Source organism: Dermacentor andersoni, chromosome 6 (genome assembly GCF_023375885.2).
Source record: "Dermacentor andersoni chromosome 6, qqDerAnde1_hic_scaffold, whole genome shotgun sequence".
NCBI lineage: Eukaryota > Metazoa > Arthropoda > Arachnida > Ixodida > Ixodidae > Dermacentor > Dermacentor andersoni.
The window spans coordinates 98,260,377-98,404,555 of record NC_092819.1 but is presented as its reverse complement, the minus strand read 5'-3'; the positions used below and the strand labels follow the sequence as shown (position 1 = coordinate 98,404,555).

The 144,179-nt window shown below is 44.4% G+C and overlaps 1 protein-coding gene and 2 long non-coding RNA genes across 20 annotated transcripts; all 3 read left to right on the top strand.

Annotated features, from left to right (window-relative positions):
• Positions 1–22,651: 22,651 nt before the first annotated feature.
• LOC126522625 (uncharacterized) lies at positions 22,652–30,255 on the top strand. Its single transcript, XR_007597484.3, has 4 exons — positions 22,652–22,879; positions 24,450–24,523; positions 28,388–28,469; positions 30,164–30,255. It is a non-coding gene; the product is annotated as an uncharacterized lncRNA (long non-coding RNA).
• A 14,927-nt stretch (positions 30,256–45,182) lies between these two features.
• On the top strand, positions 45,183–126,013 carry LOC126522623 (uncharacterized). 18 transcript variants are annotated; one of them, XR_011895242.1, is made up of 9 exons: positions 45,183–45,440; positions 46,137–46,231; positions 49,418–49,475; positions 52,129–52,195; positions 63,494–63,576; positions 90,578–90,663; positions 118,580–118,656; positions 124,274–124,328; positions 125,891–125,986. XR_011895242.1 is itself a non-coding variant. In XM_072288832.1 (8 exons), exons 5-8 carry the CDS (start codon positions 72,933–72,935, stop codon positions 125,929–125,931), a joined length of 285 nt encoding a protein of 94 aa, XP_072144933.1. In that variant the 5' UTR covers positions 70,350–70,603; positions 70,712–70,776; positions 70,974–71,026; positions 71,690–71,765; positions 72,904–72,932; the 3' UTR covers positions 125,932–126,013. The 18 variants fall into 18 exon arrangements, 8 of the variants coding, with proteins under 8 accessions (XP_072144933.1, XP_072144932.1, XP_054922485.1 ...); XR_011895243.1 differs by lacking the exon at positions 90,578–90,663 and having other exon boundaries at positions 45,191–45,440; XM_072288832.1 differs by lacking the exons at positions 45,183–45,440; positions 46,137–46,231; positions 49,418–49,475; ... (1 more) ...; positions 63,494–63,576; positions 90,578–90,663 and adding exons at positions 70,350–70,603; positions 70,712–70,776; positions 70,974–71,026; positions 71,690–71,765; positions 72,904–73,044 and having other exon boundaries at positions 125,891–126,013.
• On the top strand, positions 80,020–85,658 carry LOC129382487 (uncharacterized). Its single transcript, XR_008610574.1, has 2 exons — positions 80,020–85,456; positions 85,554–85,658. It is a non-coding gene; the product is annotated as an uncharacterized lncRNA (long non-coding RNA).
• Positions 126,014–144,179: the final 18,166 nt, after the last annotated feature.

The window sequence follows — 144,179 nt, the reverse complement described above, 5'->3', positions numbered from 1 at the left end:
GCCTGATGCCTAGACGTCGCGTACAAAGCCCGTGGAAAATCCCGCATACGCCAATTGTAATGCGGGAGAGACGCTCCCTTTGCGATATGGAAGCGTGAAGCGACACAAGGAAAAGAATTACCTACTTGGTCATTGCACTAAACACTGTCATCCCAGAGCAGCCGATTGTTGCAGATATTCTCAAGCGGACAGCGTTGACACCATCACTCCATCGTCCGGTGTACCGAATAAAATTCGGCATTTCACGCGTTAGACAATCACGCTTGGTCTCACGGAAGCGTACTCACGAAGGGCACAGTGATCTTTGTTGTGGTTCTGCTAACAGTTGGTAAGCTCCCGCATTTTGGTAGGTAACCGGTTCCATAATACGAGCAAGAAAACAAATGTTTTTAATTCAGTCAGAAACCTTGGTTTTCTCGCGTTTTCAAGACAAGGACATTATTGCATATAGCAAACTCGGTTCTTCAACTACGAAAACATATCAAAACCAACATACGGGAAATTGCTAGAACATCCGCACTTAACTATATTGTGCGCCTGTATTAAAGCAACTCCAAGTTTCGTTGCCATAGCCCAGTTGAATGCAACGAAGTGTTGTACCAAACAATATTATCATGCCGTCTCTCAGTGACGGAAAAATGTGCCGATAAACAGAAAGAAAGGTAAACCTCGTGACAATGCTAATATTTCATGCACATTGGGCGTTAAAGCAATATGGCAACGAAATGAGAACTGAGATGAACCCCGGCTTTCTTCTTAAAGTAAAGCATGAAAAGCTACTAGTTACGTGTCACGCACGCACGCCAAGCTATTTTTAAATCCTTTTCTGCATAGTAGGAAGGGACGCTCAATTCCTTTAGCATACTGTCAATACATGAAATCTTTATAGTTTATCTCTACCACGTATCACGGCCGGTCGATGAAGACACAAAAGGCTCACCGTCCATCCAACAGCCGTGCACGTGTCATAGGATGTCGTTCGCACCTTGTGCTTCGCACAGGGACGCGTCATTTTGGCGATGATTTTGTAATTTACAGCTTCCGTACACGCTCTTCATTCTTAAGCATAAACATGGGATTTTCCCATTAAGACAGTGTGTCACCGCCACGCCGGAGTGGTTTCGTAGAACAGGCTGAATAGACAACTCTCAAAGAGGTGGCGACACTTGTTTACATACTTTTCGGGCAGCTGAGGCTTCGCACGAGTGCCTCCCCAGATGGAGGACGCGTCTCTCAGATGTGTCTACATAAAAGGACGCTGTGTGTTGACAGCAGGTCACCAGTCTCAAACAGCGGCGAACTCCACTATGAAGAACTTTGCTCTCGTGATGACGGTGCTTCTGATTGCTGCTGGTGAGTCGAAAGATATTTCGGACGCTTTCTTTTATTGCAACAACATCGTTTCACGTACCGTGGGATACAGAAATTTGCGAACGATGCAAGAGGCTCTTGTCGGGAAATAAGGAAAGCATAGTGCACATGTACTTGGATAGAAGGCATCTTTAATAATGTCCTCCTTATGCAGAAATGAACATGAACCTCTTGGCAACATAGTTATTGAGTGATCACGAAGTTCTTGAACCTCTTTATCTTGGTTAATAATGCCATTGAATGCTGAAAGCACGAAATCTATTTAAAAGTTCAGTAGTATACGCATCTCACCTTAAACAGCCAGTGTTTTCAGCTGCTAAGGGTGCTTCACACAAAACCATTTTATTGGCGAATTAGTATTATCACCTTGCTTTCAACGCTGCCGCATTTAAATAAGTAGCAGGAAAGTAGAATCATGAGCTTAGGATGAGGGTAACAGTGAGCTCCCAACTGCGTTTCATTAAGAATAGGAAACAATGATGATGATGATGAGGATGAATATGCTTTTGTTGAAGATTTGCACGAACAAGTCCTTGTTTTAAGATAGTAAGTCCAGATTCGAAACACCACTGAAGCACTTAACATTTCTGAACTGGTGCGTATAGTTAAGAGTTTATTTCGTGATTGCTATGGTGTTTACAGGCTCTCATTTGTGCGCTTACCGAACCCCAGTGTTACCAGAAGACCAAGGAGACTTGCGTCGATATCCTTTGGCGTGCGCTTACATCGGTGCGTGCGCTTGCACCTCGAATGTGGGTTGACGCCGGAATGAAGAAACTTAAAATCTCCAGCAACATTTTGATTTCTGCATGTGATTTGATTATACAAGAGCAATGGGTGAAACATAAAATTGCACATGCCTGACTATTCTGAATCTTTTAATGTAGGCTTAGAAATTGGTTCTCGTGCATATTGTTGTTCTTCCTACACGAACATAAGTTGTGCATATAATTGAAAAACAAGTTGTGCTTATTGTTCACCTGTAGTGGCATTCGTGAATGGACAAAGGTTACCAGGAAGCGGGATCCTTCGCCGAGTTCGAGATCGCATTTGTAACGTAAGTAGCATTCATATAAAAGAATATGTGATGCGGGCTATTTTTATATTTTTGAAGTAACTTAAGCAGTTCTTCTCATTCGTAATGTTCTGAAAGCACTACTATGGGGACAGCAGAAGGCAAATGATACTCATATTTGTTATGCGGCAAATTTGATATAGCAGTATCAGGTTAAAACAAGGAATCAGAACGTTGTTTTAAACCTAAAATGCGAAGTTCACAAAGCCTCCTACTACCTATCATTCCATGCTGATGAAGTGCTGTACTGGCGGTACACGTGGACAGTAGCTGCAGATTTCACTCTAGAAGCTGTAGCATGATACTCGACGCCTTACGTCAATCATACATGTGCTGATGAAGTGTCATTTGAAATGGTGGGAGAAAGAAGTGGACGTGGGATTGTTCGACACCTGCGGCAAGTTGTTTTTTCATCCGCTTTCATTGCCAATCATTTATAATTTCTTTAATTCAGTTCGTAAGTACAAGTAATTTCCCCTATATTGTCCTTGGTGTCTTTGTCTGTTGGCTTGTCATGATATGATTAATAAATATCGGGCCCCTCGGTTAACCTCCTTTCTTCTCGTTCTTACATAACGAGGGTGTCGAATCCGGAAACATTGGTGCCTTGAGGTAGAATGTGCGGGTTTATTGACCAGTTGCCTTCACCCAGAAAGATCACGTACTCATGACGCCTGCGGCAGAAAGGATGTGCCACATCCGCCGCCAAGGCTTGTGAATGGTGGCGGTGGCTAACACTCCCAAGGTTAGTTCTAGTAGTAACACATAAATACCCAAGAAAGTGGATATGGAAATGGCGCCGCGGTAGCTCAATTGGTTAGAGCATCGCACGTGTAATGCGAACAGGTGGGATCGTTTCTCACCTGCAGCAAGTTGTTTTTTCATCCAGTTTCACTGCCCATTAATTTACGGTTTCTTTAATTCAATTAGTAGGTAAAAATAATTTCCCATATGTTGTCCTTGGTGTCCTTATTTGTTGGCTTCTTGGCTTCTCATGATATCCTTAGTAAAAATAGGGCCCCTCGGTTAACCCGATTGCTTCTCGTTCAAGGGAATACAGAAATTCTTTCGGGACTCCACTAAGTACTTTAGTTTCTATTGGACAAGAAATTATTGCAAAGATGTGTTGCGAAAAAGACTGTAGAACGTAGAATAGACTGTAGAAAAGACTGTAGAATTTCTGTAGACCTAGATATGCGGTCACACGCATTCGGCCTTTCAGTTCGAGCTCGCTGCTTGAAAGACGTAATCAATTGAAATCAGGGAAATGGCCGCATCTGTAGGTGTGATATTTTATAGGACATCATAGAGTGACGCCTACGGACCGTTTCTATCTGCTCCTCAGTACATCGAGGTCGGTTCTCTATCTTTCTTTTTTTATAGGGTCGATTCTGCCGATATGATGAACGTTGCGTCGAGTCACCACTTCCGTGTAGAAGGCCTCCCTGCCTGCGGAGGTCTCGATGTGAGTAATAAATAAATGCAGTAATGCAGAAGGAAACATGTTCCTTTGTGATACTTTCTCATTGTAGATAATAGCGTATGTTGTCCAATTAAAAAATTGAAAAAGTACAAACTTTATGCCCTACTTACCCTCTACCGTTGCTCGTGTATGATTTACCGGGACAATGGCGTTCTAGAAGCCGTACGATAAGCTTCTTTCTCGGGAGATTCTATCTAAATACATGAGAAGGAAGAAACTGTTTTTCTCAGCAACCACTCTACTGATATTGGTGATGTTTGTTGCATTTAATAGTAAAAGTCAAAATATAGTGACTGCAGGAAGCAGACATTTTATTTAGACCGCCAATTCTTTATTAAAAATCGTTAACAATTGAAACAACTTCAATAATTACGCTATCAACTATATAGTATATCTTCATGTAGAGTACGTTATTAACAAAACTAATCGCATTCCTGGGTATTAATGGTGTAACTGTTTTAAAGCACCGTGTGCTTCACAGTTACTACTCCAGGAGACACTGATAGCTCCAAATTTGAATATGCGTTTGGAATATGGGATACAATCACAATAACTTTCAGATAGGAGAAAATATTTATGCTCGTTTAATCTTTCTTCGATATATACTCGACTTATTGAACTGTGATATGTTTTGGTACAGAGTTGCAAACTTGTAAACATCGTGAAATTCTTTTCTAGACTTACCAATGCTTGGGAATTCCTTTAAAATATTGCAAGCCCCAAATAAAAATGATTCTTCGTCGAGTCACTACAATTTAACTTTCTTTTTCAAATGCAACAAATTTCATTCAAATCTTTCTAATCTCTCACAATAGCATTTCTGCATTTTACATGTATTTGAGTAGGCTGTATCGGAATTGGTCCCGAGCTAAAGATTCCTCTTAAACTGAAAAGTGAAAGTTATATTATGGGATTCGAGGTACCTAAAAACATATTGGCTATTATATGATGCCGTACTGGGTGACTTGGGATCAATTTCACCCACCTGGTGCTCTTTAGCTAGCACTTTAATTGCGCTAGGGTTTCTTGCATTGTTCTCCCATCGGAAGGCGGACGCTGCATCCGGAGTTCGAACCCCAGATCTCGTTCTCAGCAACGAAACGCCGTGGCCACTGAGCCACCGCGGCAGTTTATTTTGGGCTCACTTGAAGGAGCCAGAAATTGAAACACACCATTAAATACACAGATATTTAAGTCTAACCATTACTCGGTAATTAATTTTACTATGTAAGTGGAAATTCAAGGCTACCTTCACTAGACATTCTTTATACTAGCCATGATGTTAAGTTCACTTATGAATTTTACAGCGCAATCCAATCTATACTGTTGAAGCTTTCCCCAGGAAGCTATAGCTCGGGCCTAACTCCGATGCCGCCTATTCAAATACATGTAAAGCGCAGAAACAATTTTTTTAGGTAACCACTGGGCCGATTTTAATAAAATTTGTTGCATTTGAGAGAGAAAGTTAAATTATACTTAAGTTTGAATACGAATTTTGATTAAAACCCTGAATTGAATATAAAAGAAATTGGTAAGTTTGAAAAAGATATTAGAAGCACGAAGTTTACAAAGTCGTAGCTCCGCACCAGGAATAGATATCGCAGTCCGGTCAACTGCATACGTTTGAGTATCCAAAGCGCTTAAAGTTGATATAACAATTTACATCTTTTGGGACTTGCTTACCTCGCTTACAAGAGTTTTGCTAAATGCCTACTCGCACATTAGTGGTCAAATTGAGAGCCATGTATAATACATGAGTTTTGTTCGTTTTAGGTGTACTATTGTATGCCATTGACAGAAATGCGATATCGTTTAGGTTGCTCAGTTATAGTTGTAAACTCTGTAGCTTCGTTTTCTGAAAATTTGCGATTTCCAACCATACAGAATAAAACATTGACGGCTTAAATAAAGACTTTGCTACCTACAGTCACTAGATTACAACATCTTTTAAATGCAACAAACCTTATCAAACTTGCTGCAGTGGTTGCCGAGCAAAACGATTTCTCCTTTATCACTTATTTAAATAGGATTCCCCAAGCTAAATGTTCTTCTTAAGCTCTCGAAGTAAAGAAAAATTGTATGCACGTCTCAGCTTAGTGGACGCAGTATGCCTACAAGCTTTTCCCAGATCCATGATGTAATAAATGTTAATACTCCGCCAGGCAACGCGCAAGAAAAGCTATCGTGCGCAGACAAATATGTGGGAATACAGGGTGTATGATATTTGTGTACTATGTTAACGTTGTCATGCACTGTATACTTACCAGCTAAAGACGCAAAATTGAGTCGGAAATTCAATTACAATTGTCTGCCAAGATAGGTAGACTGGCATACAACGCGGGTAAGGCTCCTTACAATTTTGTATGTACAGCCTTAATACCTGGCTATATAGTAACACTAAAAGAAATATAAGCTCATAATCTTATCGCGCAGATGTGTTAACGAAAGACAAGAATGGCGCAGAATCATGATACCCTCCTACGCAGATACGGATACACACGAGATCACCAACTTCATTTCATGGTGCAAGCTAGTCTGTCTCGCACTGCAAGTCCATGTGATGTTGTAAGGTGGCTGCATTGTAACACCACCTGATTAACTCGTACACTCTCTTTTGCCCGTAATTAGAGCAGCTATTGGCTATGGCACAAATTTCTACCAAGATTACAGCAAGTTTCTCACGTGGTGAAAAACGGACGTGCATGCAATGTGCTTTGTTTACTTTTTTTTGCACCATGAACTGACAAGCCAAGGAAGCCCATATGCGCCAACATTCTTATATCTATTATGCGGCAGCTGGTCAACGTTGTAAAACAAAAAGCAAGCAAGTAAGAACGTGAAAGGGCCACTGTAATTAAGCATGTGCAGGGTGTCCCAGGTAACCTTAATCCAGACTTCGAAAATATGCGAATGCCACGTAGCGGGACAGAACCAAGGCAATGTCTGCCGTCGCTTGAATATACCGAAACTATGTATTTCATTGCAGCTAATTACATAATTAGTCTTAATTAATAAACGTCTCAAACATTATAATTATATGAAAAACGTCAATGAGAAAATTGTAGAGCGACATGCAAAACTCCCCGTACAGTTTTCTGTTACTCTATACGCGCTACATAAGAGTGTTTTCCGAGTGTGAAAGAAGCCTACGAATACACGCGAAGTGCCTCGAGCGGTCAGTCGCGCTGCAATTTCGCGTGCATTTGCAGGCTTCGTTCCCACTCGGAAAAACACTTTTATATAGCGCGTATTGAGCAACAGAAAACTGTACGGGGAGTTTTGCATGTCGCTCTACAATTTTCTCATTGACACTTTTCATCTAACTATAATATTTGTGAAGTAGATTAATGAATGAGGACTAATTATTTAATTAGGTATAGTGAAAAAGAAATAATATGAACTTCTCCAAGCGACGGCACACAACACTGCGTTATTCATGTCTAGCTAAGTGGCATTCGCATATCGTTAAACTCTGGCTAAAGTTAGCTGGGACACCCTACATATTGAAATGAGTGCGCCTGTGCTACACCCTGTGCCACATACACACTGGGCAAAGTCTACATGCAGCGGACAGATTTTCTGGCGTCTTCTGGTCTCAAGCAAGGGTTAAAACCTTAGTCACGCAGGACTTTCACATTATGTATCGGGAACATTCATAACTACGCAAACTCTTTCATATAATGTGTCGATTATGCTGTCGAAGCTTTATTTGTCCTGATTTCAGTTTTCTTTATCTTACAGGTATATGAAATGAAAGTCCGGACACTCTCCTGGCAGTGAATTTTGTCATATTCGGCAGCCGTCTATAAAAAAATTCCGAAGAATAAAATTTGTGTAACAGCAGCCAAGAGCATCGCTGTCTATCTGTTGGCAAATCAAGCCGAACATGATAATTAAACGGCACGGAAGGCGCCTGCTTTTTATCGCCGGCTACGCACGGAGCGGTGACCGAGTCACGCGATGTGCGGTCCTTTAGTCTGTCGATAACCCACCCGCCATAAATTTTCCATAGCCCTTCAGTATTCTGGGGAAAAGAAAACTGAAAGCAAAAGTTTCTATGCGACAAATAAAGGATTGCTTCTAAACGTGGGTCCACTATTAAGCTGAAAACCTCACTGGTGCTGAGTGTAACAGAACGTCACTAGTTCATTAGTTTCATCGAGTAAAAAATGACTCGATTCTATTCAACGGACATTTTCTTGATAATTTTCCCGGCATTCATATACTAGAACTGAGCTGTAACCAGTACTGGCGTAGTAATTAGGTGTTCCATTTATTAAGAATAAACCATACTGTATATCTCGCTTTGTATGTACCTAACTTCTTGCTGTGCATTGTGCAGGTAGACTCCCGATTAATATATCCCCACGTATTTTACTTCGCCGGAACATTGGTCATATCTCCTGATTAGGCGAGAAACGTTAAAATTTCGCGGCACATCGCTGTGAAATAGCACTGCACTTTTATTAAATATAAACTTCGTGCAACTCATAGTTCTCTTTGGACATTGAAAAACGTAGCAGACGACAGCGCGGCAATCGCAAACACTTGCCAAGAAATGGTTTGTAAAGTTGTATTTACCGAGCAGCGCGTAACATCGCAGACAAATTTGCCACATTGTTATCTCCATGTTGGCTAAATTTCACATCGGTGGAATTTTAGTTATGCCAGGGCAGCGGTTTAAATTTTGCACAATTCTTAGGAAACGCTCCATGCAGAGTGCTTGCACAAGTAATACATTCCGTATACCCCAGTCAACTGCTCCATTTTTAAACTTTGCCTGCACATCACCTATGAACTGGCCCTTACCGTTTCCAAACATGAAGAAGCTCCCTCGTTCAGTTAACCAAGGACAGCAGGCGAATATTATATCATGCACGAAATCACAGAGAGAGAAAAAAGACGCGGTTTCAGTAATTATTGCCAACGCTTGTAATTAACTCAGAAACATCAAAATTTGGTCGCACGTTGCATTTACCATAAAACTGCTTTGTCCCATTTTACAAAATCGGGTACATTGCTTTTATTCCTTTTCAGGATTAGCTCAGCTGCAATTACGCTAAATATCCAACCCCGATTTAAAGTCTGGAGCCTGCTGTATTGTCTGAAAGTCGTTTAGAAACATTATTGTTTGGAGTTTTTGCGAGAATTCTAGCCAATTCTGTCTAGGGCGTTGTGTCCTCAAAAACGAGAAAGGGCAACCATCAAGTACCTCTCGACTACTGTGAGCTGACACAATATAGGATGCAGCATCAAGTATCCAGCATACCACGCTATGTTAGATTTTCATCTGTCTTATCTTCAGTAAAAACGGCTTTTGTGACAAGAATCAAGAGGAGATGGTTACTTCTTCCATTTACATGGCGATGGTGTCTCCAGCGTCTAACCGGGTATTTAAAAAGAAGGCTGTTTTACGTTCATAAAACACCAGTCGCCAAGAAGAACTGGCTTCAAAAGTTATTACGCCCCTAGCTGAGCGGGCTTCGGGTCTGAGGAAGATAAACTTGGTGTAGCCTGCAGTTGTCTCGGTACATAGGGAAGTACAGCTGATAGCGGCCATGTGAAACTTTTCAACACTTCAAAAACACATTTTTTGCAAAGGATGTATTTGAAGCAACAGCATTGAACTTCGCACACGGGCAACGCTTGAAAAACACATTTATTACAAAGGCTGTATTTGATGCAACCTCATTTACTTTGGCAGAGAAATTTCCAATAGGGGTGCTCCTATGTTCGCTAAATTTGACCTCGGTGAGAGCTGTAATTGCAGGCAGCGGGTTAAATTTTACTCCGCTCCTAAAACACACTCATAACGTTCCGTAGCACGGGAATACGTTACTTATTAGAAAAGTAGTAACTAACCAAAACACTTCGAAGTTTGCTTACATATTACCCATAATTTATCCATTATCTTGGCTTAACATACGCAAGGTGCCTTGTTTAGGCCATCGACGACACCAGAGTAACCAACGAATAACCTCGTATGACACACGCAAACAGACTCGAAAGCGATAAATTTGGTAATTATTACCGCTGCATTTATTGAAGCCAGGAACGTAGAAGTTTCGCCTAACATTATACACAAGAATTCCTAGGAATATTTTCGCTGAACGTGAAGTTCATGTCCTGTGCAGACGTTTTAGGATTTTGGGAAATATTGCGAATAACGGCCGTAAGACATTCAGGAACGCTTAAACAAATATTTTAAGCGTTCCTGAAATATTTAAGAGTTAAACAGATATTTAATATTAAAACAAAGCTACTTATATTAAACAGTGATCATTCGTCACTCGCAACATGATTCCTATTTCAACGACATACAAACACCGTGCCTCACATATTTCACCAAAGAGACCGGGGGAAAGCACTACATGTTTCGCACATCGCTAAAAATTGGAAGAAGGCGAGTATTGAATAATTATGTTTCAATCAAAAAATTACCCAACCCGCTTGAAGCGTTCGGTGCACATTACCCATAAATTGGCCTGTATTGCGCCAAACTATGAAATCTCTACTGCTTTTGTTCCCTACAGGAAAGCGAAAAACCTTTTGACGCGTTTCATATAATGCCTTTATAGGGGCCAAAAACGAGGGTTCCCCAAATTTTATTTAATCTATAAATCACATACAAACATCGAAATTTTTCTGCAAATTGTCTACTAGCATTCCCCATTATCTTCTCAAAATATGAACTTCATGATGCAGTTCGTAGTGATCTAGAGAAAAAAATATTTACAGACAGGCGGAGAGGTCGGTTTGAACTACAGCTTGCTGTGGTCTGCGACTGCGTATCATCACCATCATTCATCAGATCATTTATTTATTTATTTATTTATTTATTTATTTATTTAACAATACTTTACAGGCCCCTAGAGGCATCGTGTAAGGGGGGAGAGTACACTCAAATATTATAACATACAATAATTAGAGCGCACATGCGAATACATATGCAAAACATAGTGTAAAAAATGCGCTAACATACGGTAATGTAATGTTACAATTGTACAATGGATAAACGGAATGCTTTTGAACGCGAGAAGTCGCTGAACCCATTACTTTTCGTAACGATATAGTTTTTTTTTTTCATAATCTGGCGCATTCTGGTGTATAACGTTTTCGAGCCCTTGTAGTCCCATTAACAGCTTCTATGTAAAACGAGAATGATTGCACTATACAATGCACATTGACTTTGCGAAAGTGTTAAGCGCTTTGTCAGGACATCGAGGCTAATAAAAGAAGCACCAAGCACTGAACTTGCACATTCCATGCACTGCGCAGGAAAGACAAGATACAAGAAATGCCACACGCATTCAGCGCTTTGTGGATGTTGACTCTTTTGTCTCGTCCTGGTATGTGGTGTGCATAGCAGATTATTAATTACAAATTTGCCCATGCCTAAATGAAAATTATTGAAATGTGTGTGGCTTGCCACTCTGAAGCCACGATGGGATGAGGCACGCTGTAATAGAAGACTCGGGGTTAATTTTCACCTTCTAGGCTCTTTAATGTGCACCAAAATGAAATTGCAATAACATTTTCTTTCTTTTTGTTTTCTTTTCTTTCTTCCTTTCTTTTGCAGTCCCTCCTTATTCAAGTATCACTGATACAGCCGGGATCGAACCCACGACTTTCATAGCTGTCCTGCCACTCGACAGCCACTAGACTGCCGTGGTAGGTAAACCCGCCCAAGTTTTCCACTACAGCCAGGTTAACCTATACGCTACTGCAAATGGTATACCATACGCTTTTGCGACAGCTTTATTCTGATCACTTTGCTGACATAATTATGATCATAAGTGGCCACAATATATGGGTCTAGAAAACCAACATCTAGACCAATTATTAGCTCTTTTATTTAATTTTTAATCGAATTTATTTATTCATAATAAAATGCTGCCAACGCTCGTCATCGGGCCTGTCAGCAACATTAACTTCTCGGCATTACCTTATAGCGGGTTGATCTGCAACATAAGTTACGGCATCTTCGGATAGTAGCTGTGGTAATCCGAATCCGATTGGGCCAACCCGGAACCACTCTAGCTCCCAAGTAGAAGATATCTTGAGTTAACCCAACCACCTGGCTGCTTTTCATTGCAGGCAGAGAGAAGGAAATGAAAGCTCAGGGCAATTTCCGCTAACACAGCTTGTGCCAGCACTGCCGCTGCCGGCTGTGTTCGAGTGCCCAACGTGGTTGTGATGTGACGATAGCGATGTACGTGGTTTATAATCGTCGTCACTGTGAGCCCAACAAGAGTCTGATTTTACCAGCGGAACCAAAACGAGAGCTTCTTTCTCCCATTTGCCAGACCCAAAAGTCGCAAGAGAGATAACTGATAACTCTTCTATGATCGTTTCCCTCTCAAAATCTGCCTTTGTCTAATTTCGATGGAGAACGACGCGCTTTGATCCCGTTTAACCGCTGTCTAAACTTCTGTCGAAACGGGATCATAGCGGCTGATACAGAGTTCGTAATGGCAAAGCGGCAGTTTTTGAAATTACAACAGAATTACAACAGAATGAAAGCGACTTCGACCTAGAAGTTGTAAACGAAGGGGAAATTTTATTCATTCAGCGATTCGCAGAAAACAAGAAAGAACAAGCCTATCGAGCACGGAAGTCGAATCGAGGACCTCACAGACATAAGAAAAATATTTCTGCTCCGCGCCGTGAAACACGAACCGAGAGCTAGCCTATTACGGAGTAATTATCCGCTAAACTAAACCCTTCCCTGCAACTCCGGCCTCCACTCGGACTTCCTCGACGTGAAGCTACGCTTCTCTGTCGCCTTTGGTTAGGAGTTGCCTTCACAAAGGCATACTCTACATTAATTGGACAGACTGACAGTGGAGCATGCGAGGTCTGTGGCACGGAAGAAAACATCGACCACATGCTGTGCCACTGTCCACGATACACCCCTGAGAGACAAGAACTTGCCAAAGCTTTTCATAAGCTGGACAATCGGCCGCTTTCTGTGCAGGTGCTGCTGGAACACCGCCCCCATCGCCCGTCGGCCCATAAAGCGGTGAAGGCACTTTTGTGCTTCTTAAGGACGACGGGCTTGTGCGACCAACTGTGACTATTAATGCAATTTCTGTAAGGCCACACACGTCAGCGAACTCACTGCAATTTCCTTCTTTCCTTCCCTCCTCTCTCTCCCCTTTATCTTTGTTCTCCCCCTTTCCTTTTCCCCCGGTGTAGGGTAGCCAACCGGACATGATTCTGGTTAACCTCCCTGCCTTCTTATCTCTTTTCCTCCTCCTCCTATAGCCTTTTGCAGCTCGGCTAGAGAGAAACGCAGCAAAGCGCATCCTCCGCTGTAGTACCTAGGCAAAGGGAGATTTTAGAAGCAAAAGTCCCCAGATTGCTCTCTCGCCACTCACGCACGCGAGCAACGGTCGAGCAAACGCGAGAAAGAAGCTCTTGTGCGAATTCACAGCGATGAGTGGGAACACGCGAACAGTAACCGAGCAGATTTCTCTGCTGCTCCGGTCAACGCCTATCGGCTCTTGGATCTAAAGTCGAGCGATTGGAACAGACCATCAGAAGGTAGCCAGAGTACCCCCCCCTCCCTCCTACCTTTTTCGACCAGCCGAAGATCTTTATTTTGGGAACGCTTTAGGAGGAGCGCTCTAAAAAGACCATACGAAAATGCCATTAGTTGCGGGGCATTTCTGTTAACTTATGTGCGCTTGCTTGGTCACTGTGAAAGTGAAAGTTTTTTTGCGGAAGCACTGGCTCCAGGCTGAACCCTTCTTTCTTCGCCAACTGTTGATCACGTTCCTTCAAGATTGCGTTAGCGGATGCCAAGCTAGCGGATGCGTCGCTCAAGCTTCCGGTTCGCTTAGCAAAAGTAGCTTGCTGTTTGCCACGCGGTGGTATTCTGTTGGTGTAGCAAAGGTCAGTATGAAGAACTCAACCCTTATACTGGCTGCAGTTCTGCTCTTTAAACGTAAGTCATGCGTGGTACTCAACCTGTTGAAAACACCTCATGGCTCATTGTAGTAAACAGGGCTTCCTGGCAGAATATGTTTGAAAGGATTCTTCGTATTATTAAGTCAGTATTGCTGGCAAGGCTCGAATCCTGGCGGCAATGATTTGTTAGCTTATCAGAATTAAAGCACTAACAAATGAGTCTGTTGGCAAGTATCAATACAACGTAATGATTCATTATATGCTATCATGTGCGTTGGCTTGGGCATGTGAGAGTTCTATTTCTACACGGTGCATATGACAAAAACGTCTGTTGGCAAAAATGCGCTAGTTGGTGTGTTCACTGCGAGACACTGGGCTATTTGATGACATTGCTAGACTTCCGAGGTAAGAGACGGCATACCGAGGTGGAGACAGGTAGGAAAGGGGATCCTATCTGTCCTCCTCTTGCTGCGATGTCTCCCACTTCAGAAGCCGTACGAGTGTTCTGCCGGCCTAGATTGTTGCAGGCAGATTTTTCTTGAGTTAAGAGAATGCTGTGTTATCATGCTTCCGTATCTGATGTCAATGAACTCATAAGTAGCAATTATAAAATATTGCAGATTTTTTTTGAGACAGAGGAGGATACCCGCAAAGAAAATGGAGTCAGCCGATCGTGGCCCAGTGGTTATGGCATTGCGCTGCTCAGTTCGAGGTCGCGGCGCGTCCGATCGGGACATCAGACCACATCTCAACGCTTCTGCTCGTAACCTTGACTGGTTTTGCCAAGGCGAACCCCTTAATTTAAGAAATGCAGTTGTTTTGACAAACCTCTATTTTGGCTAACTTATGCAGAATGTGTGGATAGCTATCTCTAAAGCTTCTGACAAAGTGTGCCCGTTGCGAGTGTATGCCGACCACTGGAGACAACAGCAAGCCTATAGTATACCACGCATCGAACTGCACAAAAAACAAATATAGAAATGCGTTTTTTGCAGTGTTTCTGGTCAAGGCTCAGGGGCTTTCTTGGCCGACCGGATATCGGGGAGCAAGCGAATTTCCTGAAAGGCCACCGCCAGGATGGTTTCCGGGCTACAATTTTCCGGCACCGGGCAGCACCTCCTACACCGGAAGTCGGCGGTGTGGAGTGCGTATGCATTATGCTACATTTATAGGTACTAGAAATGCTTATTCACTTGCGAAATCAGTTTCCTAGAATGCTCCATGAGGTTGAAAAGCTGAGGAAACGTTGCGGAGCACAGATCACTAAATCTACATCTTACCCGCTTGTTCACTATAGATTGCACTCCACGGTACAGAATAAAGTGTCACGAGAGAGGTTGGAAGCAAATTGCCAAATAATTAGCAAATAATAGAGTCTGTTATTGATTTCCGTTCCGTGCAAAACCCCAAGATGCCCTGATTGTTCACATGAGTCGTTTTTATCCAACCCGTGGTCAGAGACATGGCAGGCAAGTAAACGATGTAAATTTCTCTTTTCAACAATTTACGGAAGAGATACTTCATCGGCTATTTCTGACTGCGCTCCCTTCGCCATCCTACAATTTCCCCTCCCTCTTTCACTACACTATAGACATTGGTCAAGACTTGGGCCCGAAGCGTAATTAAATTACAGCATTGAATAATTTAACAGGTATAGGGATTTTGGTCAAAACCAGCGAAGTTGTTCGCGGAGAAACTAAGAATGATTATGAGGTGCAAGCACATTGGTGCTGTTAATATTGATCAGGAGTGAAATATTTATCGCTGTTTCGTCCACAGAGGAACTTTTGCCCTCCAGGACGACGCTGCGTGCAGGTCTCAGTGCAATGCATCAGGGACCCCGGTGCACCAGTCATGTTTGAATGTGAGTGGCTACATTTTCTCAAAAAGATGCACTGAAGTTAACTTAGTGAACAGTGCGCATCAACGTGAATGTCTTGGAAAATATCTACGCTCTTGTTTCTCCACACGCATTAGAACATTACCTATCAAGCAAGCGGTCAGACAAGGAGACACAATCTCTCTAACGCTATTCACCGCATGCTTAGAAGAAGTGAAGGAGTGTGCTGGTCTGGGCTGTTGGTACGTCATTAGAACGGGAAGAGACAGCGCTTGGACGGGACGAGGCGAGGAAATCAGCGCCTTGTCTGTCGTCCTCACTTCGTCCCTTCCAAACGCTGTTTGTTCGCGTTCTTATAAGTGTTCAAACTATGAGGCTGAAAAGACTGAGCAACAACCTTTGGTTTCAGATGACATTGTCCTACTCAACAATGCTGGGGATGAATTGGAACGAATGACTGAGGGCCTTAATCAACAAAGTGTAAGAGTAGGGTTGAATAATTATACGCAGAAGACAACGATAATGTTCAATATCCTGGGAAGGAACCAGAATTCACGATCGCCAGTTAGCCTATAGAGTCTGTACGTTTATCTAGGTCAGGTACTAACAGGGGACCCGATCATGATAAGGAAATTTACAGAAGAATGAAAATGGGCTGAAGTACCTACAGCAAGCATTAACAAGTCCTGACCGCAAGTGTACCACTCTTGTTGAGACGTGTACCGTCATTGCATTCCACCTGTGCTAACATGTGTGGCAGAAACTTGGAGGTTAACAAAGAAGCTCGAGAACAACTTAAGGACAGCACAAAGAGCGATGGAAGGAGAAAGTGTTAGCCGCATCCTTAACAGACAGGAATAGAGCGGTTTGTGTCAGGGAGCAAACGCGGATAGCCAATATTCGAGTTGGCATTAAGAGAAGAAAAAAAAAAAGGAGCTGGGAAAGTCATGTAATGCGTAGGGCAGATAACAGGTGGACCATTAGAGTTACAAAACCAGAAAAAGCCGAACACGAAAAGATGGTTAGAGTACCCATCAACTAAATAACATCGCTGAGCAAGAAAATGAGTGATCTTCCATAAATATGTTATACGATGGCAAGCACTGAAACCTAGCTCAGGCTACTTCGATGTTTAGGGAAAAATATTAGTTTTATTTCCTGTCCAATACATGTGATTGTTATTTACTTTTAGATGATGATTGCGGAGGACTAGGAAATATTTCTATGAACATGCACCCTGCTCGATGTTTATGATTCAGATGTATTATTTTTATAAAATTTCGGCGGTTTGCTAACTTACGTTGCAGCACACGAATACATATAGCCGTTTCCATTTTTCTCAGTGGGATATAACGTTATGCTTAAACCTTATAGTGATTTTGAAGCTTTAGCTTATGATAAATTTGGGTAAACAGTCTATGCAGACGTGAACTGTAACGAAATTGTGAAGACAATTTCAGAAACCAGCCATTCTTGAGGCAGTAGTTGTAGCCCCTACTTACCAGAGCCGCCCAAGTCTATTAGTTAGAATGACATTATACCTGTGCTACATAGCCAGTCCATAATCAAAACTGTTTTCCTGAGTACTTTATGCCTGTGCCGAGGTAAATTTATCCCTTTGATCATTGCATACTTCGTTATTATTGAAAACAGAGCGCGTTGTTCTGAATGACAGATTTGGGCTATTTGCTGACTGGAATGGTGTTTGGTGCCTTTTCAGGTGTCCGCGCGCCGGCTGGAAGCAGTGTTGAATACTTTTAAAAGATCGTCAGGAACTGATATTACTCGGCAACAAACGGATATGTGCATCACTGACTGCAAAAAACATGGATAAGGGAATTGAGCGGAACCTTGGTGTCTCTTTTGAGTACGCATTCACGCAGACACACTCACTGGCGGACACACAAGCCCCTTAAACGCACGTCCTAGAATGCGGATTAAAGGCAGCTAAGATGACTTACGTATTATCAGTTACTAGCGATGATACTAGCTTCCAATCAAAACTCGCGCACGTCTCTTCGCTCCCTGGCCCACAGCACCGGAATAAGTTTATTGCTATCTACTCAGTTTTGACAAAATATCAACATTGATCGAAATTATTTTATTGATGCGATCACATCAAGTTGAAGACAAATAGAGACCAAAAGACATCAAGTCATTATAGCTTCATACGGCTTAAGCAGCACAATAAACGTGCTGTTATTTTTGTGCATAATACGTTAGAAAAACTAAATCAATACTGTGCGCAGCATAAAGCGGGAAGTCCTTTCTCAGCAAAACATAAGCTTGCGCTGATTTACCCGGGATTACGTAGGAATAATTTGGTGTTGTCGAATAGATCATGACACGAAGGTCGTCAAATATATTTAGCAGTTGTTCGTATATTACTTTCTGCTGTGGCAGAACGTTTATGGGTCAGTGAGGGAGCTGCTGCCATAGACATGTCATGCAGCATCAGTTGTCGTTTGCCTTAATATGTTGCAGCAAATTGTACAAATGATGGCTTTATTTCTACATTCAAACAAACTAAAATGGCGCACGCAATGACAGTACAACAAACCTAGTAATGAATTAGTGGATGTCTTTATATTACGAAGAGAGCTGAGTCGAAGCAACTGACCCAGGCATGAGTTTCTGGAATCCTTAATGTCATGAAAAGAGCTGACCAATGCATGAGTCAACGTTTTGTCAGTTTAAGAGAAAACGTTTGACAATATATTACCTGTTCCATGCCGTACGGTACCGTATCTCTTATTTATTTACGTTTCCTTGGTGCAGCAGTGCGCGTCTCCCCCAGACTGTGAAAAAAAAAAAAGGCATTTTCATATGTTGCATAGCAAAGTTGTAGCCATGTTTTGCCATGAAACTGCTGTTGAATTCCTATCGTCTTCTTTCTGTTGTTTCGCTTCTGCATCTCTGCAGCTGGAATTCGAGCCGCATTGCCAAACATATATAGGAACGCCAAGTTTCTATCTCAACAATTAACGAAAAACACACATATAAACATTCTAAGTGGTCGTGTTGGATGTTACATTGTTCTAGTAAACTTGCAGCGCTGTTCTTTCTCTCTCATAGTCCTAAGGGTTATGAGAAAAGAAAAATCATATATAACAACACATTATTTACGGCAAATCGAATATAACGATAAAAATTTTTTCTTCTGGACAACGTTTTTCATGCAGAATAATCGTGAAACTTGTGTTCCTAAGTTCCCCTTAAACGAACGATGCCGTGACAGAGTGATACGTTCCCTACGCGAGTTTGTATCTGCCGCCGTTAGCAGCCCAGACCATCGCTAGTTGGCACAGCGCGCGACAAGATGGCGCCAGCCGTCCATGTCCGCCACGATCGAGATACGCGTGAGGAGAGGGAAAAGAAAAGAAATGTGAGAAGCGAAGCTCTCCCTTTGCCCCCTTCTCAGCAAGTGCTGAAATGCGCCGCGGAAGCAGCTGCGGACAGTCCAGTTGATGGAAGACGGCGCCGACAAAGCGCAATGTTGTATCGCTTGAGACGAAGCTGCAAATTGTTCAAGGCTCAAAAAGTACGAGCTCCGCAGGGGTGCCGCGATCATGACGGCTGCAACCAGGGCCCATGCCGATCAAAATAAAAGGCGGGTTTTGCGCGCTTTTTGTTATGTGGCTCTCTCACCAAACCTTAAGAAGCCCATTAATTTTTCTTGTGGGTAGTTAGTCTCGGGCCCTACCGAGCTTCAGCACAGTTTGCATCACATTACTGAGCAACTGAAATGGTCTCACTCGGCTTCTGTCTTACTCCATAATAATATATGAGCAGCTAGGTCTGTGCATTTTACTTCACTTCACAATTTTGTGACGTAATGCCAAAAGCGTGCAGTTGAAGAGATTTCTGACAGAGAGAAACTGAAGCAGGACATAGGAAAGTCTATCACTGCGAACATGATATGCTGTACCCAGCACCCGAAAAGTTAATCATATGATTCGAAGTTGTGAAAGCCACCATGTGGGAACACGCGCAGCTTCTTTGAAGTATAAAAAGAAGTGTCCGTCGATTACGTTACTTCCTAATGCGAAATATGTGCGCAGCTCGATGCGTGTTTTCATTCCAGGATATACTGAGGCAAAGAATTTGAGACCGAAATCACCGCACCGACTGACAATGGGCCAGTGCCGTCAGCGCCTTCGCTGAAAGAGGGGCAGTGTGGGAACGCTGGCATGATGAGCGGCAACGGAGCCAGCTATGGAAGAAGACGACGATGAAAGCGCGGGAAGTTGCACGAGCGCGTTCGCGCGATTATTCCGAGGGACGCCAATCGCCGCCTACGCTCAACCCAGCAACGGGCGCTTAGGAGCAGCGCTCTAAATGGGCGCGACCAAAACTTATTAAACGAACGATTAAAATTACCTTTTAAACCCCCTTAACAACACCGCCATAAGTGACAGACTGAACTAATCGTCGTCGCCCCGGATGTAAATACACGTTATCATTGCCTGTAATGTTAATTCTTTACATGTGGCTTGACCGTTGTGGCGAGTTACTGAAATATTTTGTTAGGTGTATCAACTTAACCCGGATTTTTAAAGCGAAGCTTCTTTTTTGCCTCTTTCTTCGACTTTCCCACTGCAACTGCGGCTGCTGTCTGGCACACCCCATCGGGGGATGGTTCAGAGCATGTGTATACATGATAGGAGAGCGGCAGAGAGGAAAGCCGGCGCGAGAAACATGTTTGGACGTTTGCAGCGCGTCGAATGTGCACAATGCCCTCTCTAGCTTCCTGGGCGTCGCCAAATTCGCCTCTTGACAGCTCTAATTATCCGTGACCCCTTGCAAAAGCACAGCAGAAATTGCAGCACTTACCTTTCTACTAATTTGCAAGTCCAGAAGGGAGCTAAACAGGATGGCAGAGAGGAGGGGGGATAGGAGGCAGAGAATGGTAGAACCGACGCAGTCTTGAAACGAGTGTATAACAGCCTCACTACTCTTTGCTTTCAGTTCCCATACAAGGGGTGGGGGTGATAGGGAAAAGGCGACGCGAGAAGGCAAGGGAACGCTACTACTATAGACACGACAGTGCTTGCGGGCAAGTGGGATAAATTTAAGTTCAAGGCACGGTACGGTACGTTTCTGCTATTTGCGAAAGATAAACGCTATGCAAATTTGTCAAGCGGACAACTTGCGCAGGGCGTGCAGAAGCACAGCCGCATTAAGGTAGACCATTGGGTCTAGGCGACACTACGGAAGCGCTCACACTTCACATCAATACTTCTGCGCCTGCCGGGGTAGTTTTGGGGCAATGACGTTGCCGGAGGTCACGGGTTTGATTCCGAACGCAGCAACCGCATGTTGACGGGGGCGAAATAAAAGCACGTTCGTGTACTTAGATTTAGGGACACGTCAAAGAAAACCAGGATGTCAAAATTAATCCGGAGTCCGCGACTATGGCACGCATGCTAACCCAATTGTGGTTTTGGCACGTACAGCCCCATAATCCAATTCAAATGTAATACTTCTGCCACGATGCGATGTACCATGTGAGGCAATGATAATGCTCAGCCCTCTCAGAGGTTAAGAAATGTGGTGCACAACAACGCCTCAAGCAAAATCACATTCCCCTGTGTGCTTTGTGTACTATGCAGACAAAGAGCAGTGGTGTACGCACGGTAACGTTTGACACCAACTCACCACTCTCGTGATGAACTAAACGCTGAAGAAATTAAACATTCGCTGTCAACTTCACGGCTAATTATCGTCACTCAAAACAAACAGTTCAGAAAGCTCCACTTACATCGATTTCCACAGTGCGTGGCATCCATATATGTTTTTCACTTAGCACTTCATCAAGAACTTAAGGACGAGAAGAATGTATTTGTCACAACTGTCACGCCTGTAAGAAACACGAGCGACTTCATAGTCAACAGTACGGCCTGTGTTGAAGCGTACTCATTTACTCTGTACTCATTTACATTTACGCGTACTTTACTCTGTACTCTGTCTCATTTTACAAATGAGACAGAAAAGAATTCCTGCCAAATATTTTTTTTTTTGCCGAGGACAGTTCCAGTGTGTCCTCGCCAGTCGAGCATGTTTGCGTATATTTGTCGCTAAATTCTCACATATAAAAATTCAACTTATTTACTCCTTCGCCTTCTCCTGTCCCCATTTCTTCCCCATTCATGGCTGATCTGACCCACATTACCCTAACATGTACCCCGCACCCTTTGGCGGCTCTACATGCAGTGCATCCAATACAAACATAAGATTTCCCTAGCCCAAAGCAACAGATGAGGTGTTAACAGTGATGACGTCTTTGGCAAACTGCCGCTTGCAAGATAAATTTCATCTCCCTCGCTGTTGGCCCCAAGCTATGTATTGTCACGTAGTAGAGACGGTGAATAATACATAGGCAAATCTGTGAATGACGAAACTAACTTTTATTAGGCGAACTTGTGCCCACAAAAGAAAGTCACACTCAAAGCACAGCGATAGCGGCGAACATGGTCGGCGATCGTGGAAATCTGATCTGCCGGTCAAGCGCATCGGCTTTTATACATGAGCCATCGAACGTTGCAGAGAAATCGCTGCTGCCCGCGTCTTCCAGAAACTTCTACGCAATTCGCGTCGCACATGCAGTCAGATTACACAAGCTTCGGTGACAAGAGAGAGGAGAAAGAACCATCTATAAGATTCGAGAAACTACCGATACCTGCGGTCGTGTCCCGCGCTGAGCGATACATTTGTTAGACGGTGAAAAGCAGACGCCCAAAAAAGATAAACAAGTACACGTGTCAGTATTATAGTGCATTTTACGACACCGTGTGAAAACAAAACAACGAAGGAGCAGTGCGAATTGAGTTGCATTTACATATCTATAGTTAGCCACAATAATTACATCTGTTGCCTCCTGCTTGCAGATATTTAAACTACACAGGGCAAGCTATTTGCGCCCGTTCCTCTGAAATACCCGGGCACCACGCAGTTTGCAACCTTCGCGTCTCGGGATCTCAAGGCGGAAAGTAACCTTCCTGGAGATGGCAGTGAGCATTTTCTTACACGTGCCCTCAAGCCAGAAAAGGTGTTCGACCGAATGCCGGATGCGTCGGTGGAACGTCCGGTAGCCAATATAAAGAGCCCTTGCCTCGTGTCTAGCCACCATTTGCTCTGCGTAAAGCTGCAACGATGAAGAACTCTGCCATCGTGTTCACCGTATTGTTGCTGTCAGCTGGTAAGTACTGCTTCATTGACAGAAGCGGACCGTTACTTTGGTGGAATAGAGTGTCGGCGCATTTTGGCCATCATTGGCCCTTGCGCCATCAAAACGCAAATATAATTATCCTAGAGTGTTTTAACGCTGCCCCTCTGTCTTAATTTATTCGTTGATATGTAAGTTTAAAGCAATTTATGTCAATTTCAAGCTCAGGCGGATTGGACGATCGGTCTTCTGCATGCGTTACGGCAACCGCGAAATCGGGTAGATGAGCTTGTTGTACTTTCACACAATGTACTAGCAGTTACATTTTTCTATAATATTTGACCCTGTAGTAAGCAGGTATGCGCAGAATAGTTTTACTGCTGTTGCCCTCTTAAGTTTTGCTAAAATCTGACACTCTTGCCGAACTTAGCTATTTCGATTTCGTTTCTTTTTCAAGCGCTGTTTGAATTGTCTCATCAGCACTGTTTCATGCATTCTTTAAAAGTGTTTATATATATATATAAGTACTGCTTCATTTACAGAAGCGGACCGTTACTTTGGTGGAATACAGTATCGGCGTATTTTGGCCATCATTGGCCCTTGCGCTACAAAAGCACATATATCATTATCCGAGAGTGTTTTAACGCTGCCCCTCTGTCTTAATTTATTCGTTGATATGTAACTTTAAATCAATTAATTATTTCGCAAATAAATTAATTTCGCAGAGGTAAGTGCAAGCCATCGCCACCACATTTGCGATGGCTTAATTTGCGGGTAACTTTTTAATATGCGGAATGACTGATGATGCCGTGGTAGATGCATCGACAAGAAGCGTACAAAAAGCGAAACTTCTACAGATGTTTATATGGGCGCCACTCTTGGGGCGACAAGTAAAATTGGGTAGGAAAAGCTGGAGGCCTCGTTTACACAAGTTGGGCAATGTTTCCTGAAGCAGGCGTGAAATTTGGAGATGGGAGCACCATTGGTAATCTACCAATCTCGCTTTGCCTGCTCTTCCTTTTCAGTCTACCGATGAGGCATTGGTATACCCATACAGATAGAAGGAAAAAAAAATGGTGCCGTGCGACTGGCCACTCGAGGCACTTTGCGTGCATTCGGGGGCTGCTTTCACGCTCGGAAAAACACTTTCATGTAGCACGCATTGAGCAACAGAAAGCTGTATCGGGAGTTTTTCATGTCACTCTACAACTTTCTCCGTAACACTTTTCATCTAACTATAATATTTCAGAAGTAGCGTATTTAATTAAGAGTAATTATCTAATTAGACAGAATTAAAAAAAATGATTTTAGTACCTCCAAGCGACGGCAAACAATATTACCCTTGTTATGTCCAGCTACGGGGCATTTCCATATCTTCAAAGTTTGGCTTAAGTTAGCTGGGACACCTTGTTTAGAAAGAACCATTGCTTCGTTATGTCAGTGGTTCCTTGAACTGATTCATGGGCCTCGAAAAATGTTTAGTCGACTGCAACGTTGCTTTCTTCAGAAAATTGAACTTATCGTTTTTTTTTCTAGCATCGCGCTACACACAGGTGAAAGGGCAAATTTTGTTCTAATCTGTGCATATATGAACTTATCACAGTGCTGCTCGTGGAAGCTCAGCTCTTCCCGGGTGGTGGAGGATTTGGGCGACCCGGCGGAGGCCGTCGATGTGGCGTGAGTTCATTGTACACCGTACCATTGTGAATTTGGCGAAGTAGCTCAAGACGACGAACTGCCTAATTTAATGGCTAAAGGAGTGTCTGAAGTTCGTAGAATTAATTTCACTGGCACGGGTGACATCGTCAAGAATATTGGCTCGATTTGTTGGCCGAGATGCCTTGCGTAATCGGCTAGCATCCTACTGCATCGTTTGAGTACATAGTTAGCTAAATTGATGGTTGGATGAATACGTTGCTGGTTTAAAGCGGGAAACACTCGTACGATGCGGCGTCTGATACGACGTGCGATACATATATAATGTGCCTGCTCCAAGTGTACGCTGGCAGGACTGGACGTACCTCGGATGTTGCACGGAATAGTAGCATGCATCTTCTGCCCTTCATAATATGTAATCAGTTCTTACAACGAATCCGTTTGCTCGTAATCGATGCTCTTTGCCGATGTTCTACACCCCGATATTTTAGTTCGAAATTATGATACCAGATGCATTACTGTGAATTATTGATATGACGTAGATCGAGGCGGCTTGGAATTGCGAACCCCGTGCGAGTTGTCGGCGCACGAAATGCGAGCGAGGAAAAATGGCCGTAGAATAAACAAAACGCCATCTTTTAACTGACTGTATTGGCATACACACGCGTGCGCTTGTCTGTCTCTCTCTCTGTCTTTCTCATGCACGCACACATGCATGCGCACAGACACTGCACGTTTAAAGCTTTAAAAGAATAAATATCGTCGTTTCGCCATAAGGGTGATAGCATGCGATAGCCACATTTTAGAATATTACGCGAAGTGTAAGGCTCATAGCTGTAGTGGCAGCATGACTTGAAGTAAGCGTAAGCTCACTAAGTAAAAAGGCGTGGTGCGACGTGTGTCGACACATGAACAGAGAAAACTCGATGACCTACGAGCAGCATCGGCTAGAACTACAGGATATTGTGTAATGTGTGGCCCTCGCGTTCCAGTATACTGCGGCATGCTCACGGCGGGAGCAATGTATGCGTCCGCTTCGCGCTCTTGAACCGCGGGGCTTTGTCGACCATCTCGCTTAACGTCGGCCTCCTGTTCCCGCAGCGCCACGTCCGGGCGCCTCCGGCAGTGTGTTGCAGCACGCGACGCGCATGCAGCTGCACATTGTTTCTGCATCCGAACTAACGGAGTGGTCTTTGGGCGTATGCGGGCCCGCCTTGCTTCATTGCGATTAGCGTTTCTTGGCAGCTTCTCGGCCCGCGTTCCGACAACACGCAGGGGTTAGATAGATAGATAGATAGATAGATAGATAGATAGATAGATAGATAGATAGATAGATAGATAGATAGATAGATAGATAGATAGATAGATAGATAGATAGATAGATAGATAGATAGATAGATAGATAGATAGATAGATAGATAGATAGATAGATAGATAGATAGATAGATAGATAGATAGATAGATAGATAGATAGATAGATAGATAGATAGATAGATAGATAGATAGATAGATAGATAGATAGATAGATAGATAGATAGATAGATAGATAGATAGATAGATAGATAGATAGATAGATAGATAGATAGATAGATAGATAGATAGATAGATAGATAGATAGATAGATAGATAGATAGATAGATAGATAGATAGATAGATAGATAGATAGATAGATAGATAGATAGATAGATAGATAGATAGATAGATAGATAGATAGATAGATAGATAGATAGATAGATAGATAGATAGATAGATAGATAGATAGATAGATAGATAGATAGATAGATAGATAGATAGATAGATAGATAGATAGATAGATAGATAGATAGATAGATAGATAGATAGATAGATAGATAGATAGATAGATAGATAGATAGATAGATAGATAGATAGATAGATAGATAGATAGATAGATAGATAGATAGATAGATAGATAGATAGATAGATAGATAGATAGATAGATAGATAGATAGATAGATAGATAGATAGATAGATAGATAGATAGATAGATAGATAGATAGATAGATAGATAGATAGATAGATAGATAGATAGATAGATAGACTTTATTAAAAGAATTATCAGAATAATCACTAATGGTCGGGGCCCCTAGTCCAGGGCTCCGCTGGCTCTTGCCATCTCCTCAGCTCTCTGTATCAGCTTGAGCTGGTCGTCGAGGGCCGGGCTGGACAGCACTGCCTTCTATTGCTCACTCGTGGTGTTCGTGTCGGGGTGTTCTATGTTGCCTAATGTGCACTCCCACGTAATGTGGTGTAGGGTTGGTGTGGCCCCGCACCATGGAACACGCGGGGGCAAGTTCGCTTCATGTGAGGGACGCGACGCTTTGCTGCGGAAACGACACATCGGCAGGTGCAAATATAGCCCCCGTACCTTGGCTACTACACGTGTGAAAAAACGGTGGCACAAGCCGACAGGTTCTGAATGCTTTGCGTAGGCTCTTTTACAACTCGTTCAAGCAACCAAAGCTGCTTGAATGAATCGTGGGGCTTTACGTACCAGAACTGCGAATTGGTTAGGAGGCTTGCCATAGGGGGGGGAGTACTTTTTTGCATTTCGCCCCCATCGAAATGCGGCCGACGCGGTCGGGTTTTCGATACCGCGACCTCGTGCTTTGCAGCGCAACTCCATGGCTGCCAAGCCACCGCGGCGCGTGACCAAAGTTGTCTAACTTGAGATCTTAGAATACAACTTCTTCTGTGGATCAGTCTCTGCGATTTGGACATGAAAATTCTTAGACATCTTTCAACACCTATCATTAAAATTCTTATGCAAATCATACAGTTAATGTGAGTAGGGTTGTTCAGAAAAAATGCTATAACTGAAGGAATCAGCATTTTGATGTGCAATTACTGACTTCGGCGAAAAATCGAGCTGAGTGTTTATAAAACCCGCCAAGCGAGCTGTTGCGCGAGGGGCCCTCTGTTTGAGTCCCGCGGTAGGACAACTTTATTTATGTTTATTAATCAAAGACCTCGTTCTTAGCTACTTTACTACCACTTTTCCGTATCGACTATATTTCAATCCTCTTTCGTCGGCCGATCCCGGAGACAGTGAGGAACCCCGCAAATAATATCGTATAATTTTCATGCGCTGTCGGCGTTTTGTTTTATGACATTTGTTTGTGGTCTGCCGTTTTCCAAATTATCAGGAGCAATTTCGTCAAGATTGTAACACATGGCATGAACAATCTGAGTGATAGAATGGTGTGACAGTATAACCCTCATACGCGGCATGTCTTATATCATGACATGGCATTTATCATCGTAACCATCAAAATCATCATCAGCCAAAATTTATGGCCAGTGCAGGGCGAAGGCCACTCCTAGCGGTCTCCAATTACCCCTGTTTTGCGATTGCTGATATCGCATACATATACCTAAATATAAGCAGAGCCTCACGGCAACGCTGACGGCGGTGACGAAGGTGAAAATTCGCTTGGATTGTCCATATAATTTTTAGCTCAGTACAAATTTTGTGGTTTCTATTAAACGTGCAGGAATGCAGGAGAATTTTTCTGTGTTGGAAAGTGAGCTCATTTATCGTCCCTCTTAGCCTTGTGACTTCCGTGGCGCGGTTATGAAAATGTTAAAATAGTTTTGTGAAGACAAATAATAGTAATAATTTTCTTTGCTCATTTTTAATTTCGTTTTATGTCTGGTACGATTGCTCACTTTCCCAAAGCGTCTTTTTTTTTCGCGTGTGGCTCGGGAAGGTAACACTGCCTGTTGATTCACGAGTTCTTCCTTCATTCATGGTTGTTCCTGGGCCCGGTTAACAAAACAGTGGTTAATGGATTATCATTTTTTGCATATCATGTGGGTGCATGTTCTTAGTGAGCAGGAAGTAGCACTTATTGTTTTCTATTGCAGAGGCAAATCTGCCGCTTTGGACAACGTTGTGTTTACGAACAAGTAGTGTGCATCAGAGCTCCCTGCCCACCGATTCCTCAATGTGAGTACAGAAGGAACATCCCCAAGATTGACTCGTGTCGTACACAATTTTGTCATCTGCCTGAACTTAATACAGGGTTAGCTTAAAACACTTGACTTGAAAGTGCAAGTCATATATACAACCCCAGAGCTAAGGAATGTGTGGCGAGGTGAAATATTGTAACATACAATTCGGCGATGAGAAAATAACAGCAAATATTCCTTTTGTGAAAACTTTTAGTTCTGACGCGATGTAACAATCGAAATGAAAGAAATTCTAACGAAGCTGCGTTGTTACAGGTACCGCATCAGTAACACGCAAGCTTTGTTCGCGCACGGTAATAATGAATTAACGCGGACATTACACTGTGATTAGGAGCTCGTATGAGAAAGAACAATGTTAAGAAAAGTTTGTTCCTAAAATATGCAAAAAGAGATGCAGCACTGGTGGCTTCCAAGCAAACATTAAGATAGTAAGAAATCCGAGTGGAGAATAAGATGAAGAACTTCATTAGGTGCGAAAAAGACAGAAAGCTCTAAAAAACATCAGTTCCAGAGAAGTACGCGAAGGCTTCGAAGTCGAATTACGCGTAGCCACCACTATATATTAAAGGGAATGCGCAAGACTCTACCTTTCTGTTCAAAGCATATTGCAAATTAATTAATTGTAGAGGTGGGCGAATATGTACTTTTTTAAATACGAATCGAATATGGATAGTAGGTATTCAATACCAAATCGAACATTAAATTGTCAAACGTAGACGACATATTTACAGCAACAATGTCTATTTCGTATAATTTGGTGTGACGCCTGTATTGATAAATGCAAAAAAGACGAGCTGCTCTGAATTTGACACGGCAAGGCTTGGCCTGTTAAACGCAGAAATAAAGACGTATTAAAAGAAAAAGACAGCTATCAAGGACAGATAATCCGCTTTAAACACATCAACTATTATAACCAAAGAAATAAATAAAAAGAAAACGTCAGGAATAGCCTCTCAATTTCTTTAGAGTCTGGCTCCAAACAAACTTCCCAGAAAGAATGGCTGCTGCTGACTGGCTTTAAGAATGCACTAAATAAAACGTTACTGAAAGAAGACCAGAAGCTGCGAATATAAAATGGGCCGTTGCAAGGAAAAGGTGACGAGATTGTAGAGCAAGAAATACAACTGCGGAATACCTAGACTGGCAAAAGTACTAAACAAAAAACTACAAGAGGAAATTGCAGGTTCTCATGTCGGCTTTCCCCACGAAATTGAAAACAACGCTTCTATTTCATATTTAGTTTCAGCAGCGGTTCGAAAACTTTTGTCGTTGCCACACTTTTGATATTTAGCGAAATGGTTTTAGAAGACTCAGAATAGTAACCAAACCTTAACAGTTGGATGTTGCGAAAAATTTGCTTAGTATTTACTATTCTAAAACACGGAATCGTTCCTTTTCTAATACCATTCGAATATTATTAATGAACTATTCGTTTTCCTGTCAGAAACTGAATATTTGCCTACGCCTAATAAAGTGTAGTATGTGCGCAAATTTGTGTATAGGACACACTGATATAGCGTGTATTTGAACGGGCTGCCGATTTACACAACGTCGTATTTACATTTCACCTGAAGCAGGCTTAACGAGCATGTTATTTACATATGGGGGGAATTATTATTGCTCATGTTTGCCCAGAAGTTACTCATATACACATTTTCTATTTATTTACAGGCGTGTGACTTGACATCGGCAAAAAAGAAGCACCCATTTTGCGAATATCATACGTACAAGTTTCTTTATCCGTGCAATAAAAACAACTGTGTAATTACCAGTGACCTTAATATATGTGCTAGCAATTTCCTGCGTCTTACTTCTCGACTTCTCGTTTATTTTCATATAATGTCTGGTGCTTGTAATTATTCGCACTCTTAAGAACCGCCCAATTACTGCTGAAGGATGCTGCTCGCAGCGCAAACGATTGGTTCAATGTCATTCTAGTGACTAACACCCTCAAGCTATCAAGGTGCAGGGTGTTGGTCATGTGGCATAAACCTAGAACCATTTATGCACCCGTAAAGGTGTTAAAATATTCGTGCGCACGAGAAAATTTAAGCGACCAGACTACCAAGAAAAGCGGAAGCAAATTTCCAGAAAAATGCAGTTTCAAGGTCTCTGTCTGACGTCATGCCATTCTTCGATACAACATTGTGATTCAGTAAAATCCGTTAGAAATGTGGTTAGAAATGTGGCAATGTGGCTTTCCTTGGCCCTCGAGGTAAGCCTAATAGATGAACAAGTGGTACAAGTCTGCATCACGTTTTTATCCGAGACGTGCTGAACAAAATGCTGCTCCTATCCCAAATAATTGGTTCATCATCATTCCACTTGTATTCTCACTTCATTTTTCGATGCGGAGCAAGCCTTAGAAGACAGCTTGTTCGAAAGTTTTGTACTCACGTTAACTTTCGCAAACAAAGTTAAGCCGAAATAACGCTTCTAAAGGTGCTATATACTGAGGCATAATACATAATATACTTGCATAATATACTAATATTATGCAAGGCACCCGAAACGATCCAAGGATATGCTGTTCTGTATAAGCTTTGGTATGTAACTGCGGTTGCTTTATCAAAGAATCTTGGACCGAGTGCAGACCGCCATACATCTGCCGTTTAGTCCTGAATTACCACTCGCCTGCAAGGACCGAGAACGCGACTTGAATAAAATGGTGCTCGTACTGGCTATAGTTCTTCTCTCAGCAGGTGAGTTCCAAGGCAGCAAAGTTTTTACGCAAGGGTGTGGCACGAAAAGCGATTCGGGCACTAGAACACTACTTGAAGTTCACCGGCTTAAGACACCGTTTATCATGTCCCTGTGCATCCTCCCACTCGCACTCAGTACTCATTCTCTCCTCTTTTCGCTCTCATTCTCTCCTCAGTGCTCATTCTCTCGATTCGTTTCCTCTTCATCTCGTTCCGATGTCGATTCCAGGCCTCCTCCTGCTTATCAGAATTGTCGCCATCCATACTGCCGCCTCAACTGTGGTTGCGGCGCACGCGAGCTCTCCTTTCAATTCTCCGACATGTTATCAGGCATGCGACGCAGCTGGCGAAGCGAGCGGAGGCGAGCGCAACGACAAGGAACCCGGGTGACGTCATACCAAACGGTGGCGACGGAAAGGTGCGGCGCTACGCAGAGGCGGAACACCTGTGGCTCTGTGCTACTAGTAGCGCATGCGCAGTAGTGACTAAGGAGCGAGAGAGAAAGAGAGAGAGAGAAATATGCGCGGCGAGGCAGTCAGTGTGACGTCATGTGCCTCCTCGGAACACCGCCACGGCGAAATCGCAAGTTCGCGGCCAGTAAAGGTTTCGCTTTAAAAACGGCGCCCACGCCACTTCGCCGATGGCCGCAGAAAGCCGCTCAAAGAAAATTAACAAAACATAATATAATAAAATAACAAAATAAAATAACAAAATCACAAAATTAACAAAATAGCAAAATAACATATGCCGTACCAACAAGCCCCTATAGACGAGAAAACCATGGCCAGGCGGCGCTACTCCGCCTCCTGACAGCGCCCCTAATGTGGAAACGTGATGCAGCGCGGTCGTGCCGTGGCGCGGTCTCCGCTTTGTTTACACCGGTTCGCCCGCGCGTTTCTTCGCTGCTCGTTCTCACGGCGCTCAGTTTTCGACGGCGGCAGATCGCCTGCTTGCGCAACAGCGACGCAGAGATTGCAATGCGGTTTCAAGAAGGCTGCCGACGCGGACAGATTTTTTTCGTGGCGGCAACCTCACGAAAGGGGAGCGTCTGCTTCCGCACGTGTACGGCGTTCAACAAATCGTGGACGGTGATGTGACAGTGAAAGCCAAGGGCGTGTCACAGGTGTCCAGGATCGTATACGACGTCGATTTAGAGGTATACACCAAGTTCAGAAGTTTAGCCACTTTATTTCTATATGATGCAGGCACAAAGCGGTCATGCATACTTGCAGAGATGTGGAGGGACGGTGACGATTGCCGTTAGTTTCCTCGGTAGCTGAGTGCGCGCACACGGCTGCTCTCATTTTGTGCTTCCGCCTTTTGCTGCTAAATTTCTTGGCTGGAGCATTAGTAAATTACACGTTTGTGTTCGTTCTGATTTGCGCGGAGCTGTCAGCGAACAACGGCAAGCGTTATCGATGTCTTCGCTTCGCAAAGCCTGCTTGTTTTTGTAAATTCGCATGCTTTTGGATGGCTCCCAGGGAGTGTTATCAGCACTGCGAGCACAGAAAGAACACATGTATTAGGCACAAATGAACATGGAACGTTACTAACGAGAAAGACCATCTTCCCATCTTCAACAACGTGGCCTAGCCTATAGCTCATTATACCCTCTCAGGCTTAGGTTCAGGCAAATCACAAATTGAGCTGTTTTTGGCAAACTGTACATGCCTTTAATACATGGTGATTCGGAGATGCTAGTGCCTGTAATTTGTGATGCCTATTTCTTGCCCCAATAACGTCACTGCGTGGCACGAAGAGAACTGCATTATAAAGCTAACGCAGTAATGTGGGAAGTTGGGCGAGTTGGTGATTAATCATCATACCGTGTTGGTGAAGCAGCGCAATGACCAGTACAAATAGGAGAGACACAAGCACAGCGAGTGTCTTGTATTCATGTGTGTGTCTGCCTTGTCCTGGTCAGTACGCTGCTTCACCAGAACACTAAAGCAGTTTCCTTCCCAGGATACACGAAATCCTAGAACACAACAGCCAAAACACACATCTGCTGAAAATTAACAATTTAAATACTATATAGGCGCATATTGCTTTGAATCATGCTGCAATAAATACTTAGTGTATATCACGCCTTAGTCAATGCAGATGTTGGAGTCATTGCAACTCATCGCATTAATCAGCAAGGTGCCTTTTCACTGCTAATGAGGATTGGCTCGTACAGACTGCTCCGCGAAATGAACCCAGACCACGTTAACAGGCGATTACCTTAGGACCAACAGCACGAGCGCAAGCATTAGAGATACATGCCTCACCAAAGCAAATCTAGTGCCTCGTCGGGCGAACAGCTAAAGTAAGCTTGCACCGATGGCCGGCTACTACAGGAAACGAAGGTTTTTGGCAGGAAGAGTGAATCAGCAAGAATGTGCAAGGTGGTAATTACCTTAAAGCAAGCTTGGATATTGTGAACTTAGAAAGCATGGCCAAACAACAAACATAACGCGCACGTCTCGATCGGCTGCTTTCCGATCTGCCGCTTACCGACGCACGCGACGACCGCGGCTTGCATTAAATGCTGTCTGCTATCAGACAAAAGTAGCGCGCGTCCCCTTTCGTTACCTGCACAACTAGTAAATTAAGTTGCAGCGTTTGGAAAATGGAAATAATTCTCTAAAGCTCGTCCATGCCGATTGCGAGGGAAGGCACAGTAGAATAAAATAAATTCGGGGGTTTTAACTGCCAAAACCATGCAAAACCACTAAATCATTATGAGGCACGCTGTAATGGTTAGTCTCAGGAATACTTATTACCTCCGGGGGTTCTTTGACGTGCACAAAAATCAAAGCACGCGGTAGCAAGGGCGTTCTTGCACTTCGCCCCTATCGAAATGCGGCCGCTGTGGCCGGGAATCGAGCTCGCGTCGTCAAGCTCAGCGTCGCAACACGCATGCATTTACCGCTAACAAGCAGCGGATGTCAACACAATTCAACAACGCGGCATGACTAAACAAACGGCTGGGCGCTAAAAACAGGCATATCACTATTCCGTTTCATCGAGAAGCCGCGATATTGCACGCGAATACGAAAGTATGGTGCTTACTTGACTCGGCGCACTGCAATTATCCATGATTGTCGTCTGACCACGTACCACTTCCCCGGAAATCTGTAGAATTTCATGGGCGGCGTTCGACCTTTCGTGTTTTCGAGGCTGTTATGGCAATCAACAATACAGCAGTATTGCGTGCCACCTTTCCTGGCTGATGAGGTCGCACTCGCCATCGCAAAAACAACGCGCCCGAGCCAGCACGAGCGCTCCCGCCGAACAGATCACGGGCGCGCGCTCGCGCAGCGACGACCCTCGAAACTTCCATCGGTCCGCTAGGGGAGCATTCGGCGCTGGTGCCGCGCGGGCAAACTTTAGGTTGCCTCGTCTATTGCTATCCTCAGCGCTCAAAGCGGTGTGCAGGTTGGGCGTCGTTCTGCGCATGCTCTGAGGAAAGCAGCCAACGCCACGCGCGTCATATAGAAGGAATGGCATTTCAGCGCTCGACGCGTCGCCGTGCTCCCTCACGGGATTCAGAATCAATCGTTATCTCCTTTGTTTCGATCACTATCACTTCAGCTGGCGCAATGCAAGCGGCATAGCGGCACTGGCACAAGCGACGCTCACCGGCGCGCCGATAACGTCTGACTATAAAGGCACCTTTAGGAAACTCGCATGGACATAGCATCAAATTTTTCTTGATAGGTAATATTAAAAAAAAAAGCCCTGGAGTACAGCGCTAACCTGCCCAAAGAAACCAAACTTCTTTACTACTACCACGACTTAGCTCGGCCGACAAAATCTGTCTACCTATATTTCGTAAACCGATTCTTACGGAGAGGCCTGCCATAGGTAAAGAGACATTTAGCCAATAAGATTTGACCAGCGATGCAAGTTGATTCTCATGTATAAAAAAGAAGAAAGAACATGGGACGATATCTTCAAAAAAAAAAAAAAGAAAATCCCGCTTTCTCTTGAGTATATTGTGTTCTGTAAGCGCACTATAAGGCGCATGAAGTACGACGGTGGCACCGCCACGCGGGGTTTATAATGGAACATGCCATAAATGCTGTTGCAGCCGACGTATAGTGAAGCCTTGGGCCGGGCTTACGGCGCAGCTTCGTAATATCACGCACGAGCTGTTGCATTGCCGGTCCCCCGAAAAATCATTTAGCTTTTCACCGGGAACAACTTCTTTTTGTTGTTTGTTGATGCAACCATGTCTCTGTGACGAGCTAGTGCGGTGGATCCGCCATTCGTGCAGAGTGAAGTGTACGTTTCTTCAAATCTTAGCACCTACATGCACGCGCGGCTAACGTCGTCGCTACTCGCCACGTTCCATGTAATTAAATTACTAGTCTGTTATTTCAATATTTTACGATTGTGCTTCCGCCTGCTCACTCTCTCCATAACCAATGCCTCCCTTAGTTATCCGCGCGCACACCGATTACGTTTGGGATAACATTTCTATGCTAAAGTGACAATATCCAAAACTTCTGTCTCCCCACATTTTTAATTTCTGAGTAAAAGTTTCGCCCTGCGCATATTTTGACTCGGCAGGTGAACCACTTCTCGCCTTATGGCAGTCTGTAAAACAGTATTTCGGAGGCAACGACGACTGCTATTTGCTCATCTCAGTGCACGCATTCTCATGCATTTCTTGGAGTGTTAACCGCCATTGGATTCAGTATGGGCAAAGCTATCTTTTCTGAGTCAGACATGGCAACATGCCGACATACCTTGGCTGGATGACTACACACAGCGTCAAAATCAGGGTTTCTCACGCTTAAGCGCCCCGTTTGGATTCAGGAGTTAAAATTCGATTTGGGGTGAAATCGCGACAATTGGTTAGAGGAGGTTAATGAAAATAAAATGGAAGAAGCGACCATTAAAGGGCAATGTTGAAGACAAATGCAATTCAATCTCTTCAGGGAACATGTCTAGGAATATTGGACAATGCCCCTTCGAAATTATGATTAACTTCACCGCAATACACTTACGTAACTCAGTGGGCAACATGATGTGGCGCATAGAGTTACGCTAAAGTACTACGGTGAAGTTCAACAATTTTCCGAAGGAGCAATGGTCGCAATTCTTGGGTATGGCTGAGTACGGCAGCTCGAGGCTCAAACCATTCGACCACGGACTGCCCAGTGAGCCACGTAGGTGGTTAGGAGAACCGTTAGATACGAACATACAAACATAATTAGATAGATAGCGCCTGTAAAGTACGCGAAGTATACAAAGAATGCTAACGCATCAAAATTATTCTTAACAAGCTTGAGCTTTACTGAAGTCACACAATCGTGAGATGCTGTATTGTGAGTAGCCGATCTTGATTCAGTGGTTGAGTTCGTGGTCAAGCGACAAAAAACGTTTCTTTCGGTTAGCAAGGCGCTTAATGTGGGGCATACCAATATGCTTGAGGGTAAGAAGTAGCAATGCCAATTGGTACATATACATTGGTTAATTCATTTACTGTAGCTAGAAACAATTCCCAGTTACTCTAATAAAATGATTGGCGAAATCATATCCGAATACATGCAGAAATAAAGTGAGGTCTCTGGTATCAGATAGAAATTAGCCCTTTTATATTCGCGTATCGTCTTCCGCTGTTTATTGGATTTGGGACTAGGTGAGGTACAAGGGAAATGAAGGAGACAATCGCTTATGCCAAGTGAATGGGTGATTCAAGAGATCAGGTCTGGATGGGATGTTAAAATTAGGTCAAGGTTATTCGCTATATTGCCACAGGATGTCGTAGGATCCGTTACCAGTTGTGAAAAGAAAAAAGAGAGAGCGCGTATATAAATATTCGTTAGGTTCTTGCGCAAACGATGATAACGAGGATGGGTCAATGATCTACGCAAGTTTTGAAAAGTTGAAATTATCTACGCATTGTTTTAAAGGGAAAGCGGCTGCGAACATGGTCAATAGCGTCATGGAATTCATTAGTAAATAAATATGTTGTAGAGGAAAGGCGGTAGAACGTACATAGTATTAGGTCTTTAAGAACAAAGGTAATGGAAGCCCAAACTCTTTCGAGGTCACTGACGACGCCGATTGCAGATGGAAAGAAGTCTTTAGATATTGCTAGGAAACCCCCCCCCCCCCCCCCCCCCCCACGCGTCGTGCGATCGGAACGGCATGCAGTAACATTTTGTACACAGCGCAAAAGTTCATAGTCACTGACATGAGATGGCAACGAAGTCTTGATTAAAGCAGTGTTATGGGTACCATATGAGCCTTTTGCGTATGATATGGAGTTATATTTATTAGGAATGCTGAGAATGTTAAAGAACATGACGTATATGGGAGGACGTGATGAGAACATACGGCCACAACCTTTCTTGCTTACCTACGATGACGCACGGGTCGTATGAATGATTGTCATTTTTAGTGGTGTAAGACGTTTTGAATGGTCGCAGAAACAGTGCTAGAAATCTAGCACTTTCCGTTGAGGAACACGTTATCGTGGCGAACTTTGAAGGGCTCAGAAGAAGCCTGGCTTTTGCCGAAATCGAAAAGCTTCCTTCGTGCGATGCGTGTGGCTGGCGAAAAATTTTCGCTTACAGTTATGTTTTTTTTTTTTTTTTGAATAAGTTCCGTGTCGAAAGAAGCTTTTATTTGGTTTCAAAACAACTGAACTTTACAATTACGGATCGACATTTATTCGGCGCTAAGGAGCAAATTCTGTGTGCTCGCTAAGCCAGGTCTGAAGCAAGGGCTTCAAAAACCGGATAGCTGTTACTATATTAAGTTAAATTTGTTGTCAAGTTTCCTTGGTGTACGCTAGGTCGTAAAGGAGTAGGTTGCCGCTGCGCGACCGGTCTTCTTGTTCATTGAGACGAAATTCCAAGAAAACATTTCTAGTGGCAAGCCCTTCAAGACAACTTTGCATCGCCTATAGAGTTGCTGGTTGTAATGGTCTAATGTGTTTGTTCTCTGTTAGAGCCCTTCTAGTCTTTTGTTTATGCCACTAATATTAATATTTAAGTTTCTCTGGCCGTTGTACATCCTTAGTGAAATGAAATAGATCCTTCGTTTCTTCTGCCGGGTCATCAGGGAGCGACTCGGTTTATAGAAGGGATTCAGAAGTGGTTTTGGGACCGGGTTTTGTCTGAAAACATTTACTGAAAGTTGCGTGCAACACCAGTGAGCGCTGGAACAGTAGCAAACACAATAAATTAGGTCGTTTAGAATATAATGGGGATTGTGAACCAGCCTGCATTGTCAAGGGAAATCGATTGGGAGCCACGCCGGTAGCACTGCTCACGTGCCCGCTGACCCTAATTGACGGAAGCGACCTTTTAGATCGCGGGTGCGGAGTGGAGCCGTTGAGGATGCTGCTGCTCTGCGGCAAAAGAGGTCGGCCGGTGAAAGCGTATCTGGGGAAGGCATGGCTCTTCACGATGTCCGGAATCATCGGTTGAACCGGTGACTGCAGTGTAGGAGGTAATTGCGTTTCGCAGCAAAACGTCGGCAGCCTGACGGAAAAAACAGCGCCTGCATTGTGAAGGGGAATTGATTAGGGGCCATGCCGGTAGCAGGGCTCGCGTGTCCACTTGTATAATCATCCTTTAAGGTTGACGGTGTTAATTATAGAGAACAAACCAAGCACCTTTTTATTCCGTCATAAGAGCGTTGAAACGTTGAGTGCGTAGGAAACAATTTGTCCTACCAGAGCACGCTGCGGCAGATGCGCGGCGAAAAGGATGAACACACTTTTAATATCTGCGCCTGACGCCATCCTACCCAATTTATGATAAGACATAATGAGTGAGTAATAATCAATAATAATCATCAATATATTAGGAAAAACTTAACACATCACCAGGTAGAGTGACAGCAAGGCGCAAGAGCCCGGACGACGTTTACTACGTTCTTACCCGAAACGCGCCGAAGTAAACGTTGCATATATAGCGTGCCGGTCCGAGTGTATTCTCACTTCCTGCCATCCTGCGCAGCAAGCCTTAGAACACAGCCGGTTAGACAGCCTTCCGTGCCAAGGTTATATCTAACATTCGTGCACGTGGTTAAGAGATAAAACTTTTTCTAAAGATGCTACTCCGCATTTTCTGGAAGGTACCTCGAAAGATGCGAGGGTGTTATCGCTTTCTAAAAATGTCCCTATAAACACGTCTTGGTTCGAGTGGGGACCGTCGCACTGGTGGCTTTTTGTCTTGAGTCGCCAGTCACCTTCAAGCACCGAGAACACCAGGATGAAGAGAATGGCGCTCGTATTTGCCCTCCTTTTTCTCTCAGCAGGTGAGTTCTGATGCCGCCAAGTCTTTTGAAGATCTGTTTTGGCAAGGGACGACACTTCTCTCTTTAGCTAGGTTTGCAAATTTTAAGATTATATGCTCTGGCATAAGTCAGCTTTTATAATGTCACCCAAGTGAGCGAAAAATATATTCCTTCTATTGGCGGTATTTTGCGGCAAGAAGGATAAGCATATATTCGTCAAAACATACGTGTACGCAATATTTGCAAGAAGAACGCTTGAAAAAGAGGCTGTAGGCTAAGAAAGCCTGTAGGCTAAGAAAGCATTTTCAGTGGCTTCCATGCCCATGATTTTGGCGTGGCGACTCGTATAAGACGGCGACTATTGACGAGGTCCGTTCATGCGTGTGACATGAAAGTTCCCGCGGACAGACGAAACGCGCAAACCTTCGATAGCAATAGACTGACCTACTGAAGGCTGTGCAAAGTATAACACTTAAGTGAACTTGAGCTGCAAGTGACAAACGATGTTCGCCGACTGCTAGTAAACAGTGCGATACTAAAGCTTATGCGCATGCACAGTGACAAGAAAATAGCGCGACCAAATTGCGGCTGAGACTCAGGGGACTTACCCTTGTCCACTTTGCGGTCTTCGTGTGAAGTAACATTCTCTCAGCATTTGGGTCTCCGCACTGTGTGCAACTTCATTGCGAGGCCAGCCCTCTTCCAGTGATGCTCCGCGTGTTCCCTGGAGACAAGAAAAAGGGATGTGACGGCGATCAAATCCACCACCGTGGAAGTGTGCCGTAAGTACACTTCTTTAAAAATAATAATAATAATAATAATAATAATAATAATAATAATAATAATAATAATAATAATAATAATAATAATAATAACGTTTGTTGTCACAAAAGATACAGAACAACACAAACAGGCCGCTGTAAGCCTCAGTTGGCTTGTAGGACCGTGCCTAGGAATATGATAGACATGGAAAGAAAAAAAAAATGCATAAATTAATGAGAAGATTCGAATAAACAAATAAAACAAATGACAAAGAAATTGAATAGAACAACATAACATTCGGTTTATCTACTTAAAACAAAAGAGGTTGGACAAGTAAATATTGTGATGCAATAACGTGCTGTAGGATAATTTCAACCTATCTGCTTTAATAATACTTTCAGCGTGCTCTTCGATGTCGCGTTAAAAATTTCGTCAGGCAATTTATTAAAAGAGGTCCGGCACATATGCACAGCGTCTGGACGCACCATAACTTGTGGCTGAACGAGGAACTACGCAACGGACGTGTTTTCTAAGTTCTCATGTGGCGGCACTACAAAAAGCGGAATTACAAAAAGTTTAACAACTGTTTCTTTAAGCAAAGAGGGAAAATTCGGTAGACCAGGGAGAGAGAGAAGTTTAATGATATGAAATGCAGAGAGGTCGGCCTGAGGTATATCAAGTTCACGGAAGATATTTGGAACTGTTACTATTGGAGAATTGTAGGCAACATTTTTAAGAATTATTTTTTATAATCCTGTCTACCCTGCATCTCCAACAATCCGAACAGAAGCCATAGACTGTAATGCCGTATCTCAAAACACTGTAACAAAGTGCATGTAATATAATCTTTTTTACAGAGGAGGGTGCGATACTTTTGATATTAAACAACAGCCAAGCTACTGAGCTCAGTGTAAAATAAATAAGTGATAAGTGATAGATTCCGAGATACTTCACGCAGTCCACGTATGGAATAGGCGCACATTTGCAAGAAACAGAGTCCGACTCATGTAAGCAGAGAGGCATTTTAATTTCAGTAGTCTTGAGTGGAGAGCGAAAACAAACAAGTTGTGTTTTTTGGCCATTAACAACAATTCCATTATTAGTGAACCAAAGCATTGCCTTGTACACGTTATTTTGCAACATTTCAGTGGAGATTTTGTAAGAAAGATGTTTCGCCAGTAACACAGTGTCGTCAGCATACTGGAACACGGAACATTTGGAAATTGCCAAAGGAAAGTCGTTAACGAAGATATTAAACAACAATGGCGATAAAATGGACCCCTGTGCAACTCCAGCTTTCAGTGACAGCTTAGAACTAAAAACGCCCGTACCATCGGTAGCGACCACTTGAAATCTGTTGCTCAAGTAATTTTGGAGAATGTTATAAAAAGGCCCGCGAAATCCCCAAAAATGCAGTTTACTTAACAAGATTTCATGATACAGGGATTCAAACGCTTTCGCTACATCTAAGAACAGCGCACACGTGAAAAGATTTTGATCGAATGCGGAGAACCGTCCATCTGAAAATCCCTCAAGCAGTGCCCTGAAACAAAACCGAACTGCCGACCAGTTAGGATGGAAAATTTGTCAAGAAAAGAATACATAGTGTGGAATAGAAAATGTTGTAAGACCTGAGCAATAACAGGCAATATAGAAATTGGCCCGATAGTTTTCAATAGTATCTTTCTTCCCTGATTTGTGTAGTGGTAAAACAACTGCAGTTTTTAGACACTCTGGAATTTCGTCACCTTCCAAAAAACCATTCAGTATACGCAAGATAATATCTGACAGCGGATTGAAATTGCTTCTGATGGTGTGTAAAGATTTTCCATCATATCCAGTGGGCTTGTTAGGACGGAAACTGTAGATAATTTCTTCCAGATAACCCTTAAAATTTTTCGGAAGAAAAGCTGACGCAAATATGGATTGTCCTAACGACCGAGTGTTTGTGAATGGAGAGAGAGCTCTTTGGGAAGCTTTAATGAAGTGCCTGTTGAAAGCATCAGCCACTTCTGCGGGAGCTTGCTGAAAAGCACCGAAAACTGACCGTTAAATGGAAGTCACTCGTCTCAGATGATTTACCAAAGACCAAGTTTTGGTTACATTATTTGAAGATTGCTGGAATTTATAAAAAAAAAAAAAGTAACAGCGTGTGGCGCCATGCAGAAGAGCAACAACTCTATTTCTTGCAGACTTGTATTCTAAGTGCAGTGCTTGCTTTCTGGGATTTCTTCTGCAGCGTTTCCACAAAGTGTCTCGATACGGAATAGATGCAAGAATTTCCGTGTTCATCCAGCAGTGACCCTTTCTTATCGACTTAGTTATCAGTCATGTGCAACGTAATTCAAATTTTTTCACTTGTATACAGAATCTTTCATACACTTCACCCGACGAATCTTTGGTTAAGGATGCCCAGTCAAACGAACCGATAAGCTTATCAAACTTGGTTTGATTAAGGATAGGGACAAGGCATTTGCGCTTCCCAGACGCAGTTTCGACCGACGGCGTTCCAAACGCGTCCGGTAATACAAGACGGCATGCTACAAAATAGTGGTCCGCCAACCATTCTAGAATGGCACATGACCTAAATAAACAGCTGGGAGCTCTGACCGCTATGCGACCTAAACAAGATAGCACTAGGCTATTATAAACTAATTCCGCTCTAGTAGGAGCTCCAATTGTACCTTCTAGGCCACAATTGGACAACGTAGATAAATAGTCACAAACAGCCACTTTTTCAGGACATAAGTTATTTATATTCAAGTCTCCGATCAAGCAGAATTGGTACACTGAGCTCCACTGCCGCAGAGCTTCCTCAAGCTCTACAAGAAACCGTGAAAGGCTGCAGGAGGGTGGACAGAAAATGACCTGTTACAAACTTTGACCATCATAGATTCGGCATATACAAAGGATGCATCAGCAGAAGAAACTTTACAGTTGTTTACAAAGAGAGCAATACCTCCGCCAGCACGCCCGTTTCGTATGACAAAATGTGCGGGAAAGCCCTGCAAGGTACACGTATCAAGACAAGCCTGGAAAACATTGATTTTTGTTATCACTAATACGTCTACAAAGTCATCTGCCGATTGAGTCAGAAATTTAAATAATAATAATAATAATAATAATAATAATAATAATAATAATAATAATAATAATAATAATAATAATAATAATAATAATAATAATAATATTTATTGTTGCCATCTTACAATTATCGTACATCAGAAGGCAGGCCCGTCAAAGCCAAGGAAGTGGCTTGCGTGACTTGGCCCGGCATGTCGGCAAACAAAGTCAAAATGGCAACATGTACAGAAATTAAAAGCTTGTGAAGTTTATCACACAACAATGAAACAGAAACTCAGCTGAAATCAGTGACAAAAGAAATACAAGAAGGAATGAGGAATGTAGATTTATACATATCTTATAGTGCCTTCAACATTTTTTTCAATGTTCGTTTCGAAGTCGCAGTAAATATATGATCAGGTAGGTCATTGAATATTCTTGAATAATAATAATAATAATAATATTATTATTATTATTAATAAATGAGAAGGGGAACTGAAGGGCTCGATTTAGTTAATCATGACGACATAGAGCCAACATACAATGAAGCCAAAGAAAGCATCGGAGCAATTAACGGTGGCTTAAATTGGAATGTAGAAAATAACGAAGAAAAGGGAAATGGAAGTGGACGAAAATATAAATTGTCGCCGGTGGGACCCGAACACACAACCTCTGAATTGCGCGTGCATTCCCCTGACAATTGTTCTACGGCGACGGCTATCGATTCGGCCACTAACTTGAGTATATATGTTTACTAGATCTACACCTAGGAGTGTTAGCCAGCGATACTCAAAGCAAAGGTGGGCGGATGTGCAACATCCTTTTTTGACCGATGGTGTCACGGAACACGTGATCATAGGAAAGCGGGCACATGTCTAATGAACCATCGCATGCTATACCTAATGACATCAAGGCTGCCACATTGGAGACCCTCGCAATGAGTAAACGAGAGAACAAGGAGAATTGAGGGGCTCGCTTTGATTAATGATGACTAAATAAAGCCAACAGACAATAAAGCCTAAGAAGGCATCGGGGAAATTAACTGTGGTTTAAACTGAAATCTAGAAAATGATGAAGAAAAGGGACTTTTCTTGGTATCATTATTCTTTGGCTTCATTTAGTTCTAAATTAAAGAAAAATGCGCGCCTTGGTTTCCCTTGTACTTATTCGTTTCGCAAATATCGTAAGTACAAGTTACATTTTGCACAGCATTGTCAGTGACGTTATAAAAGCCTGACATGTGTTTCATCGTACTTGCCAACTTCTCGCTTTCTTTAAATATTCTCTAGTGCTCACAGCTACTTTTTACTGCGAAGCCTGCAGCAACTGCAAAGAGCCACCTTCAAGTGTTGAACTTTCTCTCACGGTTACGCAGTACACTCTAAAGCTCTTCATGGTAATCAGCGCGGTAACTTGGCACGAAAAGTCGCCAAGAAAGCAAACATTTCTCCCAGCGAGAGATTCGAAGTTACCCTTTAAGGGAGAGGATGGTTGTCAAATGGGTCGAGCCAAGCACCCTTCATGCACCCATATATGTGTAAAAACGTTCAAGGTGTACCAGAAGACTTAACTAGCGCTGCGTCAAGGAAAAACCTATATTCACAAAAATAAATTTTTAGGGTCACTGCCCCACACCACCTTACCAAATTCTTCGACAGAGCAATGTGATTGAGTAATGATCATTTTGAAAACGATCAATACAGACTCACTTGCACTTCAAGACAAGGCTAACACATCACCAAGTAGAGCGAAAGTAAGGAGCACAAGGCCGTACGATGCTTACGACGAGCTTATCGAAAACATAAGAAGAAAAACTCTTCTCGCATAGCAGATTATTGGTTAAATGCCAATACGAGTCTGTTTTCACTTCTTTTCTGCGCAGCAAGTATAAGAAAACAACTGGTAGGGCAGCGTGCCGTGCCAGCCTTACCGAACATTGGCGCAGAAGCTTAAGCGATAACATCTCTTCTAACGAAGCCGCTCGTTTATATCCTGGAACGTGACTCGAGAGATGCAAGGACGTTTTCCTTCTGAAAAAGCATCCCTATAAAAGCAACTCGGCCTGAGTACAGACTACCGCAATTCTGCCGTTTAGTCTTGGGACTCAGTTGCAAGCGCCCACAACGCCACAATGAAGACAACGGTGCTCATACTAGCCGTCCTTCTTCTCTCAGCAGGTAAGTTCTGTGGCAGTGACGTATATTGCCCGTACACCCGAAACCGTACACCCAATAAGAGAGGATATCTCTTCTGTTAGGCCTGTCAATTCATTGCTGCAGGTGTCGACTTGTACAAATATTACCCATGGCAGAAAATGTATGCATTTTATTGGACACATATTGAGGGCAGGCAGGATCAGCATATACGAAAGAAAACACATATCTGCTGGCAGTAACCTAAAGACAAATATTTCAAAAAGAAGCGGTCAACTAAGGATGCGTAAGGAAACATTTTCTGGATTTCAGTAGCTTCCGACCCCGACGACATTGGCTTGCCGGCTCCTAAGTCAGTGACTACTGACGACATCCATTCACGCATGAGTACGAAAATTCACTGGAATACACGACATGCGAATATCCTGCATATATAATATACTGTGCAAAGTACACCTAAGTGAAAGTAAACTGCAAATAACAGACGATGTTCGCCGAGTGCTGGTAGATATTGCACTGCTGAAGCTGATGCCTTGCATATTGACAAGAAAGTTGCGCAACCGACTTCGAGCTGAGACTGACAAAACATTCAGAAGGTGTAGTCGTCGACTTAGTCCTTAATCGAAATTCCTCCACTTTGCGTTCTTTCTATGAAGTAACATCCTCTCAGAATTCGGGTCTCTGTACTGCGTGAAACTTCATTGTCAAGTTCTCTTCCAGTGATACTGACGGAAGCTCAGCGTAATACCGGAAAGCAAGCCTCGGGGGGCCGACGGGGAGGAGGACGCCAGCCATCAAATTCAAAGAAATGTGGCGTAAGTACAAGTTTGTAATATTAATAATAAAAAACGGAGCGTGTGACTAGATTGGCACCGACTGTAAGAAAGTGCGACTGAAACAAAAATGGTAACGCGGCTTTTCTCATTTTTTTTTCCATTTCCTTATTTGTATTGGGCGGCAAAACGTTTTGCTATTAAAGGAAAATTGTTTTGGAAGCTGCAAGTGGTAGTCTGCAGTCATAATGGACTTTTATAAGTAGACGCACAAAATGGGCTAACAGGTTTCCTATGAACGCCTGAGGCAGCAGGAGGGCAATCATCTTCGTCACACTAGCGGGCGCCAGCGAGCAAAACACATGCATTGCCATTCTGGGAGTGAAACTTCGCGTTAGTCTCATCAGTCACAAGATTCTCATTCAGGAAAAAAATAGAAAATTTCTTTTGTTTACAGTCTTCTGAAAAATGTGAACATTGTCACATTAAATATACAGAGCAACGGAACGGCCGTTGAGAGCCTCTCATGCGGGAGGTTTTCGGTGGGTGCTTCCCATACTTCAAGGAATTGCAAACGTGTCGAAAATCTCAGGAATACGTATGTGCGCGATTTAAAATAACTAAAGTATAAATATAGCGGCCTGCTGGTATGGGTGCCATTAGCACACTGTAACCGCCATCAATACGGAATTTATATTTAAGCGTTACTGACGCGTTTAAGGTCTGGACGCTTGAAAGCGAGGCCAACTTCTGAGCGGCCAATTGAAATGCGTGTAAAACAAAGAAATGACTATAAGAGGCTACCCTTACACCAATTTGTATAAAATCATTGCATTTGAGAAATAAAGTAAATCTTTTATTGACTTCGAAAAGCAGAAGCTCGATTTAGAGACTGAGAGTTTGACAACATATTCCCCGAATACTATATATATGCGAGAATACTATGTATACGAGTAAGTACATTTACCCCTGTGTTGTTCTTGGTATCTTTGTTTGTCTTCTTAATATATGATTAACAAAAATCACGCCCCTCGTTTAACCCCCTTTCTTCTCGTACATTTCATAACGAGGGTCTCGAATCCGGCACCATTGATGCTTTCAGGTGGCATATGGGGGTTTATTGACCAATTGACCTCACAAAAAAGAGAAAAAAAAAGATCACGTACTTGTGACGCCTGTGGCAGAAAGGATGTTCCACATCCGCCGTCAAAGTTTGTGAGGGGTGGAGCTGGCTAACACACCCAGGGTTAGTGCTAGTAGTAACACGTAAATAGCCGGGAAATTGGATCGGAAAACTGCGCCGCGGTAGCTTAATTGGTAGAGCGTCACGCACGCAATGCGAAGACGTGGGATCGTTCCCCAGCTGCGGCATGTTTCTCTTTAATCCACTTTCAATTACATTAATTTATCATTTCTTCAATTGAATTAGTAAGTACAATTTCCCCTGTGTTAGACTTGGTGTCTTCATTTGTTATATGTTGTTATGTGTTATGTGTTGTTGTTATGTGTTGTATGTATATCTATCTATCTATCTATCTATCTATCTATCTATCTATCTATCTATCTATCTATCTATCTATCTATCTATCTATCTATCTATCTATCTATCTATCTATCTATCTATCTATCTATCTATCTATCTATCTATCTATCTATCTATCTATCTATCTATCTATCTATCTATCTATCTATCTATCTATCTATCTATCTATCTATCTATCTATCTATCTATCTATCTATCTATCTATCTATCTATCTATCTATCTATCTATCTATCTATCTATCTATCTATCTATCTATCTATAATCACCGAGATATCCAGCAATCCAGCTACAGAAGTAACCACAGCCACGCCGAATCTCTGGATTGTAGGCCACAAGAGCTTGGCATTAAGACAAGTCCAATCATTTCACAATGTTTAGCTAGGATATGAGGGTAGGGAGTTTGGATTTCAATGACACGGCTACGGCTGAGCACCATTGCTTCAAGACAGCACCGCTATCGGCTGCTAGGCATCAGCGTGTGAGGCTGTTTCATGGTTGCAGCGCACTCATAGCTTGCCGGCCCCTGTGTGTCTTGAGGACGAAATGCGCCGTTAGGCTTTCGGTTGTTGCGTCTGCGGTGTAAGAAACACAGTGCTTACAGCGAGTCCTGCGCGGTGGGTGGTAGGCTCATTTGGCCACACGCAGTCAAATTTTGTTGCCGCCCAGCAATTTAAGCATATCACGAAACAGTTGACGCTGCTTTAAAATTTTGATGGTCGCCTCCATGTGTTAATGCATGCAGTGTTGTGGTGGGAATGCCACAAAATTTGGTATTAGGTAAGTTGCAGAACAGCAGTAATAAGTGGTCTGGCATAATGCACACCGACGCTGCCCAGGATGCACGAGGAAAAGGTAAAAAAAAATTAGAGGAAATTCTGTGGCAGTGTGTTAAGTCTAAGGTTAGCCTCACACTTCGTACTTCTTTCACTTGCAAGAAGATTCTTTGCTTTTAGTAAAAGAAAATGGCTCTTTGGACACGAGTACAATATTATCAATTCATTGCAAGTAGAGCTGTCTCAGTAACAGAAAATTAACGAAGCTCAAATCAAAGCGCCGTCGTCTCCATTTCAGTGCGCGCCACCGGACACCAAATCTACAAATTTCCGGGCGTGTTGAAAGGCCTCCAAACTCTGATACAAGAACCTTAAACATTAGGAGCAAAGGAGAGAGTTATGTTGTCATATGCTTCAGTCATTGAGTTTCTGACATTAACTCGACGGGAAACTGACACTGCTTTGCAGTTGCATCTATGCAAATGCCGAGATGTGGTTGCTTCGGCATCACATTGTTTTCGGAGAGCCAGGACAGCTAGAAGGCTCACCTGGCTAGCAGCGCTGAGTCTGTCACAATGGTTCATTTTCTATTGAAACGACATGCAAAGTCTTGTTTTTTACAAATCATGTAAAACACGCTTTGTCCAATCAAAGAGATGTTGGGTTGTGCAGGTCCATCAGATGTAGGAAAGTACCGGCGGGCTGCTCAGGTTAGCGGGAACATGACAATATTACTAGGCAAATGTGCTTCAGATTCAATGGTCTGTCCCTGTGCGGAAATTCTCGCGTGCTTGTTGCACTGTTGTAAAGAAACTTATTAGAAATATGTAGCACAGGCGAGCAAGTAAATAACCTACACATATATATGCATATTTGTGTAATAAACAGTTGACTTCGTCTCTTGCTCGCAGTCTTACGTCTGTACTGCAAGGCAGCGCTGTGAGAGACAACTAGTACCGGAACCTACATGTGAGTACTTTGCATCGAGTTGTCGCTTGGTTTGTCCACCTTGGCTGCGCTAGTGTTACGTGACATACTTACGCACATTTAAATCGGCGACATGATTTGCCCCGCATCCTTTAAAAGGAGACGCCACAGCGTCTTTTGCCCGTACGCCTTTACAAACATAGATCAGCCTGCAGAAACATCAACCATTCTCCTCTTCCCAGCAAAGCGAAACCGATCAACAGCTTAGTTTTTGTGCTTTTCCTCACTTCAATATTTTTGTTATCTTTATCACCCGTTTAGCTGCATGCAAACCGCAGCTACAAAAGCTTGATTCGAAGCAAAAGAATAGACTCTTTGTGCGAAATTACAAAGCAAAACAGCCCATCCAGTTAGCGAGTAGTCGCATGGTCACTTGTCACAACCTCGGTGTCCGTTGCCATTAAGACTTACTTATTAGAGAGCTATAGGTCTATTCACTCGCAAACACCGCACAGCAAATCAAACTATTTACCAACAAAACAAATTACGAATAACTGCCATTGAATGCCGACTGAGATTCCGTCCTGGTAGCAATACGTTTAGTGAACGATATTCCACCGTACAACGGTGCAACACCTACGTATGGGAGGGTGGGGGCGAAGAGGGGACGGGGAAGACTTTTAAGTGACCGTTACTGCTTGTTGGAACGACGCGTACATTGACCTGTAGCTTCGCGACTGTTGGGACAAAATAATACTGAAATTGGTCTCCAAGTCTATCTAACTAGGACTCTTTACAACATTCAACAATGGCAAAAGGGCGTCGACCTTTCTAACAGGACCTAACTGATGGCACTGCAGGGGATAAGATTGGATTAGAATCTAACGAAATGATCGTTTCATTATGCAAAACTTTGAGTAAGATAACAGCGTTGGTTTTTGCAGTTATACTTCGTCTTTATAGAGAACTGTGCTCTTAAGGAGTCGTACTTAAGATGGTCAGTGGTTTCAAGTTAGCATACAGGATAGAGCATAAAAATAGGTTAGGGTGCATCGAGGACGTGGCCGCCACGGGGTACATGAAGCGTCTTGTGCGTGCTGCGGACGTTGTATGGACACTGCAGTACAGATATGACGTAGCCAAATACACAAATGTCGTGCATTACAACGTTTACAGACTTGATTTATGATACAGGTACTACAGACTTGATTTATGATACAAGTAGTGAGGGTCTAATAGTCTAATTTTGCGATCGTGCTCATTCTTTCTTTATTCACAATGGCCTGCCATGATCAAGGGTGGTGGGCGCGAATTGGCATCTCTCAGTCTTGGTGCCCGAGTTCCTTCACACTGTATCTGGCCCGTACGTAACGAACGCGGGTGCACCATGCCGAGCTAGCGCGCAATTTCTAACAAAACATTGCACGCTCGTAGGCATTATAACTACTTCATGATGGATTTGCGTTTGATGTATTATATCTGCTATGGATGGGTGAGTCCTCTCAAACACGAACACTCCTAATAAGATCGATGAATGTACTGTCGAGTTATGCTTTCAAACGCTGAGCGAGCGGATAAAGTTAAATTCGATTGCATCATGCGTGCCGCTACAACGGTGCCATCTTTGCATGTAAGACATGCATGACATAGTAACGGCTTTCTTTCTTATACACAACGATACCAAAATGAGGCGAGTGGGATGTGCGGTTCCAATTGTATATGCAATAATGCTAGAAGATGTACTTGTTACACGCGGTTTTATTAAGTAGCCCCCTGTGCAGATCAAACTGATAGGCGTTTCACGTCAACACATTTATTACTGATTTAGTTTTCTTAGTGAGTGCTGTAATACTTTAGTTGAAAGAACTCCTTGCTCTATTTGTGCGGTGTTAATGTAATGGAGACACTTGTTTATTTTTAGGAGCGAAACTGTGATGGAGGATGTCCCAATGTACATGTTATTTAATATAGTTCGTCTATTTGCCTAATAACTTTAGCTACCTTTCTAATAGCGGCTATAAGCTGTGAAAGAATTCAGTCGCTCACGTGAGGAACGACGTAATTTTCTCAGATGTTTGACTTCTCGGAATTCTGAATACATTCTTCGTCATAAACATGAAAGTGTGGTAGTAGGCCTGTACAGCCCGTAGCAAAGACATCGCACATTTTAATAGATTCCTTCTCAACTTAAAAAGCAACTATTCTACGGTGCCACCAGACGTGATAACATTTAACTAAAGTGGTATAATCTTCAGTGCGAAAACTCATACCTTGTTTTAATAAAGCCACAAATCTCCATTCTGTGTGTATCGCCATGGCCTAAGTTCAGAAGCCTTAGGCACTTCATGGTTTAAATTATGAATTTTCCAGATGCATAGGCAATGAAGGTTGTGGTATTAGCTTGGCGGCTATATTATGAAAATAATGAAAATAATTATGCTCAATTTACATTAGAATGTGCCAAATGGACTCACTTTTAGGTTTGTGTACATAAAAACATTCAAAGAGGGAAGACCAATATTGGGAACATTTTCAATACAAGTACAAAAACTAATAATTTAAGACATTCACTTGAGGGATGTCTGCAGACAAGCGTTGTTTTGTCCTAGCATGGTTTATTACACTGATTTAGGTCGACAGCAAATATAACACCACCTAGTGCTTGCAGTAAAATCATTTTTTTCTGCACATGCAGGTGCCAACTTATGAGCTTACCGGAAAGAAAAGCACCCTGGATGAACGTCAACCAAGTCAACAAGCTGGTACGCTAATAAAGTTCATAGTAATCATAGAGAACTGGGTCCGACCTTCTATTTCTTCGTTCTAAAAGCTTGGTGCCTGATGCTTCTAGCGGACTTCACTTTAGTTAGGCTGCATATTTTTTCAAGTTTACAAAGGACAAAAGACGCCACAGAAACGTCAAACGTTTCTTCTTCTTTTTAATCCGTATAAGATTCCATAGACCTATGGAATAACTGCCCTTCATTATCGCTTTACGACTGGCGTTACTTGGTCTCCAAAAGACATCTCCGCCCCATTTAACATGCTTTAGTAAGTTTGTAGCGACAGATGAAAATGTGAGAATATTATAGCGTGCAGGCTCTCAAGCTGTCTTTCTGCCCATCAAATGTCTCACTCATAAGTCATATCATAAGAAGCCAACAAACACTGACACTAGTGTTTGTTGTCAGTGTTTGTTGGCTTCTTATGATATGACTAATAAAATCGGGTCCCTCGGTTTACCCCCTTTCTTCTAGTTCACTCATAAGTAAGGCACATGACTCGAAAAGGGCTGATTTTAAAAATGACTGCACAATGCCATTTTAACAGTCTTCAAATGGCCAGAGGAAACACTTAGCAGTGCTTTCACTGTTCTAGGGCAATACATCCAATAGAAACGGTAAGTTTTTGTTCTATTTTGAAATTTGAGAACTGCAACTTGTTCGGTCGCGGCATTTAACACAGCAAAGTCAAACCCATGACATTTTCTTTTGTTACCGGTTGCAATGTTGCCAGTGAAGTGATTGATAAAAATGAAATAATCATCAACAAAGCTTAACACTTTAACAACACGATCCTCCAATTTTTGCTCAAGCATTCTATCTACTCTTGACAGAAATATGTTGTACAAGGTAGGCGCGACACTTGAAACAATACATACCCCAGCCTTGTATAAAAACATTTCTTGATTAAATTCAACAAAAGTGGTGTTCAAATAGAAGGAAAGCAATCCTGAATATTCTTCATCTGCCATACTGAACTCACTGATGAACTGACGTCCATCATTGCATTCTGTTATAGCGAGCTCAACACATTCCAGAAGTTTGTGTTGATGCATGTTGTAGTAAGGATATTTGACGTCAATGGTAAATATATCACACCAATATGGGTTTTAGTCCTTCAGATGTAGCACTACTGATTAAGAGCTACGTACTTTGAAGGAGCCCACCATATATATGGGCCAGAAATAAGAAACTGCTATGTATTTCTTTCGGAAACTGTGGCCCGAAAACGCAGGCCTGCCAAATGCGAGCTTGCTGTGAAAAAAAAAGAAAGAAAAACTTCATAAGTATGGTCCTGGCATTGTAAACGTTCAACAGCATCTTTTACAAATTGTGCTGCTTTAGCATTTCCTTTGCCTTTTTGTTTAACGCAGTTAGTGTTGCTTCCATCTTTCTGATGTTCCGCGACAAGGTTTCGAGAGCGTTTTCAGAACGAACGGCTTTTGTCAAAATAATGAAACACATTTTTTTGTCAGCCGTGAGCAACTTAAACCAGTGCTCAGTTAGAAAGCTTACTACCACACACTGCGAAACGGTTTCTACAGCGAAGCTGTATACAGGCTGTCTCAGCTAACTTTAGCCAGAGTTTAAACGTATGCGAATGCCACGTAGCTGTACAGAACCAAGGTAATGTTGTTTACCGTCGCTTGGATATACTCAAATAATTTTTTTTAAATTCCACCTGATCAGATAACTAGCCTTAAATAATTAGACAACTTCTGAAATATTAAAATTAGATTAAAAGTGTCAATGAGAAAATTGTAGACCGACATGAAAGACTCCCTATACGGCTTTCTGTTGCTCAGTACGTTCTACAGAAAACTGTTTTCCGAGCATGAAGGAAGCCCGCGAAAGGACGTAAAATTGCCGCTCGACTAGCCGCTCAGGTCGTTTCAGGTGTCCTGAGAGTGGGGAAGGTTCGCGCATGTACAGTATGGGCCAAGCGTGGAGCCAATGGCCGGCGCCATAAGAGGCGTACTTTTGCGAGAAAGGTTTAAGGACCACGAAGCCAGAAAACAGTTTTCGTGACAGGAACGCAGGCTGTAGTGAAGCGCTACAGACTAGCAGCACCTGTTCAGTCTATGCAATCTAATAAGAGAATTCGAGGTTTCACGGCTGTGCTATAAAAAGGTTGTTTTGCCCATGCCACGACTTTTGCTCATGAGTGCACGCTGCACGAACACGTACGTAAAGCACAACACAAGTCACGGAGTACTGGTATACTTATTTTGCCGCTGTTTAGTAGACGTCAATTAATTGCGGAAGCAATCGAGGAGACCCGTACGCCATGGGATACGCCTCTATGCACCAAGGCCATACCGCGCAGTGGAAACGCGAAGCCGTCCTCACACGAAGCGCCGCGCGTAATGTTGCAGATTAAAAATATCCCGATTTTAAACGCGGAAATCAACAGAATCTAATCTTGCAGTAAGCGTAAAATATACAGTACGTAATACGTAAAACCCACAAGTCCAAGAGCGTTAACATCGCAACCACGCATCGAGTCGAGAAATGTAGTGGCATGATGGTGTCTCCTGTGGTGTCTTCTCGTGCTCGCAAAGGAGGAAGGCGAGGAATGTACGTGCCCTCTTACTACGCGCGCAAGGGGGCGGGAGCGGGGAGATGTACCAACGTCTCCTAGATAGGACAAGGCCTGTGCACTTCGATCCAGTCATGCGAGCTTGTCCGACTGCCACAGAATCTAATGAGGACGCACCCGAGTAAGCCGCAGTGATTTTAACGTCACCGCTTTCGTCATGCCATGGCGTGACAGTGGAAATTTCCGTACAAGTAACATGACTTCATAAAACAGTGCGCGAAGGCCTGCTATCTAGCACGCGTTGGATGTGCACGCGTTTGGAGGGGGCAGGTTAGCACGAATCTCCTTTTCTACTCCTGCTGCGGTGGCCCAACAGCACCCCGCGTGTCCTATCTTGCAGACAATCTGGGCTGGGTTCCAAGGCTAGGCGGACAGATGTAGCTGATAGCTTCGTGTGCGATGATTCTCGCGCGCGTAGTTGGCGCAAGGTACGCATGGCAACGAAGCTTCCATAGAAGCCCATACGTCTTGCAATAGCGGCTTGTGGAGGCATGACAACGCCGCCTACATTTCGCGGGGTTAACTTCTCGGTCGAAAAAAGTCGACGTTTGCCGTTCGAGGCTTGTTGCACCAAGTCGCCTACTGTGCCAGCTCAAATACCCTCGCATACAAAGAGCCACGCAAAGAGCAAACAACAATACAAATGAAGAGTAAGTGAGAAAATTCGACACAACATCGCGTCTCAATCGATTACGAGTTCATCCATCTGTATTTATAGTCCTCATTCTATAATGGCAGGTGCGGCACCGGTGTGCCTTGAGAGTTTCGCATGAAAGAACAAGGGGTTCACACAGATATTGAACTAAGTGCCACATGCACGTGCCCCTAGTACCAACGCAAATCTGTTATTTCACTGTCGAGACAAAATCCACCCCACGTTGAAGTAATTCTCAAAAACCGCACTTTAACCTTCACTAACTCAACAGCATGCCACCCGCAGCTTTTCTCTGTTAGTGAATACATAGCTAAGACATAATTTTTAGTGAAAAGGCACTTAAAAATGAAGATACTGACCTAATATTATAAGGTTAATACTATACATATTACCATTACTTTAATGGCTACGCATAAAAGAGTTTTGACGAAATTACGGCGGCAATGCAATCTCGGCATGTCTCAGTATGCACCATCACGAGCAAACTTCAGAAAGCCTGCACAGTTTCGTACTCAATATTATTCGTGGATAAAAGCAAACAGCCTGTGACTTCGCATTTTCCTATCATAACGACATTGTTTGCACTTTTTCAAATGTTTCCACTGGTGACGTATCTGATGCATAACTTTCGTGAACAAGTTGTTTTGTCCCGCGAGACGTAGTGGCACATCAAATGCGCGGAACCGCATTTCAGCCTCGCCTTGACGGCCATATGAATTGACCTTGGTTAGCGTTTAAGCAAGAGGCCGCACAAAGGGGAATTCACTCATAGCTGCCACCGCTCTTCATCACGCCAGCGTTCTGACAAGGTGTAGTCGCGGTTATCGAGTGAGATGTGCTCGTGTTTGCTTGTACATGCGTGACAACGTGCTTCTTAATTTAGTAGGAAAGCGAATGCTTACAGCAGTTTATGCAGCTTATAGAACGACTTATCTTATTTCCTATAGATGTCCAATAAATTGGTATTGCAATCAATGTTTCGCCTGTCGCGTGAAGCTGTGTTTTTTTTTTTGTTTTGACGATAAAAGCAGCATTCGCGCTTCGGCTGCCATGTCAGGGCTTTATTGAACTGGGTGCTTACAGCGAGCCCTGCGTCGTCCGCTACCGGTTCCTCGGCCCACAGACAGCTCAATTTTGTTGCTTCCCAGTGGTCTAAACATATCACGAGCCGTTGGACACTGCTCTGGAAAATGAGGTGGTCACTTCCGTGCGTTAATGCATTCAGGTCTCTAGCTTGTTCTGTTCGTTTGATAACTGCACAACAATGGTGTATCAGTAACCGCTAAAGCAAGACGATGTACCCCAGCCAGTTTGGCAACGAGCTCGAGCAGTTCCGGTGTGTGGGCAATAAACCTCAGTTTTTCCATGTTTACTGTGCGTGTCGGCCTGTTCATATGTAATTTTAGAAGTGGCAAGTTCCAGCGCTAAAATATCACTAAGCTTCCGCCTCCAGAGCTGTTACGTTTCGGCTCTAATAATAATAAGGCGATAATGTGGCGAACTACTGGACTTGATTTAGGCAACGAGCTGTACTTCATTGCCACGGAGTTCCCGGAATCGGAAAAACAACGCAGCAATGCCGAGAAAGCTGCCATTTTGCTTTAACTCGCTGGCCAAGAGGCAATCGACGTTTACGAAACCTTCAACCTTACCGGGGAAGACAAGAGGGACTACGTCAAGCTAGTGCAAGCATTCGAGGCCTGCTGCCTACCCAAGCCATTTGAGCGCTAGGTGTTCCGCAGCTGCACGCAAGCCGAAACGGAGCTTTGCCAGCAGTTCCATCGGAATCTGAAACTTAAATCAAAGAGCTGCAATTTTGACACCTTCCTTGAATCGATGCTGCGTGACCAAATAGTGTACGGCACAGCTAGAGGGCGCTGAGGGAAAAGCTTCTAGCCAAAAAGGACTTGACGCTGACCCCAGCCTTTGAGTGGGCAAAGGCGGAGGAAAATGCGGCACAGAGCAAATCATGGAGTGAAGACAAAAGCGCCGATGCAGTGGCGCAAACAAGAAGCGAGTCCATACCGGAGGGATGCGCTAGGGTACAACAAAGTGAGAAACCAAGGAAAGAAATTCCGCTACTGCCACCGCTCACCTAGGCCTAGCGATTGTCGAGCTTATGGAAAAACTTGTTATAAGTGCGGAAAGCCGTATCATTTCGCACTTTGCTGCAAAGCAAGAGCAAGGCATGTGAACGACACCGCCGAGCGGCAGGATGATGACGATGACGACGCCTTTACCATGCTGCACATATCTACGGAATGTAATAGTAAGAAAGGGAGCGCGGCTGATCGGCGCGACTGGGAGGTCGCATATTTCGGGACGGGAAATGCTGCTGAAAGTCGACACCGGCGCGCAGGCCAACCTGCTGCCGCGCAGTTTGTTTGAAGCCCTGGGAACCAAGTGGCAGGCGTAGCCAGCCCCGGCAGTCCTGGGCCGCTACGGCGGTAATGAAATAAGGCACATGCGAAAGGTGTGCTCCAGGTTCTGATTGGAGCAGACACTAGAATGATGGAATTCTTTATTGTAAAGAAGGGCCGGCGCGCGATCTTGTGAGTGCAGGCTTGCGAGCAGTTTTGTGTTGTCAATAGAATCGGAGCAGTGAGTATAGAGGAGGACTCATCCGAGCGCGTTCGCCGATAGGATCCAAAGTTATTCACGGGCATCGGACAACTAAAGCGAGAGTAGAACATGGCGCTCCAAGAAGGAACTAGCTCTGTCGTCTAGCTGGCATGACCTGTACCTCATGCAATTCGAGCACGGCTGAAAGAGGAGCTCGGTCGCCTAGAGTTTGGGCCATCATTGCTAAAAAGCGAGAGTCATCTGACTGGGTAAGCCAACTTGTTATTGCTCGAAAGAAGAACGGTCAGCTTCGCGATTGCATGGATTACAGAAAAGTGAATGAAGATTTGAAATGGGAACTCATTGAACTTCCGTGAAAAGAGATCGGAAGCGAACTGGTAGGGGTGAAGTATTTCGGCTTGCTAGATGACAACAGCGGATTCTATCAAATACTTCTTGGAGAACGGTCTTCATGCATTCGCACCTTTAGCAGCCCATTCGGTCGTTACCGGTTCCTAATGTATCCACTTGATATTGCATCGGCTTCAAATATATTTCAAAGGAAAATGGCTGAGATTTTCGACGGGCTACCTGGTGTACGCATCTACGTCGATGACATTCTAGTTTGGGGTCATCATGGGAAGAGCACCAGAAAAGACTGTACCATGCCTTGAAAACAGCCAGTGAAGCAGGTGTCACACTTGATTGGGGCAAATGTAAGTTTGGAGTGAAACAGATAGGCTTCCTTGGAGATAGAATAAGTGAGCAGAGCATGAAACCAAACGCTGAATTAGTACAGTGCATAACCCATTGCGAGAAACCAGCTACAAAAAAAGAAGTCCACAGGTTACTGGGCGCAGTCGACTATTTTACCAAGTACTTATCAGACTTACCAAGTCAGACAGGATCAATTCGTGATCTGTTGCGTGAAGACGTCTGTTTAGAATGGACAAGAGCGCACGACATCGAATGGGCCCACCTAAAGGAGATGCTTACACAGGCTCCTGTACTTGCAATTTCTGATCTCTCCCTGTCTACCAAGCTGTTTACTGATGCATCTGCCTTTGCGTTGGGTGCCGCCCTTCTTCAACAGCATGATACAGAGTTGCGGCCGGCGAGGGTTTGCGTCAGGGGCTTTGACATACAATGAGCGCCGATACACACAGATTGAAAAGGAAGCTCTTGAATTACTGTTTGGCTGTGAGAAGTTTAATGAGTTCGTGTTAGGTCGAAGAATTATCAGAGGGACGGATGACAGTTCATGAATATATGTGTCAAGGAAAGGACTCGGAGACATAACCCCTCGACTTCAGAGGTTGTTCCTGCGACTGATGAAATACGACTACCTGTTGCAATTTGTTCCTGGGAAGAAACTGGTTGTGGCTGACACTCTGTCCAGAATGCAAGGAAAATGCATGTCACAGAACTGCACAGAGAACTTGGAAGTACATGTCGCAAGTTTCTTGGAGGACCGAGTGAGAAGGAGAACAATGGACAGACTGAAAGATGGCACAGCTAGGGAGCCAGTACTACAGCAAGTCATGGAAAATCTGCAGGCTTCGGAGCCAATGAACGGGGTGTCGAAAGAACACACTAATGAATTGTCAGTGGTGGAAGGGGTACTGATGAAAGGCACTGAAGTTGTCATTCCCTCCGAGCTTAGAAAGGAAATGTTCTGTCGGTTGCACCGGGACCATCTGGGCATAGCCAAGTACAAACCACAAGCACGCAGTCTCATGTTCTGGCCTCGGATGGCAGCTGACGTAAGAGAAATTGCTGAGCAGTTTCTTACCTGCCAAATACACGCATACAAACAACCGACTGAACCCGTGTTGTTACGTGGCACGCCCAGTCACCCCTGGTACAGGCTGGGAGCGGACATGGGCGAACATACTGGCAAGCATTACCTAGCCGTGTACGATGCATACTGTAACTATCCAGAGGTTGAGGAGTTGCACGGAACCACGACAAATGAAGTCATAAACAAACTGTCGCGGATATTTCCAGGTCATGGCATCTCCCACGAACACTGTATTGATGCCGGTTCCCAGTTCACAGCCAAGGAATTTAAATACTTTGCAGTGATGTTTGACTTTGAGCACGTCGTATCCAGCCCCTACTATTCGAACTCGAATGTACTCGCGGATAAAGGCGGGCAAATTATCAAGAGGGTGCTCAAGGAGGCAATATCATCAAAGGAGGAGTTTTGGCTTGACCTCTTCAACTACCGTGCATCATCCCTGCAGGACGTGCCTCACCATCTCAGAATCTCGTGGGTCGCAACAGCAGAACACCACTCCCGGACCCTTGTTTGAATTCATCTCAGCAGCTCTCAAACCCCCGAAAACACAAACAAAAGATGAACTGAGGACAGTAGCTTCCGCCGCTCCACCCCGGAGACGCTGTCCGAATTCGGTCTGGAAATAAGTGGGACACGGAAGCTAACGTTTTGGGCCTGGTGGCCCCCAGATCGTACAGAGTTCTAACAGAAGATGGAAGCGAATTCAAAAGGAACCGCCAATACCTAAAGAAAACGAAATAATCGTTCAACTCCATACTACAGCAGCCTCATTCTACAGGAAGTAGCGCCATAGGCGCGGAAAGTCATCCAGGGCTACAGGGAGCGACCGAAGCTCAACGGGCCTTCAGGAGTGTTGACACACCGTTAGTGAATAACAGTAGCAACAACAATCAACCATTGCAGCAGCAAGGGAGCAGCAGCAGCAAGGGAACAGTGTGCACTGCTGAAACTGCGGAAACCGCCTACAGCGTCCTCGCCAGTATTGGGAGCAAGGGCTGCCACAGAATGCCTTTCTCCAACATCTGCTTGACCAGCTGGAGTGTCTGGGGCAGACGAGCTTAGAGGGTCATCCAGTAAACAAGCAGTGAAGCAGCCAGCTGTGCAGGCCCCAGGAGGATCTGCAGAGACTGCTACAGAACACCGTCATAGTACATATCATGGGCCGACTGGAGTGGTTGTTGCAGAACCAAGCCGACGGTCATCAAGACTCAAAAGGACTTCCCACCGAATTGGCTAACATGACTAACACGTCCTGTATAGCCAACTTTCAATGTTAAAGAAAAGAGGATGTATCGGTAACCGCTAAAGCAAGACCATGTACGCCAGCCAGTATGGCAACGAGCTCGAGCACTTCCAGCGCGTGGGAAATAAACCTCAGTTCTTCCATGTTTACTGTGCGTGTCGGTCTCGTTCATACAGATGGGAAGGTAGCCTAATAAGAGCTGACTATCCAGATACACATCTGAGAATTCGCACAAACAGGTCACCAACAGGGAAACACACTAATCGTAAAAAATAATTGTAAACGAGAAAAAAAAAAAAGAAAACTAAGCCAATAAAAGCGACCCATGTGTACTGTACCCACGTTAAGTAAGAGTCCACGGTACAATGAAAGCGCTAGGAGACGCATAGTACATGAATGACATCTTTCAGCTAGTCCAGGCATTATACAATCAGTTCACGTATAGCTAATAGAAATACACAATTCAAAGCATAATGAAATTGCTGGATACCAGAAAATAGCGTAGCGCTATCAAGGCACATCTTTCTTCTCCAAGGCATAACCATGGACCAAGAACTTTCGTAATAGAAAATTTACATTTCTCTATATAAGTAGCATAACTTCTATCGGAAATGAATTTATTGTTGGTCATTCTTGGAAAATTTATGAGCAAGTGCTCTGCAGAAGCGTCTAGGGTGTCAACGTAGGGGCAGCTGGAGGTTGCCTTCCTTTCTATTCGCTGCAAGAAACGAGACTTGTAGGATACATGCAGTCGTAAACTGTGAAGAGGGCTATTTAATTTACAATCCCTTTTCATGATCACAGAGAACTAGAGAGTGCCGCCCACTCGATCCAGCAATGACGTCTTTATTTGCTCGTTCAGCCATATATCTTCAGATAGCGTTCTACGCATGTTATGGAGAACGATGTACTTGCTTCTGCGCCCTTGTTAATGAACTTGAAAAGTAAAGCATCCTCATCTTTTCGGCCTGTTGTGGCACACAGTGAGCACAAAAGAGTTGCTGTAATTTTTTATGTGCGCTTCATTTCACACGGGTTAAAGTGGCGGGACATTATGGCGTTGACGTTGTTCTTTTGCGGTGGCAAGAAAGTTGGTGGAATATGCGCTATGATTCATAGGCGAAAAACGATTGGACGAGGAGTGTGTGAAAACCGGTGGCTCCGTTAAGAATGTTCTTTAGCGCGCTTATTGCTCCTCTGAAGTGATGTAAATGATTCCTTGCACATCTGGTAGCGTCTTCATCGGACACACTGGTCGGTATGTATCTATCAGGCTACGCGAATATGCTAATTCCTTTAAAATAGTGGTGCTGTGGCGTCTTGCCAGCCTTTGTGGTAAGTGTGGCTGCGTGCCTTTTTTTGAAGACACAATCATCATCAAGCACTACAATGAGCGCACACATCAAATTGCCGAGACACGTAGCACAGTCAAGAAGAAGAACATATCTATAAGCCAGCCATACTCTCCATATCAAATGAAGACATCGCATTCGTTGATTGCTCGTGAATTTGTGATGTTTTTTACATCCAATAAAATGTTTGAGTCGCTAAAACAGCGCTTGTCCTGTCTCCTTTCTCGTGTTTCGCTTTCATGTACACTGCCGAAGAATGGCGACAGCATATGATAGCGAGCAAGAATTGAAATTGAAAAAAAAAACACTGAGCTAATGACTCCAGTGTGGCTTATGACTCAGTGTATATGACCGAGTTATTATTAGCATTTTTATGATGTGTGAATTTTGTTGCCTGACAATGATATATTCCTGCTGCGGTAAATGACGCCTTGTGCGTCTAATAGTAACTTCTACTTTCGTTGTTTGTTGGGTCGTTGTGAATCAATAAGTAAATGTAAATGTAAATGTAAATCAGTAAATGAACGCATTGCCTTCTAACAATCGAAAGCGGTCGATGATGATGTGTGGTGTTTTATGGCGCAAGGGCCAGGTTTGGCCAAAGAGCGCCATGACAAGTGGTAGTGCTAACGATCTATTATGGAAGATGTGACTTGGCTGTAAAGTGGCCTAAAAATAGTCGCTGTAGAGTGCGTAAAATCTACGTGCTATAAAATTATGGCGATGACTAATGACGAATACTATGAACACTAAAATCCATCGTAGAAGAATGATGCATTGTTTAAAATATGCGAGATGTTAAATTGCTTACAGCACTACTGCCTCGCCAGAGCCCTTGAACCACAAGGGCCTAGATGCATGTGCTATTCAAAATAATTATCACAGCGGCATCCTCTGAAGAGAGGAAGCGATACGAACGTGTGGGGCTAATAACATGCAATACGACATCTTTCAGAAAACCTAGGACGGCGTTCGTGTCAAAGAGTGGTTCTCGACCAAGTAACATAACAGGATGAAGGGGAATGTGCTGCCGGTATGCTAAGAGAAAATGTTTCTTTCTTTCAGATTCGGGTTCCTGACACTCCAGTAGGACGTGGAGGACGGTCAGCCTCTCCCCGCATCTACCACAGGTTGGAGGCTCGTTTCCCGTGAGTAAAAAGTTATGTGTGCCAAAAGTGTGTCCTATTCTTAGACGGCAGAATAGGTCATCTGTCCGGCGGGATTTTGTTACAGGAGGCCAGAAACCTAATCGTGACTTTATTACATGCAGTTTATTGCATGTAATACATACATACATACACATGCGTTGCCAGTGGTTCCGTAGTTTCCTTCTTAAGAAAGGCTTGAGGTCTGTGACAGGGACCGAAGCAGTAGGATTAACTGCATGAAATGAAGTTGGTGTGGCCATCTGGTCGGCTAGAACGTTTCCCTCAATGCCCCTATGTCCAGGCACCCAGCATATAATCACATGTTGGTTAGATATATATGCTTTACACAGTGCGGAGTAGAGTTCATTGAATACAGGATTTTTGTGATTACAGAAAGACATCAAGGCCTTCACAACACTGAGGGAGTCCGTATATATAACTGATTTCTGGAGTTGTGATTTATTTATATGCTTTACGGCCGACAGCAGTGCGTAGGCCTCAGCCGTAAAGATACTAGTTTCCGGATGCAGTACGTCGGATTCCGAGAAGGATGGACCGACGGCTGCATAGGACACCCTGTCGTGTGACTTCGATGCGTCTGTGTAGAACTCCGTGCAGGAGTATTTGTGCTGGAGTTCCCGGAAATGCATTTGGATTTCAATCTCTGGAGCGTGTTTTGTAACTTGCATGAAAGATATATCGCATTGTATCAGCTGCCACTCCCAAGGAGGTAGCAGCTTGGCTGGATGCATTAGGCGAAGCTCGAGGAGTGGGACATGCATTTCATGACTAAGCTCCCTCACACGTAGCGAGAAAGGCTCTCTTACAGAGGGACGATTATGAAAGAGTGTAGCATATGTCATCTCGCTAACTGTAGTATAACAAGGATGTTGAGGATTAGAGTGGACTTTCAGAAAATATGTTTGGCTGATGTATGTTCTCTGGAGATGAAGGGACCACTCATTCGATTCTGCATATAAGCTTTGTATGGGACTCGTTCTGAAAGCGCCAGTGGCCAGTTGGATTCCTAGGTGGTGGACTGGGTCTAGCATATTTAGCGCGCTCGGGGCGGCAGAGTGATAAATCACGGCACCATAATCTAGTCGTGAACGAATGAGGCTTTTATAGAGTTTCAATAAACACTTCCTGTCACTACCCCATGTAGTCTGGGATAGAAGTTTCATTATGTTCATCGTTTTTAGACATTTTTCTTTAAGATGTTTAATGTGGGGGACGAAAGTCAGCCTGTAGTCAAGTATGACACCTAGAAATTTGTGTTCTTTGTTTACAGGTATCTGTTGTCCACGCAGTTCTATGCAAGGATCTGGGATAAGTCCTCTCTTTCTTGTAAAAAGAACACAAGAGCTTTTGTTAGGATTGATCTTAAATCCATTCCTGTCTGCCCACATTGACACTTTGTTCAGGCCATGCTGTACCTGTCTCTCGCAGACTGCGAGGTTACAAGATTTGAAAGCTATTTGAATGTCGCCCACGTAGACAGAGTAAAAGATGGCGGGTGGTAATGAAGCACGAAGCGTGTTCATCTTCACGATAAAGAGCGTGCAGCTGAGCACGCCTCCTTGGGGTACACCCGTTTCTTGCGTAAAAGGACGTGAGAGTGCATTGCCGACTTTTACCCGGAGAGAGAGAGAGAGAGAGAGAAAAAACATTTATTTGAACCATCGAGGTGGTTGCTATGAGGTCGAGTGGGTGGTGTCCTCATTCCAGGACTCCACTGGCCATGGCTGCTCGACGTACTTGCTGGACGAGAGCTTCTTGTCCCGCCAGGGTATCGCCGGTCAGCTGTACCTCCCACCACTCAAATGACGTGCTAGGCGTCTTTAAGTGTTGAGGTTTGCCCCCGCACCCCCACGAGATGTGGAAGAGTGTAGGGCGTATGTCGCCGCACCAGGGGCAGATGCCGCGATATGTATGTGGGAACATTTTACTGTATTTGTGTAGGTTAGGAAATGTGTTTGTCTGAATAAGTCGGAGAGCTACGGCATCTTCAGTGCTGAGCTTTCTGTGAGGCGGAGGATAAATCCTGCGGTTGAGTCGCTGGATCTCGAGTCGGTCGCAGTAATTGGACGGCAGGGGCATGAAGGTAAATGGTGGGGATTGATGAGACGATTCGTCTTGCCCCGCTCGGTTGATTAGCGCTCGAGCTAGGGCGTTCGCCCTCTCGTTCCCTTCCAGACCCGCGTGGCTCGGCGTCCACGTGATTTGATGGTATTCTTGCAGCCTCGGGCCTAGAATATGAGCCGCCAGCAGCGGTGTCCGGCCGTTGGTAAAGTTACGGCAGGCCTGTTGCGAGTCGGTAACGACATGGGATTCCCTGCCTACCCTGTCTTCTTGCTTTATTACCAGCGCCGCAGCTATGGTTTCAGCCGCAGCTGGGGTCTCTGCCCTTACGGAGGCCGCGAGAGTCAAGGAGTTGTCTCTCCCGTTCACGGCGGCTACCGCGAAGAGGCCCCCTACAGGGTACGCCGCCACGTCCACGTACGTTACGTACGGGTCACCCTTGAATTGTCGGCGCTGTCTGTCGACGCGAGCCTTGCGTCGTCCTTCATGGAGTTCATGGCTCATGTGCTTCGGCATCGGGTTCGCCTTGATCTTGCCTCTGACCTCAGGCGGGAGTGATCGTTGCCCATCGAGGGCACGGAGCTCCGTTGCCGTTCCGGTCCGGTGGAGGATGGCTCTGCCCGCCGCCGTGTTCTGTAGTCTGGCCTTTTGCGAAGCCATAACCGCGTCCGACAGCTCAGCGAAGGTGTTGTGGATCCCGAGGGCAGCTAACTTCTCGTTTGAGGTGGTGACAGGGAGACCCAGGGCCGTTTTGTACGCGCCTCTGATGATGGCATCGACTTGTTCTTGGTCGCGTTTGTTTAGCGAGTGATAGTGATACGGCATGCTATATGTGATTCTGCTGATCACCAGAGCCTGGACGAGGCGAAGCGTGTCCTCTTCTCGCATGCCCTTGCGGCTTCTTGTAATTCGTTTTATAATCCGCGAGATCTGGTTGGTGGCAGACCTTAGAGTTTGGATGGTGTGGGAGGCTTTCAGGTTGCTCTGGATCCAAAAACCCAGAATCCTAGCCTTATTGCCTTCCGTGATCTTCTGGCCCTCAAGATAGAGGTCGATAGGGCCGGGGGACTTGTAGATTCCTCCTCCGTGCACCCGGATCACCTCGGACTTTTCTGGCGCACAACGCATCCCGCTCGCTGCCGCAAATCTCTCCACGGCCGTCGCGGCCTCTTGAAGGGTCGCCTCTTTTCGCGCTAGGGAGCCCTTGGTGGCCCAGAGCGTGATGTCGTCTGCGTAGAGGGCGTAACCTAGGTCGGGGATCTTCCGCAGCTCTTTGGTCAGCGCTAGCATCGCGACGTTGAATAGAATCGGGGATATTATCGCCCCTTGCGGTGTTCCTTTGTTCGGTACGTCGATCGTATCCGATCGAGTCTGGCCTATTCCGATGGTTGCCGTCCGGCCCGTCAAGAACGATTTAACGTAATTAAAGATGCGCTCCCCGCAGCTGATGTCGTTCAGTCCCTTGAGAATGGCCTCGTGAGAGATGTTATCGAAGGCCCCTTTTAGGTCGAGTGCGAGCAGGAGATGTTCTCCTCCCTTCGGGATGCCCTTAAGAACTTCTTCCCTTAGGATTAGGAACGCATCTTGCGCAGAAAGTCCCGGCCTGAAGCCAAGCATGGTGTGCGGGAAGAGGTCACCGTCCTCTATGTAATGTTGGAGGCGGGTTTCGATGACCCTCTCGTACAGCTTGCCGAGGCACGAAGTCAGCGAGATGGGACGCAGGGCGTCGATCGCGGGCTTCTTGCCGGGTTTGGGAATGGTCACGATTTCCGCGTGTTTCCACTCGTTCGGTACGTGGCCCTTGCTCCAGAGTTCCTCGTTTAGGTATTCGGTGAAGTCCTGGATGTGCATCGGGCTCAGGTTTCTAATCATGGCATTGGTGATTTTGTCAACTCCGGGAGCAGTGTTGCGCTGTGAGGCTCGTGCCGCGGCATACACCTCTTCCTCCGTGATGGGAGCGTCCAGTTCTGGTCTTCGGTCTCCTTCATATTTTAGGAGGCAGGGTTGTATGGGGTCGCTACCAAGGTATCTGGTTTTTAGGGTGTCGATCAGATCCTGGTCGTTTCCGGGGAACTTGTGAGCGATTTCTAGGAGCGTCCGACTGGTTGTCGATTTCGCCTTGTCGGGCTCGATAAGGCAACGTAGGATGGCCCACGTCTGCGCCGTACTCAGGGTACCCTTGAGCGAGGTGCAATACTGTACCCAATTTTGCTGCGTCAGCTCGTTTGCGTAATTTCTGGCTTCGTCTGTTATTTTCTCGATTCGTAGACGTAGCTTCCGGTTTAACCGCTGTCGCTTCCACCGTTTGAGGAGGCCCTCACGGGCTTCCCACAGGTGTAAGAGCCTGCGGTCGACTTCGGGCGTCTCGACCGTGCGCTGGATGGTTTTAGTGGTTTGGATGTGGGCGTCCCGGAGGTGCTGCATCCATTCCCCTATGTCCGTTATACCGTTTTCGGGCGGGGGGTACTGCCTGAATGCCTCCCAGTCCGTAAGCCTAATTTCACCAATTGTTCTCTTGAGTTTCGGCGTGGATACCGAGATGCTGAGGATGTAGTGATCGCTGCCCAATGTTTCGCCCAGGTGCGCCCATGAGTATTCCCTTACGTTTTTGACAAATGACAGGTCCGGAAACGTGTCTCGACTTACACTATTGCCTACTCGGGTTGGTTGGAGGAGGTTGGTTGTGAATTCGAGGCCCATTTGGTCAACCGCATCGAGGAGCGACCTTCCCTTTTGCGTGTCTTGTTGGTAGCCCCAAGTCGTGTGTCTAGCGTTCATGTCTCCCACCACTACCAGCTGGTTGCCGCCAGCGGCTCTCACGCTCTCGTAAATGATGTTGCGGAAGTCGTCTTTCTGAGCCCTCGGGGGACTGTACAAATTCAGGATGAAAGTGCTACGTCTACCCCTCTTCTGCGGGAGGACTTCCACTAGCATATGATTAATGTCATGATGTTGATAATGTTGTCCCACGGCCGTCACCGTTTTGTGAACTAAAACCGCGACCTTCGGTGATCCCGCGTGTTTAATTACGTAGTAACCCCGCAGCCTGATCGGCTGGTTCCCGACCTCCTGAAGGCAGATGACGTCGGGGGGGTATAGGTGATTTTGGATGAAAAGTTGGAGTGAACTTGCCTTCTTGTTGAAAGAGCGACAATTCCACTGCCAGATCACGAGGTGTTCGGGCGCGCTGCGTGTGGTGTTAGCCATTGCTGACGTTCATGGCACCGCCGTCGCAGTTGTCGGCGTCCCTGATGTCACCCGTGTTGTTTATGCGCTTGTACGCCTTGATGCGTGGATTGCTGCTCTCGTCGTCGACCCGCTTGCGCGAGCCAAACTCAACCTTGCGTATTCTTCTTTCAAGGTCTTCATGGCTTAGTGTGTTCTCCTTGACTTTATTGTTTAATTCACCCATCTGGTAAAGCATCTGTTCTATCGTAGCATAAATACCTTCGAGGGTGACTACACTTGACTGGCCTGCCGCTGCCGAGGCCGCACCGGGAAGCGATGAGGGCGTGGTGGTTCTTGAGGGGGCAGGAATGGAGATGGCGGGCTGGTGGCCTTTCGTGCCGCTTTGCGGCCCTGTCTGTGTGTTGTTGCTTGTTTTGCTTAGCAACGCTTCTAAGCGTTGCATGCGTTGGTTTAGGTCGTTAACCTGAGCCTTGAGTGTTTTATTTTCTTCCCTGATGCGCGTACATTCTGGGGAGCATTTACTATTTTCACTGGTATTTTGAGCGGAGGAGGTACTAGACTGATTCCGGCTCACCTTGTTGTTGTTGGCTTGGTTCTTCTTGCCCGATTGGTTCTTCTGCTTCGACGTGGATGTCGAGGTAGAAGGCTGCCGCTGCCTTTGCTTCTCTCCTAGCTTTGGCCACTCCGAGCGGAATCGGGACCTGGACCTAGACTGGGACTGAGACCGGGATCGGGACCGGGACCTTGACCTGGACTGGGCCCGGGACCTTGAGCGGCTCGCCGAGGATTCCGAGTTGAACCACCGCAGGCGGCTTCGTCTTGGTCTTCCTCCATCACTGTCGTCGTCTTCCTTCCTCCTTCCGGGCGGAGGATGCTTTTTGGTGGTAGTGTTGTTTTTTAGCTTTTGCTTGCACTCGCGAGATCCCGTGGCGTGGGCTTCGCCGCAGATGGCGCACTTGAGCGAGCACTCGTGGTCGTCCGTCGGGTCGTGCGTCCCGCAAGCGCGACAGATCTTGACGTTCGGGGTAGGACAAACGTCCGATCGGTGTCCCATGCGCTGGCACACATAGCAGATTTGTTTTGTGGGCTTGTAGGGGTGGCACTCGGTCTCCCCTCCGTAGTAGTAGACGTATCGTGGAACTACGTCAGAGCTGAACGTGATCAGGGCCGTCTTGGTCTTTCCCAGCATGCGGGCCTGCACGATTTCAACGCCTTGGGTCCTCACCCTTAGGTGAGTCATAAGCTCCTCGGGCGGGGTATCCGGGTCGATTCCATGAATGACGCCCCGGGCCACTCCATCCGGTGCCGCAACGTAAGAGTTGACTTCGTAAAGGTTGCCGCCCAGCACAATCCGCGTGATCTTGCGTGCCATATCAGCGACCTCCTGATCTGGGGTGCTAACAATAATTATGTTGGAACCGGGTCTCAAGCGCACGATGAAACGCGAATCGTCAACTTTCCCTCCGCAGGCGGCCGAGACGGCTTTCGATATTTGGTACGATTTGACAGATAGCTTTCTATTATATTAAGCATATTACCGTGGATGCCCATTTCTGACAGGTCTCTTAAGATTCCGTAACGCCACGTTGTGTCATACGCCTTTTCCATATCGAGAAATATCGATAGGAAGAACTGTTTATGTATAAATGCGTCCCGGATATTCCCTTCAACACGTATGAGATGATCGGTTGTGGAGCGCCCTTCTCGGAAGCCGCACTGATAAGGATCAAGCATTTTGCTCTGTTCAAGGAAATGGGTGAGTCGCCGATTTATCATTTTTTCGAACACCTTAAAATGCAACTTGTGAGGGCTATCGGGCGGTAACTTGTCACTGAGGAAGGGTCTTTGCCTTGTTTCAAAACAGGGACCACAATGGCTTCCTTCCATGCGGTTGGAAGGTACCATGCATCCCAGATGGTGCTGAAAAGTGTGAGTAGTGTAACTTGCGTGTCATTGTGTAAGTTTTTGGGCATTTCATACATGATTCTATCAGATCCTGGTGCGGAGCTCTTGCATGCGCTCAGGGGAGCTCTCAATTCGGCAGTACTAAAAGGACGGTTGTAAGGCTCATTCTCTCGACATATTCTTGTTAATGGCTTACGTTCTTCTACTTGTTTATATTTCAGGAAGGATTGTGAATAATGATTTGAACTTGATACACTCTCAAAGTGCTCCCCAAGTAAGTCGGCCTGATCTTGCAGTGTATCGCCCTGTGTATTTACTAGAGGGAGTGAATATGTTTGCCGCCCTCTAATCCTATTAACCCTGTTCCAGGCTTTGGCCTCATCTCTAAACGAGTTAATACTCGATAAAACTTGTGCGAACTTTCTCTTCTAGCCTGTCGGCGGGTTCTCCTACCTCGGGACTTTACTTTTTTAAAGTTGACAAGATTTTCTGCAGTGGGCGAAGCGCGTAGCAACCCCCACGCTTTGTTCTGTTTCTTACGAGCAATCCTATATTCGTCGTTCCACCACGGGACACGCCGTCTGCATGCCAAACCACTTCCTTCAGATATGCATTCAGATGCGGCATCTATTATGAACGCTGTAAAATACTCCACAGCGGCATCAATTTCTAGAGAAGACATATCAGCCCATGAGATGCTAGATAGAGTTCGAAATTTCTCCCAGTCGGCTGTATCTATCTTCCACCTAGGAGCTTGTGGGGGAAATTCATTTTCGTTAGATGTTCTTAGCAGCACGGGGAAGTGATCGCTCCCGTAAGGATTGCTCGTAACTTCACATTTGAGTTCGGGCAGTATAGACTCGGAAACTATACTAAGATCTATTGACGAAAAGGATCTGTTTGCAAGAGAGTAATATGTGGGTTCTTTCTTATTTAGAAGGCACGCTCTAGAAGAAAAAAGGAACTGTTCAACGAGGCGACCTCGCGCATCGATACGAGAGTCTCCCCACAAGGTGCTGGGCGCATTGAAATCGCCAAGAACAACATAAGGTTCTGGCAATTGATCTACATAGGATTGAAATTCATGTTTCGTTAATTTGTAATGTGGGGGTATGTAAAGAGAGCTAATGGTGATGAGTTTGTTTAGGAAAACAGCTCGAACCGCCACTGCTTCGAGAGGCGTTTGTAGCTTTAAAAGTTGACACGCAATGCTCTAATGGATAACAATGGCGACACCGCCCGATGATGCGAGAGCATCATCGCGATCTTTGCGATAAGTTATGTACTGTCGGAGAAAGATTGTGTGTTTGGATTTTAAGTGTGTTTCCTGTAAACACAGCACTTTCGGATTGTATTTTTCGATGAGTTCCTGAACATCATCAAGGTTTCTAAGAAGACCTCTGATGTTCCATTGAATTATTTGTGTATCCATATTGGAAGTGAATATGTGCTGTGTGTACGGAAACGGATGTTATGCCTTAGATTACAGAGCTCTTTCGAGGCACTGTAATCGGGGTTTTGCCCTTTCTGGAGGGTTCCAGGGAGCCTCGCCGCTCCTTAGGCGCTTGTCGCGCCGTGAGGACAGGTGTAGTGTCCATTGCCTCTTGTGAGGCGCCGGACACATGCTCTTGCGATCGAGAAGTTTTCTGTGAGGGTCCTGCCTCGGAAGGCAAGACCCCTGCGCCCACCAGCCCGGAGGTCGATGTAGCTCCCTGAGGGATTTGGCTGCGCCGGCTGTTGCCAGCGCTGGAAGGGGCCGGGGACGTTGGGGCATCCTCGGCTGCGCCCACCTTCGGGGACGATGGCCCCGTCTACTGTGTTGGCGTAGCAGCGTTAGCTGCAGCCGCCGAGGGGGCGGATGGCGTCACTGCCGCCTCACTGGGTGTGGGTCGGACAGCCGCAGGAGACCGTTGTGGCGCTGCCCCCTGACGCGCCACATCGGCAAAAGTGTGCTTTGGTATCAAGGATACCCGCCTGCGTGCTTCTTTGAAACTTATGTTTTCTTTTACTTTTATCGTAACTATTTCCTTTTCTTTCTTCCAAGATGGGCACGACCGCGAGTATGCAGCGTGCTCGCCTTCACAGTTTACGCAGTGGAGAGAGTTTTCACAAGATTCTGAAGTATGCTCATTAGCACTGCATTTAGCGCAGGTTTGGCGGCCTCGGCAGCTCTGTGAGCTATGACCGAAACGCTGGCATTTGAAGCAACGCAGGGGATTAGGGATGTATGGCCGAACACGGAGCTTGATATACCCGGCCTCGATGGACTCGGGCAGGACACTTGTGCCAAATGTAAGTATGAGATGTTTGGTCTGTATTTCCTTGTTGTCACGCCTCATATTAATTCGCTTAAAGTTGATGACGTTCTGCTCACTGAAGCCCTCCAAGAGCTCAGCCTCAGTCGACTCCAAGAGATCATCATCGGAGACAACGCCACGGGTGGTATTCATAGTACGATGCGGAGTTACTGTCACTTTGGCGTCGCCAAATGATGCTAGGTTGGGTAGGTTTTCATATTGCTTCAGGTTGCGGAGCTCCAAGAGGAGATCACCGCTTGCCATTCTGGATGCTTTGTAACCTGTACCTAGAACTTGGGTCAGAGACTTGGACACGAGAAATGGTGAGATTGTTCGTACGGGTTTGTTTGGTGCTTCGGAGTGGACTACGCGGAAGCGAGGAAAAGTTTGTTTTTGACGAGCGAAAAATTCTAAAACATCATCGGTGCGCCCCCTCTTCAGGGAGCGATCAGGTAGTGGGGGAAAGGAGGTAGCCATAGGAGATTGTAATTTCGGCGGTAATGCCAGCCACCCACCGTGGAGTCCTACAAGGGGACGCTGCAGGGCCTGTGAAACACGGCCTGCAAACGCCAGCTGTACATTACCACTATAACCAAATATGAAATAACCTAGGTTGGTTATTCACACAAGGTTAACCCTTGCTGCCTGGAAAAATTGGAAGTAAGGAGAAGCCAGGAGAAGACAGGAAAAGTGGAAAGTGAGAGAAAGATGAAGGCTGGAGGGAGAGAGAGACAGGAAAAGGCAGCTACCGATTTCCCCCGGGTGGGTCAGTCCGGAGGTGCCGTCTACGTGAAGCAGAGGCCAAAGAGGTGTGTTGCCTCCGCCGGGGGGCCTTAAAGGTCCGTACACCCGGCATCGGCTCAACCTCCAGGATACCCTTTTCCCCGGACACGGCTAAGCCACGCACGGTTAAGCGCGGGAGGGTCCAACCCTCGTGTGCTCGGGTATGTGGTGACGGAACACACCAAACGCCTGCTCACGCAGACGCCCCTGCGGGGGAAAGCGATCGAGTGTAACTGCAGGAAAATGCGGTATTAGGTGATCAAGTCACGGATCTACAGTGTTCAGTGGCCCGACATGAAGGAAACAAAGCAAACGTGCTCTGGAAGCACTACGAAAATGGGAAAAAATAAATGCGCCGCTTGTGGTTTTCCATGGCCTTCACGAACGGCTATTCACTTCCCATCAAAAGGCCGGACAACTCTGCTTGCGAGAACAGGGCCTTCAAGGAGACCATTGCGCAAGTCCTTTATGAATGTCTTCGCTTCAGTGCACCTACAAAATACCTCTCAATCACGTTAAACCGACTGAACAATCAAAGATCAAGAATGTGTTAATAGACCTGTTTATATTTTTTTTTGTTCGAAACTATATTACAACCCTAAAGTGATTGTTGGTATATTCATAATTTCAATACTTCGTTATCTAAATATTATTTGTTTGACTATGAAAGTTAATATTAAAGGCTTGTAACGTCATTTCTTCTGCCAGTTGCCATAACATGATGCACTTCGATGCACTCGATTGATGTATTCATTCGAATGAATGCGTTCATACATGTTGTTTTTAATCGCTCATAAAAAATAAATAGCTATTAATTAAACCAAACAATGTCAAGCTTTCATTTAAAAGTTTATTATTTTCTCTACTTTTATACCGAATGACGTTTCTTTTTCAATGCTTTCATTTGATTTAATAAGTTCACTTCCTCAGCAGCTAGAATTCTAGAACTACGCTAGATACCATCTTCAGCACAGAAATCGTTGAACGCGTGGCGTTTCTTGAGGACAAGTGGATTGAGTGATATACACCGAGAAGGGTCGCGAGAGACATCGCACTAGTGTTTAGTTTTCTTCTTCTTCTTACTATTATTTTTGCTGCTGTCTCCGCCTATGTCATTGATTCCATGTGCCTTCTTAGAAGAGCAAGGGGTAGCAAGCCGGTCAACATACTGGCCGACCTCCCGGTCTTTTGTATTTCTCCTCCTACAATTTGCAGTTACAGAAATATTCTCCGCTTCTGGCAAAAAAAAAAAAAAACTGAACGAAAAAGAGGAAATGTGCTGTTTGAGGCTAGCGTGTCATGAGACGTTTGACATTGCTCCATGAATTATGTGTTCGCGTTGGTGTGATAGCGTATGCAGTGCTCTAGGGAAATTGCCGAAGAATTTGCTATTATGTACGGCAGTCACGAATCAGTATTGTCGAGTGGCCCGGCACGAAGCGCACAGAACGTGTTCAAGAAACATAAAGAAAGCGTGACAAGATAAATAGTGCCATCTGTGGCTTGGCGTGGCGTTCACAAACACTCAATTATTCATTTCGTGACAAAATTGGGGACAACCCTACACGCGCCAACTGTGACTGCGAGGAAACGATTCTGCACCTCCTTTGGGAATGTCCGCGATTGATTGCACTTGGTAAATGACTCCCAAACTTTTCAGACTGGCTGCAGAATCGCCACTTTCTTTCGCTAGCGAGAATTCTCGGACACGAGAAGAAAGCATTGAAGGCGTTGTGCTTTTGCAGAGTCCGTGGACTGAGTGCCAGACATTTAGAAGTATCGCGCGCCACTTCGCACTGACGTAGTTTTTGATTCAGTGTTCTTTTTTTCTGGTGTCTCCTTTTGTTAACATGAATAACCTTTACTCCCATACCCCAACATATGGTAGCATGCCAGTCTGTGCACTGGATAAACTTTCCCTCTCTTTCTCTCCTGCTCTTCTAGTATTTTGTCACTTACAATCTTCACTATTTCGTCAAAAAGGGGGTGAAATTCGAAGAGTCATAAATTTATCGCAATCAGACCGCTTTAGCTATAGAATCCGACGCGCTATACCTAGACGGAGACCTTTCGCATCCAACCTTAGTTTTACTCCGAAGGCTTGCAGATGACGGTAAATCATGCGTATTTTAATAATTATACGACATGGACACCAATACGCCACTACATTTGTACCATGTAGCTATTTATGAGAGAGAGAGAAAAAAAAGCGATAAATGAAACGTAGCTATTTATGAAGTTTACAGTCGCAGGAATGGGCTTATCAAGTGAATTGCATAAATAGGTTGCTGAGCTAAAGGTAGACTTCCTGCAGCTCCGTCAGGCATATTCTTACTTTTTACCGTTCTAGACATCTGACTGAGTCACTACAGATTTCAAAATAACTTTCGTGATAATAAATATTAAAATATGAGATGTCGAAAGGCTCCATACCGAAAAACGAAACTAAAACCGTCACGAACGTTCTGAGGCCGATACTCTAGGGAAAAATCAAGGAAGTAAATCTTGCGCGATGCAAAAAAAAAAAAGAGGACCCATATTACGTTTTCGCGAATCGATCTAGCGCCGCACTGATTTCATTGAGCAACGCGGCCATGGTGCACATCATCCGCGTATTGAGACGATGGGGCTTATCCAGACACTATGCAGCCAAAGACGTGACTGTGATGTTGAATACTTAGTTATGGAAGAGGTTTTTCTTTGCGCAACGGCATGATAATAGAATAAAATGGAACTTATGTGCCCATATTACCTGAATCTCAGAGCGATTTAGAGGTTTGCATCTAGTTGTTTTAAATAGGCGGTTCATGTTTATTATGCATAATTTTGGCAGCTACCTAACGACGCTGTTTAAACATTACGCGTCGTGATGACAGAATTTGAAGCCCCGATCATAAGACTGCTGTATTTATCATGTGTGGTACAGCTTCGAGAACGTGCATTTCTACGGACCTAATGAAATTTCCCTTCTACAATTTTATTACCATGAAATGGGCCAGTCTCATTGAAATAGGAGTTGCTTTTAGCAGGGACAATTACGAGCGCTATCTAGAGTCCCGCAGAGATGCCACAGAGAGAGAAGTGGTGGCAGAGATACGATTACACTACCATAAAGCTGTGAACAGAGGCCACGACAGAGTAATTCTTCTCAAAACTTCTCAACACCATAGAAGTTTCGGGGAAGAGAAAATGATTAAGGAGACGTATACAAAAATGCCAGATAAAACGCTTGTATAGCATACCTGATTAACTCAAGCGGTGGAGGTGACTATTTTAACCGCCCCGTTTCAAAGGGGATGTGAAATCATTATAATCATCGTCGTCACTAGAAATCATGATAGGACACCTTTGACTGCCAAATATAGCGCTGATGTCAATAATTTGACGCATTTCTGGTGCTATACCGACCTTATCATATCAATCATATTGTCTGTTGATTGACCAAGTTGCAAGCCTGCCACAGTTTCTGTGTAGACGTCGTACTCTTGGGATACCATGCGAGGCAGGTCATGTGCATCCTTTTTGTGACCATCACTTCGCCAACCCAGCTGGCTAGTGGAATGGTACGATTAAATGTTGTGTCGAATGAACATACAGGAATAGAGAGGTAGATAATTTATTTGAAGGAAGGAAGACAGGTAGACCTGAGCTAGCGTGCTCCGGCCTTCAACTCGGCACAGGGGGAACAGGATATGGGCTAAAGGTTGAATGAGCGCTGATGATGAAATAGAAGAAGGATGCAGAACGATGAAGGTAAGTTCAACTTTGTGATGGTTACCAGCAAAGTCCAAAAAAGGCATTCAGACGTGTCATCCACCTCTCAGAGCATGGATGGAGTCATGAACTCAAGCGAAACTTCACAAAAATACGCAAAGAAGAAGCTTGTGTGAGGGCTTCTCCTGCACGAGCAGCACAGGTGCCATGCAAGGTGTTTAAATTATCTAAAGACCAACGCAAAGCGGCTTCAGTACGCCGTCGACATGCACAGCGCTTTTAGCGACCGGAGTCTTGAGACCACAGAGAATCCCTGGCATTGATTCGAGGAGGTGCTTCAGCATTTTTTCAACGCTTTTCTTGTCATTCTTCTCGGTTCCTTGCTTGCCTGTAAGGTCGTCCGCTTTAGTGGCCCTAACAACCACCATGATGTTATGCCCGTTCGTCTATAGGCCAGCGAATGACACTCCGTGTCTATGCTACCCAGGGGTAACGGATGTTCGCCCAGTGCTCTCAGAGACCCTGAATTGGCCAAACATTATAAGTAAGAAAAGGCGGCTTGATTTTCATTATTAAGAAAGCAACCTTTTTCTGCCTTGGTTTATTGTAAAGGTCGAAAAGACAACCCCCTCCGGCCTTCACACCCACAATAGCAAGAACAGAATAAGTAACTTCATTAGCTACTGGATATCGCGAGTGCAGGCAGTGAAGACTCCAAGTGTACTACACAAAAATAAGTTATTCGTTTGCACATCTCGTAAAATAAGGTGTAGCGATAGAAAAAAAAAATATGTTTAGGCGAGTAGGATTCTATCCGCCGGGGTAGCTCAGCGGCTGTTGCGTTGCGGTGGAGCATTGAAGGTCGCCGGCTCGAGTCCGACCGCGGCGGCCGCATTTAAATGAAGACTGAATTCAAAACCACACTTGTACAGTGCATTACGCGCGCGTTAAAGAACACCAGGTGGTCTATATATTCTGGCGTGCATCACCACGGTCTGTCTCGTAATAACATCGTACTTTTCGGAAGTAAAACTACAGAATGTTTAACTAAAAGGTGTGCAGCAAGTCTGCTGCACAGAAGAAGCACGTAGGCATACCTTTTGTATTTTACGGTTCACTTCAGATGCTTTTTGTCCTGTTGTGAATTCTAGTGCACGTTACAGCAAATGTGCCAACGCTATTAAATGTCTAAGCTTCTCATCATTGTGTTCCTCTGCGCTTTAAAGTTTATCAGTTCTTTACTACCTTTATGTGGGCTCTCATATGGTATTACAAAAACCTGGGCAGAAAACATGGGAACATTTAAAATATCATTAGATACTATTCAATGACGCCATTCAATTTAGGGAAAACGGCGCAGAAGTGTATCGTTGCCACATAGTGCATTGTCGACATGCATGATTCATGTCGACAGTGAACATCATCCTATCTTAAGTTTGCGGCAAATGTACAGCATTTCTTTGTAATCGAGTTGCCTCAAAATAAATTTACTGCAAAAGAAGACCACACAGTGAATTAACTTCGACATCAACGTGCTGGTTCACTCAATGAAGTTATTTGCGTGCACGAACAAGTGGATCCCAATTGCTATCTATGTTTTGAAAACGCTCACTGTTGAATTTCAGGTATCCAACTACTGAGGCATCTACCCCGGGAGTTTCAATACCTGCAAAAAGTCCACTGCACAAAAGCACGTAGACATCACTTTGGCATTTACCTATAAGCGTTATGGTTTGAACAAGTATTTTGGAAAACTAATCGAATACGCATAAAGTGGTGTTAGAAGTAAATCGAATCGAATATCGAATACTTCTCGTATTGTTTTCGACTATTGCACAGCTGTTTTCACCATTATTAATAAGTTATTCTCATTCTGGCATTAATAACGCTAGCAAGTTTCTGTCATTACAACGCACGCGATTAAGCCTATCCCGTTAAAACACAAATGGAGCATTAAAAACAAATATGTAGCTGGCTCGAATACCCATGATTTTTTTGGGAGTTTGAATGATGGTCGCTTGGCAAATCTGAATTTGAATTCTGTGATTTTACGTGCCAAATCACGAGCTGATTATGAGGCACACCGAAGTGAGGGACGCCGGATAATTTTGACCACCAGGAGATCTTTATCGTGTCCGCAGTGCACGCGACAGGGGCGCTCTGGCATTTCGCCCCCATAGAAATGGGTTCGGCGCAGCCAGGTTTTGACCCCGCGACCTCGCACTCAACTGCGTAACAGCATAGCCACTGTCGCGGCAGGTACAGTTAGGCAGGTAAAGTAGGGTTGTCTGAAAGACGTACTCTGCTCTACTGCGTAACATCTCACACTTAATGGCCACGGAGATGACATTACAGCACTTGTGCTTAACTTTTATGTTTGATTGAGCGCAGTTTACAATACTAAAATATTAAATAACTGCATTCAAAATACTTTTGTACTTACGAATGATGACTGTTCGATTCTAATAGCTTAGGATGTGCTCATAATGTTGTTTTCTTAATGTTGTGACTGCGGCGGACAAGGCCAAAGTCAGAGCAACGAAAAGCTGTTTATTCGGCAAGATAGGCCATTTTAGAAAGAATAAACGACAAACGCAGCAGTGCCGGATGTTTATGTACACACGCCAGCAAGCAGAACGCCGGCAGGCACACGACACGTGCGCACACAACTGCGTCGCAACAACAGCGCAGCGACGCCGCACAACCGACGCAAGAGCACGTCTCTGATAGCACAACAGAACGACGCCACATGGCTGAAAGCCAAAACGCGTCTCGGATAAAACAACACTCCTTCCCTCTTTTTTTTCTTTGTTCGGTTTGTACCGATAAGGAGGCTTTCTGGTACAGGTGCTGCGTCGAAGAGCTTGTTTCCCGATTTCGATGAAGACGGAAAGTTCTCTGAAGGCGCCGCTGGTTTCAGTAGCGACCCTGGAGACTCTAAAGGAGTCTCTGGCGACGAAACAGGCGATTCAGAAATAGGTTCCGTGAACCCTGGTGGAATCCTCATACGTAGTGGCTCTGTCTCAGCCAACAAGGACGGGCATAAGTTGTCCACATGAGCGAACTGCTTTCTTGACCGATTTGTACGATGTACGTTGGAGAACTGCATCGCTATTTTATAACGCCGGGGAGCCATTAGTCATTGCGGAGCGAAGACCTCGCACCAGGGCTGCGCCATTCAGCCTGAGTGACCACCAGTCTCCTCGCTTTTCACGTAGCATGTTCTTTGGCTTGCAAAATCGCTCATGCATGCGGTCTCTTGGATTCGGCAGCAGGGAGGTAAGACGGGTGCGCGGCTTCTACGAGAGGATCAACTCTGCAGTGGTCTTCTCCGTGGATGCAGTAGGTGTATTTATGTACCTGAAAAGAAACAAATTTAAATATTGCTCTAAGTTTCCATTCGCACCCCCCACCCCCTTTTTTTATTGTCACATAGCTGTCGAAGCAGATCTTTCTTTACGGTCTGTACGAGTCGATCAGCGCTTCCATTGGATGCTGGATGGTAGGGCGACGTTCTAGTATGGCGCACGCCATTATTGCGAAGGAAACTACTGAATGCAGTAGTCGTGAAGAGTGTCAATTCCGGAAGTCCATATGCTGCAAAACACACTGCGCAGTTTTTTGATAGTTCTGTCGATTGTCGTTATTGTCACCAGGATGACCTCCAGTCACTTTGAGTGCGCATCAATTAACACTAACAACCACTGGGCCTCTGCGAAAACAGATTCACCCGCTGCCACCTGCGCGTCGGCCACCTCCATGCCAGCAATGGCCATTCTCGTGTGTGTCAAGTGACAAGCGCTGCATCGCTGAACTAGACAATAAATGTCCTAATCTTACCTCGCCCACCATAAAGCTATACAACCGACTATTTTCATGCGCGTCGTGCGTAGGTGACCTCTGCGTAATAGGCGGAACACTTTCTCCCGTAAACATTCAGGGATGATGACACGGTTATCACACGAGACGCATTGCTCATAGATGGATAATTCGTGTCACATAACGAAATAAGCAGACAAGACATTATCTGTCACGTGCGCTGACGAGCCATTCAAAGTATAGTCAAGCACTTTTGATAAAACAGGATCTCAGCGAGTTTCCTGCTGTGTATCCGCAACAGATAATGATACCTGGCCCACAACACAAAAGGACATAATCCGAAACATATTTTTCATTTGGCAACGGCAAGCGCGTAAGAGCGTCAGCATTTCCAACAGCACTGCCTTTTCGATACGCCCACTGGTATTTGTATGCTGCTAGAAATAACGCCCAGAGTTGCGTTCTTGCTACCGATATCACCGGTACGGGCTTTCCGTGGGCCAAAAGACTAGTTGAAGGCTGATGATCGAAATAAATGACAAACGTACGACCATAGAGATACTTATGGAACATTTCGAGCACCAATGCTACAGTAAGGGATTATTTTTTTTCATGTGAGCCTAGCCCCGTTCAGCCTTGCTCAATGCTCTGGAGCGTAAGCATTTGGCCTCTCGTCTTTTCCTAATTTGTGGAAACGTATGGCGTCAGCACAGTATGATGAAGAAGTCGAGGGTAAGACGGAAGCCCGTCTGGTCGGGATGATGAATACTTAAAAGGAAGAGTGCCGGACACCGACCAAAATGATTTAAAATCTACATTTACGTTTCGGCTTCAACACGGGAGCCTTGTTCACAATGAAACAAGCGGCAGAGCTGGCGCACTTTGTATGTGCGGCTCAAAGCATGATTATGACACTTGGCACACATGGACGGCAGATTGCCTTCGTTGCGGTTAAGGGGGTGCGCCGTGGTTTGGATCATCAGGGACTCAAGATAAAGACGCGAAGAATAATTTAGTTTCTTGGCAATAACGCGATATTTTTCCTAGTTAATCTTATGTGATGTGGTTGGGCAGTGTTCGGCCCGGGCATTCTATGCAACGTGTCGTTTCTGGACGTCATTCCTGTGCTGTTTAAGTCTTGTTTTGAAGTTGCTGGTTTTTCCGGCGTAGACATACCTACAGTCCGCACATGGAATGACTTACACCACGCCTGGGAACTAGTCCTTTTCCAAAGTGTCTTTCACATTCGCGAACTCGTGTCTCAGTTTCCGGGAGGGCACATACGCAGCCTGCACGTCACATAACCGCTGAACGCGTGCAAGAGCCTCACCTATGCCAGGGACGTACGGTGACTAAGCCCGTTTTTTGGGGGGTCCAGGAGGGGTTGGCACTGAGCAAGTCAGCTGGCACCCTACTGAGTAAATGAAGTAGTACCCAGATTAGTACTCAGAGTACCCACAAGCCGTAAATTCCCGCCTTACAAGTCCGCCATGTGGTGTTCCGCTGTTGTGCACACGTTTTTCTCCCGACGAAAAAGAGAGGCGACAACAGACCTCGATGTGTAGTTGACGTAGCGACCAGTGTGAGTTTGCGTCCTAAACACCTTGAATAACAAGTTTGGCCCTCCGCGTCTCACAAGGGTGTCCAAGAAATATACGTAAATATATATTTTAGACCATTTTGGTCGGTTTCCGGAGCTCTTACATTTAAGTATGGTGACGTATCGCGAACTAGTCCCAATTTCTCCTTTGGGTATAATACGTCAAGACGGTATCTTGCGGGAGCCACGTTTTGCTTTGTTCAAAAGCGTTTTCTGCCTCACTTGACCACTGGAACCTCCTCTTCTTGGTTCAGCGCATTGTACAAGGGCTTCACCATAGCAGACATCTTCAGTACAAGGTTACCATAAATATTGATCAAACCAATATACTCTCGCAACTGTGCTTCATTCTTAGGTCTAGGAGTCTGCTTTGTCGCTTGAACTTTCCGATCAGACGGGTGTATACCACGCGAGTCTAAAACATGTCCTCGATAAGACAGGGACGTTTTCAACAACCTGCACTTTTCTTTCTTTACTCGAACGCCCTTTTCTTGAAATCGTGATAACACATTCTGTACTTTCTGAAAACACTCGTCGAATGATGCTCGCGCGATCTATACATCGTCCAAATAGCACACAACATGGTCAGGACCCTTCAATATATCATCCATGACTGTCTGGAACAATGAGGGAGTACCCGTAAGACTGTGTTGTAGTCGCGTGTACTTGAACAACTCTAGATTTGTGTTCACGACTGCCAGACTTCTGGTATGGACCCTTACGCTCCACTGGAACTATTAGTTTCACCGGAACTGCGAACTGAGAACCGCCATACGTTTTCAACTACAGATTGCAGAGCTCTAAAGGTAGACTGGGCCAGTAACTATTGCAGATGCTTTCTGGCACAATTGAAACAGATGCTCCAGTGTCTATCTGTAAGCGAACATCTTTTTCTGCCACTCGAAGACATATTTCATAACGCCCTGCATGCTCACCACAGAAGCAAGCACTGCGTAACGCCAGTTCGTTGTCACTGTCTTCGCCCACTGCATTTGTAATGCCCTTGGCCTTAGCCTTGCAAATTTTCGCTAAGTGTCTGTAGCGCTTGCAACGATGGCAACAGCACTTGCGGAACTTGCAGACTGCCAGGTCATTGACAGATCCCCACCCGAAACATTCTGACAACTATCACGCGTTTACTCGTCATTGTGGCGTACAAGATTTTCTGTTCGGTTCTACGCGTTTTCCACTGTCTAGTTTACGACCAACTGCGTTGAGTGATTGAACACAGCTGGGCAGAAACTTTTGGCCTTCTTTTCTTACCAGGTCTGTCTTTCAGAATGTCGCATGTACTTGTGAACTTTAAGGTTCCCTTCTTCAGCACCTCCGCTTGGGTTGCTCTGTCACGCAGCACGGTGACGAAACGGTCCCGAAGTGCGCCGTCAAGGAAAGTCCCAAAATCCCATGACGCCGCTGAACGCTTCAGCCCTACGCCTCCAAAATGCTGTCTCAGATTCTCCTTCTTCCTGGAAACGGGGAGTAAACTTAAATCGTTCTGCAATAATCAATGGCTTTGGAGCGTAATGCGCCCTTCGTATTTCTAGCAGCTGCTCATAGGAGAATTTGTGGCACTTACTATCCCATTTATACCGTAATAAATCACTCGTGGGAGAGATAAAAAGCGCTCATAAAGGTTTCCTTCTGGATTCTACCCTGAAAGTTCAGCTTTTGCGGCTCCGGATAAACAACAATGACGATGGGAAATTGCGTAGCGAATAGGTTGGACTGGTAATAAACACAACATAAAAGCAAATTGTTCTCCAACTTCTCAGTATTGTTATAACGAAGGGCTATTCACTGTATTGGAACTTCCATGCCTGAAATAGTAAAGTAAGTGAGAAAGAAATAAAGAAAGAAAAAAAAAACAGATGCATCTAAAAAGTGTCGGTTGAAAAAAAAATGTTTGATGGTTTGAAAGTCCGCACAAATTAGCTACCACCTCACGTTAAAGGGAATATGTAAGACTATCTGCAGCGTATGGCTGGAACAGGTAGTCTTAGATGTATACTACAATATAAGTAAATGATGAGCAAAACGAGAAGAAGGTAAAAGCGGCAGACAACGTTTCGACAAGTGGACTTTTCTGTTTCAAGGCGACATATGCTTTCCTCGGCACAGTATACATACGTAAGGTTCTTCTAGATAAGGGTGCCGAGGAATGCATATGACGCCTTGAAAAAAACAAGTGCATTTGTCGAAACGTTGGCTCCTGCTTTTACCTTGTTATCGTTTTGCTCATCGTCTTGAATTTCCATCTCCCGCCTTGCCCGTGTTTTCCCCAAGTAACACAATGTAGTATATGTGGTTATTCGGGTGCTATTATTTCGAACTATTTACCTGTCTTTAAACTGTTTGCTGATTTATGCGCAGACACGTATTTAGTGTCACTTTGAAGTCGCCACACATCCTGACTTTGTTGTTCGACTTGGGTACAACATGGGACGCGGCCCACTCGCGTCTGTCTACACGTTCTACATATACTTCAAATCAGGTATATTTAGAGGGCACCTTATTAATATAATGGGCAACATGCTGCTGCACGTGTTTGCAACTTATTGCACATGCAGACATATGCGATTTTTTTGCAGGAGTTTGACCTGACATCAGCAACAAGGAACAGCACCCATTTCGTGAAAATGAAGAATAAATGTTACTTTCCCAGTGAAATAAAGCCAAGCATACTTTTGGTATTATCGGCGGCCTTAATATTGAAGGAAACATTTCCTTCCTCGGCCTAGCAAATTATCCAGTGCCCACATTTATTCGTACTGCAAAGCCTGCAGCAACCCCTAGTGCAGTATTCAACTGTCACACCTTTTTTCTCGCGGTTACCCTATACACTCAACAAATTTTGCACCTTGAGGTTGTTGGTTTGTTTATTGACTATCCAGTAAGGCAATATAGGATTATTTTACAAGACAATGAGGTCACAACTTCACTTTCGCTGACAGAGGCGAGAGTTGAAAACTCTTCTCATTCTTACCACCTGGTGCGTATCAAAATATTTCCTACGAGTGTTACGAGTGTTATTTCCTACAATGATAAGGATGAGAGAGAGAGAGAGAGAGAAAATGATAAATGAAAGGTAGGGAAGTTAACCAGGACTGAGCCCGGTTGGCTACCCTACACTGGGGAAAGGGAAAGGGGGACGCAAAGATTAAAAGAAGAGAAAGTCCACTGGAGATATCAGTCGGTCACTCAGTCCGGATCACAGACGCTGACTCAATCCGGTCGCTTTCAAATATCGCAGCAGCGCTTTTGTGGCCATGTGTAGCTGCGATATGCGAGGCCATGGTCCTAAGATCTTGTTCAAGGTGAACGACTTTCCATCTAGCTGATTGAGAGCTGTGCAGAGGTCTTGCCTTTCATTTTCAAAAGATGGACAGTAGCACAGTAGGTGTTCTATGGTTTCCTCTACATCGCAGGCATTGTACTCGGCGCTATCAGCCATTCCAATCAGAAATGCATAAGCATTGGTGAATGCGGCGCCCAAACGTAAGCGGCACAGCACTGTTTCCTCATTTCGCGGAAGACCTGGTAACAGCCGCAGCTGCATAGAGGGATCGAGGGAATGCAAGCGATGTTGAGTGAATTCAGGTGTGTGCCACTTCTCCAATGTCAAAGAGTGCGCTAGCTTGCCTAAGTGTTGGGCTGCGTCGGTCCGCGATAAAGGTATAAAGGTAGCTTTTAAAGGTAGCGATAAAGGTAGCTTTTTGTCTGGGGCCCATTTTTCCTTTCCTTGAGGAAAATAAAACTGATTCTGATTCTGATTCTGATTCTGAAACAAGGGTTGCTCCTTCGTGCGCTTTTCTAGCAGCTTCGTCAGCGAGATCGTTGCCGGAGATACCGCAATGGCCAGGCAGCCACTGAAACACGACGTCGTGTGCTTTTGCGATCATGTGATGGTGCATTTCTCGTATCTCCAACACGAGTTGTTCACATGACCCGCGGAGAAGAGATGCCAGAAGACATTGTAAGGCCGCCTTCGAATCGCAGAATATAGCCCACCGATTAGCCGGTTGGTTATTAATATAATCAACGGCACCTCGGAGGGCAACAAGCTCCGAACCGGTCGATGTTGTCCAGTGAGAAATTTTGTATTGGATGCTTAGTGATCATGATGGTATAACCACTGCGCTGGAAAAGCTATCCGTATATATGTGGGCTCGATCAAAGTAGAAAGAGTGCAAACAATCCAGAGCTGCTTGCTTCAAGGCCAAGGTAGGCAGGTCGGTCTTTTTTCTTATCCCTGGAACCGTAAGACGCACCTGAGGTTGTTTTAAACACCACAAAGCTGAGGTTGAACGTGCTGAGGGTGTGAAACCCGATGGTAAGGAGGCACGATGGATGCTGACCTTGTTGGAGAAGGACACCTGTGGTCGTCGTTCTGGCAGGCACGCAAGAAAGCTTGACTGCATCCGTGAAACATGACGAACATGGGCGCTAAGCGTTTCGGTGTTAATGTAAGTCGTTATCGGATGGTCTTGAGCCATATAATGGTTCCATCTGTTGAGGCGCTGCGCGGAAGGCCTAGGCAAACACGTAGTGCCTGTGCCTGCACGCTCTGAAGTTCTCGAAGATTTGACTTGCATGTTTTAGCAAGCACGGGGGAGCTATAGCGTAGGAATCCGATGAACAGTGCTCGATATAACTGTAGCATGGAGCCCACTGACGATCCCCATGTTTTGCCGGCGATGAACTTGAATACGTGAACAATGGATGTGAGCTTCTTCTTTAGGTGGGCAACATGAGGGCTCCAAGTGAGGTCCCGGTCTACAATTGATGACGCCCAAAAACCGGTGATTTCTCTTTTAGGAGATAGGCTGACCATTGATGCATACTGGATAAGGAGTCATCGCTTTTCGCGTGAAAGCGACTAACGCACATTTTTCTGTTGAGATGGTGAGGCCTTGTGTGTGAAGGTAGTCAGATGCCTGTGTTGCTGCTTTCTGTAGCCGTGCGCGAACCTGCAGGCGAGTGACCGCTGATGTCCAGATGCAGATGTCGTCGGCGTAGATTGAAACACTCACTGTTTTCGGTAGGGATTCGGCCAGCCCAAGAAGCGTGAGGTTGAAAAGAATAGGGCTTAGAACACCGCATTGGGGAACGCCTCGGCATGTGTAGTGATCGGTAGTCGGACCATTTTCCGTACGTACGAACAAGGACCTTTGTGTTAAGTAGTTGCTGACCCATCGATATACTCGCCCTCCAAGTTCAATTGTCAAAAGTGCGTCTAGAATGGTTTGATGGGAAACGTTGTCGTAAGCGCCTTTTACGTCAAGAAAGAGTGCTACTGATATTCGCTTCCGAGATTTTTGTTGTTCCACAGATGATACTAGATCGATGACACCGTCAATCGATGAACGACCGCGTCGAAATCCCGCCATAGAGTCAGGGTACATTTTGTGGTGTTCAAGGTACCATTCTAGACGCATGAGGACCATACGTTCCATGAGCTTCCCGACGCAGCTGGCAAGAGCTATAGGCCGATAGGATGCCAGTTCGAGCGGTGCCTTTCCTGCTTTTAAAAGCGGTACCAGGCGGCTGCGTTTCCATTCCTGTGGGACGACACCATCTTGCCATGAACTATTAAAAAGGCTGAGGAGTTTTCTTCGTGCTTCTCTACCTAGGTGGCGCAAAGCAGTATATGTTATGCCATCGGGCCCCGGTGAAGACGAACACCTGCATAGCGCCATAGCAGCTTCTAACTCTTCCATAGAGAATGGAGCGTCCATGCTTGCATATCGTGGGCCGGAGATGTTGCCTAGAGCCATGTCAGGGACTAAAACTGTGCCGCCGGTGACGTTCGCACAAAATTCCTCTGCGACGTCTATCTCACGGTGGTTTTGATAGAGAGCAAGGGCGTTGAATGGGTGTCGTTGCTGGGGACTTAAGTAAAGACCCCGTAGGGTACGCCACAAACGGGACAATGGCTTGCGGGGGTCTAATGAGTCGCAAAAACATTGCCATCTTTGATCCGCTAGCTTATCCATTCGGCGTTTGATCTTCTTTTGCATGCGCCGAGCTTCTCTGAGGTCAAGAATTGACTTCGTGCGCCTGAAGTGTTGATTGTCGCCGTTCGCGTGTTTCCCGTCGCAGATTTACTGGTCAAAAAAGACGCCAAAAAGTAAAAGAGCTTCATTTCTTTCCAACAAAATCTATCCTACCCTCTTAAGATGAGGGTGGAAGTTGAAAGCGACAAACAAAGCCCCTTTTATGCATCCATAAGGCTGTTAAAAATGTTTAGTTTGCGCCAGAAGACTTGCTATACCCCACTGTGTTGAATGCGTGGAGACAAAGCGAAACAAATTTTAGAGTAAATATATTTTCCACATCACTAACCGACACCTCAAACCCAATTTTTCAACGAGACATTATAAGTGAGTAATAATCAGTTACAAAACTAATCAACATAGCTTTCCTTGCACTTAAAAAAGAAGCCAGCACACCACGAAATATAACCGCAGTTATCAGCACAAGGCCGTACGACGTTTACGGTGTGTTATACGAAACAACCCGACCAAAACGTTGTTCACATTGCAAATATTGAACTCAATGCCATTCCGCTTGAACTCTCACTGCAAGAATGATTTGCGTGCTCAGACTACCCAACTTTTTCACTCAAGGTTAATAAAAAAAACCTCTTGCAACGATGCTATTGATAATTTATTCTGGAGGGCGCCTGGATCGACGCAAGAATGTTTTCTTTCTCTAAAAGCTTCCCTGTACAAGCACCGGCGGCCAAAAATAAAAACATATTCGAATCGAGTACAGACCGCTGCATTTCTGCAGCTAAGTCTTGTATCGCCACTCCTCTGCAAGCACCGAAAATTAACGCCAAGATGAAGACAGCGGTGCTCATACTGGGTGTCGTTCTTCTCTCAGCAAGGAGACTGCGAAACGGTCAAGTTCTGGACGGCCGTCCTTGAGGAAGGGAGGGTACTCTTTGAGTTACGTTTGTCAATATTAAACAATGTAGTTCGCTGATATAAATCTTCTTTTTTTAGTATTATCTATGTAGTTTTCTCTCACAAGCGAAAAAAAAATATTGCGGCTTTTTGGGCTATATTTCCGTAAGAAGGATGAGTATTTGAGCATCAACTTTTGATTGCGAGAAATATTTTAACGCGTTAATTTCAAAAACAGAAGGTGAAGTAAATACAAAGGCTTATTTCCAAGCTTTCAATGGCTTTCTAAGCCCGTGACATTCGAGGGGTGGCTGGGAAGTGAACGACTGTAAACGACATTTGTTATTGCACACGTATAAAGGTTCCCGTGAATAGGTGAAACACACACATCTTGAATGATAATAAATTGACCTACTGAACTCTGTGCTATAAAGAAAACTTATGTGAAATTAAACTGTGAATTCCGGGCTATGTCCGCTGACCTCTAGTAGAGAGTGTGCTGCTGAAGCTCACGCAAAGTCGTCGTGACAATGAAATAAGGCTACCGACTTACGGCTGAGACTGACAGAACAATCAGGTCTAGATGCCGAGTATTCCTTTCTAAAAACCTACGTCCACTTTGTTGTCTTGCTATGAAGCCACATTCTCTTAGCATCCTGGGGCACTGCAGCAATGTGAAACTTCATTGATTTGCCCCGTCGCAGTGATGCTGACGGAGGGGTCGCCCCTTGCTAGTCGTCTAGGCAGAACATCGTGATCACGACAGCGTCCGCAAAGCACGAAGTGTGGGGTAAGTGTGATTTTGTAATTAAAAAGAAAAGGGTAATACAAATTTTCCACCGACCGTATAAATGTGCGACTTACATGAAGATGACGATGAAGCTCGTATTCTTTATTTTATGTCTAAGTAGCCGCAAAACGTTTCATTTTGGAATGAAAAATCCTATAAAAAGTGCAGTTGTCTGCAGCCAGAACGTACGTTTACCAGACGCACAAGATATGCCGACAGGCCTACTGTGAACGCGACAGGCAGCAGGACAGTAATCAGGGACGTATTAGCATGAGCCAGTAAACAAAACACATGTACTCTGCTTTTGTGAGCTAAATTCAATCTGTTTCTTACAGTTCCAGGATGCTCTCTCTGGAGGAAGTGACAGAAAATTTATTTTCGTCACAATGTTCTGAACCTGGCAACGTTTAACGTTAGAACGCTATCTAGTGAGGCGAGTCTAGCAGTGTTATTGGAGGAATTAGAGGGTAGTAAATGGGATATAATAGGGCTCAGTGAGGTTAGGAGGACAAAAGAAGCATATACAGTGCTAAAAAGCGGGCATGTACTGTGTTACCGGGGCTTAGCGGAGAGACGAGAACTAGGAGTCGGATTCCTGATCAATAAGGAAATAGCTGGTAACATACAGGAATTCTATAGCATTAACGAGAGGGTGGCATGTCTTGTTGTGAAACTTAATAAGAGGTACAAAATGAAGGTTGTACAGGTCTACGCTCCTACATCTAGTCATGATGACCAGGAAGTCGAAAGCTTTTATGAAGACGTAGAATCGGCGATGGGTAAAGTCAAAACAAAATACACTATACTGATGGGCGACTTCAATGCCAGGGTAGGCAAGAAGCAGGCTGGAGACAAGTCAGTGGGGGAATATGGCATAAGCTCTAGGAATAGCAGAGGAGAATTATTAGTAGAGTTTGCAGAACAGAATAATATGCGGATAATGAATACCTTTTTCCGCAAGCGGGTTAGTCGAAAGTGGACGTGGAGGAGCCCGAATGGTGAGACTAGAAATGAAATCGACTTCATACTCTGCGCGAACCCTGGCATCATTCAAGATGTAGACGTGCTCGGCAAGGTACGCTGCAGTGACCACAGGATGGTAAGAACTCGAATTAGCCTAGACTTGAGGAGGGAACGAAAGAAACTGATACACAAGAAGCCAATCAATGAGTTAGCGGTAAGAGGGAAACTAGAGGAATTCCGGATCAAACTACAGAACAGGTATTCGGCTTTAACTCAGGAAGAGGACCTTAGCGTTGAAGCAATGAACGACAATCTCATGGGCATCATTAAGGAGGGCGCAATAGAAGTCGGTGGTAACGCCGTTAGACAGGAAACCAGTAAGCTATCGCAGGAGACGAAAGATCTGATCAAGAAACGCCAATGTATGGAAGTCTCTAATCCTACAGCTAGAATAGAACTGGCAGAACTTTCTAAGTTAATCAACAAGCGTAAGACAGCGGACATCAGGAACTATAATATGGATAGAATTGAACAGGCTCTCAGGAACGGAGGAAGCCTAAAAACAGTGAAGAAGAAACTAGGAATAGGCAAGAATCAGATGTGTGCGTTAAGAGACAAAGCCGGCAATATCGTTACTAATATGGATGAGATAGTTCAAGTGGCTGAGGAGTTCTATAGAGATTTATACAGTACCAGTGGCACCCACGACGATAGTGGAAGAGAGAATAGCCTAGAGGAATTCGAAATCCCACAGGTAACGCCAGAAGAAGTAAAGAAAGCCTTAGGAGCTATGCAAAGGGGGAAGGCAGCTGGGGAGGATCAGGTAACAGCAGATTTGTTGAAGGATGGTGGTCAGATTGTTCTAGAGAAACTGGCCACCCTGTATACGCGATGCCTCATAACCTCGAGCGTACCGGAATCTTGGAAGAACGCTAACATAATCCTAATCCATAAGAAAGGGGACGCCAAAGACTTGAAAAATTATAGACCGATCAGCTTACTGTCCGTTGCCTACAAAGTATTTACTAAGGTAATCGCAAATAGAATCAGGAACACCTTAGACTTCTGTCAACCAAAGGACCAGGCAGGATTCCGTAAAGGCTACTCAACAATAGATCATATTCACACTATCAATCAAGTGATAGAGAAATGTGCAGAATATAACCAACCCTTATATATAGCTTTCATTGATTACGAGAAAGCGTTTGATTCAGTCGAAACCTCAGCAGTCATGGAGGCATTACGGAATCAGGGTGTAGATGAGCCATATGTAAAAATACTGGAAGATATCTATAGCGGCTCCACAGCCACCGTAGTCCTCCACAAAGAAAGCAACAAAATCCCTATAAAGAAAGGCGTCAGACAGGGAGATACGATATCTCCAATGCTATTCACAGCATGTTTACAGGAGGTATTCAGAGGCCTGGAGTGGGAAGAATTGGGGATAAAAGTTGATGGAGAATACCTTAGCAACTTGCGATTCGCTGATGATATTGCCTTGCTTAGTAACTCAGGAGACCAATTGCAATGCATGCTCACTGACCTGGAGAGGCAAAGCAGAAGGGTGGGTCTGAAAATTAATCTGCAGAAAACTAAAGTATTGTTTAACAGTCTCAGGAGAGTGCAGCAGTTTACGATAGGTAGCGAAGCACTGGAAGTGGTAAGGGAATACATCTACTTAGGGCAGGTAGTGACCACGGATCCGGATCATGAGACTAAAATAACCAGAAGAATAAGAATGGGTTGGGGTGCGTTTGGCAGGCATTCTCAAATCATGAACAGCAGGTTGCCACTATCCCTCAAAAGGAAAGTGTACAACAGCTGTGTGTTACCAGTACTCACATATGGGGCAGAAACCTGGAGGCTTACGAAAAGGGTTCTGCTGAAATTGAGGACGACGCAACGAGCTATGGAAAGAAGAATGATGGGTGTAACGTTAAGGGATAAGAAAAGAGCAGATTGGGTGAGGCAACAAACGCGGGTAAACGACATCTTAGTTGAAATCAAGAAAAAGAAATGGGCATGGGCCGGACGTTTAATGAGGAGGGAAGATAACCGATGGTCACTAAGAGTTACGGACTGGATTCCAAGGGAAGGGAAGCGTAGCAGGGGGCGGCAGAAAGTTAGGTGGGCGGATGACATTAAGACGTTTGCAGGGACAACATGGCCACAATTAGTACATGACCGGGGTAGTTGGAGAAGTATGGGAGAGGCCTTTGCCCTGCAGTGGGCGTAACTAGGCTGATGATGAAGTACAAACAGCAACGGAATACCGGTTGAGAAGTACTGATGCTGTAGGTTGTCCGTGTGCTCCTACTGCACTTCAATGAGTTGAGAAGCTGGCAGAAGCCTTAGGTATAATTATGCTAATTATAAACACGTGTAGCGTCTTGTTATTTTAGGTGCTATAAGAACCACATTGATGACACCAATAGATAACTGATATCGATTTGGTGCCAACTGGCAATGCTACAAGTTAAGGTATCAGCAGAGCATAGCGAAGTAGCTGCGACTTTAAGCAAAGGAGAAAGCACGCACCTTGAGATAACATTACTAGAGATTACGGAGATCCAACTGACATGTTGCAGTCACTGTGAAGCGTCGCTTTACTCATGTGGTGTGTATTAAATACTATACAACTAACGAATATGCATTCTCTTACGTTCTCGGTCATCCTATAGAACATGCAACTGAATGGAAGATGTGCACCTCGAAAACCACAGCATTAGTCTCACGCACTTTTTCTGTTTATACACTGTACCATTTGCAAGCTATGTTGAGTCGGAAACCTATAACGAGGTGGATGTGCCCTATGAGACGTCTACGCAATCAAGTTTCTGGATGTACGGTGTTTGTGGAGGTAAGTATGGCAACGACAAATGGAGTAACAATTAAGGATTACGTACCTCTTTTGTTCTAGTAGCATATACGCAGTGGCACCCTCGGAATTATCCGAATAAAGAAATTCAAGAAATTCAGGGAATTCGTTGAATAATATGCACCGATGATTATAAACGCCATTGGACTTTACCGGTACTTATGAGCTGACAATATGCCGGGTGTTTCCCGTATCTTGGGTCAAACTTTAAAGGAATGTGCAAACGCCACGTAGCTGGACGAACCAAGGTAATGTTGTTTGTCGTTGCTTGGAGATTCTCAGACTTTCTTTCTGCATTTCGACTAATTAGATAATTAGTCATAAATAATTAACCAACTTCTCAATTATTACAATGATATGAAAAGTTTCAATGAGAAAATTCTGGAGCAACAAGAAAAACTCCAGATAAAGCTTTCTGTTGCTCAATACGTGCTACATAAAAGTGTTTTCCGGAGAGTGAAAGTAGCCCACGAATGTAGGCAAAATTGCTGCTCGATTAGCCGCTCGACGCACATCACGTGTATTGGCGGGCTTCTTTCACACTCGGAAAAAGGCTCTTATGTAGCACGTACTCAACAACAGAAAGGTGTATCGGGAGTTGCCCATGTTGCTCTACAATTCTCTCATTGACTTTTCATCTACTTATAATAATTGAGAATTTGGTGAATTATTTACTAGTAATTATCTAATTAGTCGGAATGCAAAAATAATCAGAGTATCTTAACACACCTTCGCTCGTTGCCGCACCCACCCACCTTACACCCTCTCCCCTTTGGAAGAACACCGATATATACAGTGGCAAGGAAAGCATATGTCGCCTTGAAGAAGACAAGTCCACTTGTTGAAACGTTGGCTCCTACTTTCACCTTGTTCTCGTTTTGCTCATCGTCTTATTACATTGCTGTATATTTCAACGTTTTCCTCCACTTCTTGTTGACTTTCGGCAGTCTAACCTGTTGCACATTATAGATTTGCGTGAATTCTAAAGCTATATTTTACATCTATTTAAGCACATTGATTCCTAATTTCATTTTACTGCTTCCGACGGTATTGTATGTTACACGTTCTTTATTATGTCTTTGTTGCCTGCTCTCACATGGCACTCAATTGTTATGAAAAGCTGGGGACAACAGTTTGGAACGTCTCCAATATCATTAAAGACATCATTTACTGAATACCTTCGGTTTTGGGAAATTGGCATACTGGTATTATTTCTTGCATGGTTGATTAGACTGTTTTATGTCCGCAGAAAGCATGATCCTAAGTTGTGTTTCAGTAAATTTGCGGCCGTTTGTCTCTGTATTCAGGCGCCGACTAAATTTACAACAGAGGAAAGCCTACTAGATGAACAGCAGTCACATCAACCTGCCGGTTTGCTCAATAAATTTGCTTGGGCTTATCAAGAACTGGATTTGAGCTATTTCTTCTTTTTTTTGAGTTTTAGTTATTACCCCGTTAGGTACCAATTTCAAAACCTCCCGGAGGCCAAATTTGTAAAACAGCGAAAGGATACCCAGCAGAAAAACAGGTGAAATGATAGAAATGACCTTTTTGAAATAGTTATTACAGGTGGAAGAACATTTGTTAAAACCAAATTGAATCAAAATCAAATAGTGCCAAGAGCAAAACGAATCGAATATTGAATACTTTTCGAAATGTCTTCAAATGCCGAACATCTGTGCCCTCCATTTTGCAACTAAATGTGCGTCCTAGTATTTATACCGCAAGAAAGTTTCTGTAATTATATTGCGCGTTATGAAGCATTGCTTATTCATTACTTTAATGGAGCGTGAGGAGCAAACATGCAGTTAGTTCGCATACCTAAAACTATACGAAGAGGGCGAATTATCCCGTTCAAGCGTAATGTCTGGCTCCTTAAGCGATGTACCCTGTTCCACTGCGTAAATTATTATGCTTTATGCCCACAATGGTGGGGGCATAACATTTATCGTAGTTTTGCTGTGAAATATTTAGAAAAAATATTTGCTAGATATTCGTTCTTACGAATAGTCACTTTTCGATTCGACGACCTCATTGAAAAGGACAATAATCGATTCGTTATTGGAATTCGGACACACCTGTTAACTGTTGGTGGAAAAGAAGAAGATAGAATACATAAATGAGAAGATAGCTAGTTGGGCAAGAGTACACAAATGTCAGCCGATGTATTCTGTGCTGCAGATAGAGAGAGAAAAGAAAAGAGGCTAACCAGACGCGCCTTGCTTTTGATACCCTGGACATAGAAACGGGATATAGGTACAAACAGGGAGAGAGAGACGATAGAGAAACCGCACTAGTTGCGTCTACACTTAAAGATACGCAAAACGTATATAAATTGTTGAAGATAGCACTCCAGATAGCTTCTGCTGTGATGTTCTCGACGCCTTATGCGCCAAGGACGCCTGCGGCTTTGGTTTAAGGATTTTCGTTGACGAAAGGCCATGCTCACTATTCAGGGCATGGAAGCACTTGATGCAGGTTGTCCAATAGTGGTCAGGTGCTTCGAGCTGACCATGACTTGCTAAGAAGCATGCGAAGCGCATCAACCACTAAGTGCAGCTGTACGACAACCTGGCTGTCTTGCTGTGGCCATTTCTGGGAAGCTGATGGGAAGTTCCGTGCTGTGACTGGACCTTGTAACATTGTTAGGATAATATTCGGGATATCGTATATCACTGAGAGCTTAGTGACTTACGCCTTGAAATTCATCGCTACTTCGTTCACGATCATTACACCCTCTAACGCATGCTGGCAGAAACGTTATACAAGGCTGAGGAATTGCCTTGAAATGGTATCAGGTAAGCGCATTTCTCGTCCTCCTTTGTTTATGGGTGACGAAGAAGAAGTGACTGCGAGCCAGAACGCTATTTTTCTAGCTCATCATTTTCGGAGGGATGAAGGTCCGCTCGTATATTCCTCTGGACAGTGACACCACTACTGGCGTCATCTACGACGTGGACGTCTCGATCTCTAGCGCTGGCTTGCCTATACTAGTGAAGCCAGCCGTTGATGGCTTTGCCATAACTCACGTCTCTCAACTCGGCACATCCCGCTGCGTGAAGGTAATTTTCGAGGGCGAATCTCTTCCTGCGCATGTCAAGGTGGGCCACTTTAGACACCCCGTACGACCGCAGGCCACTCCAATGCCGCAATTGCATGAGGCTGGGGCACGTCAGCGCTGTGTGTGAGAGCACGAGAGTTTGCTCGCGTTGCGCAGAGCGCCACGGTGGAGATTTCTATGTAGCCGTGCTTCTGGGAATTATTCCCACAAAAAAGCCTGCAGCAACTTCTCAGCGCTGTCTTCGAGTGTCGCACCTTTATTTCACGCTACCCTATATGCTATAAAAAGTAAAATGATTAGGTCCCGAGTTTTGGTTTGTGCAATGACTAACCCCCTAAAGTTTCTTTCACATGATGCGATTTTCGTCACACCGGAAGCGCAATTTCCGTCGCATGCGACGAAAATCGCAATCGCAGGTACCTTCCCCCCCCCCCCCCCCCCCCTTTTTGGCTGCGATCAACTGGTTGGTCACAGCGTCACAATGTCGTAGCAATCGCTGCTATCTTCCGTCGAAATTGCCCCGAGAGCTATTTCGGGGGTTTGTTTTCAGAAATGGCGTCTCGCTCAACAAGTACAATGTGTGGAGACGTGGATTGCCGCATTCAGCAAGTACGCGAAGCGAGAATAAAAAAAAAACTTGTACCGCAGATTACACCATCCCATTTCTATGCGGTCGTTGATACGCTACGTAGCCAATTAAGTCCATTTTAACGTTTGCTTCTTACACTATAGACACGCCTTTGCAAGTTGTCAATACCACGAGATGTTCGATCCCCACGAGACGACAAGGCCTTTGGGGGCCGCCACATTTTATTTTTTGTTGAGTAGCATACAGAAATCGCACATACGGAGCAGTTAAAATAATTGAAAGCTCGGTAAGGAAAAATGACTAAAAAGCGGTACACGAAGTTTCAACGTTACGCTGAACACGCGACAGTTTGGGTGCATTGTTTCCCGTGTAATATTCCCGATGGATCATAGAAGGTTGTCTTACCTCACTTACTTATTAAATTTGACATGCCGAATGTGCAGGCTATTGTAATGAATTTTCTACGATACCTTTAACTCTGCGGCTTGACTAAACAGCGTCGTCCATTTGTTTTCGAATATTTCATGCACGCTAAGCTGTTTCTCTCCTGTGCTGGAGAATTTTTTTTCCTGCACAGAAACCAACAAACCTTGAATATGTTGGGGACTTTGTATCCTTACTGCACCTTTATTAGCCCTTGCTTTTAACGGTAACTAATTATACAGGAAAACCTTGGGAAAGGTGGGGAATGGAATTTCAAGACGATTAGAAAAACGAGAACAAATTAAAAGCGGGAGCCAATGTTTCGATAAGTGTACTCGTCTTCGTAAGGCCTTGAAAATTTTTTGACAAGGACAAGTCCACTTGTCGAAACGTTGGCTCCCGCTTTCATTTTGTTCTCGTTTTGCTCATCGATATAGCTAAACAGTTACATAACATTATTGGCTTGCTGTAGTGGCACAGTGACAACGCACCCTCCTGCACATGACGATTCGAAACCCACAATGCGAAAAGCAGGCAAACATTCTGTTATTATGTAGATGAAAAATTAGAACACAGCACGTTGAAGAAAAGTAAATCAAAAATGAGCAGTGAAGTCAGCCAGTTGCATCCCTTCCTGTGAACCTTTGCAGCTTTTAAGTATAAACAGTTATTCCACGTCCACAGCTACAAGATGCGCAGAAATATCAATGCCCTACATGTTTCTACTAAGATTTATTAATGAGTTTGTGATCACATTTATAAACTACCATGCTACTTGCAAGAACATTTAACCTTGGGATTTTCAAGAAATTTCTGCATTTCACCTCTATACAATATGCAGTTTATTCAATAAAGGGCTATAAACAGTTTATTTAAAATGAGACATTCATTTATTACAATTTTTACCTACATACAGGCAAGAAAAAACACAAATCTGTCCACAGCGCAATTATTCTTGAATTTATTCGCCTGCCACAGTGGCTATGACATTCTGCTGCTAACAGATGGGGAAGGGTTGAATTGCCAGCCGTGGCAGTGGCATCCTGTTGGGAGTCATAGGAAAAAAAAAGTTCTAAAGAAAGTGCTATTTAATGTGGCGATGATCGGCCTGGCAAAACGACTCGGCGAAATCCAGGACATCCAACACGCGATGTACGCGGACGACGTCACGGTTTGGGTCACGCAAGGTTCACTGGGAGAAAAACAAGAGAAGCTACAAGAGGCTGCGCGCTGTGTCGAAAAGTACACCAGAGAGAGGGGACTGGTATGCTCCACAGAAAAATCCGAACTACCGAGAGTAGGTAGACACCCCACCCAAGCAACACTGGAAGTAACGCTTGACGATCAAAACAACCCGGAGAAGAACATGATCAGAATCCTGGGCATGTGGCTACAGGGCAGCAGAAAATGCAGCCACACCATCAGCCTGCTGAGCAAAGTGACGGAGCAGGTGGGCCGGATGATCAACAGGGTCTCCCAAAAAAGATACGGCATGAAAGAGGAAGACACACTCAAACTCGTCGGCAGCCTGGTCGTCAGCCGAGTCATCTACTCGCTACCATACCACGCGATGACCAAAGGAGAGAGGGAACAGGCGGACACGATACTCAGGAAAGCATACAAGACGGCTCTCCATCTGCCAAAAAAACACGTAAAACGAAAAACTGCTCCCAACTGGGCATCAGCAACACTTTCAGCGAACTGGCGGAAGCCCTGCTCGAAACACAGAAAGCCAGACTCAAAAGCACCCCTGCAGGGAGAGCGCTCCTGACTATAGGCTGGGACGGGACACGAGCGGACACGTAGATAGATACGCAGACGTGCCCGACTGCTTAAGAAAAAGAATAAACGTTAGGCCAGTACCTAAGAACATGGACGACAACCTCCACGAGAGCAGAAGGCAGGCGCGAGCCGAATACGTGGAAAAGACGCTAGCGCTACTAGACAACACGGTATACACGGATGCTGCCACGTACCCGCGAGAAGGGAAGCGCACGGCCACGGCGGTGGTGGTGGACGGCGACGGGGAATCTGATCACATGTGCGACGGCAAAGGCAGCCGGCACAGCGGAGGCCGAAGAAATTGCCGTGGCGCTGGCGGCAGTAGAAGGATATAGGACAGGCAGGCCTCTAAACATCTTAACAGACTCGAAGGAAGCGTGCAGAAATTACACGAGGGCAGGATTAGCAAAGCCGCCCTCAGAATTCTTGGCGGAGCCAACTTCGCCGAGAGGAACGTTACGCACAAGTTAATCTGGATTCCGGCCCACGCAGGCATAGAGGGTAACGAAAGGGCAGACAGCCTAGCTCGAGAGACCACGTTCCGAGCAGAGCAGTCGCACGCCCCGGAGTATCACCCGCACGCTTGTGAAGGAGGATACACAGAAATCTTAAACTTATACAGAGGGACGAGAGCCAAATATCCCCCACCGCACAAAGCTCTAACGAAGGAGGAAGCAACGGGTCGGCGCAGATTGCAGATAAACTCCTTCCCAAATTTATACATCCTAAACAAAATGTACCCAACACAATACAGAGACACCTGCCCATGGTGCGGCGCCACACGCACACTATATCATGTCACATGGGAATGTAAACACAATCAATCATTCCACCAACACAATAACCCGAGTGCGGAGCAATGGGAGAGTCGGCTTACCAGCTGTGAGCTCACGGCCCAAAGGGCCTTAGTGCAGCACGCTAGTGAGGTAGCTAGGCTCAGTGGAGCCCTTGAATAGGGGCCCACCCTTGCCGGAAGAGGCTCCAAGTCTCCGGCGCCCAAGAAGACGACGGAGACCTCGGGACGCTAAATCCTCGAAGGAGCCAAATAAAGTTTTTTTTTCTCTCTCTCTCTCTTGCACCTAAATTTCATTCATCACTTATTGAACACTTAAAATTCCAAAGGCTATTGCATAAAGGGGGCATGTACATACTAAACCTAACAAGCAATACTAACCCCAAACAACAATTTAGAACCGCCATTTCAATATAAGCACCTTTCCTGACACTTCGAATATGGAAAACATTCAATGCGTCAATATGTATTGTTCGACAGCGCTGCACAAATTAGCATGATGAGGCATACTAAGTACTCTATCCGGTAGCTGTTTTTACAGACGTATAAACGTGAAAAGTAATGAATGCTCATACTATATCATGCACACAGCAGAAAGAAAACTTTTTTGGAGAGTTGTTCCTTCTGGCAGATTTCAGAAGCAAGAACTTTATTAGAGGGCATTGTGTAATACCGCTTATGAAAGACTGAAGAGAGTAAAGAGGCTTTTAATACACCACCTCCAGCTACTGTAATAGGAAGAACGATGAACAACGTTATTTGTGGTAGAACACTTAAGTTCAACCGTAACTGTTTCAGACAGAAAATTTCAGTTCAGGGTTGGAGGTATATTTGGCCAACCCACACCAACAATACAGGCATACTACAGGAAGTACCATAGTCTATGAGAAATCTATGTTATACAAGAATTAAGAACGATGCAACAAGCTCTCGACGACAGTGCATACTTTGTTAGCCAGTCAGGCCTCTCGCTTTCTGACAAGCCAGCTTACATCGACGTTGGAAATAAAACTAGAATCAAGAACTACCCCAGATTCCACGTTGTGCTTCACATAGCCGGTAAAATATACCCGCATGTCAACATCTTTGAATCCGCAGCTAATGTAAAACCAGGACGGCAGAGCCAACACGTGGGTGAAACAATTATGCCACGCCTGGACACAAATTCTACATCTTATGAAAACAATATTCTCAAGATCCTGGGGGGTAGACAAGCGGATACTAATAAAATTCGCAGATGCTGTACTTTTGTCTAAGGTATTGTACGCTATGAATTACCAGCAGCGCCCTAAAAAGACAATCAATTGAACGCAGACATATAGGAACTGACATGTCTTTCCAACTTCACCAAGCTTTAAAACCTCTACGAGGAAGAGCAAACGAGCAAGCACCTAGACAGAGTAGAGGTGCCGCCTGCGGGACAAATTATTTGCCTCAAGAGCTGGGAACCTGGTCGCAAGATATACTATGCTAGCTAGAATATGAGCTGCAATGATGACTACCCCACCCTTCAGAAACACAACCTTAGGAGCATCGGAGCTCGACACGCGACAGGCTCATTTCACGAAATATATGGATAAATAATTAGGCCAGGACACTATATGCAACTACCAAACACACATAGGAAGTTGCTGATCTTGAAAACACAAACAGACATCAGGCACATATAGTATACTGATGTGAAAATAACATTGTAACAACAGATGACGCTACCTAAACTTAAATACTATACAAGCGGGGATCATTGCAGGACATCCTACACCCAGAGAAGCTGAAGTGAAACCAGCACTTGCTGTGCAAATGTGCAGACTACAACATCCTGCATGCCTGTATGAATTCACCAGAAACTGTCAGGGCCTGCACATCACACAAGATTTTGAGTAATATCAGGAGACTAACACGCGACTTGTAAGCACATGGCCATGAAATTAATTACAGGATATAGCTCTGCAGATATTCCAGGACACAAGCGGGCTCATGAGCCCGACATAAGAACTGAAAACTGGAGGAGTTGGTGCGCATTCATTAGTAAGTAGAGCGCAACGGACAGACAGCGGACAAGAACGAAGCGCTCTGTGTTCAATTCATTCTTGTCCGTTGTGTTTCAGTTGCGCTCTAGTTAACGAATTCATTAGACTGCACCTGAGAAGAACAATGCACTCACACAGAGCTCCGACTTCGCATTCATAATTATGGACACACGCACAAACATAAATGTTGCTAGGGCGCATAGCATGAAGCAGTATCGACAGGATAATACCAGACAGGGATGAGAGGTAACTTACAGCTAAGATTTATTATGAAAATGAGATGATTAATACACTTTAGAAGAAAAAAAGGGACACAGTAAGAAGGCCAGATAAAAATTGGCGCTTGATGCAACCAAACATAAATAAAAATGTTAAAGAAAAAAAATACAGATAAAGAACCCAATTACGGGGAAAAATTCCGAGTCCTTCCACTATGTGAAGGTGAAAGACAAGCGAAGCTGTATTGTTCAACAGCTATATTAGGTTTCTATAGGATGGTTACGCCATATTGGTTGAATAAAGACACAAATACATAGCATCGTCATTTGTTTAATCTTCTTCTCTGACTTTTTTTTGCTTTTTTTGTTTTACATTACACATATACACTGACGTTTCGAGAAGTGTTGTCATAGACTAGCGTTTGGGCAACCCCGTTACTTCTTTCATCTTTTAAAATTTTATGTTTTTACAATTTTGTTTACTTTTTTAAACGCTATACATATACACTGACGTTTCAACAGGCATCGTCATAGACTAGCGTGCTCAAAGGGTTATGTGCCATTGAGCTTGAACACTTTCTGCACTATCACCAGGATCGGCCCACATGATTATTTGTTGTTACCTTCTCGGACGCATTTTTTTCCAGATCCTAGCCATAGATAGCTTCGCTGTAATACAATCGCCAATCATGCATGCAAGCACCTTTCAAGAAATACGGCTCTTTTTCCAATAAACAGAGGGGCAGCTTGCTTATGCAAGCACAATATTCCACTTGCATGCCATTGGAAAAAGAACTGAGGTTGGAGGGCAGTCACATGCGCATTGGGTGATCACAATATTATTTTTTTCCTTTGACTTGTATCTTTAATTGTAAACTCTCTTTTCTGTTCTTCATCATGTTTGGTTACGTCAACCATTGGTATTTATCGTGGTTTGTTGCGGTACTGCTTTCTGGTAAGTTTCATAAATCACTGCATTTTCACAATAAACCTTTTAATTAGAAGTTAGCGTACGTTGTTCTTATTGCTTTGCACTACAGACTGCCGGAACATTGCCCGAATAAAAAAAAAATTACAAGGTACGCAGAAGGATCAGCAGGGCCAATAAAGTGACATGTTGCAGTTAAAAAAAAATAAAGACTAGCCTGACAGCAAACAGCACAAGAGAGCACATAGGAAAAGCAAGGCAAGCGAGATGGTCTAACAACCGAAAATTTAGTGAACGTGCCGAGTTAATGCTGGCTGACAAGCAATAAACCGAACATACATAAAAAACGATAACCAAGAACTAATGTGTGTTTCCCGACAGGAAACGCACCCATCTCCAACGGAGGAAGTGCTGAGGCAAGATTCCCCCAGCGTCTTTAGATCTACAGCTTCCACAATTTCTCTAAGCAGCTGATTAGCAGACCTGCACAGAATGCTAGCTCCTCTACAAGAGCGCGAGACACAGGACAAGAAAGTGGGCGACAGGAGTGTATTCTAAAATGCTATGAGGTCATGTACAGTTTTCTACAAAAGTGACGGTAGCTGCTCACAAAATTGTTGGGTCGGTATTTGTGCCTTTGGAAATATTGAGAGAAGATGCCTATATATATATTCTCAGCCCAACCACCACGATGAACGAATCAGGCTAGCGAAAAGGTTACATTTCACAACACAATTTCCATTCCACGTTCTGTAGTTCCACACATGTCATCTGTGGCTTCCTTAAGGGGAAGGCGTGTGCTTTCGGATTTGTCCTTGTTGCTGTGTTTGGTGCAAAGATACGGCTACGAGCTGGCGCCGCTTACGCGCAATCCCGAGCAATATACACACATCGTTCCTCCAGAAGTTGACGCTGAACACGAGTAGCGCAAGGATCTCGTTGTGCTGACGCAATGAATTTGCTGCAGCCGAACTCTGAATACTGCATATGCGGTGAGGTTAGCTATGTGGACTAGTTGACAGGTAACCTTGTAAGTTGTTGTATCTCAGGCAGAATGACACGGACATTGAAGGCACATGAGACAACACACAGCGCTGAACAGCCAGCTCTGAATAGCTGTAGCCTACGTACGCCGTCTCTCTTTGCACCGAACTTAAGAAACCGCCGTTCCGCACTCCAACACAAATTTAAAGTGCAAAAAGAATTTAAATGGCAAAAGACACGAATTATTTGCTCGTAATAAAGACGTGTCAATAGTATTATAATGTGCACGTTTTCTTCGCTACATGAAAAGTGTTTTGTGGCATGTGCCACCAAACCGGTCAGCAAGCAACCATGGGCGTCGCAACAGTCGCATTGATGAAATCTCAATTATGTCAAATGGCCCCTCCAGAAATCGCATTGCGCCGCGTGCGACTGGAGCAATTTTCGTTGCTCAAGCCGCAGCATGTGAAACAGGCCCAACCCTTAAGGCAATAGAACATTGCTTTACACAACAGTGAGCGCAAAGCTGTAGCTTGAATGAGAGAACCCATGGTTGAAAGCTGTGCTCATTCTGACCACTTGGTGTGCACGTGTTTGGGAGCAATAACATTTGAGGATCATTTAACGTCCTGTTCGTGTCGTCTGGTGGAGCTATCATCATAATCATTTTTAACAAAAAAAGAACACAAAGAGAGAAAGCTTCATTTCTCCGATGAACGATTCTGTCTTACCCCTAGAGGGTGATTGCGTTAGTCCTATTGGACAAACAAAGCGCCCATTACCCTCCCATAAGGGTGTCGAAGTGTTAAGCGTTTACCAAAAGACTGAGAAGAATGCGCGGTGACGAGGATAAACAAAGAAAAAAAATTTTCGTATACACAAACCTGAAAGTCCCTGTACGACGCAATTTTAGCCAATTATTCGATGAAACATCATAATAGGGTAATAGTCAGATATAATGCTAATGAATATAGCTTTCCTTGCGCTTGACTGGAAGCTTAACTTATCGCTAAGTCTACCACTGCAGGCAGCAGAAGGCCGCACGACGATTACGTTGCGTTATTGAAAACATGCCGGACAAATCGCTGCTCGCAGAGTAAATAACTGGCTGAGCGCCATTTTGCATTTAGTTTTATTTTCTCCCTCCGAGCGAAGGACGTCTTAGAATATGGCCGTCAAGACATAGTTACGCAGCCAGTTTACGAAACGTCTGTAAATAATGTTAAGTAAAAAGGCGTCATGGACAGATGGTACTTATATATTCTGGAAGCCGCCTGGAGCGATGCAAGAATGTTTTCGTTCTCTAACAGCGTTCCCGTATAAGCAGCAGCGGATGTGATGCAAACATATTTGGCTCCGGTATAGACGTCCGCACATGTGCCGATTAGTAAATCACCACTCGCCTACAAGCACCGAGAATGCCACGATGACGACAACGGCGCTCATACTTGCCATCGTTCTTGTCTCAGCACGTAAATTCAGAGGCAGGTGAAGTTTTAAGCATGAAGTGCTTTAAGCTCCCATTGTAAGCGACCTTCAAGTAACCTTGAGCCAAAAGCCAGAGCCGTTATCCGGGCGTTTAAACGAGAGCATCCAGAGAGAACTTTTACGAATCTAAGGTTGTAAAAGCTTTTAGATATGCAGACGACCTTTTAGTTCTTATTGACTGTACATCCGCTTGTTTTACTAATGACTGTGCTCCTGTTTTTACCGTTATTCGTGACTGCCTTAATCCACTAGAAGCGACCTTTGAAATGTCATGTGACAGAAGGATTCGATTCCTTAACATCAATTTTGAGCTCCCTGATAACAAAACCTGCTGGTGTTACGAACCTAGGGCAAGTAAGCCACTTTTACCATTTCATTCCGAAGCATACAAATCTTGTGTAGTGGGGAATTGCGAAGATGTGTTTCAGTGAAGCACTGAAAAAATCATGCCAGTACCTAATGCACGACAGCTTCGGACGGCAAGCCTCGTGTTTAAGCTGCGCTGGATACCCGAGCCGCGTGCTTGTGTCAGTCGCAGATGGACTGCTTAAGAAGGCACAGCAAAGCAGTTCGGATCAGGTGCATGGCTCAAGCACTGACATGAACAAACGAAAGGTTGCTGTAATCCCCTGCATACACGGGTTCTCCCATAGATTAAAGAAGATTGCTGGAAGGAGCGGCATTAACGTTGTATTTTCGGCACCTAATAATTTGGTCAGCCTGTGTAGAAACACAGGGCCAGAAAGAATCGCACGTAGCGCATGCGAAAAAGAACATAAAAAGAAATTCATTGATGGCATTGCGGGTGTGGTATACCACATTCCTTTTGGGTGTGGATGCTCCTATATTGGTCAAACAGGCAGATGCATATATTACAGGCTACGAGAACACAATAACAAAGTAAAAAAACTTGGCTGCTGACGGCTTTCTTGCCGTCCATCGATAGAGATGCAAATGCAAACCTAGATTTAAAGAAACGGTCATCATGAGTAGAAGCAGGTGTTAGATGACGCGCTTGATTATAGAAGCTAGACACAGATCAACATTCGGCGACGCATGCGTCAGTAAACCTTCCATTTTATTATCCTCAAAAGAGCTCAATTTGTTCGCGCTGAACGTGTACATGTCTGTGAATATGTACATTTATATTTTATATATGAACTTTATATTTCTTGTTCATTTTTACCGAAATTTTACACGTGATGCATGACGGCTCGAGGGTGTATACATAGCGACGAGAACGGGAAATAAATCTGTTGTTAGACGTTAGAGCCGTGTGTGTCAGATGTGCCTTTCTGTTGTCCTTGTTTAGCTTGCGCTACAACAAAATAAGTTAACTTCTACTTTCATTCCGCGCTGGGTCATAACAGGCACGCATGCAGCTGTTCTCTGATGTTGATCAATCAGTAAATGTAAATGTAAAACAGTAAAAAAGTAAATGATTGGACAGGGCTGCAACGGCATTGCATGAAAATGTAGTAATGGTTAACTTACGGATCTGCACTGTTTAGTGGGCTGGCATGATGCAAAGCAAACCTGCTCTGGAAGCGTTACAAAAGCGTAAAAAAAAGTTGCGCCGCCTGAGGCTTGCCAGGGCTTTCGCTAACACCTATTCATTTTGCATCAAAATGCCGGACAACCCTACTTGCAAAAACAGTGGCTTTGAGGAGACCATTGAGCATGTACTTTGTGAATGTTTTCGCTTCATTGCACCTAGAAAATACATATCACTCAGATTGGACAGGGTGGACCATCGGAGGTCAGTAATGTATTATTACCCCTTCTTTCTTTAAAAGTTTCCATACCAAACTATATTACCACCCTAAAGTAATTGTTATTGTATTCATTATTTTAACACCTCCTTGTCCTAATACTAGTAATTTCATTATAAAATAATTAGTAAATTATTATTACATTATTGTTACTATTGAATGCTTGTAACATCATTTCTTCTCTCAATCAAGATAACTTCATACACTCATTGTATTCATTTCAATGAATGATTACATATGTTTTAAAGAATCCATTATAAAAAATAGGAAACTATTGAGTAAACCAAAAAATATAAAGTTTTATTAACAAATATTCTTATTTTCCCAAATTTTAATTCAGATTTTTTTAGATGCTTTCAATTCACTTAACATGTTGCTTTTGTCGAAAGCAAGAATTTTAGGACAATATTCGAGACCAGCCTCACTACTGGAAGCCTTCAACGCTATGCGTATCTTGAGGACAAGCACACTGAGTGATAGACTCCGAGAAGGGGCGCCAGTACATCGCACTCGTGTCCAGCTTTCCTCTTGTGCTACCGTTAATATTTGCTCCTGTCTCCTGCTATTACAATTGATACCCTGTGCCTCTTTACAAGATTACAGGGTAGGCAGCTGGTCTATGCAGTGGCTATCCTTTCTAGGTTTTCTATTCTCCTTCTTGTACTTCTGTAACATGCAAGATTCTCCTCTCCTCGCAAAACTAGAAAAGAAAACAAGAAGGTAACTGTTGTTTCGGTCAGCATATCACGAGACTTTTGAAATTGCTCTAAAAAACTGGGTGGTCGTGTTGGTGCGTGCAGTGTTTTATGCAGTGTTCTAGAGGTATTGCAAGAAAATGTTGTATTAAGTACCTGAGTCACGAGTCTGCAGTGCTCAGTGGTCCGGCATGAAATACACCGAACGTGTTTAGAAACACCAAGAAAACGTGACAAAAAATAATGCCCCCGGTGACTTGGCATGATCTTCAAAAACGCTTAATTATTCATTTCACAACAAAATTTAACAACAGCTGTGGCTGCGAGGAAACGATTCTGTATCTTCTTTGTGAATGTACTCAGTTCATTGCACCTAGTAAATGAGTCTCAGTCGCATTAGATTGACTGAACAACCGCCACATATTTTGCTAACGAGAATTCTCGGTCACCGCGCGAAGCTACCCTCAGCGCGAAATATGTTGAACGCATTTTCGTGCTTCTAGAGGGCCCGTGGACTGAGTGCCACATCTTTCGCAGCATCGCGCGCTACGTCGCATTCACGCACAGTTTTTGTTTAAGCATCTTTTTTCCTCGTCAAGGCGCCAAGAATGGTGTTTAAATTATGTAAAGAGCTGGCGATAAGCGGCTGCAAAACCGCGAAGACAGCGCTCCTAGTGGCCGGAGTGGGCAGACCACAGACAATCACTCACACTCATTCTATCAGCTGCCTTGGAATTTTTTCAACCCTCTTCTTGTCATTCTTTTTGGCTCCCTGCTTTCCTGTAGGGTCGTCCACTTTACTAGCCCTTGCAGCCACTCCTTGACGTAGAAGAACACTGCGGCATGGTGTTCCTGTACAGTGGCCCGCCGGTCTACATGAAAGCAAAGGCCACGTCGTGTCGGTGTGTCTGTGCCACGCATAGGTTACGAATGTTCACCCTGTGTTCTGAGAGACCCTAAATTTGCCCAGATTTAGAAACACGAAAATGCGGCTTACTCTCATTCTTTAGAAAGGAACCTTTCTTGCGCTGATTTGTTGTAAGGGTCGAAAAGACTACCTCCGGCGTTCACACCCAGAATTCCAAGAATTGGATACGTATTTCATTAGCTACTGGATATGACAAGCCCAGTCAGTGAACAGTCCAAGAGTTCTATACAAAAATAAAACATTCATTCGCACATCTCGAAAACAAGGTGTCGCGGTAAAAATATGTGTAACCGAGTAGGGTACTATCGGGCGTGGTACCTCAGTCACTATTGCGTTGCTAAGGCGAGTTCAAGGTCGCGGGGGTGATTCCGACCGCGGTCGCCGCATTGCAATGAAGAAGGCGGAATTCAAAACCACACTTGTACCATGCAGTGCACGCGCGTTATTGAACACGAGATGGTCTAAATAATCCGATATGTCGCACCACGGTGTGCATCGTAATAAGATCGTGTTTTTGGGACGGAGAACTGTCGAATGTGTAACTAGGAGGTGTACAGCAAGTATACTGTACAAAAGAAGCACGTAGGCATCACTTTTGTATTTGCCGTTTAATTCAAATGATTTTTGTTCTTCATCTGTAAATTCTTGAGCACGTTACAGCAAATGTGTCAACGCTATAAATGGACTTTGAATTGATACCAAGTTTCTCCTTATTGTGTTCGTGCCCACTTTACAGTTTGTTAGTTCTTTACGTTCCTTCTGTGGAGTAAGGTTTTTGACTCTCTCTCTTCCTTCACCGGTTTCTTCTTGGTGTTTTCGTTCGTTCTCTGCTCTTCCTAAGGCGCTGCACTGTTCTCTGCTTCGGTATTCCGAGACTAAAGATGATGGATGTCAATAATTTGAACTGAATTTGTTTATCGACATACATTAGCGGTTACACTGTGTATATACTAAAGAAGGAAAGAAGGTTCACATTAACGAATGTGGCTGAGCAAAGGCATCGGGCCAGTCCGTGGCTCCGATCGGGCGCTTGACGAGGTCGGTCCCTTGTCTCTCAAGTCTCAGACCACACTTGAACATATCAGTATATACTAAACAAGGAAAGAAGCTTCACATTAACGAATCTGGCTGAGCAAAGGCCTCGGAACAGTCCGTCGCTCCGATCGGGCACTTGACGAGATTGGGCCGTTGTCTCTCAAGTTTCAGACCACAGTGCCCACTGAGCCGCGCACATTCTCGCCGCCAGCCGCGGGACCATGTGTCCGGGCTACGTAACTCGCACCGGCGGTGGCCACCGCTTGAACCACCCAAGCCACCCGCGCCACCTCGGCCCGACCCAAGCATTCCCCAAGGACTCCCTTCTCCAGATGCCGCTACAGCGGCTCGCTGCACGATTTATGGCGCTCGCCAGGACCAGTGCGCGAGAACCCCTGCCGCTCGTTTTCTCTCCGTACAGCATCCGGCCACCGCCTTTCCAAAGCAGGCGTTCTCTCGAAGCGGCCCGGGCAACAGATACAAAAACACAGAGTGGACCCCAGAGAAGTTGAGCAAGCACGCACTTCAACCAAACAAGAAGAATGCACACATGGTTTAACCAAGGTTAACATTCACAACGACCTTAGATGTGGGGTCTCATATGGTATGGCGGAAAGCTGGGGAGAGAAGTTGCGAACATATACAATATCATTGGGCACTATTCCATAGCGCCATTCAATTTATCTATCAAAATGTTGCCGCAGCAGGGTGTGATCGCGCGACCTTGTGATTAGCTGCTAAGCCACCACGGTCGTTTGGAAAGCCAGGTAAAGTCTGGCTCACTGCGGGACGTACCCTGCACTACTCTATTAGCATCTCACACTTTGTAGTTGCTATAGCCATGGGTATGACATTACAGTACTTTTGCTTCAATGTTATGCTTGACAGAGCGGAGTTTACGATACATAATTAGTTGAAAACTACATTAAACAAATATTAGTACTTATGACTAATGACTGTTCGTATGTATTAGTTATTTTAGCTTAATTAAGATTTTGCTCTCTTATCACACATGTATACGGTAGTAAACCACTCGTGTGAGAGAAAAAAAAAAACGCCAACAAGCATTTCCTCGTGGAATCTTCCATAAAAGTTAATCTGTTGCATCTCCGTATAAACAACTATGCCGCGAGGAAAATTGGATAAACAATACGTTGGGCAACATAATTAAGCTCGAATACACATAAGATAGAAGCAGATTATCCTTTTTCCAACTTATCATGCTTGTGATGTCGAAGTGCTGTTCATTGCATTTTACATTCCATATATAAAATTGTAAGCAACTAACACGGCGCCTTCACTACCAGGCACCGTTTTTCTCAGAAACCGAGGTGCCTCGAAGACATTGAGGAGACAGTCCCGGCAGCGGCGGGCTGCATGCCTTCAGCCCCGCCGCCACCCCCTGTTCGACCCACTTCGCTGACCCCCTCGAGCCCCGCGTCTTACGGCCCCGGCAGTGTGCCTGTGCCGTAAAGAGTAAAATTACGTTTCAAAGAGAAAGGCTGTTAGTCTGTTTGCTCCTCCAAGTTTGCGAGGCGCCCTCTTTGCGTGGGAGCCGCTTGGTGTGAGTGCACGCGTGTGTGTTATTTCGCGTCGCGTGTTTCTGGTCCACAGTGGCATATTCGCGGTATGCTGTCGACCAGAGCTAGTCTTTCTAACCAAGTGGGCGTTTAGCTAGCTGAGTCTGTGGTCGAGAACTGTTTATAAAGTAATAAAGAAAGAAAGAAAGAAAGAGAGAAAGAAAGAAAGAAAAGAAGGAAGAATGAAAGAAAGAAATGGATGCATCAAAAAAGCATCCGTTAAAAATTGAAGACGGCTTCAATGTCGGTACAAATAACTTATCACGTCACCTTAAGGGAATGTGTAAAACTATCTGCAGCGTATGGTTCTACTAGGTAGTCTTCTATCTATAACCTACTACGAGATCACAAGATGTGGAATATGTGGTTATTCCGGTGCTATTCTTCGGACCAATATTAAGTGTTGTTTAAACCCTTTGCTGATGTACGCTACGTTGTACATATAGTTCAAATCAGGTATTTAAAAGGCGTAATACTTAAACATAGGACAAAATATTGTTGCTCGTGTTTGTAACTAATTTCACATGTGGACATATCTTAATTTATTGCAGGAATCTGACTGGACATTGGCAGTAAGGAAATACCTCTTTCGTAAATATGAATTGCAAATCTCACTTTCTCTGTGCAATAAAGCCAAGAGTACAGTAGGCGACCTTAATATTGAAGAAAACGTTTCCTTTGCCGGACTTGTCAAATTCTCGTTTATTTTCATATAATGTGCAGTGATCATAATTATTCGCACTGCCTAGCCCTAGTACGGCTTTCAAATCTTACACTTTCTTCTGACCATTACGCTATATACTTAAAACATTTTGTTTGTTTGTTTGTTTGTTTGTTTATTGGCTAGCCCCTTAATCGAGCAAGGGAATAAACATTTATTTTATACCACAGTGACCTCACTGAGAGATGCGAGAGTTGAAAACTGTGCTCATTCTTACCATCTGGTGCGCATCAAAATGTCTGACACCAGCGTTTCACAATGATAACAATTAAAGTTTATTTCTCGCCGTTTTCCTTTACCTCTCGCAGCTATCATCATAATTAATCGTCAAGAAAGCCTAAAAAGAAAGGTTTTCCTTCTCGCCAACAAAGTCGACCTCATTCATTGAGGGTGGGGCTGTTGTTTGTAAGCGACAAACAAAGCACATTTTATGCATCCATACAGGGTTTAAACGTTTCCTGCGTACCAGAAGACTATACGGTGCATACGACAGTGCGTCGTGTGCACGGTGGCAAGGCGACACTAATTTTCGTAACAATAAATTTTGAAGGTCCCTCACTGTAGTAGGATGACGGCCTTTTAAGTGCGAGGACATCGAAATCAGTTGTGTTGTCCGTGTGTGGGTCCTAAAAGCGCGATCGTGCGCCTGATTGGTGCGCGGGTACCGCGAAATAGGCACTAGCGAGTTGGCCGAATGGCTGATCGTAGCGGGACAGGAGCATAAGCTCTCGTTGGGCACCGCGGATCAAGCGCCGGGCCACGCCGCGGCGTCACCGGTTCCTGCCCCTGTTGAACCGGGCTTCGTCCCGGATCACAGCGCTGTGGCATATCCGCCCGGGCATATCCCGCCTTGGTCGGGCTTCATCCCGGCACCTGACGCTCCCGAGACAGGCTGCGATGAGGCGTTCATCGCCGTTCTTCACCTGCGGATGCAGGGCACAGGTCCGGATTACCTGTGCTGTGCAGGACCCGAAGAAGAAACCTGCACGTCCACCAGTCGATTCAAGCTCAAGTACTCAGAACGTGGTGTTCTTGTTGCTGAGCACTAGGTCGCAGGATTGAATCCCGGCCACGGCGGCCACATTTTGATGGGGGCGAAATGCGAAAACACCCGTGCACTTATATTTAGGTGCACGTTAAAGAACCTCAGGTGGTCGAAATTTCCGGAGTCCTCCGCTACGGCGTGCCTCATAATCAGAAAGCGATTTTGGCACGTAAAGCCCCATAATTAAATTTTACTAAGAATGTTCTTTGGCCTTACGAGATGTGTATCTTTAGCAGTGACTGTCGACATCGTGTGTGATCACCCAACCACAACATAATTTCGCGCCGACGCCTTAACAATGCACATCAGGCACTTCACACGAATTCTATCACACCAGCTCGCCTCACTTCCTGCTTCTAGGCCCCTCTCTGCGTCCGCCGACATTATTGCCTCACAGCGTTCGCTGCTTCACTCGACCTTTACGCCTGCAGCAAGACCACCATTAGCGTTGTGGTGTCTACATCCCTTCGAAGCCCTCCTATCCATTCCTGGAACCCAAAAGAAAACATACCTGCCGTTTTGAGGCCTAGAACAAGCCACACTACTGCTCCTGCACGAGAAACACAGCGGGTGCCTTCACATTTACCTAGATGGCTCAGTTTCTTCAGCGAACTCAGCAGGAGCAGTGGTTGTTCCCGCGAAGTCCATCACCATAAGGTTCAAGACATCGCATTTTACAACATCGAAGGCTGCATAACTCGCCGCCCTCCACGCCACTCTGGAATTCGTAATTGAAGTACCGTCGCAGACATGGTCAATCTTTCCCAACTTGAAGACCGCTCTCCAGTGCATTATGTCGCCATTGTGTCACGGACCGAATGAACAGTTAGTAGATATAACAATACTTTTTTATCATCAAGCAATAGAGAGAAAAGCACAACATAGTTCATCAGTGGATACCGGGTCATTGCGGTATCTACGGAAACGACCGGGCAGATGAGGCCGGCCGATCGGATCATGACGGCCTCCACTGTGTACCGTTATACAGAACAGATGGAGCTACAGGGCTTCGTTCACTCGCACGTGAACTTACACTGGCAGAGTGGAACTCGAGTGAATTTCCTAACGCTCGTCTCCAGAGCTTGGATCCAAATTTATAGCTACGTCTTCGGTCAGAAATATATCTAGAGCTGAGGAGACGCTTCTGTGCAGCTTGTGGTTTGGCGTGGCCTTCACGACTGCACTTCGGGTCAGAATTGCCAACAGCCCGACCGGCGAGAACTGTAGGCGCGAAGAAACAATCGCCCACCTGCTCTGTGAGTGTCCCCACTTCAGTGCGCCCAGGAAAGAACTTTCAAGGGCGTTAGATAGTCTTGACAAACAACCTTTGTTGAGGGAAAGGGTCCTGAGATACTGGCCGAGACCGTCCTCAGCGCAGAAATCTTTCAAAGCGTTGTTGCGCTTCTTGTGGAGAACTGATTCCAGAGACAGTCTTTCAGCAGGGCCTCAAACTCCTTTCCTCCACCCCCCCCCCTCTTTTTCTTTTGCTCTTCTTTCTTGTTTTTTGTAACATTTCTTTGCTATCATATTTTATCCCCTCTACCCCCTTTCCTCGGCAGAGGGAAGCCAGTCGGTCTAACAAGTGGCTGACTTCCTTGCCCATCCGTCTATTCCTGCTTCCTTCTGTTCCCGGTTTCCCTCCCTGTCGCAGAGACTTGCGGCTGAGCTAGGCTCCGCTACCACACCGCTGCTGGTCGTAATCAACTCTAAGGTTGAAAATGTGATTGCTGCCGAACCTGAACTGAGGTTAGCGACTAGAGAAGCACACCTGTTAAATGTATTGTGTATTTATCCTTATGTGACTGTGCCTAGTCCCATGTCTACTGTCCGCGTATGAATTCGTTCCTCTCTGTCTTGGCTGTGGCCGACTCCGCCCACAGATTTGCCCACATTAACCGAAGCCATCATACCCAATTTTTCAATGAATCATTATAACTGAGTAATAATCCAATATAAAACAAATCAATATAGCTTTCGTTGCCCTTCAGGACAGTTCTAATAAATCACGAAGTACAGCCCTAGTAAGCAACACAAGGCCGTACGACGCTTACGTTTTGCTATCCGAAGTATCTAAAAAAAAGCACTTCGCATTGCTGATGCCGAGCTCATGGCGATTCCGCTTGCATTCTCTCTGCTAGACATAGTTAGGTGCACCGACTAAGTTTTGTATTCCAGGTTATTCGAAAGGTCTCATCCAAAGATGCTACTGCTCATATATTCTGGAGGGCGCTTGGATCGATTCAAGAACGCTTTCACTCTCGAACAGAGCCACTATATGAGCACTGGTAGCGGAAAGAAAAACGTATTCTGATCGATTACAGACCGCCGCATTTGTGCCGCTTAGGGTTTGATCGCCGTTCGCCTGCAAGCACCGAGGACGCCGCGATGATGACAATGGTGCTTATACTGACTGTCCTACTTTTCTCAGCAGGTATGATGCAAAGCTGCGAAGTTCTTGAATGAGAAAGTTTTTTTGACCGCTTACGCCTTTATGCCAAAGGTAATGAAGAATACTTTACATGACAGTGAAAAAAAGAACTTCGCCGAGAGAACGTTAAATACTGCACACATTATGACTTTTTGATGCGCATAAATTTATCAGACGTGAGAGTTAGACAGCGCTACCAATTAGAGTTTATTTCGCGCAGTTAATCTCTTATATACAATATTTATCATCGTAACTTCTCGTCACGAAATGACAAGAAAAATAGCTTCATTTCTTTCCGTCACTGATTCTAAATAAGCATTTGATGATGAGCGTGTTAGTGGTGAGGAACAACCAAGCCACCTCCTATGCTCCCATAAGGGTGTTAAAATGTGTATAGTGTTTACCGTAGAAGTGAACCAATCATACCACGCCGCGTCGATTGCTCGGCAACAAGGATGAACGATTTTTCGGATTAGAATATATTAAAAATCCCTGTCTGAAGCCATTTGATACGATGATGTGATTAAACATAATTATCAAGTATTAATCAGACACAAAATAATCATGGAAGCTTGGCTTTGACTTGACGGTAAGCTTATGTCCTCATAAAGTACGGCAACAGCAAGAAGCACAAGGCCACACGACGTTTACGTAGCCTTATACGAACCGTTCCAAACAAATGGCTGCGTGCATCGAAATTAACTTCCTCTACGCGAGCCTCAGCGACGCGAGCCATACTGAACAGCGGGTTAAGCACAGCTACGTGCTTAGTTTAAACACACTTCATTAACAAGGTTAAGGGAAAACACCTCTTGAAAAGTGATATTTATATATTCCGGATGTAGCCTGGAGGGCAGCCAGAATGTTTTTTTTTTCTCTAAGAGCGTTCCTATAAAAGAAGGAGTGGACATAACGCGAACGCGAACATATTTGTATCGAGTTTAGACCGCCACACTTGTGTCGACTAGTGTTGTATCGCCGTTCGCCTGCAAGCTCCGAGAACACCACGATGAAGACAACGGTGCTGATGCTGGCCGTACTTCTTATCTCAGCAGGTACGCTCCGAGGCGGCAAAGTTTTTTGAAGCTCTATCACGGGATCGGAGGATACGTACCTCGAAAGTTATGTTTGTCAATCTAAAATACAGTAATTTTTTAGCCGAATTGGCCTTCTAACTAGACATTGGCCGGTATGTTCATAAGTCAGCGACTATAGACGGTGTTCCTTCATTCATGTGTATGAGTGCTCCCGTAGAAACAAGAAGAGCGCAGGACTTGGATAACAATAAGCTGACCTATCGAACGCTTTACGAAAATCAAAGCTTATTTGAAATTAAACTGCAAACACCGGATGACGTCCGCTGACCGCTAGCAGAGTGCGCTGCAGAGGTTTATGTACAATCGTCGTGAGTATCAAATAAGGCAACCGACATCCAGCTAAGACTGAGAGAACGGTCAATAAGATGCGAACTGTATTAAACCCATTTTCACTTTTGCGTTTTCAAATGATGTAAGATTCTGTTAGCATTCGTGGGCTCCACACTATGGGAAACTTAATTGTCAAGTGCTCCCGCAGTGATGCTGACCCAGGGATCACCAGCTAAAGGTTCAGGATCCAGGTTATTTAGCAGTTCACAAAGCAAGAAATGTGGGGTAAGTACAATTTTGTATTAACCCATTAAGGCACAAGAAAAATCTAGCAGTTACACTTTGTTGATTTTTCGTGTTAGACGATCTTTTCACACTGTAAATGCATTGTGAAAATTTTGTAAGCGGCGCTTTATTCTATGGAATGCTATGATAGTGTACTCTATGAAGTAGGTTTGGCCTTAATGGGAGCGAAACCTGATGCAGGTCACGAGATGTATATGCTATATCTTGGAGTTTTCAAAAGAAAACGTCTTGCAGCGAAGAGTCAAACGAAATTTAGCGCAAGCCCGCATAACCTTCTGGTAGCAAGATTATCATGTTAGTAGGAAATACTGTTTGTTATGGAGGTGTTTTTACTTATCAAGTGTGTAACATGAGTGCATCAAGTAACAAGGAAGGGCTTTGGTATTGCTTTCAGAGGCGCGCACAACGCAAATATATTATTGACGCAGACCTAGACACGGTAAATGGAGATGAATGCAGGCATTCAAAACTAAAGCATTCAGCATTTGGTTCAGAGGTAATTGAAACATTCAAGAGACTGGTGACATCTCCTCCAATGACAGTCGGTTCTTGCATTACATGGGCTTTTGTATGATTGTTAAGTGTCATTTTCGTTAGAATTTTTTTTAATTTCAAGAGGCGGAGTCTACGTCTTGTTCATCAATCTAGGTTGCCCTACTTCTATTGCATAACAAATCTCGATTGGCATAGGAATATACATAGTTTTTGTTGTTTTCTGCTGCTTCCCACTGATTTTACGATCTGTAATAAAGGATGCATGAATCATCTTTCTTTTTAAGTATTGTCCATATAATATCTAAAGGGTTTCTATTCATGTAAATTTACTCTAACACTGCTCGCTATCTTACTGACTGAGAAGACAAGAGCATCCTCATTTCTGTCGGTAGCAAGAAAGAAACCAGGAGGAATAATAGCAACGTTGATTTAATTCTAAACACACTTCTTCCCTACAACAGTCTGAAGTTCTTGTAGCCAGCAAAAGATATTTTGACGAAACACAGGTAAAAAAAAAATAATCGTGTGTGCTTCGAGATCAAGCACAGCCCTCTAGCATACACACACGCCCAGCGTACTTTACAGAGTACACCTGCATTCATTTTCTCGCGACGGTATAAATATGTATTGCATATGAAATGTAACGCGTTCATCGTGTACACCCTCCTCTTCTAAAACTTACTCAAAAGTTTCAGCTTCGAGAAGCGCATGGTATGCTTAAAAAAATAAAGAAGCTGCATGTAGAGCTGCACCTGCTATGTTCAGAACCTTTCCAAGTTTGGCAATGAATAGACCAAACAAGAGGCCGCTGACAAAAAAATACAATGCGGTCGGAACAAAATGGCGTACCAAGGAGCACTGTGTGTTTTGTCTATAATTATTTATTAGTGAAAATGGCACTGTGCTTTCAAAAGTACGCTGGACGCTATTGGGTTAAGTAGAATTTAATACCAAAAACAGTATGGCGACATACATGGAAAAGATGTTGAAGCTTATTTTTTTTTATGTTATTTGTATGCGACCGCAAGACTGTTTGTTTTTGTATGAAAAGTCCCTTGGAAAGCACAGGTTGTTGTCTGCAACCAGAATGGACGTTTTGGACACGCACGAAATCTGCGGACATATATACGGCGAACACCGGAGGCCCTAGAAGGATAATACTCTTCGACGCGTTAGCACGGGCCAGGAAATAAAGCACATGAGGCCCACTTAGGTGAGCGAAAGCAGTCATGTTCCTCACAGCAGAACGCTTCTCACTCCAGATAAAAAGCAGCTGAAAATTTCTTTTGTTTGCAATCTTCTAATAAATGTAAATAGCGTTACAGCAAGGCCACGTTCGCACAGAACTTCTGATACCGAAGGTGACTGGTATGTGCTTACTCTACTTAGTATCACAAGAAGCCAACAGACACTGACACCAGCGACAACATAGGGGAAATTACTTGAAGGTGCTCATAAGCTGGTCCCTCTCTTTCGCTCATAACCTGGCAGAAGCCTTAGGAATAATTGTGTTCACGATTCTCAAAACGGGTGCACGTTTTATCGTTAAGGGTGCTTTTAGGACGCTATAATAGAAACCAAAGAATAACCGCTATCGATGTGTTTGCCAACGCATAGCAATGCGTTGGCAACAGAAAGCAGCAGGGCTTACTGAGCTAGCCGTGATTCCAAAGCAAAGACAAAAATCCCGTCACGAAAAAAAAAATACTAATGAATTATCCAAGTGCATCGCACGTGCTGAAGTTGCGCATGTGAAGCATAGCTTTACTCAAGTCCAACAGTTCGAATAAATCCTATACTGCTCACGGTGATGCATACTATGATGTTTATTATCCAGTGCACCACGCAACCAAATGAATTGTTCACCTACATCAAAGGTTACATGTTTAGTCTCTGAATTTCTTAGGTTTAAATGCTACGCCGCTTACAAGCCATTCCCAAATACAAAAAGACACTTAGGAGGATGGACAATAAGACGTCTACGCCCTTACGTCATGAGGAAGAGGGCCATGTAAGATCCTTGTCGAGGTGAAAATGGCAATGACAGGTGTAGCACTGAGTGAACATTTTTTACCTCTTTTTGCAACAGTGGCACATGTATCCAGTGGAAAACGCGGAACTGCTTGATTAAACACATACATAAATGAAAGGTTTCGGTGACTCAATTGCCCTATTTAATTAAGTCGTTAGTGCAATCTACAGGCACTTATCACCTGACAATATATATAAGTAGTAACTTATTTGTTATTGTGAAGAGTAGAGGTACACTTACGGGCACTAGTTTGTTCGTCAGCATACATGACGTATCCAAAGCCGTTTGCTGGTACCGGCATATGTAAAGCATATAACCTTGGTATATGTCCACAAACATAACCAGCACGGTACCAACCGACCCGGCGGCACACAGCGGAACCAGGCCGAACCCGAAAGGTTAAGCGAAGATAGGATTTAAAACAAGCTCAGGTATTCCGCGATGTTTAGGTAGGATCGCGACTGTGATGAATTATTGATGCGAGAGAATCCAATGGCCCCATGAGCGTCATAGCCGGCGTCTGTAGCAGCGAAATGACACCAAAATTCCAATTGGCTGCTCCGACACGTAACGTGCGAGGCTCGACGGAACAGAGAAGGCGAAAGGGTTATCCTGCTGCAGCGCTGGTGTGCCGGGCGTTGCGTGTGGGGAGAGGGCATCTCCACGAGGGCATCTCCAGACTTCCTCACTCTCGGAAGTCTGTGTTATTTACGCGTTCCCTGTACGCGCAAGCTTTCGCCAGTGCTCTAAGTTTGCCTCAGTAATAGCTATGAATAAGTAAGACCATATTAGAACATTAAATTATATTAAATTAGAAAAGAAAAGCGTTTATGGTAGTGATTTTCAAACCTACGACCGCGCGCTCACAAGCCGAGTGTGTTAGTCATTGGGCTAAACCAGCGCCTCCTAGATAGCAGGCTTCTGCACTCTGCTTTATTATATCATGTTACTGGGGCCAACATTTTCGTTGTCAAGTCGAGCGATACAAAAGCGGTGACGTGTAAATCGCCGCAGTTTACTCGAGAGTGTTTCCATTAGATTCTATGGCAGTCGGGCATGGTAGCATGACGTCACGGATCGAAGTGCACCAGCGTTGTGATATTTAGAAGGCGTTGACGAAGCCTCTCGCTTGCCCGCGAGATCATAACTCGAAGGACCGCTCAGCGGCATTGAACTGGACATTAACATTTTCGCATTCAGAACTCATAGGAAGTGCTTAGGTGTCCTCGCGTTCTTGTCTTAAGGACTTGGCTACAGCTTCAGCTCCAATAGTTTGAAACAGCACGGTAGACAAGAGGTAACACTATAGGCGCAGTAATGCTGAACAATTCTGCGGCCACACCATATATATGGTGCGGCTATGTCGAGTGCATTACTGAAGCGGGCTTGTCAAGCGATGGCACGGTGAAATATTTTGTTTGTATACTATCAGCGAGCGGAAGCATGTCCCAAGATATTTAACGCTGCTGAAAAAAACAAATGAACTGGACGGATCGGTGCGCGATTGCATGCAGTGTGCTAGCGGCATTGCATCAATATGTGGCATTAGGTAAAACGTCACGAAAAACAGAAATATTATGTTGATTGGCATGGTGGAAACCAAATGTTATCATAGTGCACGCAATTGTTTCACTTTAGAGTTATCCACTTTAGTGAAAGAGAAAAGAAATAAAAAAAAAGAACAGAGACAAGCTGTTTGAGGAGAGTGTATTAATAACTCATCACAATGATACGTCAGAGGTACCAGAGAGGTGACCAATTTGACGTAAAAGCACGGTCTTCTAAATTTCAAGGCGTGCCGCTGACCTCCCATCACTAGGTTTCTAAACCTTCTGTAAAATATGAACGCTGTGCTCAGGGAACGCTCAATATTAGTGGCTAATTAAACAGACAGTTGCAGAGTTATATCCTCAGTCATAGAATGTCTCACAGTATTACCCAGTGAGGAAACTGACACTGCATTACAGCGGTATGCACAATAATGATGGCATGTAATGGTTTCGCATCGGCATCACTGTCGAAGAAAAAGGACATCTTGAAGGCACCAATTGTTAACAGCATTCCGTCTGTCACACTGGTCACTTTACCTCTAAAATGGCATTTAATGCACTGCGTTTTTACTATTACGTAAAACATGTGTTATTGAAACTTGTCGACTGTTCGTGGGTTGTACCCTTTTATCAACGTAATAAGTGCCTGGCGGGCCGCTAAACATAGAGGAGAGCCATGACAAGGTCATAGCTGAATGTGCTTGTGTTGTGTTCTTGATGGCTTGTTTGTCGCACTCCAGGTTATAAACGTGTTTAAATGAGATACTGTTAAAAATGGAATGCACGTAAATAAGTGGTTATGAGTGGTTATTTAATCTCATCGATTAAATAACCACTTAAGTTTTGCGCGCATGTACGGTACGACACGTGCTTTTAACTTTCCCGCACTCCCTACAGCCATTCGCTTATGGAACAATCTGCCTGATCACATTGCTTCCGAGTCAGATCAAGAAAAATTTCGTCATCTCCTACACGAGCATTTTTCATAATAGCACTTACAAATCACTTTATCTTGTTTCTTACACTTGGCAATCTACTTCGAACTTGTGATATATTTTTTTTTGATGCATTGCTAACTCGCTCTTGTGAATTGCTATTTTATGCTGCGTCGCGTGTTCACTTGTATACCCTGTATATATTATTGCTTTTTTGCGTCTTTTTCCATATATATCACTTCGAGAATTGTACTCCCTGATATGTTCATTTTTTGTGTATTTTACTTTCTAGTATTAGTGCCTTACGTTAAGTTTTACTCGTGTTATTTCCTTAAGTGTACCTTTGTGGCCTTTCATTACTTCAGTTGTTCCTGTTGCGTGTTTTAATCTTGGTAGTAATGTTGATGAGCCCTGTATTGAGGTGTATTTTTTGTATAGCACTTTAGAAGGCTGCTGACTCTTTTTTTTTTCCTTTTTTTCCTTGATTTTGTAACCCCCCTTACACAATGCCCCCATGGGGCCTGTAAGGTATTTTAAATAAATAAATAAAAAAATGACTAATTCAATTCGTCTCTTGCTCGCAGAGCTACTACTGCGAACCGCACCAGACCTGCGAGCCATCTTTTGTGGGGCCTTCATGTGAGTACTATACTTTGTCCAGTCGCCTGGCTTCTCCGTCGTGGCCGTGTGAGCGTCATGCGGCGTGCTTACGCCACCTTTAGCGTGGCGGCATGGCGTACGGCACATTGACTAAAAAGGAATGCTCGTGTGGGGAAATGGCCGACAAGCAGTGAAAGAGCAAGATATCCCTGTGTTTAGACATCCCACTGACCCTGCTTGCAAAACGGAGCCCGTGGACGTATTAGCCCTTCAGCGTTACCACACTTTATGAATTTTCATATCGTTAATGTGCCTACAGGAGAGAACCGCCACACATACAGTAGTAAAAGAATTGAATCAAATCGAAAGCATCTGCGCGCCACGGCAAGCAGTAAACTAACACAACTCATTGTATCGCGGTGTACTCGTATTACCACTCGTAAGAACTTCAGTCTCCTATGATCTTTCTCATTATAATTTACTGCGGAATGAAGGCAACGGGCCTGTTAGCACGATATGTGTAGTTTAAGTGAATAACAATGTTTAAGCGAATAGCAAAACTTGCAGGCACCTTCAAAGTGTCATTAAAATTAAAAGCACTGCAAATAGTTATGCAGACTAAGTCAAAACGAGCTTTATTTGTACAAGTTCGGATGTGATTTATATGCTTGAATCTTCCTTCTGTAACAATTATTCCGTGAAACGGGACAGTCAGTGAACGTCAGATTAAACATACATCGCGCGGACACAGCTAAAAAGCTTCTCAAAGCCGTCGCCGAGCATTTCAACCAACCAAGTCACAACCTTGATGAACTTAAACTCGACAACTTACAGTAAAACTTGCGTTCTGAACACGAAAAAGAATACGCAATAATTGCAACTAATGGGCATAAACGTTTCAAAGGAAGCTTTAGAATATATTCTCTATGCTAAATTTTAAGCTATAGGCAACAACACTTAGTTTGGTTGCTTAGTGTTTTCTTGTTTTTTTATTTCGTTTCTTTCCGTCTCTTTTCCTTCTATTGATTTGTTTATTCCAGATCAGTATTTTCTTTTATAATTTTTTTTAACGAGCACCGGTTTGTGCCACTCCTTCCATTATCTCTTTCAGAGACACGATAGGCAGCGATCACCAGCGAAACATGTAATAGAGGGATGCTGTGCGCGCTGTTGACACGCCGGCTGACACACGGCCGTTGACAAGTGATTGACAGATGGTCGGTTCACCGGCCTTGTGCGCAGCAATACTTTATTCTGAGTTCTACACCCTCGGCACTAACACACCTTCGCTCGTTGCCGCACCCACCCTCCTCACCCCCTCTTCCCTTTAGAAGAACCCCACCTATATCTACTGTGGCGAGGGAAGTATATGTCGCCTTGAAAAAGACAAGTCCACTTATCGAAACGTTGGCTCCTGCTTTCACCTTATTCTCGTTTTGTTCATCGTATTAAAGAAACCAATAATGTTATACTTGCTGTTTAGGGAAGTGGGCACACAAGCGTTTTCTTCTAACATGGTTGATTACACTGTGCTATGTTGACAGCGAGTATGATTCTCAGTTGAGTTTGCAGTAAAATTTGTCTTTCATCAATCTATGCAGGCACCAGTAAACGTGGAGGCAACAAAAATCCCCATGGATGAACACCAACAAGATCAACCTGCTTGGCTGCTCAATAAAGTTAATTGCGCTCACCAAGTACTGTATTAAAGCTTATTCCAAAAAGCTTGGTTTTACTTTTATGAAATGTATGCTCCAGGAGTTTCCCGACCGCCAACAAGTCAACTTCATAACCCAGCATGAAAACAAAGAGAGTACAAAAGCATTTAGAAATGACCTTATTGAAACAATTATTACGGGTATGTCAAAGAAAATCGTTAAGCTAAAGTAGATACGAATTAATCGTGCCAAAGGCGAAGTGCAAGCTTTGCAACATTCTTGTGGAATACAGGCTCTGTTCTGAAAGTAGTAGGACTAAATTAAAAAAAACATCAGTCATTATAATAGTACAAACGATTAGAATTTTTCAAAGTAGCACCCTTCCGCATCTACACACTGCTGCCAACGAGATTTCCAGTTTTCGTACGCCTCCAGGAACGCCTGGACCGGAATGCTGTTTATCTCCCTCGTCATGGCCTGTTGAACCGCCTCTACCGATCTGTGATGCTTCCCCTTGAACGTCGATTTTATTCCCGGGAATAGGAAAAAGTCTGGCGGGGCCAAGTCGGGGCTGTAGTGGTGCTGAGGCAGCGTTGCCACCTTGTGCTGGGCAAGATACTCCACTGTGCGGAACGCTGTGTGGCTCGGCGCAACGTCATGGTGCAGCCGCCAATTGTTGGCAATGACTGCGCGGACACGAACAATGCGTTCTCGCAGTTTTTTTAGGACTGCCATGTAAGAAACTGCATTAACTGTTTGTCAGGTTGGTACGAACTCTTTGTGGATGACCATGTCTGTCGGAAAAGCAAATGAGCACGGACGTTTGCTTGCATTTGCTCTTTCGTGTTTTCTTGGGGCTTGGGGAAGAAGGGGTGGGTCATTCTGAGCTCTGCCGCTTGCTCTCCGGGTGGTAATCAAACACCCACGTCTCGTCACCGGTCACTACATTGTCCGAAAAGTCGGGGTCCTCGTTCACATTATGAAAAATATCCTGGCAGACTGCTTTCTGGTTGGCCTTTTGCTCCTGTGACAACCACTCGTGGCACAAACTTCGCCCACGCTTTCCTCATAGCTAAGTTTTCTGTCACGATTTCATGAACATGGCTTCCAGGAATGCCCAAGTCATCAGCAATCATTCTGATACTCATCCTATGATCACTGTTCAGTAAATTTTTCACTCGCGACATATTTTCATTGGTCGTCCTGCTCGAAAGGCGTCCGGAGCGGTCGTCATCTTCCACTGTTTCCTTACCTTCTCGGAACAGCTTGGGCCACTGAAAAACGCCTAATATACCCATGGTGGCATCACCGTAGGCCTCCTTGATCATGTCATGAGTCTTTTTGCCCATTTTACCTAGCCTTGCACAAAATTTGATCGCGTATCGCTGATCCAGTAAGCGCTCCATGATTCTCCGTGACGAGGCGTTTCGACAGGGGTTCAGAGTACAAGCGATCTGCTCTCCTCAACGGCCGAGAGCCGACTGCCGATTTTTCCCAGCGTTCCCAATATCCCCCTTCACCGATCCTGCGCGCGCAGACCGCCTCTCATCTGCGCGTTAGCCTGGGAAAAAACCAGTCCTACTACTTTCAGAACAGACCCTGTACATTGCGAATATTCAACAACCTTTTTCACCATTACTATAAAAAAAATGTTCACACCATTGTAATATAACGTTGGGAAGTTTTGCCATAGCATTACACGTCATAAAGCCTTGGCTATTAAATATACAATTGCAGCATTAGGAACAAATATGTAGTTTGTTCCAATACCCCTAGAAGTCAAGAGTTTGTGAATGACTGTAGTTCAACTTGCAATGTCTGGCTTCTTAAGCGACGTATTCTGGTTCAGTGTTTAACTTGCAGTCGTTTATGTTTGTATGGCCGCGACGATTAAATTTATCGTATCTTTACCCCAACTTTCGCGTTTCTTAAGCACCACTCAAAATTGTGAAATATTTGAAAACTATTTAAAATATATTTCTACTTTCCAATAGTGATCTTTTAATTCGAAGACCGCATCGAGCTGGAAAACATTCGGCTCGTTATTAGAGCGAAGCTGTATATGACTAGGGTTCCATGCACTTTTGTTCTACGTGAAGGAAAACTATCATCATTAATGGCTCATAGCCCCGTAAGCAAGCAAAAAATGCAATGGCTGACAGCCCCATAAGGCACAGGCTACAAGCACTCAGCAAAGTGAAGTGAATAGTGCTTAAATTCTTTCTAATCAGTTATACAACATACATAACAGTATGTCGAAAACCCTCATCATCAATGGCTCATACCCCCGTGTGCAATGGCTCATACTCCAGTATGGTATGGTATGAATAACTTTATTGGGTCCTGAAGATCAACCCTAGGTTGACGTGGGCCGCTCTGTCAGGCCGAGCCCTTCAGCCACATCGCGGGCCTTCTGGACTGCCCGTAATTGGCCAGAGAGTTATTCACTGTGTAGCATTCGCCGCCACCATTCTTGTGCCTTGTCACTGTCTGTGAAGACCACGGGGCACTGCCAAAGCATGTGGTCAAGAGTAATGATGCCATTGCACTTATTACAGTTCGTTTGAGTTTCCCTCTCCGGATAGATCCTGTAAATAAAATCTGGACTTGGGCATGTTCTTCTCTGTAGCAAACGCACTGTGACCACTTCGGCTCTGCAAAGCTTACCGTGTGGCAATGGGTATTCCCTTGTGCATAAATAATAGTGCTTCATGATTTCGTTATATGTCAATAATCGATCCCTGTGTTCCCCGGGTGAAGTGTAAGTTGCTCGGTCTTGAAGAGCACGGCTAGAAAGTCCTCGTGCTGCTTCATTCAGTAAGCCAGAAAAAAATGCAATAGCTCATAGTACCGGAAGGTTCATGGCTACTCACTGTGTGAATTAGCTGCGACGATACTACCCCTGTTGTCGTTGTCGGTGATTTCAATGTGGATGTGTCGGTTCCGAAAGGGAGCGGCCTACGCGTTTCTTGTTGCAGACATATCCCTTGCGATGCCACACCGATCTTGCCCAATCGACGATCCAGCGGCGTATGTGCATCGATGTGACATTATCAAAGAATGTGATTGCAGTTGCGAGTGAAATAATGACCAGTGATCAAGACAATAAATGATTGTGCGTACCTTTCGCCACGCTGACCACTCACCAAAACAATAAATCAGTTCGTACCTTTGTTCAAAATCATCGGTCACCGCCGTGTCGTCTGATTAACAGCTGCGCTGGTCAACCAACTTCACATAATGAAGGCTCATGACTTTTTTTAGTTTGCAAACCCTGTTAATTGTTGGTCAAGAAACAGAATGCACAAAGGAGAAGACACATGGGGGGGGGGGGGGCATAATTAAACAGATCTCAGCCGCTGCTTTCTGTTGAGACAGGGAGAGGGAGAGAAAGAAAAGACAGAGAGGACAAACGCTATGAGATTTGCTACTCTTCGCATGGAAAAGGGATGTCGGGACGAAGACAAAGAGAGAGAATAAAAAAAGGCAGCACTACATGCGCCCACACGTTAAGATACACGAAATGTATATAAACTGCTGCGGATAAAAGTCCACTTGAGATTTTGTGAGCATGTTCCGACAAGGCCTACACCAACGAGACCTCTGGCTGTGGTTTAGGGATTTCCATATACGAAAAGGCATGCTGCCTGTTGAAGACACAGAAGCGCTCGATGCAGGCCATCCAGCAATGGAAGCGCGCTTCAAGCTGACCGTGTCTATACCTTAGTAAAAAAGCGTACGAAGCGCCTCCACCAGCCAGTGCAGCTTGGCGACGGCCTGCTAGTCTTGATGTGACAATTTGTCAGGAGCTGATGGGGAATTCGATGCTGTCGCTTAGCGTTGTGTCAATGTTAGAATAATAGTCAAAATGGCGTATATCAATAATACGTTGGGGACTTTACGATGACGTTTACCTCTTCCTCCTTCATCGGCATTGCGACCTCAATGTCAATCTGTAATAAACGTGCTTGAAGGTAGAAAACTTCTTTCTGAAAGTTATATGTTAAGCTTCTGCGTCGTCTATCTTTCCTTGTAACTTTTGTAGCAAAGCTTCGATTTCATTTCATTTATTTATTTATTTATTTATTTCTGGAAGTGCTCCTGAATCGCTCTCCGTGTTAGTATTGGCGCACTCGTATTACACAAGAAACCGATAATGTAAAACAAAACCAATAAACGAAAAAAAATTGAATGCACGATGAAACAAGAAAATTGAATTACAACTTCTGAAAAATTTTCCCTTTATAGAAGTTTAACGAATGGAGGTAACAGTAATAGTTTTTTTCATTTTCTTATATGGACACGTTTACTTATTCCTGTTTATCTGCTGACCCCTTTTCACAGGATAATAAAGATTAAAGAATATCGCTCAGTGCAAGTCGCCTTTTTGTATGGGAAGTTTCTCGTATGCTATTAATTGTACTATCTGTTGTCACCAAGTCTCATGTAACGAAGTTATTTGCGCGATGGAAATCCTGGTGTACATTCTAGAACTTACGCGAATGCCAGTGACTACGCTGGAAGGTTCATTGTCCCGCGTTTAAATAGCCGACGCGACTGATCCGCAGTCAGGTTTCGAGGACCACCGACTGTGCTCCCCGCTATTGTTGTCTTTTGAGTTTAACCTGTATTAAGCGCAGCTCTTAGGCGCCCGTTTCTGCGGCGGGCGTCGACGGCGTAACCGAGCGAACGAGCACAGCGAAGGATTAAAGAGCGAACGTAGATCACAGCGTGGGATGAAAGACGCGAGGAGGAAAGCGGAGGTAGAGGTTATGGCGAAAGTGTGAGAAGGAAAGCGTAGTGCGGCGACGATGGCTACGAGATGGCGCCAGAGTAGCATACGCCGTCTGGAAGGCCTGTCTGCGGCCGCTACTGTGAATCGCGTCCACGTGCTGCCTCTCGCGATCGCCAAATTAGCGAGGCATTCGCGCCACACTTTGAGCCCTTTGCAACGCGCCGCACTGACAGAATGTCCTCACCAGCCAATATACAGCGAAATGAAAACACGTTTAGAGCTGTGCTCAAAGTCGCATTAGGGGGTATCGTAGTCGTCGGTGAATTTTTCCTGGCCACAGGTTCGCCCAATGAGGAGCTTGTTTCTTGATTCGAAGTTTTTGCTAGTGTTCTTCAGCACCACTACAACGTGACAATATCTTTTATCAATGCGCAGTGCCCTAAAGCCATCTTACACTGAAGTTGTATAAGGCTAGGGATCCGTGCATTTTGTTCTCCATGCACAAAAACTATCATCAGCAATGGTTCATACCTCCGTAAGCATTCCTGCTCCGGTAAGCAAGAAAAAAGTGCAATGACTCCTAGCCCGGTAAGGCAGAGGCTACAAGCACTCAGCAAAGTTAAGCGAAAAATGCTTAAATTCTTTATAATCACGCGTACAGCATACATAACAGCATGTCGAAAACCGTCATCATCACTGGCTCTACCCCCTTGAGGAATGGCGTTTTTTGCTTGCTGCAGAAGCTTGCGTACAATCATCATGAGTATAATTTAAGGCAACCGCCATGCATTTGAGACCGAGAGAGCGTTTAATAGGTAAATATGCCAACTAAGTGTTTTGTAAACCTATCTTCACGTTGCTGTTTTCCTATGATGTAAGATTCCCTAAGCATTCGAGTGCTCTGTACTATGACAAACTTCGAGGATTGCAGCAGGAGACATTGTGAAGTCCTTCCGCAGTGATGCTGGCGGAGAGGTCGCCACTTGGTAATCGTTAAACCGGACTTTCAGGGGCCCGGCGGGGTGAGCATTGCACGAAATTTGGGGTAAGTACAATTTTGTGTGAAAAAAAAACTGTAGGACCAATATGCCACTGAATGTATGGCCAACCTACGTAAAAATGGTTATGAAGGTTTTTCTTTTTCAAATTTTACTTGTATGTGGCCGCGAAACCTTTTGCTTTGCTATGAAAAGTCCCGTGAAAACCACAGGTTGTTGTCTGCAGCCACAATGGACGTTTAGCAGACGCACGAAATCTGCTGACGGATCTAATGCGAACGCCGGAGGTTCTAGAAGAACAATACTCCTCGACGCCTTAGCACATGCCAGAAAATAAAGCACATTAGCTGTGCTTCGGTGAGCAAACGTAATCAAGCAGAACGCTGCTCAATCTGGAGAAAACGCAGTAAAAAATTATTTTGTTTGCAATTTTCACATAAACGGGAATAGCGTTAAAGCAAGGAAATATTCCTCCAAAAGTTCTGATGCCGCAGGTTATTGGTGTGCACTTACTCTACTTCAAGCAGCTCATAACAATGCAGAAGCCTTATGAATGACTGCGTTCGCAATTCTAGAAACGGGTGAAGCGTCCTGTTGTTGATGGTGCCTTTAGCACACTACATCAGAAACCTACGAATAAACGATATTGGTGCGTTGCCAAAGCATAGAAATGGTACAAACGAAGCTAGCAGCAGGGCATACTGAAGTAACTGCGATTCCGAAGCAAAGGACAAAGATCACACCATGAAAAAATTGTCTAATGCATTATCCAGTTGCAATGGTCACGTTGAAGCCGCGCATGTGAAGCATAGCTTCTCTCAATTTAAACGGTCTGAATAAATCATATACAGCTGTCGATAATGCATACTATAATGTTTAATGCCATTATTGCACCGTGCAACCTAATGAGTTTTTTATCGGCATCAAATGTTACACGTTTAGACCTATGCAATTTTGATGTTTACACGCTATACCTTTTACAAGGCATGCCGAAATGTAAACACATAATTTCGACACGTCTACAAACCAGTTCATGTGGGCGAAGCTCATGCGCGATATTTTTCTAGGCAAAAATGGTTATGACATTTAAAGTAATAATGAAAGATTTTCTATCTTGTTGAAGCGGCGCATACCTGAGACAAACACGAAATTGTTTGAATTAGGAAATAAAAATAAATAAAGGTATCCGTAGACTCTAATGTGGATATCAATAAAGAGTTCTGGTTCTCTATTGGTACTTACGAGTAGCCAACATGTGTTTCGGTTTTATGTAGTAGTTCATTTGTTATTTACCAGAATAGACTTACACTTACTGGCACTACATTGTTCGTCGGCATACAGTGTATATCGGAGTCCGTTTGCGGGTTCGTGTATGCGGCACGCGTATCACCCAGATATATATCCACAGATATACCCGCTCAGACACCGACCAATACAGAGGTACACAGCAGACGCAGCCATGCCAAAGCCCACAGGGTACGAATTGAAAGATAGGCTTTTAAAGATGATCAGCCATTTTCACAAAGATTAGGTAGGATATCAGTGTGGTGATTTATGGTTTCAAGGAGTTGGCTACATCATAGCTCTACGGGTTCGAAACAGCACTGGACATAAGAGATAAAAGTAGACGGAGGAATGCTGCGTGTGAAAAACAAACGCATATCCCATTATTTGCTGTGGCATTGACGAGTGCATCACTGAACCGGAAATGTCAGTTGGGCGATGGCGCTGCGCAAGATTCTGTTTGCCTCCCAGAAACTTAAGCATATCACGAGAAATTTGACACTGCTAGAAAAGAAAGAAGTGGTAGACGCGGTGCGTTAATGTATGCAATGCTCTAACGACGTTGCATTAAAACGTGGCATTAGGTAAATCGTAACGGACATAAACAGTGTTACAGCTACCTTGATTCTCCACAAGAAAAGTAGAAAGATACCTATATAGAAAGGGGTCAGAGAAGGAGACACAATCTTTCCAATGCTATTCACTGCATGCTTGGAAGAAGTATTCCAGCTATTAAATTGGGCCGGCTTAGGAGTAAGGATCAACGGCGAATATTTCATAAACCTTCGCTTTGCAGATGACACTGTCCTGTTCAGCAGCACTGGGGACGAGTTACAACAAATGACTGAGAACCTTAACAAGAACAAGCGTAAGAGTGGGGTAGAAGATTAATATGCAGAAAAAAAAGACAATGATCAATAGCCTGGCAAGGGAACACGAGTTCAGAATCGCCAGTCAGCCTCTAGAGTCTGCGAAGGAATACTTAACCTAGGACAATTACTCACAGGAGACCCTGATCGTGAGAACAAAATTTACAGAAGAATAAAAATGGGTTGGACCGCATACCGCAGACATTATCAGATCTTTACTGAAAGCTTACCATTATAACTGAAAAGAAATATGTACAATGAGTGCATTCGACCGGTGCTAACATATGGGGTAGAACCTTGAAGGTTAACAAATAAGCTCGAGAACAAGTTACGGTCCGCGTAAAGAGCGAAGGAACTATATATGTTAGGCGTAACGTTAACAGACAGGAAGCGAGCGGTTTGGATCAGAGAGCAAACGGGCATAGCCGATATTCTAATGGACACTAAGAGAAAGAAATGAAGCTGAGTAGGTTATCTAATGCGTAGGTTATATAACCGGTGGACTATTAGATCGAGTCGAGTCGAGGACGGCAGAAGACTAGATGGAGTGATGAAATTAAGAAATTCGCATGCGCAAGTTGGTATCGGTTGGAGCAGGAGAGGGTTAATTGGAGATCGCAGGGAGACGCCTTCGTCCTGCAGTTGACTTAAGATACGCTGGTGATGATGATGACATTGTCCGGCATGATTACGACAGTAGTTGTCGAGTTAGGTAATTCATCGTAATAACCTAAAATAATTACTGGCGGCCACTCCACTGAACTGGAAACAATATGCACTAGGTTTTCTTCGAGTGATGCAATTGCTCTTTCTTTAAGTCTTGGTGCATGATTGTTGGGATACCGCGTATAATTCACTCAGTAGCTGAAATGAAACCAAACCAGATTCACTCGAAATAAGAATCAACAGCAGTCATGCGCAGCATCGCTTATACTCGGACTCACAGAAAAAAAAAATGAGAGATAGAGATGCTGCAGTTTCTCCAGAGGCGAAGCGGTAATAGTGATAGCGAAGTATAAAACAATTTCACAAAGGAAGATTACACCACCGAGGTATGCCAGATTAATTTTTTTCATTCGGCCTAATTACGTTATTATTCTTAATTAATTATTCAACTTCTCAAAAATTAGAAGTAGATGAAAAGTGTCAGTGAGCAAATTGTACAGCGACATGAAAAAATTCCTCAGTCCTTCCACACTGTGAAGAAGGACGAGCATCGAAGCCGTGGTGCGTTTTACCTCAACCGACGCATATAAGTATATAGAGGTATTATTATTATTATTATTATTATTATTATTATTATTATTATTATTATTATTATTATTATTATTATTATTATTGAAGGACACAGACAAGGAATACACCTTTTGACTGTGAAGTGATTATTTCTTATTCTTTTCTGATGAAGTGACGTGTGCAAGTACCGCCACATGGCACACGGGAATTCCACAATATTTACTACTTCACTGTGAACTACGTAATTATGAAAGGCAGATGAAACTCGGCGTAATGTTAGAGTCGTTATAACGGCTAATTGTCATATAATTGGCATATAATTTATTTCGAGATAGTTTCTATCAAACAAATGTTACAGCCGCTTACTGTAACCATACTCCCTCCGTAGATGGCCATGTGTTCACAGCAGAGAGGAATTCCTCACTCTGAACTAACTAATCACTACAAGTAAATCAAACTCGGCGTAATGATATAGTCGTTTTAGCGACCAATTTCAGCACAACTTTTTCCAAGACAGCTGCAATAGATTCAGAGCTACAGAGCATTCGCGAGAAACTAGAGACGAACATTTTTTCATGTCGACGTGACGCGTAGGGGGACGGACATCGATCTTTATACAGGATCTGAAGTGAAGGCGTGACAACGAGGGTGGACGAAGAAGGAACACACACACACGCCGGGCGCCTTCTGTGTTTGTGTTCCTTTTTAGTCCACCTTCGTTGTCTCGCCTTCACCTCAGATCATGCTCAACCAACACGCCCAACTATCCATCCTAACGTCGTAGCTTTATACAGGTTCGCTGTGAAACTCCCGATACAGCTTTCTGTTGCTCAATACATGCTACATGAAAGGGCTTTTCCGAGCGTGAAAGAAGCCCGCGAGTGCACGCAGTGTCTCGAGCGGCCATTCGCACGGTACTTTTGCGTGTATTCGCGGGCTTCTTTCATACTCGGAAAAACACTTTTATGTAGCATGTATTGAGCAACAGAAAGCTGTATCGGGAGTTTTTCATGTTGCTCTACAATTTTTTTCACTGAGACTTTGAATATAATTATAACGTTTGAGAACTTGATTAATCAATAAGACTGAGTATCTAATTAGGTGGAATGCAAGAAAGTAATCAGACTATCTCCAAGCGACGGCAAACAGAATTACTTTGGTTCTGTTCAGCTAGGCGGCATCTGCACATCTGTAATGTCTCTGTAATCACGTGGGACAACCTGTATATATGGGATTCGGAACACTCCGGAAAAGAGCTTTCCGCCTAAGTTTAGCGACATAATAAATGCTTGATATGAGCACGGTGCCTGTGTTGACTATAACAAGCAACAGCTCCGGCAAGGTTGGCTGCTAACTTATTTAAACAGCACAGAAATGCGAGGGTGCAAATACCAACCGCTGTCATTCTGTATTTTAAACACTGACATGAAGCAGACACATTTTCATGTCTTCTTCTTTACCTATTTTTACACCTAATTTTAGAAGTATGGCTTCCTCCTGGCTTCCAGAACGGCGAAGCATATGAAGCAGAGTAACCCAGCTTTAAGAATTCATTATCGTTTACCTAAATGCTCACAGAACCAGTTCATTAGGGGTGCGATCTTGTACGCGTTCCAAAATAGAACGGAGGCGGTTCGTTCTTTACATCACGAAATAGGCGGTATGTTCCGTTCCGTTCGTCCGATAGCAGACGACACGGAATCATTGACAGCAGATATCACGTCACAATTGACGTCATGGCGTTCGGCACGGTTCAAATTGACGAATCGTATTTGGCTCGGTGGAACGAACCGCCTCCGTTCTATTTTGGAACGCGTACAAGATCGCACCCTAGAACCACCCGTGGCTCCGAAGCGGGAGCAAGGAGCAAGGCCTTTAGAAACTGTTTACACCATGGTGCGCACCCTATGTCTTAATTACAAGCCACAGAGTCGCTTACAATCGAAAAATTAACTTGGCCCATGCAAAATTGTGGTTTTTCCTTCTGTGAAATAGTCATATGTGTGCTTCTGGCAGGTATTTGAGATTTTCATTAGGGTGACTAAATCTACTTGCCAGCCGAGTATGCTAGTGGAGGCAGGAATGTGTTCAGTAGAAAGAACTGTGAGAGCATCTGCATGGAACACTGGTTGACCAATTGGTCGATGTGAACATATAGTGTTAATAAAGCAAAAATAAAACCCCTTAGATTCATGGCGTCTGCAGGCAAAATAAAATTAAAGAATTTTTGCACATATTAAATGGAAGGAAACCTCCGTTTATCTCTAAAGAAGTCGACCTTATGCTTGGAGAATGGGGCTCTTAGTTGTAAGCGACAACCAAAGCAGCGTTTATGCAACCACAAGGGTGTTAAAACATTTACTGTTTACAAGAAGACTTCACCGGCCATGCCACATTGCATCGTATGGCGGCGACAAGGCGAAACAAATTTTTGCCTGTAGTAGGAGGTTGACATTTGAAGTGCGGGGGCATCGAAATCAGTGCTGATGTTGGTGTGCAGGGCCGAATAGCGAGAGTGTATGCCTGATTGGCACGCGGGTACCGAGAGTCGGCGCGAGCGACGGTGTCTACGGGCTGATCGGAGGAGGACAGGAGGAGAAGCTCTCGCTAAACACTGCGGATCGAGCGGCGAGCCACGCCGCGACGTCACCGGTTCCTTTATCTGGCACATCGTGCCGTGGTCGGGCTTCGTCCCAGCTGCCCGGACAGGCTCTCCCGATAATGGCTGCGCTGCGTCGTTTATTGCCGTTACTCACCTGTCGAGGCCGGGTAGCGGCACGGCTTCGACATCGCGTATCCATCGCGTATACGTAAAAATTAGTCGCTGTAAAGTGCTTAAATATGCACGGGTATTAAAATAATGGCAATGACTAGTAGTGTCTGCTATGACCCTAAAGCTTCCGTTGCCCAAGGGTGATGTACTGAACTTCCAAGAGTAGCACCCGTACCTCACGAGAGTGCCTTTGAACGCAAGGGCTGGGAGGCGCGTGCTTCACAAAAAATGCTAGAGCAGCAGCCTATAGTGAGGGGATGTGCGACGTATACCTTGGGCTGACAATATTTACTGTTCTATCCTCTCGTAAAAACGTTAAAACTAACTGATTGTCATATAGTGTTTCCATGCCGAAAAACAATGTGGGGCGTATGAGAATGTGTCGTCTGTATGTCGGAGCAAATTACTTTTTTGTTCGATTTTCTATTTGCTGACACTCTAACAAGACATGAAGGACCGTAAGCATCTCACCACACCAGAGCTCGAACGCGCGGTAGACATACCGGACGAGATCGCATTTACGTTCGAGGTCGCTCCCATCCCTAGGCACATGCCTCCTGTCCACCACCAGGGCAGGCTGGGAGACAGGGCGGAAGCCATAACCAGGATCTACCAGAATAGAAGGAAAACGGCTACGCATACGCTGCTACATACGTTAACGGGAGTGACGCAGTGTTGACGACAATTGACTCCCGACTAAAGGATAAGGACAGCGCATCACTGAAGAACTGCACCGCTTCTGACGCCGAGGAAGCCACCGTCGCTCTAGCGGTTGCCGAAGGCAAGAGGACCGGCCGCTCACTAGTAACTATCACGGATTCTCAGGACGCCTGCCGGGGATTCACTAAAGGTAGGATAAGGAGGGAACCAGCCGGCATCTTCAAGGATCGTGGTGAACATGGAAAAACACCAGATAATTAGGACCCTGCAGTGACCATAGGATGGTAAGAACTCGAATTAGCCTAGACCTGAGGAGGGAACGGAAGAAACTGGTACATAAGAAGCCGATCAATGAGTTAGCGGTAAGAGGGAAAATAAAGAAATTCCAGATCAAGCTACAGAACAGGTATTCGGCTTTACCTCAGGAAGAGGACCTTAGTGTTGAAGCAATGAACGACAATCTTGTGGGCATCATTAAGGAGTGTGCAATAGAAGTCGGTGGTAACTACGTTAGACAGGATACCAGTAAGCTATCGCAGGAGACGAAAGATCTGGTCAAGAAACGCCAATGTATAAAAGCCTCTAACCCTACAGCTAGGATAGAACTGCCAGGACTTTCGAAGTTAATCAACAAGCGTAAGACAGCTGACATAAGGAAGTATAATATGGATAGAATTGAACATGCTCTCAGGAACGGAGGAAGCCTAAAAGCAGTGAAGAAAAAACTAGGAATTGGCAAGAATCGGATGTATGCGTTAAGAGACAAAGCCGGCAATATCATTACTAATATGGATGACATAGTTCAAGTGGCTGAGGAGTTCTGTAGAGACTTATACATGACCAGTGGCACCCACGATGATAATGGAAGAGAGAATAGGCTAGAGCAATTCGATATCCCACAGGTAACGCCGGAAGAAGTAAAGAAAGCCTTGGGAGCTATGAAAAGGGGGAAGGCAGCTGGGGAGGATCATGTAACAGCAGATTTGTTGAAGGATGGTGGGCACATTGTTCTAGAGAAACTGGCCACCCTGTATACGCAATGCCCCATGACTTCGAGCCTACCGGAATCTTGGAAAAACGCTAACATAATCCTAATCCATAAGAAAGGGGATGCCAAAGACTTGAAAAATTATAGACCGATCAGCTTACTGTCCGTTGCCTACAAAGTATTTCCTAAGGTAATTGCAAATAGAATCAGGAACACCTTAGACTTCCGTCAACCAAAGGACCAGGCAGGATTCCGTACAGGCTACTCAACAATAGACCATATTGACACTATCAATCAGGTGATAGAAAAATGTGCGGAATATAACCAACCTTTATATATAGCTTTCATTGATTACGAGAAAGTGTTTGATTCAGTCGAAACCTCAGCAGTCATGGAGGCATTGCGGAATCAGGGTGTAGACGAGCCGTATGTAAAAATACTGAAAGATATCTATAGCGGCTCCACAGCCACCATAGTCCTCCATAAAGAAAGCAACAAAATCCCAATAAAGCAAGGCGCCTGGTAGGGAGATACGATCTCCCCTATGCTATTCACAGCGTGTTTACAGGAGGTATTCAGAGACCTGGATCGGGAAGAATTGGGGATAAGAGTTAATCGAGAATACCTTAGTAACTTGCGATTCGCTGATGATATTGCCTTGCTTAGCAACTCAGGGGACCAGCTGCAATGCATGCTCACTGACCTGGAGAGGCAAAGCCGAAGGGTGGGTCTAAAAATTAATTTGCTGAAAGCTAAAGTAATGTTTAACAGTCTCGGAAGAGAACAGCCGTTTACAATAGGTAGTGAGGCACTGGAAGTGGTAAGGGAATACATCTACTTAGGACAGGTAGTGACTGCAGATCCGGATCATGAGACTGAAATAATCAGAAGAATTAGAATGGGCTGGGGTGCGTTTGGCAGGCATTCTCAGATCATGAACAGCAGATTGCCATTATCCCGCACAACCGCTCCACCAAATTTGACGAGGTTTGTTGCATTTAAAAGAAAACCATATATTCTATGGACTGCTAGTTTCGAATTTTTCATTTACGTTGTCATATCTTTATTAAAAATTGGCCAAAATCGCAAATTTTCCGGAAACGAAACTATCTAGGTTAAAACTCTGTAACAGCAGTTTCTGATAGGTACCGAGTCACTGGTAGTGGTAAGGAAATACATCTATTTAGGGCAGGTAGTGACCGAGGATTCGGATCATGAGCCTGAAATAATCAGAAGAATAAGAATGGGCTGGGGTGCGTTTGGCAGGCATTCTCAGATCATGAACCGCAGGTTGCCATTATCCCTCAAGAGAAAAATGTACAACAGCTGTGTCTTACCAGTACTCACGTAGGGGGCAGAAACCTGGAGGCTTACGAAAAGGGTTCTACTTAAACTGAGGACGACAACACGAGCTATGGAAAAAGAATGATCGGTGTAACGTTAAGGGATAAGAAAAGAGCTGATTGGGTGAGGGAACAAACGCGAGTTAATGATATCTTAGTTGAAATCAAGAAAAAGAAATGGGCATGGGCAGGACACGTAATGAGGAGGGATGATAACCGATGGTCATTAAGAGTTACGGAATGGATTCCAAGGGAAGGGAAGCGTAGGAGAGGGCGGCAGAAAGTTAGGTGGGCGGATAAGATTAAGAAGTTGGCAGGGACAACACGGCCACAATTAGTACATGACCGGGGTAGTTGGAGAAGTATGGGAGAGGCCTTTGTCCTGCAGTGGGCTTAAACAGGCTGATGATGATGATGATGATGATGATGATGATGATGATGATGATGATGATGAATTTGGACCCAGGGTCATGAGGGCGTTGGTGGGAATCTCCAGGTGGATCTCATAGCTCGAAGATACGCCCGGGCAGGAGTACAGAACCGATGACCTATACTTAGGGTGAAATTTTGGTGCCCTTCTGGGGAACCAGAAGGCGATATCCCCCGCCCCACATAAATTTACACAGGGAGCAGTCAGCTTTATTATAATTCAATATACTATGGCATCACATCGCGCATGGTAAGCGGTAGGTTGGTTGGTAATTGTATTTGTATACTTCTTTGTATGCTCTTGTCTGTTTGTATAATTTGTATGCCATAAAACATGGGGATGCCAAAATAAAAAGGCAGTACTGATCATGCACAACGCCAGGCCGAAGCAGTGGGGCACTGCGCTGTCCAGATGGGAACTGGATGACCAGATTTGGCTGGTTGAACCCAACAGTCGCCGCAGTCCTGGACCCATCCACAGGCGCTCTACAGAAGCCTACCTCTGCAGAAAATAGGTTGTTCTCTCTCTCTCTCACCACATTTACCGCAGACAGGAGGATCATCATCGGTTATTAGGGAGGAGTGAGTGCCACTGGTGTGGCCTATCCTAAGGCAGAAGAAAATAACCTCAGTTTGCCTTATTTTCGTTAATGGTGGAGAGCTCCCGTCGTTTGGCTTAAAAATGGGAAATTTATTTTGTGTTTCAGTGTCTCAACGTTCGCTGCCAATGGCCCCTAGGTTTGTTTGCGAAGGAAAGATTTAAATATATCACAGGGACAGCTTTGCATGAATCACTTTGTTATGTATTTGCTGATGTGGTCGGCAAGCATATTACCTCGATGCCTCTGTGGCCAGGCACATCATATTACATGTTGATGAGATGCGAACAAAGGGAAGATAGGTGAAAAAAGTTCAGTAAAGACAGGAGCTTTATTTTTATGGTGAAATTAAGCATTTGACGACGTTTAACGAATCTGTAAATATTATTCCTTTACGTAGTTTTATTTCCTTGATGTGTTGGGCAGTCGACAAGAGTGCGTAAGCCTCGGACGTAAAGATGCGTGTTTCTGGGTGCAAGAAGCCTGATTCCGAGAAGGATATGTCCACTGCAGAATAAGAAACGCTAGCATGCGACTTTGAAGCATCAGTGTAAACTTCCTGGCACGAGTACTTTGACTGAAGTTCAAGCAAGTGCGACTTTATGTGAATTTCCTGGGCGTTCTTAGTAACGTCTATGAGATAGAGAGAGGAAAGGCAGGGAGGTTAACCAGAGGCGAGTTTCCGGTTTGCTACCCTATACTGGAGTGGGAGATATAGGGGTTGTAGAGACGACAAAGTGTTAAAGGGAAAAAAACAAACAAGAAACAGAAAAAAATTTCAGAAGAAAAAGAGAACCGGTAAGAGAAAACGCGTTCCAATCATAGGCCTTCACACAAACCGGTCGATCTCAATACGTGCAGTAGCGCTTGCACGGCCTTCTGATGCGATGTTATGTCGCGTCGATGTTGTGAAATTCTTTCTTCCGATAGAAGCTGGTCATCCAACTTGATCAGCACGACAGCTCTGCACACTGTACTGCGGGCACTCACATAGAACATGAATTGTTTTCTCATCGCCACCTTCGCCACATGCTGTGGTGTCGGCCATCCCCATGCGGAATGCGAAGGCATTGGTAAACGCGACGCCCGATCATAGTCTACAAAAAAAAAAAAAAATCGCGTATCTTCGAGGAGGTCTTGGTGGAAGCCGGAGGCTTAAAGTTGGATACAGGGTGTATAAGCGAGCGTGCATAAATGCCCTTCAGTCCACTCTGATGTAGTGTATTGGCGTACAAGTAGGTGGAGCATCCTTGGAGCATTTTTCCTATATACCGGGATCGACAGGTAGTTGTATTCTGTATGAACTGAACGAGCACCTTGATCGGCACGTTCATTGACATTGATACCACAGTGACTTGGTAGCCACTGAGCAATTATTTCATGCCCTTTCTCAGTCAGGCGGTGTATCACTTCTGTGATTTCAAGTACGAACTGTTCAGGTCAGGTCAAGTCAGTTTATTTCCTTAAAGGCCCCTTTATCAGGGGTGTTACATAAGGGGTGGGGTGCATCTCGTAACAAAAATTCAACATGATAACAAACGAAACATTTGAAAAGTGGTCGATACTTTGTATAAACAAGTGCATACTCGTGTCAAATTGTCACTTAGAATAAAAAAGCAACAGTTAATTTGGCCGAAGAGAAGAAACAGTGGCAATGGACAATTCATTTCAGTAACTAGTGGAACATCTGAAAAAAGGTAGATACATTGCATACAATCAAGAACGTATGGTAGATGATGAATTTGTACAAAAAAGTAATTAATTTGACAAAATAGAAGCAACCTCAGCAATGAACACATGGTGATTATTTGTATTTACAACATGGTGGGGAAGGGCATTCCAATCAGTTGCTGTTCGCGAAAAAAAAGAAGCAGAGAAGGTAGTTGTGTGTGAGCATGGTTTTAAAACTTGGAGTGGATGACGAGCGCGTTGCGATATTCTTGCGGGTGGAATGGTGTATGGCACACGATTAAGGGAACTGTAGAAAAACTTATGAAATAGACCAATGCTGGCTATCTTACCGCTGTGCGAGAGAGACTCTAACTCAGATTTCTCTTTTAAAGATGATACGCTTACATCATATGAGTAGGATGAATGAATGTATCTTACCGCACGATTTTGGAAGCGCTCAAGTGCGTTAACGAGATATTTTTGATATGGGTTCCAGATTGGTGACGCATATTCGACTTTAGGCCTGATAAGTGATTTGTACGCCACAAGTCTGACATGCTGAGGCGCATGACGCAAGTGGCGCGTCATAAAGCCGAGTGTTTTGTTCGCCGATGATACTATGGTGTTGATATGCGTGCCCCAGTTAA

Coding starts and splice junctions, on each gene's coding strand:
- LOC126522623 (XM_055066506.2), top strand. CDS start 70,940: ATGGCTTACGTTCTTCTACTTGTTTATATTTCAGGAAGGATTGTGAAT. Junction 118,657..124,273: donor CACAAAGCAAGAAATGTGGG/GTAAGTACAATT, acceptor TCTTGCTCGCAG/AGCTACTACTGCGAACCGCA. Junction 124,329..125,890: donor ATCTTTTGTGGGGCCTTCAT/GTGAGTACTATA, acceptor CAATCTATGCAG/GCACCAGTAAACGTGGAGGC.